General features: G+C 40.3%; 1 protein-coding gene across 2 annotated transcripts; it reads left to right on the top strand.

Moving 5' to 3' along the window:
• The first annotated feature begins 55812 nt into the window (after positions 1-55812).
• Positions 55813-118024, top strand: LOC122640354 (ubiquitin carboxyl-terminal hydrolase 15-like). Of its 2 annotated transcripts, none has more exons than XR_006329647.1 (14): positions 55813-55880; positions 57258-57642; positions 60330-60783; positions 60882-61320; positions 61415-61569; positions 61686-61774; positions 114405-114490; positions 114586-114748; positions 114924-115047; positions 115159-115316; positions 115427-115511; positions 115851-116145; positions 116211-116244; positions 116433-116521. XR_006329647.1 is itself a non-coding variant. In XM_043833517.1 (14 exons), the coding sequence occupies exons 2-14, from the start codon at positions 57356-57358 to the stop codon at positions 117732-117734; spliced, it is 2763 nt and encodes a 920-aa protein (XP_043689452.1). In that variant the 5' UTR covers positions 55815-55880; positions 57258-57355; the 3' UTR covers positions 117735-118024. The 2 variants fall into 2 exon arrangements, 1 of the variants encoding a protein (XP_043689452.1); XM_043833517.1 differs by lacking the exons at positions 116211-116244; positions 116433-116521 and adding exons at positions 117142-117203; positions 117287-118024 and having other exon boundaries at positions 55815-55880; positions 115851-116063.
• Positions 118025-144179: the final 26155 nt, after the last annotated feature.

Raw genomic sequence — 144179 nt, 5'->3', positions numbered from 1 at the left:
CTGATGTATGCTCAGGTATGTACTAGCTCGGTTATAGCCTTTACAGTCAATGTTTTAGGGTGGTTCTAGTCTTGTCACACCCCAAACCACCCCCCTGGGAGGATTAGGTAGGTGACCCGAATTGCATACCAGCAATCCGCCAAATCCCACGGATCTAAAAGCAGTTAATCCATTCACAGACATACACATCCACATAATACATCATATGATACTCAGAGTGCTACAGAAACTATGATTTCATTAAAACATTTAAAAAAATAAATAGTACAGGAAATGGTAATATATACATAATTGTCTCAGATCATTCCCTCACCCATACCCACAGATAAAACAGTAAAACTTCCATCTACCATATACAAAAGAAATATATACAGGGCAAGGTAACCCGAGCCCCAAAAAGAAGAAAGCTAAAAGGTGAAACGGAGAAAATCTCCTGTCAAAAACAAAAAGGAATCCCTAAGACAAAAAGCATCAACAACACCCTTCATGGGTCATCTTCAGTAGTCACCGAGAACACTCGCACCATCGGTATGACCTCCGTCTGGGTCCACACCAATATAGTCATAACCACCATGGCTCTCCTCCGGGTAATAAGCCTCCCCGCCACAGTGACATCCACCTGCAGGATCATCTAACAGAAAACATGTATAACAGAGTGTGAGCTCCACCGAGCCCGTGAATGAAACACATCATCATGCATGCATATGCAATCACAACCATATGAGTCCTACATGAGGTGCAGTTCATTTTATTTATTAGCCACCTAACATCACAACTAAGGCAGGTTAGTGCTACTACAATCCCCAATACAAGTATCCCTGGTGCGGGCTTTTAACCCCTTCCTACGATACACCCACTGAGTTGTCGGAGAGGACCAGTCAGCTCCTGCATTAATCACCAAGGTCAGCCCGACCAGCCCTCTGTGATTAACCTGTGAGGCATCCATCCTTTTTCATCACTTTTCTGTTCTCTGGCTTATAGCCCATAATTCACCTTTTCGGTGTCATAATATTTCTTTTCTTTTCTTTTTCCATTTCTTTTCATTTTCTCATATATATGGTCACTCCCATAGGCATCCAACACCTTAACCCCTGTTTGCAAGGGTGCGTAGCACGGGTAATGAAACTCTAGCCCCATGCCTATATGGCATCGTATGAGTCAGGTGGTGTCAACCGCATCCCATTCTACGGGCTACCACATGCCTCATTTCCAAGCCGGCTACGGCATCTAGTCTAACAATCACATACAGCATACAATATTTAACCATAAATTCCAGCAGTCAACATAATATTGGTTTCAGATTTCCAGATTCATAATTTAAATGTACAGTATAGTATCAATGTGTTAAGATACAATTCAGCACATTAATCATGTTACATTTACATACACGATGATATTTCACTCACCTTGGTCTGGTCCTATAGGTTCAGTTGCTGGTTCAGTTTTGGCCGGGGTTTGGCAGTACACCTCGAGCGTGGGATCAAATCCTAAAGTAATAAACCAGAAATGTATTATTTAATTAATCAAAACTATTTTGGATAACCTAGTGTTGGTCTAGGCTCACTGGTCAGACTCAGTGCTCAGTCTGGTATCACTTGGAATTCTCTGGGTCTTGCACTGGGCCTTCGAGTCCATGTCCCAGTGTATCATCCGGAGATGTGGATCAGGGTCAATTCTGGTATTTACCAATGTAATCAATTGTACATGTCCTGATAGTCATACCAATCAGTCCTCAGGTCAGCAGTTCGGCTGGACCATCTCTGGCCTTGGGTACCTAAGGTATGAATAAAAATGAACAAATGTGAAGAGGGGTATTTTGGTCATTTACCACCCCCTCACACTGTATATGGCCCACTGGTGAAGGCCCACAGAGGTAAGTCAGCAGTTCAGCTCTTTTTAATTCTTTGGGCGATTCACTAGGTGATAGGGCAATTGCCCAGAGCCTGTTTGAGGCGTAAACAGGCTCAAATTCTTGGATTTTTCTGCATGGGCAGTGCCTAGGTCGATTCTTCTTGCATGTGGGGTTGTTGTGGGCCCCATTTGGAGTGGAATCCAATGGTCTACATGGATCATGACCTGGATCCACCATTTGGAAGCCAGGAGCTATCCAGTCAGCTCAGAGAACAGCAACCCAGTTGTGTCCCAGCTCAAGGCCACGTTTTGGGCTACATGCAAGGACAGATCTACGTATGAAATCATGGCAGTAGGTTGTTCCTACATAAATCCAAGCAAATGCTAGCTTGTATGTACAGATCCAAGCCCAGACTGCCTGTTCTGGGTGCAACTAGGCAGTGCAGTCTGGCACAGAGATTGATCTCAGTCCCAGGTATAAAACAGCAACAATAATGTATAAAAAATACCCTGATCTTACATGCAATAGGTTTACATGTTAGATCAGAGGCAGCACAAGGCAGCCCCCAGGTGTTCTGGGATGTCCCTGGCCAGGTTCACCTCCATAGAGCAGAGATCCTAAGGAGAATACAGGGAACAATAGTAGCAACATATGGGGGTATAGAAATATACCTGAGATGGACTGGGTTGCAGGGATAGAGCTGGATGCAAGGTAGTGCTCCCCTCTTCCTTCCTCTTCTTCTCCTTCTCTTTTTCTTCCTTTCCTTCTTCTCTCCTTCTCTTTTTCCTCTCCTTTCTCTCTTCCACGGTTTGAACAGTGTAAGAGTTCTAATTCTGGGCTGGGACTGCCTATTTATAGGCCAGCCCAACTTAGGGTCTGTTTGGCAGCCAACCCCCTCCTCTAGAATGCATTTTTCAAATTGATTCTGGGCAATTCTGGCAACTCAGGTGGGGTCCACAGGGGTCTAAGGGTAGGTAATGGTTCCCAAAATTCCCATCTACCCCTAAAGGGTGTCCATGGTCTGTATGGGTGGTCCCCACTTATCTGGAGTTCAAAATAACCATTTCAGCCACTCTGGGCAATTCACTGGGTGATATGTCCAATCGCCCAGTGCATCACCCAGAGAATACAACAAAGCTGTAATTCCACTGTGCTTGCACAAGGGCTTGGCCGAGGGCTTAGGCCTTGCACCAACATCTCACCCAGGGTCCAATACACATCTTTCCAAGTGTGGGCCCCACATTTTGGATAGGAGAGAGAATACTTGGGATTGATGCTGTACATTAAGCTGTGGGTAGTGCAACTGCATGGGGCTGCAATCCACCTTCTGGCAGGTATGTAGGAGGTCATTCTCAGGGGTTCAGCTACTGGAGTGATTCTCCACAGGGTGTTTGGATGATTGGCTAGAGGTTCCTGTCCTTCACTCAAAATTTTCAGCTAGTTAGGGGCAGGCTTGACAAGTCTGGTCCTGGGTTAGCACATTGGACAGTAGCAAAGAAGGTCATGAGGTATTTGCAGAAGACCAAGGATCATATGCTTGTCTACAGTAGGGGTGATACTCTTGAGGTTATTGGGTTTTCTGATGCTGACTATGGAGGTTGCACTGATGACAGAAAATCCACTTCTGGATACATTTTCAAGATGGTAGGTGGTGCGATTTCTTGGAAGAGTGTCAAACAAGCTATCTTGGCATCCTCTACTATACAGGCAGAGTTTATAGCTCTTTTGAGGCTACAAAGCAAGTTATATGGCTCAGGGGTTTCATCTCAGAGTTAAGGGTTGTAGATTCCATAGCTAGACCCACAGTGTTGTACTGTGATAACATCTCAACTGTTTTCTTCTCCAAGAACAATAAAAAGTTTGGCGTTTCCAAGCACATTAAGATCAAGTATCTCATGATGAGAGAAAATGTCAATAATAGGCAGATCATTGTGGAGCACACTAAGACTGACGACATGTTGGCGGATCCTTTGATAAAGACACTGCCAGTGGGAGTGTTCAAGAAAGATATTTCTTGTATGAGTGTTGTCGAATCTTTTGATATGTTTGCCTAGTGGGAGTCCTGTATTTTGTTTTCTCTTCCATTTGTCATGTTGGACATCTTCTTGAGCATGGTTATTTATACATGTTGTCTTGCTCAGATTTTGCATATGTATTGTTGATTGAATTTGGATTCATTTATTTATCTGATATATCAGTTGGTGGTGATATTTAGCCACAGTTACAGGCGGTTTGCCCTAGTTTGATATTGACCCAAGGTTATGGCAGTTTGCCCAAGTATAGGTTAATATCAAAGTGTATGCCTATAAGGTTATTTAAGGCATTTTGATTTTATGATCAGGTATAGGACCTACAAGAAGTTCAATTTCATGGTTATATATCTCAAAGTGGTTTGTTTGACAAGTGTGCCCTGTTCGTGATGACAAAAAGTTGTATGCCGTATATTGAGGTGTATCTTCTGTTGTTGTTCAACATGGTATAACTGTTAAGTTAATTAAAGTTTAGTGACATATATATGTAGAGGGATTCCATGGCCACATCAAAAGATATGGACTCTGTAATTAATCTAGCCCAAGTGGGAGATTGTAAGATATTTTCAAAGTCATATTATGGGCTTAATTAATTATTGGGCCCAGTCTTCAGATAGGGATCCTTATACATGGGCTAGTTCAAGCATGTCACCCGGTTTATAGAGATGGGCCAACGCAATTCATTATGGAAGTGGGTTTGGGTTTTGGGATAATACTATAAGTACTAATAAGGAGGGTCGCTGCACTCATGATCATTCACTTTCTCTTTTCTCTCACAAGAATGAGTATTCTCTTGGTGAAAAACGGGAGATTGCAGAAGATCCCTTCAAGGCTTGATTTCTTAAGGACAGCAACACAAAGGATTGTTCTATACTATTCTTCACCAACATACCTGTTGGATGTAACGTTTATGTGTCCATCAAATCCAATTTAATTTGATTAAATTAATTAATTTAGTTTTATTTAATTATGTGCTTATCATAATTGTATATTGCATCTGCCCAATTCAAACCGTTTTGTTCACAACTACGGATAGATTTGGGCAATCTATTCTATGGTTGCTATATTTTACATTCGTAGAATAGTGATTGGACCAAAATGTAAATATAGGCACATTTCGTGTTGAACATGATCCACGGGGATTCCCGAATTATTCACCGTCAAGTTGTAGTTGCAACGGAAATCTCTGATAGTTATTTTCTCTGTACTTGAGAAACACTTGCCATTTTATTTATGTTCTGTACATTTGTGGTGTGCCAATGGTTGATGTCTACCGAAAGGACTGACTATATATCGGCCGCTCAGTGTGCACAATGTAAATAGTTATGGATGTGATGCTCAATAAAGTTTCCACTGCTCGTAAAGGGAGAACACCAAAAAGAGAGTGAATGGATTTGATTGTGCCAAATCCAAGGCCTTGGTATTTTGTAAAGTGTTTGCAAAGAGTATTTTATTTTATTAATATTAAATTAAATGTATTTTGAAAAAGAGTTTTCAAAGAGTTTTATGGCCAATCAAAGTCGTCCATACTCTCGTGATAAATTATAGGATTAATTTCATGGACACCCCCTGTAAGTATAAAATATATCATGGACATACCAAACTTTGGAAAAATATCATAGACTACCCTTACTTTATGTTTTTATTTCAACTAGTCCACTCTGTTAGGTGTGTGCAGTTAAGTGGCTGTTAATTATTGCATAATGGCAAAATTACCCATATAAAAGGGTGAACTTACCATAATACCCTTAAGGGTAAAACCCCAAACTTACCCAAAAACAAACACAACGGTTTTTCACTGGGCACACCATTCTCTGTTCGAACAGTTTTCGCTGGGCTGAAGGAGGAAGACTCAAGAACAGGGAGCTTCTCCAGGCGGTGGCGGTGGTGGTTGTCTCGCGGTTGGGGCCCAAATCACATCGGAAGGCAGATGGCAGCTGTAGATTGACACCCCACATGACTCCGCAGGAGCAAGCGGTAGACCTGGATGGCCATGGCTTCCCTCGCCACCACCACCACCAGAACCCGACGGAGATTGATCTGCTTTACCCGAAAGTGGACTCTGCAACTCATCTTCTGTAGACAATCGGTGATAAGAAGGAATACTCAATCCCGCAGCGATGATATAAATAGTTCTAGCGGCGAGCAGAGACCCAGCAACGGACCCCCAACGATCTGCCCAAACGGACTAGCGAGTTTTATTTTGGCCATTCCAAAAAGACTCTTTCCATTTTTCTCCAAAATAAAAACTGAACCTGGGAATCTAGAAAGAGAGAGATAGACGGTTGAAGGATTTCCACCATTCAGAACTCAGTTGAGAATTCCAATATTGCCAAATATCAAATGTTTTCATGAACAATGTCAAGTTAAAACTAACTTGAAGATGAATATCTCCTTATCTGACCAACACAATTTCATTTTTCCACCATGCAAATTTTATATCTTGATTTCATAAACTGGGGATCATTTCTTACAAGCAAAGAGGTGATCACTACTAGCAAAAATTCAAACCCTGATAATTTCTTATGAGTAGAGAGGTGATCACAACTCACACAGAGATTCAAACCCTCAGTTCCTACGCTTAAGTACTTTGGTTCGATTGTGGTTGCTTGCCAAAGGTTCTCCACATTTTAGGCTAATTAACAAATTATTAGTACAATAAGTACTTTAGCTCTTTGTGAAAACAATAATAAGGAGGTAAACAATTTCTAGGACACACAAAGTGTTTTTAATCTGAATTAAATCAAACTTTCAGAACTTCGATTGTTGTCAACATATGGACATTGAAGCAGAATGGAGAACTTGAGTTGGAAGTTAGAAAAGCCAAAATTTCTCAAACATAGGCAAACATGTACGAGGTAACAATCTCCATGATTACACAAGGCATTCTCATGGTGAATTCCCGTTCAAGCATTCAGAACTTAGGTTTTTCTCACAACTGGACATTAGTAATCAAGGTGGAACTTGAATTCAGAAGCTAGAATTTCTCCAACAAAAACTAAAGTGTAAGATAAGGAAGAGCATCGAATAACCTAACCCAATTCAGAATGGAAGAATGATTTAAAAAAAAAAAAAGAGTAATGTCAATTGAGATGAACAACAACGACCACCATACCTGGTTGGACTGTCGCATGAGCTTGTGAATGGATAGAATTCACTGATAGAGCAGTGGACGCGGCAATGGCATGAGTTGTGGAGGTAGAGTGACCTAATTAGAATCAACCCCAGCTTCCATCTCACTCATCATGACGTTCCTTCGCTTCGGTAGCATTGAGAGCCAAGCTTGAGCTCTGGTTTCCCATTCTAGAATCTGAGGATCAGAGGAGTTGGGGATTCGTTCTACGGTCTATTTTTCTAGGGTTTGGCGTTAATAGTCGGGGTCGCCTCACAACTTCGATGGTAGCTCCGTCGCCTTTGGTGGTGGTGATGACTTCAGAAGGGTGGTGGTTCACGATGGCTTTGGTGGTGGCACCACCACCGCTGCTTCGGCTCTCGTCATCTTCCAAAGTTTGAGATTGTGAAGAACAGGGAAGATGATGGAATAAGAATTTTAATTTTACTAAGGGGTAAAAGTGACATTTTACCTTTCTGTGCTAACTGTGCTTAACGTCAGGGGGAAGGTTGATATTTTGACGAAGTTTGGTATGTCCATGATATTTTGTATACTTACAGGGGTGTCTGTGAAATTAACCCTAAATTATAATGGACCGGAATTATGGCGGTGACATTTATTCCATGGTTGCAATGGCCCATTATAGGTGTTAGTAGTGTGGGGAGAAAATGTAATAAAATTACTTACCGTAAGGGGTTTTTCAGGTTATGCTCTAGTAGGATCGCCATTTACTGTGATTTTGAATAAATTTTGTCCTTATGTGTAATTTAGGATAATCTTATGGGCTACCCTTTAGGATCACACCACTTGGTTAGATCTGGACCGTAGGTTTGCCATATCTTCATTAGGTCTCTATATATATAAAGAGACCTAAGGCCAAAGATGATTGAAGATAATAGAGAAAAAATCATTAGAACAATTTGCACAAAATTGTGAGAGAGCTTAGAGAGAGAAAAAGAGAGTCTTCTTCCTCAAGCACTATTGGCCATTGGAGGTGAAGCAAACTTGAGAGATCTTCTTCAAGTGTTGCATTCCTTTGGAAAAACACACCATTTGAGTGTTCTAGGTTACCTTGCTCTCCCCTTGAGGTTAGTACATTAATGTGTTTATTGAGATCCTTGTATGCTCATAAATTTTGTGATTACATGAGAATCAGAATCGCTTCTGCCGCCACTAACAATTGGTATCAGAGCATAGGTTCTTCATTAAACATATGTCAAAATCAACTGGCAATCTTCTTCTTCTTCTTCCTCCATTATTGTGTTTTGAGTTTTTTTAATTTTGAGTACTGTACACAAAATTCGAAGCAGTACACAAAATTCGAAGTTGACAATATATGAAACAAAGGAGAAGAGGCTACACCAACCAGAACCGTCGGCCGACAGTCGTGGCAAGCAGACACGCTTAAGAAAACTCTTTTCCAAAATATATTCAATTTAATATTAATAAAATAAAATACTCTTTGCAAATACTTTACAAAATACCAAGGCCTTGGATTTGGCACAATCAAATCAGTTCACAAAATGTATTCACAAAATTCACCAAAATGTAATTTCACACATACTTGTTTAATTACACAACTTCAAGAACTTTTCTGAAATTTTTTTAATTAAACGATGTTAGAATGAAAATGCATTTTGGTTCTCATAAAACTCGATGTCCAATCAATTCTCAATTAATCACACCAAGTGGAACCTTAATTTAAAAAAAAAAAAGAAAATTTGCATTTATTTCATACAAAACATTTTTTTTTTATATTTATTTACAATTCGTGTAGGCCCATGGGTCGACCTAAGTGGTCCGATCCACATGGACTGGCCCATGGGTCAAACCCATGTGGGTCGGCCCTTGGTTCGGCCCAAGGCCGAACCGTGTGGGTCCCATGGGTCCAACCCATGCATTAATAAAGTGGGTCACATAGGTCAAACTGCAATTAAATAGAATCCTATTTTAATTTGGACTTTCCTAATCAAGTTAGGATTCCTATTTAAAATCAATTTCCATTCATGAGAGAAAATAGTTAGAGTTTGATTCCAAATAGGAAATCAGAATCCCAATCCTTTTAAATTCTCATTATATTGTGAGCAACTTAATTAGATTTAGATTCCAATCTAAAATAGAAAATTAATTCAAATACAAGTTTCCTAATCTAATTAGGCAATCTTGCTCACAAATCCAACTTTTCTAATCTAATTAGGAAACTTTGCTAAAAGTCCTATTGTGTACAAAACACAATTGGAGCATCTTTAAGCAATCTCCATTAAAATAGCTTAAACTAGAACTCCATTAATGAAGCTTACAAGAGGGAATTTGACATGAAGAAGATGAACTTTTTGAAATCTACATCACATGCACACATAAAAAATTTCAAAAATCATCATCTTCCCCAACCCCCATGGACCCCCCCCCTTTTTTTTTTTTTTAAGATACAAGGGTCGTTACACACTCAGCGAACGATAGTAGGCCATTTCCTGCAGTCACGCGGCACGCAGGGCTGCGCCTACGCATGACCGCCCGCCCCACACCTGCTGACAAGCTGCCTAGCAGGAGCGCTTGGCAGGCCGTGCTTGCTTGCCCCAGCTGTTGGCCGGCGGTTCCTGCTGGTGTGGCCTCTTCTCCTTCGTTTCATATATTGTCAACTTCGAATTTTGTGTACAATACTCAAAATTCAAAAAACTCAAAACACAAAAATGGAGGAAGAAGTAGAAGAAGAAGATTGCAAGTTGATTTTGACATGTGTTTAATGAAGAACATACGCTCTGATGCCAATTGTTAGTAGCGGTGGAAGCGATTCTGATTCTCATGTAATCACAAAATTTTATGAGCATGCAAGGATCTCAATAAACACATCAATGTACTAATCTCAAGGGGAGAGCAAGGTCTCCTAGAACACTAAAATGGTGTGTTCCTCCAAAGGAATGCAACACTTGAAGAAGATCTCCCAAACTTGCTTCACCTCTAATGACCAATAGTGCTTGAGGAAGAAGAAGACTCTTTTTTTCTCTCTCTAAGCTCTCTCACAATTTTGTGCAAATTGTTGTAATGATTTTTTCTCTATCATCATCAATCATTTTTTGCCTTAGGTCTCTTTATATATATAGAGACCTAATTGAGGAGGTGGCAAACCTACGGTCCAGATCTAACCAAGTGGTGTGATCCTAAAGGGTAGCCCATAAGATTATCCTAAATTATACATAAAGACAAAACTTATCCAAAATCATTGTAAAGGACGATCCTACCAGGGCGTAACTTGAAAACCCCTTGCGGTAGGTAATTTTATGTTCATGCAAGGATCCTAAATTGTATGTGTGAAATTACATTTAAAAGGGAACGTTTACTGACAAATTTTATGTTCATGCAAGGATCCTAAATTGTATGTGTGAAATTACATTTAAAAGGGAACGTTTCCTAACAAATGGCATCAGAGTGTAGGTTCTTCATTAAACACATGTCAAAATCAACTTACAACAGGTTCTTCATTAAAAACTTGTACATTAAACACAATGTCCAATAGGTTTTATCCCCAGGTTCTGAACATGTCTATTAAACACTACTGGAGTAAGTCCCTTGGTTAAGGGGTCGGACAAATTATCTGCAGAATCAACTTTGGCAATCGATACGTCCCCTCTTTGTATTATCTCTCGAATGAGATGATAATTGCGCTCCACGTGCTTATTTTTCTGATTTGCTCTTGGTTCCTTTGCTTGAGCAATGGCTCCATTGTCATCACATAACAAAGTCATGGGGTCTTTAACGAGGTTAGGTACTACCTCCATTTCGGCAAGAAATTTTCTCATCCATACCCCTTCCTTAGTTGCTTCACAAGCTGCTAAGTATTCAGCCTCAGTTGTGGAATCCGCCGTTAACTTCTGCTTTACACTCTTCCATATGATAGCCCCTCCTCCTAGCATAAATATCATGCTAGATGTCAATTTCTGGTCATCCTTATCTGATTGGAAATCTGAGTCTGTGTACCCTACAACTGATAAGTTATCTGCACCATAAACAAGGAAATAATCCTTTGTTCTTCTTAAGTACTTCATGATGCACTTAACAGCTGTCTAATGTTCCTGTCCAGGGTTTGATTGGAATCGACTAACCATACCAACTGCATGATAAATATCTGGTCTGGTACATAGCATTGCATACATGACGCTTCCAACGGCCGAAGCATATGGAACCCCTTTCATAGTTTTTATGTCCTCGGGGGTCTATGGACATTGTGACTTAGAAAGTGCTATCCCTTGTCTAAAGGAAACGTTTCCTCTTTCAAAATCTTTCATTCTAAACTTCTCCAAAACTTTGTCTATGAAATTAGCTTGGGACAGACCTAAAATTTTGTATTTCCTGTATTTGACTATCTTGACGCCTAGTATATACGTGGCATCACCCAGATCTTACATTGAGAAGTTGGTGGAAAGCCATTTCTTAACAAAAGTGAGCATTCCACCATCATTCCCAATGAGAAGTATGTCATCTACATACAGGACAAGGAAACAGACCAAACTCCCATTGAATTTCTTGTAGACACATGGCTCATTAATGTTCTAATAAAAACCAAACTCTTTGATCGTTTGATCTACCTGATGTTCCAGCTTCTAGATGCTTGTTGAAGTCTATAGATTGACTTCAACAATTTGCACACTTTGTTCTCTTCCCCATTGGAAATGAACCCCTCTGGCTAAGACATGTAAATGTCCTCATTAAGATGTCCATTTAGGAAGGCTGTCTGGACATCCATCTGCCAGATCTCATAATCGAAGTGTGCTGCTATGGCAAGTAAAATCCGAATGGATTTTAACATTGCGACTGGAGAGAAGGTCTCCGCATAGTCTATGCCTTCTTTTTGGGTATAGCCCTTGGCTACCTGCCTTGCCTTATATCTCTCCATGCTTCCATCAGTGCCTTTCTTCTTCTTGTAGATCCATTTGCATCCTATAGGCTTAATGCCTTCAGGTGGATCCACTAGAGTCCACATGCCATTGGAGTACATGGAGTCCATTTCGGCTTTCATAGCATCTAACCATCTAGTTGCATCCACATCTCCTATAGCCTCTTGGTAGGTGCAGGGATCCGTATTCGAAGTGCCGGCGACCATATAGAACTCTTCTACTTTGTTTGAATCCTCGCTAAAGAAAACCAAACGGTCAAGAGCCCTGATTGTTCTCCCACTGCACCTATGCTCTATAGGATTTATCACTGGTGGTGGTGTAGGGACCATCTGAGTATCCATGTTATCCAACTCTTGAATTACAACCGGCTCAGTTCTGGGTGCAATTTGGTCATCCTCAAGAAACATGGCGTGTTTACTTATAAACACCTTTTTATCTGTTGGGTTATAGAAATAGTAACCCATAGTGCCTTTGGGGTAGCCTAGGAAATGACATCTATTAGTCCTGGGTTCAAGCTTGTGTGCATGTTGTCATTTAACATGTGAAACACAACCTCATACCTTAAAGTGTTGTAGACTAGGCTTGCGCCCTGTCCATAACTCATATGGTGTCTTGGGCACAGACTTGCTTGGAACCCTGTTTAGAATGTATATAGCCATTTTCAATGCATATCCACAAAATGACAAGTGCAATTGAGAATAGGTGAGCATGGATCGAACCATGTCTAACAGAGTTCTATTTCTACGCTCTGACACACCATTTTGTTGTGGTGTGTCTGGTGCCGTCAGATATGATAAGATCCCTTTATCTCGTAAGTGGTCAAAGAATTCGTCGGATAAGTATTCACCTCCTCGATCGGATCTAAGGCATTTAATATGCCTATCTAATTGGTTCTCAACCTCGGCTTGGAACTCTTTGAACTTTTCAAAGATTTCCAATTTGCGATGCATTAGATAAACATAGCCATAACATGAATAGTCATCGGTGAAAGTGACGAAGTACTGATATCCCTGCCTAGCAGTGATATTCAATGGTCCACAGACGTCTGAGTGGATTAAATCTAACATTCCGTTGGCTCTTCCTCCTTTCTTAGGAACGGGTAACTTGGCCATTTTACCTTGTAGACATGATTCATAGGTTGGGAATGGCAGAACCTCTAGACTTTCAAGAGGTCCATCCTTAACTAACCTGTTTATCCTGTCTATCCCTATGTGGCCTAGTCTAAGATGCCATAAATACGTTTGATTATCTGGAGAGTACTATCTTTTCATTACATTAACATTCATGCTGGAATCACCGGATTCATTCAAGACAGAATTGAGAAAGTAAAGGCCATTCAATTTAAACAGAGGCAATAAACTTGCCCTAAAGAGTAATGATCATATCATTATCAAATGAAATCTTATAACCATCATCAATAAGTCTTGAAATCGAAATCAAATTCCTACTAAATCCAAGTACGTAATAACAATTATTAAGTTTCAAATAACCAGCATTGCTAAAATAAATGAAAAAAGTTCCTACAGCTACAACTTCAGCTTCATCTCCAGCTCCAACTTTGAGGGTGATCTCATTCCTTCTTGTCCTTATGTTCTCCTAAAACCCCTGCAACTTATTGCAAATGTGTACGGTGGACCCAGAGTCCACACACCACATGTTAGTTGGTCCAACCAACATAAGAGATTCAGAAACAACAAAAGATTGAAAAATATTTGTCTCTAGCTTGTCCTTCTTTAAGGAAGCTAGGTACTCTTGGCAGTTTCTCTTCCAGTGTCCAATCTTGCCACAATGGAAACACTTTCCTTTGTCTACTTTGGCCTCTTTCTTTTGCACTCCTCCCTCTTTCACACCAGTTGACTTGCCTTTCTTTCTTTTCTTAGTCCTCTTCTTTTTCTTGGTCTTTGAACCCTGAGAAATCTTCTCAGTAACAAGAGAAACAACCTTATTTTTCTTAAGCGTACTTTCTGCTTCTATAAGCATGTTAGTAAGCTTAGAGACGTTGTTAACCACTACTTTATTCATGTGGAAGTTCATAATAAAGGAGCTATAGGTGTCAGGAAGTGAGGCAATGATAATCTCTATCTTGAAGTGCAACTCAAATAGAGTACCCTTATTCTCCAATCCAGAGAAGAGCTTGGTAAGCTTCATCATATGATCCTAGATTGTGGTACTGTCTTGCATCTTTGTAGAGAACAATGCTGAGGAGATTTGTTGGTGTGCAAGACGATCTTGCTTGCCAAAAGTCTTCTCTAAGTGTTCCATCACATCCTTGGCCGATTCCAGGTCATCACATGAACTCTGGAGGTTCTTATCAATGGAGCTAAGAATATAGGCGGTGGCCAGAGCATCCTTCTCTTTGAAGGTCTCCCAAGCCACATAGTCATCACCTTCAGTGGTATGGGGTAAGGGAAGTTCATCAGTAGAAATGACATGGTGGATCTTCTCTGCCTTTAGAACGAGTACAAGCTTTCGTTTCCACTCGAGGTAATTAGTCCTGGTCAGTCTATTATCATTACATTGGGAATTGAGGGCGGCATTGTTGGTCATATTGATGGCAATTAGGGTTTACAAATAACGTACAAGTAATTAATTAGCAACCATACCATAGAAATAATTAAGGAAGCATGCATCACATTCCAATGGTAACTCACAAAATCAACATCCCTCTCAGTCGAAAATGTGAGTTGGAGTCTTCTAAGCCTTTAATATGCATAGCTTAACCTTTCGGAGTTCACTATGTATATACTTTACTGTCAATACCCTAATATAAGGGTTGACCTCCAATATACTTTGGCCACCTGAGTGACAGCTTAGCCTTTAGGAAGTCATTGCACACTCAACTCAAGTTGGTACCTATCTCCTCAAAAAAATTCGTGGCTCTTAGGTAATGCTGACACTCAGGCTATACCTATTTACTATGATTGTTTCTATCACACCGGAGCTTGGAGGATGCTACTTATCCACTGATCACTAAGGTTAGCCATTCGGAGTTCCCAAAGTGATCTATGGATAGTCCATTCTCTCATCAAGATTGGAGGCCACGGGATTCTAACCGTTAAAGATTCTCGCACTATTACTTGCTTTACTTAGTCGAGGGCAATAATGTAATTTTAACATTACTACGCATTAACTATGTTACTCCTAACCATCTTACATCACATGCATCTAGTAACGCGCACAAGCAAATATTACCCTATGTACTAACATGTAGCAAACCATATAAAGCAAATAAAGTAAGCAATAATATGGTATGGTCATGGGATTCTCGATGGTCTTCAACTCCTTGAAACTTGAGAAGCTTCCACTCGAAAATTTGTCTTCCTTGAATTCACCTTCCTCTTCTTTCATCTCAAAGATCATCTCATGTCTTCAAGCGGTTACATCCATTGGACTTTAAAATTAAATTACATCTCATGAATTTAAAAATAAAGATTAAAATTTTACAATCATTTAGAAAACCTTAGGAAACCAATCCTCCAATTATAGGGCTACCCAAGGGGGATACAACCATTTAGAATGGGGTAAGAAGAGGGGGAAATTAAGAAGTGAGATAAATATAAAACAACCATCACATACTTAATCCCATGACCATTTCATACTACAAAACAAATGGTTAGATCAATTGTTCAAAATCAAAGTGCTAGTACCACATGAATCTCATAATCCCACTTTTAACTCTTTAAAAATGATTCAAGTATCAACTTTAATACCCAACACTTGGATATGCAATCTATACATGATAGGTAAGCATGTACTCAAGAAAGCATTGCATTCTCTATATTAAATTAAATTGGGTTTGATGGACACATAAACGTTACATCCAACAATCTCCCACTTGTTCATTAAACACATGTCAAAATCAACTTGCAATCTTCTTCTTTCTCCATTATTGTGTTTTGAGTTTTTTGAATTTTGAGTATTGTACACAAAATTCGAAGTTGACAATATATGAAATGAAGGAGAAGAGGCCACACTAGTCGGAACTACCAGTCGGCAGCCGCGGCATGCAGGCACGGCCTGCCAGCCGCGGCATGCAGGCACGGCCTGCCAGCCGCGCCTACTGGCCAGCTTGTCAGTAGGTGTGGGGCAGGCAGTCATGTGCAGGCGCAGCCCTGCGTGCCACGCGACTACAGGCAGCGGCCTACTGCCGTGTGCTGCATGGACAGCGGCCCTTACATCTCAAGAAAAAATTAACAAAAATAAGAGGGTCAATGGGGGGTTGGGGAAGATGATGATTTTTGAAAATTTTTATGTGTGCATGTGACGTAGATTTAAAAAGTTTATCTTCTTCATGTCAAATTCCATCTTGTAAGCTCCACTAATGGAGTTCTAGTTTAAGCTATTTTAATGGAGATTGCTTGAAGATGCTCCAATTATGTTTTGAACACAATAGGACTTTTAGCAAAGTTTTCTAATTAGATTAGGAAAGTTGGATTTGTGAGCAAGATTGCCTAATTAGATTAGGAAACTTGTATTTAAATTAATTTCCTATTTTGGATAGGAATCTAAATCTAATTAAGTTGCTCACAATATAATGAGAATTTAAAAGGAGTGGGATTCTGATTTCCTATTTGGAATCAAACTCTAACTATTTTCTCTCATGAATGAAAATTGATTTTAAATAGGAATCTTAACTTGATTAAGAAAGTCCAAATTAAAATAGGATTCTATTTAATGGTAGTTTAACCCATGGGACCCACACGGTTAAGCCTTGGGCCTAACCAAGGGCCGACCCACATGGATTTGACCCATGGGCCGGTCCATATGGATCGGACCACTTGGGTCGACCCATGGGCCGACTCGAATTGTAAATCAAAAAAAGAATTTGTTTTGAATGAAATAGACGCAAATTTTATTTTTTTTAAATTAAGGTTCCACTTGGTGTGATTAATTGAGAATTGATTGGACATCGAGTTTTATGAGAACCAAAATGCATTTTCATTCTAACATTGTTTAATTAAAGAAATTTCAGAATAGTTCTTGAAATTGTGTAATTAAACAAGTATGTGTGAAATTATGATTTTGCCCCCATTGCATTTTATTATGAGATAATATAGAGAATGCAATGCTTTCTTGAGTACAATTTTATGAGACAATATAGAGAATGCAATGCTTTCTTGAGTACATGCCTACCTATCATGTATAGATTGCATATCCAAGTGTTGGGTATTAAAGTTGATACTTGAATCATTTTTAAAGAATTAAAAGTGGGATTATGAGATTCATGTGGTACTAGCACTTTGATTTTGAGCAATTGATCTAACCATTTGTTTTGTAGCATGGAATGGTCATGGATTAAGTATGTGATGGTTGTTTTCTATTTATGTCACTTCTTAATTTCCCCCCTCCATTCTTACCCCATTCAATATGGTTGTATCCCCCTTGGGCAACCCTATAATTGGAGGGTTAGTTTCCTAAGGTTTTCTAAATGGTTGTAAAATTTTAATATTTATTTTTAAATTCATGAGATGTAATTTAATTTTAAAGTCCAATGGATGTAACTGCTTGAAGACATGAGATGATCTTTGTGATGAAAGAAGAAGAACGTGACTTCAAGGAAGACAAAGTTTTGAGTGGGTGCTTCTCAAGTTTCAAGGAGTTGAAGACCTTTGTGAATCCCATGACCATACTATATTATTGCTTACTTTATTTGTTTTATATGGTTTGCTACATGTTAGTACATAGGGTAATATTTGCTTGTGCGCGTTACTAGATGCATATGATATGTGATGGTTAGGAGTAACATGGTTAATGCGTAGTAATGTTAAAATTACCTTATTGCCCTCGACTTAGTAAAGCAAGTAATAGTGCGGGAATCTTTAACTGTTAGAATCCTGTGGCCTCCTATCTCGATGAGAGAATGAACTATCCATAGACCACTTTGGGAACTCCAAAAGGCTAACCTTAGTAATTAGTGGATAAGTAGCATCCTCCCATCTCCAGCGTGATAGAAACAATCATAGTAAATAGGTATAGCCTGAGTGTCAGCATTACCTAAGAACCATGAATTGTTTTGAGGAGATAGGTACCTACTTGACTTGAGTGTGCAGTAAACTCCTAAAGGCTAAGCTGTCACTCAGATGGCCAAAGTGTATTGGAGGTTAACCATTATATTAGGGTATTGACAGCAAAGTATATACATAGTGAACTCTAAAAGGCTAAGCTATGCATATTAAAGGCTTAGAACACTCCAATTCACATTTTCGACTGAGAGGGATGTTTATTTTGTGAGTTACCATTGGAATGTGATGCATGTTTCCTTAATTATTTTGATGGTATGGTTGCTAATTAATTGCTTGTACGTTATTTGTAGACCTTAACTGCCATCAATTTGACCAACAATGCCGCCCTCAATTCCCTACTTAATGACAATAGACTGACCGGGACTAATTACCTCAAGTGGAAGCGAAAGCTTATACTCATTCTGAAGGCAGAGAAGATCCACCATGTCATTTCCACTGATGGATCTCCATTACCCCACACCACTGAAGGTGACGACTATGTGGCTTGGGAGACCTTCAAAGAGAAGGATGCTCTGGCCACCACCTATATTCTTAGGTCCATAAATAAGAACCTCCAGAGCTCATATGATGACCTGGAATTGGCCAAGGATGTGATGGAACACTTAGAGCATACTTTTGGCAAGCAAGATCATCTTGCACTCCAACAAATCTCCTTAGCGCTATTCTTTGAAAAGATGCATGACAATACCACAATCCAGGATCATATGATGAAGCTTACCAAGCTCTTTTCTGGATTGGAGAATAAGGGTACTCTATTTGCCTCACTTCCTAACGCCTATAGCTCCTTTATCATGAACTTCCACATGAATAAAGTAGTGGTTAACAACGTCTCTGAGCTTACTAATATGCTTATAGAAGCAGAAAGTATGTTTAAGAAAAATAAGGTTGTTTCTCTTGTTACTGAGAAGATTTCTCAGGGTTCAAAGACCAAGAAAAAGAAGAGGACTAAGAAAAACAAGAAAGGCAAGTCAACCGGTGTGAAAGAGGGAGGAGTGCAGAAGAAAGAGGCCACAGCTGACAAAGGAAAGTGTTTCCATTGTGGCAAGACTGGACATTGGAAGAAAAACTGCCAAGAGTACCTAGCTTCCTTAAAGAAGGACAAGCCAAAGACAAGTATTTTTCAATCTTTTGTTGTTTCTGAATCTCTTATGTTGGTTGGACCAACTAACATGTGGTGTGTGGACTCTAGGTCCACCACACACATTTGCAATAAGTTGCTGGGTTTTAGGAGAGCAGAAGGACAAGAAGGAATGAGATCACCCTCAAAGTTGGAACTGGAGATGAAGCTGAAGTAGTAGCTGTAGAAATTTTTTTCATTTATTTTAGCAATGCTGGTTATTTGAAACTTAATAATTGTTATTACATACCTGGATTTAGTAGGAATTTGATTTTGGTTTCAAGACTTATTGATGATGGTTATAATATTTCATTTGATAATGATATGATCATTACTCTTCAGGGCAAGTTTATTACCTCTAGTTTTAAATTGAATGGCCTTTACTTTCTTAATTCTATCTTGAATGAATCCGGTGATTCTAGCATGAATGTTAATGTAATGAAAAGAAAGTACTCTCCAGATAATCAAACGTGTTTATGGCATCTTAGACTAGGCCACATAGGGATAGACAGGATAAACAGGTTAGTTAAGGATGGACCTCTTGAAAGTCTAGAGGTTCTGTCATTCCCAACCTGTGAATCATGTCTAAAAGGTAAAATGGCCAAGTTACCCTTCCCTAAGAAAGGAGGAAGAGCCAACGAAACGTTAGATTTAATCCACTCAGACGTTTATGGACCACTGAATATCACTGCTAGGCAGAGATATCAGTACTTCGTCACTTTCACCGATGACTATTCACGTTATGGCTATGTTTATCTAATGCATCGCAAATCGAAGACTTTTGAAAAGTTCAAAGAGTTCCAAGCTGAGGTTGAGAACCAATTAGATAGGCATATTAAATGCCTCAGATCCAACCGAGGAGGTGAATACTTATCCGACGAATTCTTGGACCACTTACAAGATAAGGGGATCTTATCACAGCTGACGGCACCAAGCACACCACAACAAAACGGTGTGTCAGAGCATAGAAACCATAGTTCGAAAACTAGTTTCATTTCGGTGTTTTGGGTTGACCAAAATATCTGAAATATTTGAAATTTTGGATATTTCGATCGAAATTTTGCATTTTTTCAAGTATGTTTCGGTAGGTCATTTTGGTGGGATTTAGGCCCAATTAAGGCCTGAAACTTCATGAAAACCCTATTTTAGACTATATAAACACATTTAAATGTTCAAATTACAAAAATAGTCACCCAAAATGGTGTTTTGGATTTGCACCATTGATTGGCAATGTACGGTCGAACCCTCATGTATAACTTAGTTAATTACACATATACATTGCACATTAAATAAGTAAATTGACTTGGAAGTTGGAAACATAAAGTGAATGACTTATAACAGTCATAAGTTAATAAGTCATAACTCATAACTTAAGTCATACTATTAAGTACATAAGACATTAAGTCAATAACAAGTTCACAACTTCAGAAGTTGATATCAAAAATTCAAAATGACAATATCCCCAATAGTCCAATACAAGTCAAGTAGTAATCAAGTGACTCAAATGTTTACAAATTTGCTAATAATAACTACTCCGCCGTCCAGAATCAACCCCACTCATAGTCCGATGGAGCCGATGTGTATTGCTCTCCGACTATAGGACAAATGAATGTCACATCATAGTTTGGGAGAAGAAACGAGTGTAGTCATCCACAGTGGCCATGTAAACTGCATCATCAACATGCTGAAGGTAACCTATCCTAGGATATAGGTCACCAAACTGTGAAGAAGTATTACCCACTAATCCACTATGATATGAGTTATATGACGGCTCTAGGAGCATGTCTGGGTACGGGCTATATGACTGGTGGGTTGGGTAGAAAAAGATGTCATCCACAAATGACGATCCACTACGTCTCTGTGAGTGAGAGTCATACTCAAAACTAGGAATGGATGGAGAAGATATAGGCTCCCGCCCCCAAGTCAACTACCCAGCCTGCCCTACGCCATATGGATGTGAATGAGATGAACTATACTCTGATTGTGCTAGAGATGGACTGCTCTCTATATGAAAAGATGGGGCACGAAAATGCCCACTCGATCTTCTGTCTCTATCGCCAATATTCAGTCTACCAACAGAGCCAGATAGGGTATCAATATCCATAACATCAGCCTGCCTACTAGTACCACCACCACGGCCACCAGGATGGGACTGGCCACGATGCTTTCTCTAGTAGGTCAAGGACGGTGTGGGCCGTGTGGGGGCACAAATTGCCTCTTGCTGCTCTTCTACCACATACGGGACTCGAGTTCCCTCATATGCTTGACCACCATCACCATCATCATCACGTCCATCATTACCTCCATCATCACCATCTCCACCATCACCATCTCCACCACCACCGCCACCAGAGGACACGGACCAATCTTCTTCCTCCTCATCAACATTGCCACCAATAGGCTGGAACGGTATGGGTGACGTGTCCCGTGCGTGTACCTCACCCTCTGCAGCCATGAAGTCATCCACATTAGCTTCTATATGTTTGGCTATAATGGGGTCAAGCCTACCTCCAGGCTGATCTAACACTGGCTCACCACTATCCCTCACCCAATCCACAATAGGATCTTCATCATCTGACTCCACCTGAAAAATGTCGACGAGATCGATATTTTCCCTGATACCCTCTTGTCCCATGTATATGTGTTGCATCTTCAACCTCAAATCATAATGCACATACACCAAGTCAGATAGACGTTCAGAACCCAATCTATTTCTCCTCTTGGAGTAGATGAGAGAAAATGTACTCCAATTCTGTTCACAGCCATATGCTGAACATGTCTGGGAGAGAACCTTGATTGCTATTTTTCTTAAATTGTCTGCCAAACCCCCATACAATACCCACCATTCAACTGCATTACAACAAAAGAGACATGTCACCTTCATTTCAAAAGTTTCAATATATACATAATTTAAAGAATAAGATATTGAATTGAATAATGACTAATGAGTACCGGCATCACCGCGTGTCCGGCCTTGCTCTGCAGCATCGGTTCCAAAACTTTTCAATGCATCCCTAAAAGTCTTCAACTATAATCATTTGTAAAATATTTAAAATTAGTAATGACTCATTACTATTTAGTATTGAATTGAGTAATTTCAAATGAATTATAACTGATAAGACTCACCTCATTGTTGCATATAGCTTGTAATTTACTATTCGGCTCCAACTTGGCAACTACTTCTTCTACTGCGTCAATAAGACTAGTATTCAACCCAAGCTTATGATTGTATTGGCACTTGGGGTTCAAATAATATGTTGAAATTGACATTACATATTGTCAATGCCTTAATAGTTAGTAATATATCTTTCAAATTAACTTTGAAAGATGTAATTGCATAAAAAATAAACCACACTCACCAGCCTTATGCAATGGATGCATAAGTTGATTTTTCCAGCGCTCCTTGATAATTTTGAGAAAGTGTTTGCTACCTCGTGGATTTGCATTGTAAACACCTTCATTCATCAAGTCTATGGCAGCATATAGATGTGGCATGGTTGGTCCCTTGAGAGCAGAATCAACTATATGCAAAACCTTGACCACTGGGTCCAGAAGTTGTACCACTTTATGCAACTTTGACCAAAAGTCATCTGATGAAATGGTAGCTTGTGCTTCCCTACCACCATGGGTATTGGACCCATTCTAGTTGAACCAGTCTTCAGAAGGGAACATAGATCTAAGTCCGGATTTCTTAGTCTCTATACTCTTGAGTGCAATGTAGTTGGTGGCGAATCTAGTCATGCCTGGCCTCACTAAGTCACCCCCACACTTCTCCCTCAAGAGGTTTAATGCAAACCCATGGTTGTAGATAAAGTTGGTCATTTGCCTTGCCTTTTCCATAACATGTTGTACCAATTTAATATTTCCCATATCCTTCAACATGAGGTTTATACAATGGGCAGCACATGGAGTCCAAAACAACCGGTACTTACTATTTTGTCTCAACTTCTCACCGGCACTCTTGTAGTTGCTTCCGTTGTTCGTTATAATTTAGACAACGTTCCTCACTCCTACATCTTCTACCACTTCCTTCAACAGTTTGTAGATATACTTTGCATCCTTTTTCTCCTTGGATGCATCAACAGACTTCAGAAAGACTATCCTCCCATCACAATATACCATAAAGTTGATGATGGACTTTCTTGTAGGACCAGTCCAACCATCACACATTATGGTCACCCCATAGCTCTCCCACATCCCCCTCATTTCATTGATATAGTCTTGAAGCTCTCTCTTCTATTGGGGCAAATACACATTCATGATCTCATGTGGGGTGGGCCCCTTATACCCTGGGCCAGCCTCAGCAATGGAATCTATCATAGTCTGATAAAAGGGGCCTTGTGCTGTGTTTGCTGGGATGGTATTGTATAACATCCACTTAGCTATAGATTCCTTCACCATCCCCTTCAGATTTTTCCATGCTCCCTTGATTTTTAGTTGTTTGTTGCCTTTCTTTCTATAAACACTAGGTGCTTGGTGAAGTGCTGGGTCATCTCGTGGTAGTACTACTGGAGGTGGTGAAGGCCGAGCTGCCCTCGTACTCTGTGATCTCCTAAAGGGATTAGGCAACCCACCTGCTCTAGATGTACCTACTCCTCCACTACCACTAGCACCAGCTCTAGAGGTACAAGCTCCTCCACTACCACCTACTCTCTGTCTCTCCTGATCCCCATGATAACTGGCTCTGCTCATCATTTGTGCTCGTCTCCAATCCCTAGCCTCTCGCTCAGTCTCTATATCATCAGGAACATAGACAGGATCATCACTGTCATCATCATCATCACCATGATCAACATCATCATAATAGCCTCCTGCTGTACACCTCACTACTTCCTCAAGTTCTACTCTTGCCTTCTCCCTTTGAGCCTTCTTCTTACTCCTTCCCTTTATGTACTCAATGACAGCCCTAGATACCTCAACAGGGACCATATGACATGCGACCACTTTAGGAGAATTCCCAGCTAGATGTTGTTTGAGTCTAGTGGCACCACCTCCCAAAAACTGCATGTGACAATAGTTACATTGGGATTTTCTTTTATCCCCATCAATTGGAGTGCCGTGCAACCATGTAATATCACCCCTAGTGCGCCCGGGTGTTCTCTCCTCCCCCTAGGCCCGGGCCGGCTGCCTCTGGCTCTGTCGTTTACCACGGTCCGCCATAATCAGACTAGTTTATTGTTGCATGAATAAAAGATAATTCATTAATCACTGAAGCACATCAATTCTTTTAGTTTAACTGTTTAAGAGCACTAACACAAGTATATAACTATTTAGTATTTTTCCCCTAACCCTCATATTTAAAAACAATTTTTTAAAATATTTTTCAAATAAATATTGGCCTAGCACAACAAAACCGAAATTATATGCAAATGGGCAGCAATAAAACAACATGTAGAATTTACTTATAGCTATTTTGTATTTTTCCCCTAACCCTCATATTTTTCTCATATTTAAAAATATTTTTTTCAAATATTTTTCAAATAATTATTGGCCTAACACAACAAAATCGAAATGATATGCAAATGGGTAGCAATTAAAAAGTATGTACAATTTACTTTTATATTTTTCATTAATTTTAAAACAAAAACCTCATATTTTTTTATTTTTGTTGTAAGAAAATCAAAATTTTGAAGCAAAAAAATAATATATATACCAAAAAAAAATTTCGACACCGTGAAGTTGTAGATCGGCCTCCGGTGTCTAACATATATTAATTTAATCACAAACAAACATGTATTGATCATGCATTTCCCAAAAAAAAATCAAATTTTGAGAATATGGTTTTACCTGGAATAGTGGAAAGGCTTCACAGATGTGCTACGAAGTTTGAATCTTATGTTCTCCAAGTGGTTCCGGGGTAGATGCGGCAAAGATTCGAATGAGAAGTGAAAGAATGAAGAAGAAATGAGCAAAATGCCAAAAACCACAAAATTTTAGAGCTTGTGTAGTCTCGATCAAAATTTCGACCAAGACTAACGAGTTCTGGTCATTTATATGAAGTGGATTTGAAGCATATTTTGATATCTCGCGAGATATAGAATTCATCTCGAGATATTGCAATATACTCGAAATCTCGATCGAGATTTTGTATTTTTTTTATTCGAAGTCCTGTTTCGTCTCGACCACCTCAAGATTTTCAAAATTTCCAAAATCTCGATCGAGATATCGCGAGATTTAGTACTATGATAGAAACAGAACTCTGTTAGACATGGTTCGATCCATGCTCACCTATTCTCAGCTGCACTTGTCATTTTAGGGATATGCATTGGAAATGGCTATATACATTCTAAATAGGGTTCCAAGCAAGTCTGTGCCCAAGACACCATATGAGTTGTGGACAGGGCGCAAGCCTAGTCTACGACACTTTAAGGTATGGGGTTGTGTTTCACATGTGAAACGATAGCATGCAGACAAGCTTGAACCCAGGACTGATAGATGCCATTTCCTAGGCTATCCCAAAGGCACTGTGGGTTACTATTTCTATAACCCAACAGAGAAAAAGGTGTTTATAAGTAAACACGCCATGTTTCTCGAGGATGACCAAATTGCACCTAGAACTGAGCCGGTTGTAATTCAAGAGTTGGATAACATGGATACTTAGATGGTCCCTACACCACCACCGGTGATGAATCCTATAGAGCCTAAGCGCAGTGGGAGAACAATCAAGGCTCCTAACCGTTTGGTTTTCTTTACCGAGGAATCAAACAAAGTAGAAGAGTTCTACATGGTCGCCGACACTTCGGATATGGATCCTTGCACCAACTAAGAGGCTACAGGAGATGTGGATGCAACTAGATGGTTAGATGCTATGAAAACCGAAATGGATTCCATGTACTTCAATGGCGTTTGGACTCTAGTGGATCCACCTGAAGGCATTAAGCCTATAGGATGCAAATGGATCTACAAGAAGAAGAAAGGCGCCGATGGAAGCATGGAGAGATATAAGGCAAGGCTTGTAGCCAAGGGCTATACCCAAAGAGAAAGCATAGACTATGAGGAGACCTTTTTGCCAGTCGCAATGTTCAAATCCAATCGGATTTTACTTGCCATAGAAGCACACTTCGATTATGAGATCTGGCAGATGGATGTCTAGACAGCCTTCCTGAATGGACATCTTGATGAGGACATTTACATGTCTCAGCCAAAGGGGTTCATTTCCCATGGGGAAGAGAACAAAGTGTGCAAATTGTTGAAGTCAATCTATGGACTCAAACAAGCATCTAGAAGCTAGAACATCAGGTTTGATCAACCGATCAAAGAGTTTTGTTTTGATCAGAACGTTGATGCGCCATGTGTCTACAAGAAATTCATTGGGAGTTCGGTCTGTTTCCTTGTCCTGTATGTAGATGACATACTTCTCATTGGGAATGATGTTGGAATGCTCACTTCTGTTAAGAAATGGCTTTCCACCAACTTCTCGATGAAATACCTGGGTGATGCCATGTATATACTAGGCATCAAGATAGCCAAAGATAGGAAATGCAAAATTTTAGGTCTGTCCCAAGATAATTACATGGACAAAGTTCTGGAGAGGTTTAGAATGAAAGATTCTAAAAGAGGAAACGTTCCCTTTAGACATGGCATAACACTTTCTAAGTCACAATGTCCATAGACCCCTGAGGACATAGAAACTATGAAAGGGGTTCCATATGCTTCGGCCATTGGAAGCCTCATGTATGCAATGCTATGTACCAGACCAGATATTTGTCATGCAGTTGGTATGGTTAGTCGATTCCAATCAAACCCTGGACAGGAACATTGGACAACTGTTAATTGCATCATGAAGTACTTGAGAAGAACAAAGGTTAATTTCCTTGTTTATGGTGCAGATAACTTATCAGTAGTAGGGTACACAGACTCAGATTTCCAGTCAGATAAAGATGATCAGAAATCGACATCTGACATGATATTTATGCTAGGAGGAGGGGTTGTCATAAGGAAGAGTGCAAAGCAAAAGTCAACGGCGGGATTCCACAACTGAGGCTGAATACTTAGCAGCTTGTGAAGCAGCTAAGTAAGGGGTATGGCTGAGAAAATTTCTCAACAACATGGAGGTAGTACCTGACCTCAGACCCCATGACTTTGTTATGTGATAACAAAGGAGCCATTGCTCAAGCTAAGGAACCAAGAGCAAATCAGAAGAACAAGCACGTGGAGCGCAGGTATCATCTCATTCGAGAGATAATACAAAGAGGGGACCTATTGATTGCCAAAGTTGATTCTGCAAATAATTTGTTCGACCCCTTAACTAAGGGACTTACTCCAGTAGTATTTAATATACATGTTGAGAACATGGGGTTAAAACCTGTTGGACATTGGGTTTAATGTACAAGTGGAAGATTGTTGGATGTAACGTTTATGTGTCCATCAAACCCAATTTAATTTGATTAAATTAATTAATTTAGTTTTATTTAATTATGTGCTTGTCATAATTGTATATTGCATCTGCCCAATTCAAAACGTTCACAACTACGGATAGATTTGGGCAATCTGTTCTATGATTGCTATATTTTACATTCGTACAATAGTGATTGGACCAAAATGTAAATATAGGCACATTTCGTGTTGAACATGATCCACGGGGATTCCAGAATTATTCACCGTCAAGTTGTAGTTGCAATTGGAATCTCCGGTAGTTATTTTCTCTGTACTTCAGAGACACTTGCCATTTTATTTATGTTCTATAGATTTGTGGTGTGTCAATGGTTGATGTCTATCGAAAGGACTGACTATATATCGGCCGCTTGGTGTGCACAATGTAAATAGTTATGGATGTGATGCTCAATAAAGTTTCCATTGCCCGTAAAGGAAAAACACCAAAAAGAGACTGAACGGATTTGATTGTGCCAAATCCAAGGCCTTGGTATTTTGTAAAGTGTTGGCAAAGAGTATTTTATATTAATATTAAATTAAATGTATTTTGGAAAAGAGTTTTATAGCCAATCAAAGTCGTCCATACTCTCGTGATAAATTATAATGGACCAGAATTGTGGCGGTGACATTTGTTCCATGGTTGCAATGGCCTATTATAGGTGTTAGTAGTGTGGGGGAAAAATATAATAAAATTACCTACCGCAAGGTGTTTTTCAGGTTACGCCCTGGTAGGATCGTCCTTTACTATGATTTTGGATAAGTTTTGTCTTTATGTATAATTTAGGATAATCTTATGGGCTACCCTTTAGGATCACACCACTTGGTTAGATCTAGACCGTAGGTTTGCCACCTCCTCAATTAGGTCTCTATGTAAATAAAGAGACCTAAGGCCAAAGATGATTGATGATGATAGAGAAAAAAATCATTAGAACACTTTGCACAAAATTGTGAGAGAGCTTATAGAGACAAAAAGAGAGTCTTCTTCTTCCTCAAGCACTGTTGGCCATTGAAGGTGAAGCAAGCTTGGGAGATCTTCTTCAACTGTTGCATTCGTTTGGAGGAACACACCATTTGAGGGTTCTAGGTGACCTTGCTCTCCCTTTGAGGTTAGTACATTAATGTGTTTATTGAGATCCTTGCATGCTCATAAGATTTTGTGATTACATGAGAATCAGAATCACTTCTACCGCCACTAACAATACCAGGTGCAAGGTACACTACAACTCCTCTCCTTCTATTTCCATTGAATGTTTGTATTCTAGAGATCATATGGGCATTCTAGTTAGGGTTTTTCATTGTTTAAGTCCCAAGAGAACTGTTCAATCTAATTAAACCTTACACTGAGGACACAGTTCAATCATATTTCATAATTCATATCAAACCTTCGTGGTATTGAACACTTATCAACCAATTCACCTGTGTGGCAATGCCAAAACGTTCCCGGCTTACATTGATTTTACCTTTTTACTGTTTACCATCCCCTCCCTTGCTTCATTTTCTCTCTCTTCCATGTTCTCTTGTCTCACTTACTGGCTTACAGAACTCCAATAGATGGCAACACTTCTACCCACCTGCTCATATCGCAAGAGGAAACATAAAAAAGGTCTTATGTTTGATGTGCAAAGTACTGAAACAGAGTAGCAACCAAAACCAAAAGAGCCAAGGGGAATCCCAAATTCCACTACACTTTTTCCTCTTCCAATTCCATAATGCTTCTTTTGTTATGTGTTTTATTTTTAAAATTTCTTTGCTCCTATGTGTACCAAATCCAGTGGATGTGTTAGTGCTAGGCTTTGCAGATTTGGTGGCTGATGGGATATCAATGTTTTGGGGATTTTCTATCGAGTAGCATAGAGAGGGATATGGCCGCAAAGGAGAGGATGGTCACTGAGTGGGAGATCACTAACCAGCATGGACACCCACGACAACAAGAAGACGACTTAATCCAGAGATATCAAGCGCTTGGAATGGACTTTCATGATGTTGTCACCGTATGTTCCTAATTCTTCTTCTTATAATCTTTCTAAAATTTTGAATTCCAAATAGGGATTATATTACACTCTTAAATGATGTGGAAGAAAAGAAGTAGAGGAATCACAGGAGATCGTCACCTTCTTTCTATCCACAGGTTAGATGACTACAGATGAAGTAGACGTTAATTAGTTTGGTGTACAGACATGCTGATCGAGATTGAGCTCTTAGTTCTACGAAATCGCTTCTTCTAATTCCAGACTAGCTTTTGAGGAAGACAAGGTTTCCCCGTGTTCAAAGAGAAGGGGATGAGAAATCACCTGAAACAATCCTCGATCATGAGTAAGACTCTTATTCGCCAATCTATTAAGCCGGTCCTCTCACTCCTTTATTGTAAGAAATGATTTAGACACAGAGAAAAATAATAAGGTTGTCAAAGTAGGTCTCCTCTTCAAAAGACAATAGGTTGAGTGGATGTTCTCCATGGTTGTCGGCTGAGTGTGAGGAAGAAGAAGGGTTTGTGGGTGTTTTAATTGAAAGGGTAGATTAGGTACTTTGCCTACTAAGAAGGGCAGAATTGTCTTTTAAAAAATATTAAGCTGCTGACATCACCACGTAACAGCTCTTAACTAACGGTAGGGGGTCTTTATGTAATTAGTTTGGTAAAGCAGGGGAGGCTATTGATATTATGGTAGTTAGTGGGTTTGCTTTAAAATATAGGCAAACGTCAAGGGGTGGCGCTGATAATTTCCCTTTATTTTAACAAGCTTCGCAAGACATTTTTTTATTTTTGGGAAATTGAAATGATCAATTTATAATGTAAAAGTTATATTGCAATGAAGTTGTACATGAAGTCTTTTACAAATAAGAGAACGTAAAGGAAAGAATGTTTACCCAAAAAATAAAAAAAAAAGAACATAAAGGAAAGAATGATGTGTTCATTCCGAACATTGGATAAAGAGGAAATGGTATGGATTAAGCCATCATGTATCAAACTATATAATCTAATCCAATAAAAAATTTCTCGTGTATTATCATATGCATCTTTTATGTTCATGCATGTGTACCAGCACTTTAGCCATTACTATGGATTCTCCTATTTTTGAGTAGGAACAAACAATTTAGATAGCAAAAATTCATGAAAATGGACAGCTATCTAACTTGTGGATTCAGATCCGTTGTGACATCAATAACTACCCTAATTATATACATATGGAGTTGTCCATATATTATTATCATAATAGAATTAGACCTAAAAAGAAATAAACACAAGTCGTGCTCATGGACCTTATAGATTTTACAGTTTATGGTTGCTTTTTCCATGAATAAGCAAACACAACAAAACATTTTCCAATAATTTTCAGGTGTTGTCAATTATCACATCATGCGAATGCGACAGTGATTCAATGGTGTAAGCATTTAACAAAATTTGGAGAAACCGTACTATTCCCTATTTACAAACAAGCAAATCCTTTTCAAGCGCCATAGACCGTCCATATAACAAGTAACAATATTTACAAAAAAAAAAATAAGGGTTTTTTCAAATGCCCCCTTGAAAATGGCCAAGCTTATAGTTGCCCCCCCTGAACCTTCACTAATTCCACATGCACCCCTGCTTTCCAAACTAAGTACCATTATAGTCCCTCCCGTTAGACAGATCCATTATGTTATAATGGGTCCCGATTTTTGAACATTTATGGACCATTTTGCCCCTTGATAGGGTAGAATGACCCATTTGACCTCACTTAAGCATATGACCTTTAGAGCAAAGCAAAAGAGGGAATCGAGCTTTAGGTCTGCAACTCATCTTCCTCTCTTACATAGTTACACTTCATCTTCGCAGCCAGTGAGGGTACTGATCTCCTCTTGCTCATGCACTGCATCTTCGCGGCCAGGTGAGGGAACTGTTCTGCTCTTGCTCTTGCGCTTCATCTTCGTGGCTGTTCTTGGAGAAGAAAGGACCGACGATTGAAGCGAAAACCTGCAAGTCTTCATCTCATTACTACAACTTTCACTATCAGAGGACTTCATATACACTGTAAGTGAAAACCCCTAACAAACTAAGGTCTATCTCGTTGTGATTATTGTGTATACTAAAACAATGTTAAACTAGGGTTTTTTTTGTATGAATCTGAATAGTTAAGTTTAATTTCGGTGAAATAGGTTTAGGGTTTATGTTAAATAGGTTTAGGGTTTATGTAATTTGTTATTCAATTGGTTCAAATTGTTATGATTTTGGTTTAACTTGGATATTTGGATCATATTTCTTTATGTGATTATTGCTTAATTTGGAGGTTTAGGGATCATATTTGGAGTTTGGGATCATATTCTATTTCAATTATTTGCTTAGCTTGAATGCAACATCCCTTTAATTTCAATTGCATTTTTTGCTTATCATGTCACCAGGAATGCTGGCCCATTTGATTTCTGTGGTTCTTGTGCGCACCTGGCTTAGGGTTGGTTATGAGTTTATGTTTTTACTACTGGGTCCTTTCTTTGGTTTTTTTATGACTGGTGCTGCACTGTTTCCTATTCATTGGTCTCATTATTTTTGTGGCCTTTGCTTGAACCCTGAGGGGGTTCTGTAGTGATTTACCACTCCTTGCTCTTTGTGGTTCAAGCAATGCATGTTATGCATCTGTGGTGCATGCTAAATAAATATGTTATAGAAAAGTTCTCTGAACTTTAAGCACCTCATATGTTCTAAAATATTGTATCTGCATCTATTGGATGACTTGATACCCTGTCAAATTTTGCTATGTTTTATTGAATGAAGCTTCATCAGCACCTGAATGTTTAGGATCTAAACCAAACCTGCAGTCCTAGGAAGCCCTGAATTCCTTAACTTAGCTGATTCCATCTGCGATTGACCAAGCTTGGAACTTGCTTGAGCTTATGGTTGGGATATGTTTTACACTGGGCAGGTTTGGCTGGCTTGGTAGGTTGCCCAAACCCAACCCAATGACTTGAATTTGTCTGTTCCAACCCCCACCCTTCATGTCTGTGTTCACACTAAATTTTTAAACTATTTGTGTTCATGCTAGAAGACATTGATTTGTTAAATTGTTAAATCTGTTAAACTGTATGCTTGAATCTAATATTTTGTTAAGCACTTGAGTTTTGTTTATGATTACAGGCATAAATTTGTTGAATGGCTAATATGGTTTGCATGTTGGTGTATCATTATATGAGGGCTGAATCTTAATTGGTAGATATGGATAGGTTTGGTTATCTTGAGATGATTGGGGATATATACAACTCAGTTTTGAATCATATACCCAAGGGAATGTCTGTCAACTTTACAGTGAAATATGTAACATCCATGAAAGATGTAGATGTGCAGAGTGACACTGATATAGTAAAGATGTTTGATGAGTTCAATGAAATGGATAATATACATCTTTATATTTACAATGTACAAGTGACCGAGCAAACTGAATATACTACCATCAATGGACACACATTGGGAGTGATTGGAGGTGATACTATAATAGATCGGCCAGAAATGGGAGCAAAAGTGCTTACTCCTATTGAGTTGATTGAGAGTCAAAATCAAAGACAATCAAGTTTTAGTAGGCCACCAAAAGCTGCTATACGTAGGGGTGGTTCAATTGCAAGATCAGCCACACCCATAGTAGGTAAGAGGTACACCCATAGTAAGGAGAGAGGGACAGTCCACAGTAGGTATGGGGGGTACACCCACATTTGGGAGTATGAGTACATCCATTGTGGTGAATGCTACTGTGAGGACAGATTCTACCCACACTGCTGTTCTTGGAGGAGGACATAAAAGTAGTTCAGTTGGTATCTCATTTTTCAATCAAAGTAATGCAACATTGAGTGACACTGGTATAGCTTTTGAAGAGATTGGCATGTCAAGTAGATGTGTAGGCAAAGGTGGTGTCTTTGTTAGGACTTCTAGCACAACTTCTACTACCATTAAGCAAGATGTTCCTGCAGCTAGTAATGTACATGACAGTGAAAAAGGATGAGATGAAGTGGAAGATACGGACACATCAGGTGATGATTACTTGGCAGGAGAATTAGATGAAATGTCTGATAGTACAAGTGAAGATGATTCAGGATTTGAAGAAGAAGGAAATGAGAACATAAGAGAGCAGAAAAGTAATGAAACAACAAGTACAGAATGTGAGTCTGAAAAGGGAGAGGAAATATTTGACATAGATGGTGTTGTAGACCAACACATTGTACTGAGTGTTGGTCAAGAGTTTATAAATGTTAATCAGTTTAAAGAGGTGTTGATGGAATATGAAATTCAAGAAGGAATTCAGGTTTTGAAGAGGAAAAATGATAAGAACAGAGTCACTGGAATTTGCAGTGGGAGAGATTGTCCATGGAGGATTCATGCGTCACCTAACAATGATAGGATCACCTTTGTAATTAAGACACTTAATCCCAATCACACATGTCAGAGGTTTAGTATTAAAAAGGAGGGTGTAACTGCAACATGGATAGCAAAGAAATTGGCTTCCAATGTTAGGGTAGATCCACATATGAACATCAATGTAATGGAAGACTATTTAACAGAAAAGTATGGTGTGAAAGCTAATAAGACTAAATTGTACAAGGCTAAATGTAATGTCAATGAAGAAAATGATGGCAGTCATGCAAGGGCATACAAGAAATTAGAAAATTATGGGCTTTTGGTTAAGGAAAAAAACTCTGGGACAGAATTTGTGATTTAATACCAGAATGCGAATAGATATGGACAAGAGTAAGATGGAGTGATAATAGTAAATCCACAATTTAAGGGACTGTTTATATGCTTTGATGCATGTAAGCAAGGCTTCTTGAAGGGATGTAGGCTATTCATTGGCCTTGATGGCTATCATCTAAAGGGAGTATATGGTGGAGTATTGGTTTTAGCAATTGCAATTAATGGGAATAATGAAATGTTTTCCCTTGCATATAGTATGGTTGAAACAGAGTGTAAAGATAGTTGGTTACTTTTTCTTCATCACTTACTTGGATGCATTGGGACAATCACACCTACTAGGGAACCATTTACATTCATGACAGACAAACAAAAAGTAAGTTGTCAGTTTGGCTGTCATCTATATAATAATAGTTTGCAATCTATTGTATTTTGAGTTTCATTTTTATTCCAAAAAATAGTTTATAATTTGTTGTTTTTTATTTTGATTTGTATGGTCTGATTGAAGCAATTGGAATCAAGTTCCCAGTAGCACATCATAGGCACTGTAGCGGACATCTATATAATAATTTCAAGATACAGTTTGGAGGTGGGCCTGCATTGAGGAAATATTTCTGAAAAGCAAGTAAATCATATAATTACGGGTTTTCAAAGGACTATGAATGCCATGAAAGAGGAGAAGCTAGTAGCAAATGAGGGGTTGATGAAGACTCCTGTCTATATGTGGACAAGACATGCTTTTGATCACAGAGCCAAGAGTGATCACATTACCAATAATATGACAGAGTCATTCAATCAGTGGGTTAGGCCCTTCAGAGGCAAGCCAATACTTACCTTAGTTGATCAAATTAGATTGAAATTGATGGGTAGATTTCAGAAAATGTATGCAAAGGGTTACAGCTATGAAGATGTGTTAACTCCCAGAATGAAAAAGAAGCTTGATGTATTGCAGAAAGATGCCAGGTGTTGTCATCCAGTGTATGCTGGAGCAGATGAATTTGAGGTGTAAGATGGTCTAAATAGTTATGTGGTTAACCTAAGAAACAAGATATAATACCCTGATTTTGGACTAGGGATAATTTGGTTTTTTTACCTAATGCAGGATTAGAGCAAGCCGAAGTGTAGGAACTTGAACTAGCTGGAGGTGCACACATGCATGCATGATAAGTAGTGTGCCCTAGTGTAACATCCTCATTTTGAGTTTATTCCTTGCTTAAGTGTAGAATTAGGGTTTTATTTATAACATATATAATTTGATTTGGAAAATAATTTATAGTTAGTAACCTAGCCTAGTGCTTAGACATTTAATTCAATTTGTTAGAGGTCTAAGGTTCTATTCTTTATAGGTGCAATCAAATATTTTATTTTTTTATAATTTTATAGGGGTTAGAAGGACTTCCACAATTCTAACTTTGGAGGTCTTAGATTTTAGCTAGGAAAGTATTATGGATTGATAAGGAAAGGTGAGGTGACAATCTCAAATTAGCTAGAAACCCAAACTTGGAGAAAAAAGTCTTCATAAAATAAAATCCCAACAAAAAAAGAATTTAGCTAAAATTAAATTACCTAATCTAAAATTTTAATTTAAAAATCTTAAGTCAAGATTCCTTTTAAAATATTTTCATTGGAGGGCAAGTAAATAAATGTAGTTAGAGATAAAATTGGATTCTTCCCACCTTCTTTCTTGTTAGGATTAAATCCCTATAACTAAATCTCAATCCTCATTCCCTTTATCATAAATTTGAGAGAGAGAGGAAGAGAGGAAAATTCGTTGACTATTTAGATGAAGAGAAGAAGAAGAAGAAGAAGAAGGAAGGAGATTCGGACTGTGCAGAACCAACAACTTAACATTCAATTTCGACCCTTTTCAGAGCCGAATTGGAAAAATATTATTTCATGATAAAATGTAGTCTCATCTCTTATCTTTGCAACCTAACTTTAATCAGCTCAAACGGAGATTGGAGCAAAGAGATATCACTGATTTACTGAAGGTTGGTCATTCTGTCAAAAATCTATGTTTTCCAAATCCGAGTTTAAGCAATACATTGATGTTGATTTCATCATTAGCTTAATTATAGGACTCCATTAAAGTGATTCTGAATTAGGAAGACATATATCAATATTATTGAAGCATTGATTTGAGGTCACTTATAGAAACTCTAATTGCTTCACACAAGGTGAGTAGATCTTCAACCATTATACTTGATATTTTTCTTACATATAAAATTTATTTTGAAACATTGTTTTAAATCTGGAATTTAGTTTTAGATTGAGATTTATCATGCTAAAATATATTTCATTCATGCTTTTACTTAATTAAATTGTTCACACATGATTGCTTGTAAAGAATGGTGATTTCCTTATGATTTAATTCACATATGTGTGTGTAAAATTTTTAATAATGTCATGTTTATAGACTAATGAATCCAATTCTTATTTATTGATAGTATGATGAAGGTCCATGAATGATTCTTCATGATTATAACCTAATGCATGATGTTTTTGGATGATGCATAAAAATCTGATTTTGTTTATGGTTTACCTTTTACTTTCATTGATATTATTGTTGGATAAGTGATTGCGAAGATTTTGCCCAATCTTCCCTATTATTGTTCCTCACTTTATGCATTGATATGTTGATGAAAGTTACAGTTTTAAAACTTTATTTTCATTCTTTTCGATAGCATGTGTTAGGGTGAAATTGGGGAGTCATGACCCCTAAGTTCCGAACTTGGATGTATAGCTTTAAATTATAAGCAAACTCTTGATTGTTATTTTGTTGTTTACCTTACTGACATTGGTGAATATGTTGGGGTAAGGATAAGTTGGCGAATTTTTGAGCTACGGGCTTATCCTTATTGGAGCTATATGGACTACTAGAAAGAGGGAGATGATAAAAAAACTCTTCAGGAGGGCATTGCTGGTAAAATCTTCAGAGGCTTTGACTCAGTCTGGGGCAAGTTTGATCACTAGTTTCTCCATTAGTTTCTTGATGTTGAGAGGAGACAATGGTGTTGTAGTTGATCATAGCTAGAGTTCATACCGCTATCATGAGGGCCTTGACTAGTGTATGGTAACTAGTTCACACTAGTCCATTAGGGAGTGATGTGTTTGTTATTTTATGTTTTTTTGATATATCTTTCGCTGATTGTTGTCATATATACTTTTCATTACAATAGTGGTGATAAGTAAATATGGTTATGATCATTTTGTTTTTTTTTTTTTTTTTGGATTTATATATACATATTATTGTATGTCTTTACATTTTGTATTACTTGTGCATATTTTCATACCTGTATAGTTGTTGTGGATTTACTTGCTAAGTTTTTCCCGAAGCTTACCCTCACCACTTTTCAGATGAACAACTTTATGAATGCGAACCTCAATGTGAGGATGTACTAGAGGAGGAGGTCCAAGAGGACGAAACGTTTGGAGTAGAAGATGACAACTACTATTAGAAACTTTACACTTTCTTTCAATTTTAGAAGAACTTATAATTTGTTTGAGTTTAATTTAATTTTGGAGATTGTAACCTTCATTTTAGAATTTTAAGTTTAATTTGGAAATTGTAATAGCTTAGTTTAACTACCCTACTTTAGTTGAAGTCTTAATCTATATATTTTAGATATGTGTTTGTGTTTTGGTTCTAGTCCGGTTTATATCTCCTTGACATAAACGATCTTGTGGACCGTCAATGTCCCCAAACCGCTAGGGTGGTTTTGGGGGTGTTACACAAGAGCTATGAATGTGGAGTCTGGATAGCAACTAGATTGCCATGTAAGCATGTTGGCTCAACTAGTAATTGGACCAGGGTAGGAGTGTTGGATTATTATGATCCATATCTGACTATAGAGAGATATCTCATGGCCAATGGTGAGATGATTCATCCACTATCTGATGTGAAGAATTTAGCTGACACTGTCTTACTTCCTCCTGTTTTGAAGAGGTCAATTGGTAGACCTAGTAAAAATAGAAAGAGAGAAGCAGATGAGCCACCTAAAGAAAATAATAAGAGGAAGTCCTCCAGTGTTAAGTGTGACAAATGCAAAGAATATGGTCACAATAGGAGGACGTGCAAAGGAGGTCCAATTAAGGATAAAGGAAAAGGGCCATCCTCTTCTTAAAGTAGTGGTGTCAAGGTACTAATTTAAAACCTCAAATGTTTGATTTTCATTATATTGTGTAAGTATTAAATTAGGTTTTGTTTATTTTCTAGTCTCTTATCTGTTGGTGATGCAATTTTTAGAGGAATAGCATGGATGAAGAGCCAACTCTCTCTCTCAGAGGGTAACAAGGTCTTCTCAAAATTCAACTACAACCTCTAATGTAGCTGAACAAGATATGGCTTGGGCAGAAAGGTCAAGGAGGGCTGCCAAAGAAAAGGCAAGGAGAGCTAAGGTAGCAGCCCAACAGTAAGGTCCAAGTTGATTTGGTATGCATCAGTTTGCTTAATATGCTGCTCATTAGATGCATTGGTCAAAGTTGATGTATAAGTAAGGACTCAAGTGTTTGATTTGATGTGATTCATCCATGTCAAGGGTAAGAGTTGCTGTCAAAGGCTATTGGTTGCTATCTAGGATGGAGAGTAACTGTCAATGATGGAGAAGTTGCTGTCAAGGATGGAGAAGCTGTCAAGGAGGGTATTGCTGTCAAGGATGGAGAAGCTGCCAAGGATGAAGTTGTTGTAATATGAGTGGTTTTATGTGTTTAGGGTGTTGTGTATGGTATTTAAAAACAATGACTTGTTGTAATATGAGTGGTTTTATGTGTTTAGGATGAAGTTGCTGCAAGAACAATGAGTTGTTATGTATGGTGTTCGAAAACAATGAGATTCGGATTGATAATGATGCAAAGAATAATGAGTTGTTGTGTATGTTGTTTGAAATAACATTATATGTCACATTATTCTCCTTCATTTTTCATCTTGTATGCCTCAATTATCCATTTAAATGGTTAATTTGCAACTTTGGTCTCTGTGGTGTAATTTGTAGTCCTATTTTCAATGGCCCTGCAGCCTTGGTCTTTGTGGTGTAAATTTCTCTAGCAGCTTGGTAATATACATTTTTTGTTCATGAGTTATTTGCAGTCCTATTTTCAATGGCCCTTTTAATTGTTTAGCTAGCTGATCAATGATAAGGACATGGATTTAAGGCATAAACCATTTTGGAGATGGGACTTGCTTTATTGGGCCAGAAAAGGATTTGTTCTTTTCTTGAAGATGGTTATATAACTGATGTTTAGGAGGACTAAATGGAACTTCATGTCTATTCATTCATGCATTCAAACCATAAAGTTTTCAATGACATACTAGGATCTACATATTACATCTTTAGAATAATAACAACAAGGTTCACTAGAAATAACCCTAACATAAATCCACACATTAACTTCATTGTCTCATTTGACTTCTCTAGAGCCTTCACTCTGTACTTCAGACTATAGAGCTCTTCCTTACTCTGTGGCAGCATCCTCTGTTGCTCTTCTATAATGTTTTCACCCATAATGTTTGGTGCATCATTGGTGAGGGCAACTTGACTTGGTTAACCCATTTGACCTAGATTACACCATTGAAAAAAGTTGCAACCACCCCTGAATTTGTCATCCCAACTTAGTAGGGTCTGTTTGGATTCTCTACTGAGTTCGAGACCCTCACAACAGCTCTTTTGCTACAATGACATTGCTTGAAGGGTAACTTCAAGAACCTTAATCTGCTTTCATTCAGACTAACAACAGACATATTCCCTATAAAATTAACAACTACAATCATTTACCATTCAATCTTAACATGTTCTAAGGTAGTTAGACAAGACATTAGGGGAAAGCGAAGAAGCCTATGTGGACATTTGAAGCATGACAAACCTTAGGATATTCAGAAATGTAAGGGATGGGATGAATTATAGAGTGAAGGCTTTGAAGCATTACCTTTTTTGGTCTCAACAGCAGCAGAAGGAAGTTAGCAGCAGCAATAAAAGGTCTCCCCAGCAGCAGCCCCACACCACCAGCAGTAGCCGTGTTACACCTGCACCCGAAATACACCCTAATACCCCGGGTCAAATTGGACTTTTACTGACGGGTGATGCCATGATGCTAACGATCAATACCTGTGACCTTGAACCCTAACAGTTCAGGGTGAGGCTCGGACATAAGTAATTGTGTTTACACCTTGATGGGCGGTTGGACCCCACCATGGGTAAAACTAAACCCTAAATTCTATTAAACATATCCCATTCGGAGTCTTGGAATTGTGGGTCAAAGCCCCGCAACTTTCCTTGTGGTTTGGGCCCTTACAGTAGCAACGGAGTCATGAACGGACTCACTAGACTGGTTCCGTTCATGGACCTGTCCGTACTGTTTCTTGCCCTTTTGATGTATTTTCAAGTGGGACCCACGTCCCCGTGCTGCGGACACAGTAACTAGGTCCTCGGACAAGATGGACCCCCACCTTTACCTTCTTAGAGGTTGTTGGGCCATAAATATGGGCCTAAAGGACTTAATTAAAATGAATAATGGATTCTTTGATTAACTTGAGCCAAACTAGTCCTAGAACTAAAATGCTTTTATAGGACCCTAGGCTAGGCTAAACGTGCCCTAACTAGTTGGACCTAATAGGGTCTATGACTTTAGCCAAACAGGCCTTAGGCCCACTTAAACCAAAAGGACCATTTTTTGTATTGGGGGCACCTAGGCAAACAAGCCCTAAGGCCCCTTCTTTTTATCTTTAAAAGAGAGGGCTCAACCCAAGATTCTCCCATCTCTCCCCCTCCAAGCCAAATTGTGGAGGAGAAGAAAAAGTAAGGAAGAGGAATGGGAGGGGAAGGAAGAACATGGAAGGGGAAGCAAGAGGGGTCTTGCGGCCCTACCTTCTCTCCTCTTGCTTTCCGGACAAGGATTGAAGAAAAGAAGAAAAAGGGAAGAAGGAGAGAGGAGGAGGAAGATCTTCAAGGCTGGCTGGAGTTGGGGTTTGAGCTCCACTCACCAAGGTATGTTCCATCTCATGGTACCTCCCTCTTCTCCATCTATTCTTGAGTTTGAGTAGGTTTATTGAGGTAGGGCTGACCTAGGGTTCCATTTGGGACTCAAGGTGGGGCTGAGCTCAGCCCTTGAATGGGGCTCTATTAATAAAGACCAAGCTCTAATGTAGGCTCCTATCAGCCACCCTGCAGCCATGGTTGCTAATTTTATGCTTTTCAAGCCCCAAGCCCTATATTGGACCAAAATAGGAGTTAGATCCTTGTGTGATCTTGGATCCATGAGGTAGGACAAGGTTCTAATGACCCTAGGGAGACCTATGACACCCCTCTATGACCCTGAGGGCCATGTGAACTCTAAGTTCCAAGATGGAGGAGAAAACCTTCAGAAATCTCAGAAAGAACCTCAACGGATGCACGAACGGAGTCACCGTCATGGTTCTGTCCATAAGTCCGTCCAGTGTATTTCGATAGCTGGTTCGAGCGAAGATAGGAACGGATTTACTCTGTTGCCTTCGTCCGTGGTTCTGTTCCCTCTTGGGAATGTCTCAAGGACCGAACGGATGCAGGATGGATCTATAAAGAGGTTCCGTTCGTAATTCCGTTCGCTCTCGAGTTTGTCTCAGGGTTTGAATGGATGCAGGAACGGATTCAGGTGGAAGTTCCGTCCATGGATCCATCCCTCATATTTTAACCTGTTCGCTTGAACGAAGTCCAGGATGGACTCACCCTTTTGGTTTCGCTCGTGAGTCCGTCCGTGCTGTCTTGTTTGAAACCCAACTTTAACTTTGGGGGCATAACATAAGACCCCTCTATACATCTTTTAACACTTACTCTCACATTCTTAGGCTACCCAACTTGATGGAAAGAATATGCACCGGTGAGATTCATATCAACCACGTCGGGTGATACCCGAGATAGGTGAGTGGGTTTTTGGGTGATTTGTTTGGGCTTGAATATCTATTAAATACTCAGTATCATGCAATTATATGATTTATAAGCATCTTGCGCATTGTATTATCTATCTTGATTGTGAACTAGTACGAATGTGATGTGTTAAAGGTTCATTATTGTATTAGGTTACGGTGCCAGGTGTACCGGTACCAAAACCCTAGGAATAATTATAAAATATGTTGACTGTCATCCTACCCTGTATGCGCTGTGCCGTGCTGGTACCCGGGTACCAGATGGAATGGAATAGGATGTTGATGCACCCAAAATACCTCTCGGGATGATAGGACTTGCGTGTAGTATATCTGTGGTTAGGATTCGTGTTTCCTTATGCTACGACCCTTACCAACAGAGGTTTATGTGTTGGATAGTGTGAGCTCCTGTTGCTTGTGGGGGAGAGAGGCCAAGTCAGGGGTAGAGAGGGCTATCAGGGTCTGCCACTGGGTGGTCTGATGGCTTCGACCAGCGTAGGCTTCCTTATGATAACTGAGATTTTATTGTGGTGATAAGTTAAATGACCCACAGTATCTCCCGAGTTATCATAGTAGCATACACTTGGCTTAGAATTGTGTGCTAGGTGAAAAATAAATCTAACACGTGCATCCATCATGGGTTGATTTCAAATTGTATATATGTGCATTCCCCTTTGCTCTCTCACTAGCTTGTGGAGCTAATCCCGTTGCGCAACCTCTTTTAGTTGATATGCAGGTAATCTCTTGATGAACTCCTAAGGATGCGAATCGAGTAGAGCTGGTGACTTGGACTTGGATGTCGATGTACACCCAAGTGGGGTGCCCTTGTGGCGTGATTTAAATCTTTACTTTTGTATCCATCTTTAGTCATGTACAGACTCCATGTATAAACTTATAGAAACTACCGGATGAACACGGGATATAGTAACTGTAATATATGACACCATTAGTGAACCGACACCTTGTATTTATTCGATTTTAAAATGATTTACACTTCCGTTGAATTTAATCTCATTATTTTGGAATGATTTCTCCATTGGTTTACATACCCTGACATCATCCGGCCTCGATATTGGGTAGGCTACGGATCGGGACACTGTATCTGTGATCCTAGTAGTATTGGGATGACACTTGTCATCCCAGTCACCCCTTTTTCTTACAATTTATCATTTATTGGGATGGGGGTTGACAGCTTGGTATCAGAGCGTGATGCTCTGCACCGACCGCAGTCTGGCGTAACCTCTTGATTTACTCCCAACAATTAGATTCTACATTAAAAGCCTCAAGATCATAAATAAATGTATGCAGACATAGGAGAAGACTGGTTGTGGTGCATTTGAGAACCTTAGAAGATAATAGACAATTTATGGAATTTAGGAATCGAAGTGCATGTTGCTCTAGTGATAACTGTTAGATTCCATCGTTAGACCCCCTAAGGGAGTAAAATATGAACAATCTAAAAAATAATCCATAATAAGCCATAAAAAAACCCAGAACTCAAAGGAAAAAAGTATATAAACACACACACGCACACACACACACACACATATATATATATATATATATTGAGTCAATACCCAACTGTCCAAATGTTCCAACTCCTCCTTTGGAGATAATTATAATTTTCTCCCAACCCAACAAGAACATACACCATAACCACCACCAAAGCTTTTGAAACTACTGATCAAAAGAAAGGGAGAAAAGAAAATAAAGCCAAGTAAAAAGTAAAAAGAGTTCTAATAGATCCAAAGACAAGTGAGGAAAAGTTCAAATTAAAGACAACTTTTGATTTATGAAAAGAGAGGCGAGGCTAGCTCTCCATGCCATCACGATTATCGGTCCTCTCGCTGCCACCATAGAAGAGGAAAGTATTGATGTCGTTCAATTCCTTGTCAATCCTCTCGAGGCGCCGACCCTGAGAAGTGAACTGCCCCTTAATTTCTTCGAACCCCTCTATCATCCTTAAATTCATACGCCTGATGGCTAGAAGGACAGCATCTGCACCTGCATCTCCAGCACTGGAAGCTCCTGTGGCATGTTGTCTAGACCCCATAAACTCCACATCATCATCATCATCAATATCTCGAGCCCCTCTACCCTCCCCATAATTGACCGGCTCCCCAGAGTTGTAATAGTCACAATATAACCCATCCTCTGCAATGCATTAAACCCAAAAGGCCCTTCAGAGCTTGTTCCCTTAGGTTCATTGTCGAGGTCTACTCTAAAATGAAGGAAAATACGGGTGAGCAGTCTACCATAGGGAAGGTATTCTTGCGGCGAGGGTTGGCCACTGCATGAGCCATATGCTGGATGATAACATAGGGAAGGCAAGTTTGCTGACCTATGTAGAGGGAGTACGCCAATGCTGCTGCCATCAAAGGAGGTTGAGTGCTATGCCCTTTAGAGGGAGCCAAGTTGGTCTTGGCAAGGAAGGTAAGAACCCGCTGAGAAGAACCAAACCTTGAGAGGTCATCACTATCATCAGTCTTGTCATTGATGAGTGTCCGATACAACTTCTGATGATCTATAGGAGACAAGCATCTGTTTGGGTCGCTTCTGGGAATATAGTAAACTCTGTCCCCTTCTGCAGAAATGCTCAGGAGTATCCCCAATTCCACTTCATTGAAGGCAATGGTAACCCCCTTCACAAATGAGGTCAACCTAATGCCCTCTCCATCCTCATTGACTAGCACCAAGTTGGAGTAAAACTCCCTGACCAGTGTGGGATAGTAGAAGTCTGGGTTGGTCAACATGCTGCTCCACCTCAATTTGCTGAATCTAATCCCCACCTTGAATGCAATCAATTCCTCCACCATGGCATCTTTCTTCACTAAAATTTTCCTATCATGGAGATGCTCTCGGTAAATGCCCTCAGTTTCTACAGATGTAAATCGCCCAACATTGAAGGTGAGGGGAGGGGCTGGCACAATGGCTAGATCATTTCGCCTGCGTGGAGCCATGGGTAATCCCTACACATAAGAGGCCACCAAAAGACAATAATAATTGAGCCAAACTTAAATAAACAAGATAAGATTGGTGTGTACATTTATAGATGCAAGTACATGTGTTATGTGGGAATTTCTTAGATGAGAAAGGTTACACAATAATTAGACAAGATATAACCACCATTGGGAAGTATGATTAACTTGGAGAAAGAGATAAGATATATATAAATTCCTAGAACATGGATATGAGGGGATGTGAATTATAGAAACAACCTATGCTCTTAGTTACCCCATACCCCCAATTAAATATCAAACAAGTGACTTGATTAAATGAAAACCCCAACAAGTAACAAAGATTGGATGTGAAAGAGAAAAAGGGAAGGGGATGAACCTCAAGTTCTATTCTAGTAACCACACAAATAAATAAATATATTTGAGGATGTGCTAATGAATTATTTTTCCATGAAATTTTAGGGCATACAATGGAATTAGTCATGCCTTGGATGTTTTTCCCAAAACAGTGAGAATTCAAGAATCCATCCCAACCATTACTAAGAAACAATTGAAATAATTCAACTAAGCATTGTAAACTTGACAAATAATCTCTAGAGTTCCTTGGAAGGAATTTTAAACTCAATCAAAACACATTATGTATCCAAAAAAATTTTTTACTAAAATAGTGGCATTGATCGATTAGGGCTTGATTCAATTGAAAAACCCTAGCCCCAATAGAGTTTTGGCATGGTTTTGGTGTTTACATGGCTATGAAAATGCAAATTAAAGCAAAATATAATCACAAACTTAAAATGAATATCCCTAATCGGTGGAAAAGAGGAAGAAACTTGAAAGACAACCGAAACCCTAGAGAGGAGAAAAAAAGAAGGAAAGAAAGAGGGATGTAGGGAAAGATCCCTTATCTAGGGGCAACGGAGATCGACCTTGAGGCCTTGAGTCACTAAAATCACCAAAAGAGGGCAAGGAAGGCGCAAACGGAAGTCCCTTGGAGAGCCTTTGCGCTGCGGTTCCGTCCTCACCCTTTGGAGCCAAAATGAGTTTGAAAAACTCGTGGCTGTGTTTTTATAAAATTTAGCGAACGGACGCACGAATGGATTCACCATCGTGATTCCGTCCGTGAATCCGTCTAGCACAAAATTGTAATTTTTGGTTCCTAGGACTGTACGGAACATCGAACGGATCCACCATCGAGATTCCGTCCGTAGTTTCGTTCATTTCGGTATTTTTACCAAACCAAGCTCTCTGAGAACGGACGAACTAACAGATTCACGTTACAGAATCCGTCCTGCCTGTTTTGTGATGGAGCCACGAATGGACTCACAACAATGATTCCTTCCGTGAGTCTGTCCATATTCTTTTGGGAATTTAAGCCCAATCTTTTGAAACCTTGTGGTCATACCTATGTGTGATAACTATATGAATATGCCTTGAATCTACACCCATGTCCAGTGATCTACTTATGAAATTGTTTGATCCCTATTCCTTGGTGTAAGATCAAATGTTGGGGCCTACATCAGCTGGGCAAGCTAGTAGGGAATGACAGATATTAGTATGTGTTGTGGCTTCCATCTTATATCAGAGGGAATGATTGTCTTGAGGATGAAAATCCTTAAGCCTCGTGGTCAAGAAACCTATATTAATTAAGAAGCCCGAACCCTGTTCACTACTCTTGAACCAAATATTTTCAGTAGGAACTTAGAATGGGGTGGAGTTCATCCATTTCGAATTCGAGTCATAGGATAAGGAACCAAGTGTGAGATAAGTATTATTAACCCGCTTAGCTTAAGAGTAGAAGGAGACCAAACCTATACAGTGTAGAAACCTTAATGAACGTATAGAATCCAAATTTGTGGCCAGACAGAGTAAGAAAGGTAATGACCTAATATCAGGCTTGTTATTGTAAATAACTTAGTTTAAGCGATTAAAGGAGACCTTATACAAGTGAAAGCCACTCATGAAATCTCCCAAGTTAGTAGCACCCCTAAGTTGAATTTCTAACTTAGATCATCCAAACCTTCAACTAGAGCTATGGATAGAGTGCCAAATTGTATTTTGAATTGGTAAATGACCTTGAGCATGGAAATAGTGAGGTTTATAATGTGGACCCCAAAATGTGAATGGATTACTGATTTTGGGTTCCTCCATTTTTATAGAGTCTCTATCGGACCCATACCCGGGTGGTGACCTGTGTTTAGATCTGATCCATCTATGTTTAAATATCTTTTGGTCCAAAACCCCTAGTGTGTTGTACTCGAGATTTTCCTTCTATCATGCATTAGCCTTATTTGGCGGGTACATCCTTAGGGATGTGAATATATTCTTTTGGAGTTATTTTGTACTTATATATGCGTGAAATATGAAACCAAATGGGCACCTCCCTTAATCCTTAAATGTTTAACTAGGATGGTTTTCCTGCACTGCTAGTATGACCTTACCTCAATCTTACTATGTTAGCTAGTTCGAGTCCTGATCTTGATCAAGTTAATTGTGGGTTAGTAGTCAATAAATTTGATGTTGGCCTGGGTAGGTCACGGGTAGGTTAATTGGCAGGGCCTGCTTCGAAGAGATGACTTACACCGAGACTAGTAAGAGATTGTTTAGTTCTTGAAAGAGGGCTAATATGGATTTTCTTTCTGTTGGTTGGTCAAGTTGTAGATCTATGAGGTTGTGAAGACTGGAACTGAAGGATGTAACAGGACCTTCTCCAACAACAAATATGAATGGAGTAATGGGTCACCAAATGCATTCCCTTTGTATTGGGAGTGAACAATAGGAGATTCCATCAATATTCCAAATCATTCTAAAGTTGGGTTAGGTAATGAAATGATCCGAAGTGAAAGCATTCAGAATATGAACCCTATGTTAAGGACTAGATAAAGTTAAATGCTGTAACTCAAGGATGACCAGAGTGTAATACTGACCTGATCTGGAAGACCAAAGGTACCTATTGTTCTTTATGGCTTAACCTAGTGTTTGAGGCCCTATTTTTCCTGGGTTATTTTAAGCGTCGACTCTTAATCCAATTGAGCCCCTGATTTCCATGAACCACACCCCCTGTGGTGATGCGATTCTGTAAAGAAGAGAAATTGTAAGTCCTGACTTGCCGTGCTATGTAGGCACTGCCCCGCTTTGACCGGACCTCTGACTTAGTCCGTGTAGTGGTTGAGAAGGAGGTGTTGTTATTTAATGGTCCTCATCCATTGAAATCCTTAGACGCGTCAAATTTCAAAGACGAAATTTTTATAAGGTTGGGGGAATGTTACACCCGCATACGAAATACACCCTAATACCCCGGGTCAAATTGGACTTTTACTAATGGGTGATGCCACGATGCTAATGATCAACACCTATGACCTTGAACCCTAATAGTCCAGGGGGAGGCTCGGACACAAGTAATTGTGTTCACACCTTGATGGGCGGTTGGACCCCACCATGGGTAAAATTGAACCCCAAATTCTATTATACATATCCCATTTGGAGTTTTGGAAGTGTGGGTCAAAGCCCTGCAACTTTCCTTGTGGTTTGGGCCCTTATAGCAACAAAGTAGTCATGAATGGACTCACCAGACTGGTTCCATTCGTGGACCTGTCCATACTGTTTCTTGCCCTTTTGATGTATTTTCATGTGGGACCCATGTCCCCGTGCTCCAGACACAGTAACTAGGTCCTCGGACAAGATGGACCCCCACCCTTACCTTCTTAGAGGTTGTTGGGCCATAAATATGGGCCCACAGGACTTAATTAAAATGAATAATGGATTCTTTGATTAACTTGAGCCAAACCAGCCCTAGAACTAAAATGCTTTTATAGGACCCTAGGCTAGGCCAAACGTGCCCTAACTAGTTGGACCTAATAGGGTCTATGACTTTAGCAAACAGGCCTTAAGGCCCACTTAAACCTAAAGGACCATTCTTAGTCTTTGGGGCACATAAGAAAACAAGCCCTAAGGCCCCTTCTTTTTATCTTTAAAAGAGAGTGCTCAACCCAAGATTCTCCCATCTCTCCCCCTCCAAGCCAAACCGTGGAGGAGAAGAAGAAAGGAAGAAGAAGAAGAAGTAAGGAAGAGGAATGGGAGGCGAAGGAAGGAGCTGGAAGGGGAAGCAAGAGGGGTCTTGCTACCCTACCTTCTCTCCTCTTGCTTTCCGGACAAGGATTGAAGAAAAGAAGCAAAAGGAAAGCAGGAGAGAGGAGGCAGATCTTCAAGGCTGGCTGGAGTTGGGGTTTGAGCTCCACTCACCAAGGTATGTTCCATCTCATGGTACCTCCCTCTTCTCCATCTATTCTTGAGTTTGAGTAGGTTTATTAAGGTAGGGCTGACCTAGGGTTCCATTTGGGACTCAAGGTGGAGCTCAGCCCTTGAATGGGGCTCTATTAATGAAGACTAAGCTCTAATGTAGGCTCCTATCAACCACCCTGCAGCCATGGTTGCTGATTTTATGCTTTTCAAGCCCCAAGCCCTATATTGGACCAAAATAGGAGTTAGATCCTTATGCGATCTTGGATCCATGAGGTAGGACTAGGTTCTAGTGACCATAGGGAGACCTATGACACCACTCCATGACCCTGAGGGCCATGTCAACTCCAGGTTCCAAGATGGAGGAGAAAACCTTAAGAAATCTCAGAAAGAACCCCGACGGATGCACGAACGGAGCCATCGTCGTGGTTCCTTCAGTAAGTCCGTCCAGTGTATTTTGGTAACTGGTTCGAGTGGAGCCAGGAACGGATTTACTCTATTGCCTCTATCTGTGGGTCCGTTCCCTCTCGGGAATGTCTTAGGGATCGAACGGATGCAAGGACAGATTTATAAAGAGGTTCCATCCGTAGTTCCGTTCACTCTCGGGTGTGTCTCAGGGTTTGAACGGATGCAGGAATGGATTCAGGTGGAAGTTCCATCCGTGGATCCGACCCTCATATTTTGACCTGTTGGCTTGAACAGAGTCAGGGACGGACTCACCCTATTGGTTCCGTCCATGAGTCTGTCCGTGGTGTCTTGTTTAAAACCCAACTTTAACTTTGGGGGCATAACATAGGACCCCTCTATACATCTTTTAACACTTACTCTCACATTCTTAGGCTACCCAACTTGATGGAAAGAATGTGCCCCGGTGAGATTCATGTCAACCATGCCAGGTGATACCCGAGATAGGTGAGTGGGTTTTTGAGTGATTTGTTTGGGCTTGAATATCTATTAAATACTCAGTATCATACTATTATATGATTTACAAGCATCTTGCGCATTGCATTATCTATCTTGATTATGAACTAGTACGAATGTGATGTGTTAAAGGTTCATTATTGTATCGGGGTACGGTGCCGGGTGTACCGATACCAAAACCCCAGGAATAATTGTAAAATATGTTGACTGTCATCCTGCCCTATATGCGTCGTGTCGTGCTGGTACCCGAGTACTAGATGGAATGGGACGGTTATGCACCCGGAATACCTCTCAGGATGATAGGACTTGCATGTAGTATATCTGTGGTTAGGATTCTTGTTCCGTTATGCTACGACCCTTACCAACAGGGGTTTATGTGTTGGATAGTCTGAGCACCTGTTGCCTGCGGGGGAGAGAGGCCAAATCAGAGGTAGTGATGACTATCGGGGTTTGCCACTGGGTGGTCTGATGGCTTCGACCGGCGTAGGCTCCCTTGTGATAACTGAGGTTTCATTGTGACGATAAGTTAAGTAACCCACAGTGTCTCCCGAGTTGTCATAGTAGCATACACTTGACTTAGAATTGTGTTCTAGGTGGAAAATAAATCTAACATATGCATGCATCATGGGTTGATTTCAAATTATATGTTTGCGTGTATGTGCATTCCCCTTTGCTCTCTCACTAGCTTATGGAGCTAATCCCGTTGCACAACCTCTTTTAGTTGATATGCAGGTAATCTCTTGATAAACTCCTATGGATGCGAATTGAGTAGAGCCAGTGACTTGGACTTGGATATCGATGTACACCCAAGTGGGGTGCCCTTGTGGCGTGATTTAAATCTTTACTTTTATATCCATCTTTAGTCATGTACAGACTCCATGTATAAACTTATGGAAACTACCGGATGAACACGGGATATAGTAACTGTAATATATGATACCATTAGTGAACCGACACCTTGTATTTATTCGATTTTAAAATGATTTACGCTTTCGTTGAATTTAATCTCTTTATTTTGAAATGATTTCTCCATTGGTTTACGTACCCTGACATCATCAGGCCTCGATATTGGGTAGGCTACGGATCAGGACACTGTATCTGTGATCCTAGTAGTATTGGGATGACACTTGTCGTCCCAGTCACCCATTTTTCTTGTAATTTATCCTTTATTGGGATGGGGGGTTGACAAGCCGCACAATACTAGTTTGTCCTCTCAAGTAGCAGGTCCCAGCTGCAATGTGCACTCAGTCTCAGGTCCTCTTAGTCGCAGCGGTAAGCATAGTGGTCACGGCAAGCGGGGTGGTCACGGCAAGCATGATGGTCACGGGAAGCATTATTGTGGCCAATCGCCAAGAGAGAAGATAGCTAGGGTTTGGGGGTTAAATGAGTTGTAGGGTTGAGTTCCAGACCTAAAGCTCGATTCCCTCTTTTGCCTTGCTCTAAAGGTCATATGCTTAAGTGTGGTCAAATGGGTCATTCTACCCTATCAAGGGGTAGAATGGTCCATAAATGTTCAAAAACTAGGATTCGTTATAACATAACGGATCTGTCTAACGAGAGGGACTATAGTGGTACTTAGTTTGGAAGCAGGGGTGCACGTGGAATTAGTGAAGGTTCAGGTGGGCAATTGTAAGTTTGGCCTTTTTCAGGGGGGCATTTGAAGAAAACCCAAAAAATAATAATAACAAGTAACAATCTAGATTGGTCATGCCTAAGGTCCATGTACCCAGGATCCAGATCCTCTATGGCGCGCTGTCCATAGCGGTTTGTGCGGCACAGACTGAGCCGCGCGCGCAAAGACCGCCTTTCCCCTGCCCAAACGCCTTGCCCGAGCGGGGGTAAGGTGGTCATTGCACATGACGCAGTCTGTGTCATACATGCCGCTACGGGCAGCTGGGCCGTGGACGATCTGAATTGTTGTACCCAAGGTTCAAAAACTTGTCTCGACCAGGTCGAGATGACTGAGATCTTAGATGAGTTTGTGCATTTTTTTTTTTTGTTCCGGAATGATATTTCAGTGGGCAAATGGTCATAGTTTGCTCCGAAACTTTAGGGAAGCTTGTTATAGGTTTGATAAACATATTTAAATATTTAAATTGAAAAAAAAACCCCTCCAATTTGATGTTTTGAATGTGTACCCTTGGTAGGGAGTGAAGGCCGAACTCTTAATGTAATATTGTCTTTTCTACACATTGTTTGAATGATATGAAACATATTTGACAAGTAAAACAAGTAAATTATGCAATAATGGATGAAGACACATAATATTGAATAATTATTAAAGCAATATTTACAAACTTAAAGTTTCTACTTCAACCTACAGTGAACAATAATACATAAGTCATAGACACCATTCTCCCAAGTACAATAAACAATAATAAATAAGTCATAGGCACCCTAGTCTTCCACGTCTCAAGTCTCCCATGTTCCAACTCCCAACAAGTGGTGGATCGACACCATGAGATCTTGGTGAGATTTAGAACTATGATTGTACCAATCTAGACCATCCATAGTCATTATTGTAGTTGAAATCTGCCTTGACGGGAGACCTGTACACAATGAATCAGAATGTAAAATAGCCTAGATGACTAGAATGGGCTCTGGAATTGATTCTCCGATGCTTAAGTTAAAACCAGAGCAACAATAGGAATGCTAAAAGAGCAATAACTTGAGAGAATTCCTACATGAAATTGAATGTGTTTTATCTAATGCTTTACTCCTTATTTATAGGATAGTTGGTGGAGTAATCCAATTTCTAAGTGAAGATCATGGGAAGGAAGCTGAATCCTTGTGAGAGTCCTTGATAGTAGGAGATATACGCAGAGAGTCTTAATAGGGAAGGTTTCCATGTAGGTGGTTTCCTTTCCTTAAAACGAATCCGATCCCAATAGGAATGTTCCTGTTATGGGAAGTTTTGGATCTCAATGAATCACGGTGGCTTTTATTACTGTTCCTGGTCTGATTCGATCTCCTCTGCCATGTGTCACTCACCCATTGGTGAGCGCTTTTTATGTGTATTTAGTCATCATTGGAATTTAATTTAAGAAGGGCAAGAAATCGTTGTCTGGTTGTGTAACGCCTGCACCGACACAGGGCCAATAAGAGCGCATTTATGATGATTTGTTTGAATGAGATTTTTTTTTTAAATTTCACTGAGACTGAGAGATAAATCCACATGAACAGTTAGTCTTCTTTTTCCCTTTAAAAAAAGAGATAAACTTTCACCCGAATCGATCTCGATAAGCTCAAATCAGAAAGGAACACTTCATTTTGTCGGGAGATAGATCCTGCTTTAAATCATCAGCCACCCCAATATATACTTTCAAAAAGGTTGGGCCTAATGCTAGTATACCGTAAGCTAGCACCTATTGTGTCTATCTCTCTCTTCCTCTTTTGAAATGACTCTCATGCCCCTTTTGTATGATGTCCCATCTCATAGCCCCATTGATGCAGCCCGCTAGCTCACTCCACATGGGCTGTGTGCCTATCCCTCCCCCCCCCCCCCACAAAAAAGAAAGAAAGAAAGAAAGGATCTGAATTTTTTTTTGGTCGATGTACTCTATGGGTGTGGCTGTGTGCGTGTGCGGGGGCAATGAGAGTGTGTGTGTTGGCATCATGGGGTTAGGATTTCATTTTATATGAGTTACCTCATAAAGAACTTTCTTCCAATTTTTTTAATAAAAAATGAAAGGAGATGAGGTGCAAACTGCAAACTAGGAAAGGTAGTCTAGAAAAAAAACAAAGGGAAATTATCAGTGCCACCCCGTGACGTTTGCCTATATTTTAAAGTACACCCACTAACTATCATAATGTCAATCGTTACCCATTTTTGAACGGTGTTAATCTTTGAAATTATTTCGACCAAAATACCCTTTACACTCACTAAAACATAAAAAACCCTTACCTAAATCATTTCTTAAACGCACACTCTACTCCCCTAAGACGAAGAAGCACCTATCGTCCTTCACTTCCCAAGCACCCAAAACAATGTCGCCAGAACAAGCGGCACTGGAAACAATCACCACAACACCACTAACAACGGTAGCGACGACGGCCACCACGAAGAAACCCAAGAAGAAAAACGTTGTGAAAACCAGTACCCAACCATTTCTTCCACCCTGAAGCTGTGGCAAACTTCAAATTTGGCAATGGGGATTGGTCTTCTTTGATCCGGGTATGTGCTTGCAATGCAGTTTGGTGGCAGAAGATCGACGAAGGTCAGTCACGGGCAGAATGGTACGACGAACAAAATAAAAAACAAGGGTGGGGATTCATATTACAGACCAACACAAACAAATAAAATTAAACAGAAGTCATAGGAATTGCAATGGCAAAAACGTTGAGGTTCAATCGTGGTTAATCCGATGGAGGTGGAGCAGCAACAATGAAAAAGTCAGAGGGTTTCCCTAAGCTCCCCAGGTTGGTACCGTGATGAAGAATTAATGTTACCCCTCTCACAGTCGCCAAAATCGAATGGTTCGAATCACTTCTTCCCTAAGATGATCTAAGCTGCCATGAATCCTGAAATTATTTTCGTCGATTGTACCATGGCTGCTTCAGGGAGGACGACCATGGCTGTTTCTTCCTACAGTTGGGGTCAGATACATCGAAGGTGAGGAAATCGAATAGAAGAAAGACAGGGGAAGAATGGGTTATAGGTTTGTATGATCACGGAAACACCACGGTAATGGTGTAATAGCTGGTAAATATAGAAGAGAATAGAAGGTGAATAATGGAAAGGCGATTTTAGCAACAGTGGAATGGAAATGGTAGGTTAGTAATGGGTTCGGTCATAATGGGTAGGGGTTTTGATCAGTGGGTTTTGGAAGACCAGTGGAGGATGAGAGAAATGGGTTTTTGGTGGGGAGAAAAATAGAGAAAGAAGATGTTTGGTCAGTGGATTAGAAGGTGGAGATGGTGAGACGAATAGGTTAGGTTTTCTTTTGGAAAGGCAGAAGGTGGAGGTGGAATGGTTCAGCGATGATGGAGTAAGGGTTTCAGAATGAAAATCGGAAAAATGAAAGAGGGTAGAGAGGTTGTTCTCCAAGTTTGTCGTCTGAGTGTGAGGAAGAAGAAGGGTTTGTGAGTGTTTTAATTGGAAGGGTAGATTAGGTACTTCACCCACTAATAATGGCAAAAATGTCTTTTAAAAAATATTAAACTGTTGACATCATCGCTTAACAGCTCTTAACTAATGGTAGGGGGTCTGTATGTAATTAGTTTGATAAAGCAGGGGAGGCAATTGATATTATGGTTGTTAGTGGATGTGCTTTAAAATATAGACAGACATCAAGGAAAGGTAATACAGATAAGATCAGAGTTGAAATGATTTGGTTAAATAGGATTTACTGATTAGATAGTTCAAATCTTGTTGATTGATGAATTCTCAGTTAACCATCCATCATTATTTACTTGGTTTTCATCACATTTTCTGCTTATATTATCTCAGACGGTAATGATCATCTACAAAATCGGTAGACGGTTATGGTTATGATCCTTCAGTCTGTAGTATTTATGGACAAACTCAGGAGATGGGACATGGCCCACACAAGGGACATCAAGAATCTTGATGCTTTAAGGGACTGTACGGTTAAAGATTCTTAGAAACATCAACCTTTAATGGAGCGAGAAGCAACAGATAATGTTTATTTTTTTATTCTTTTCTTTATTATTTTCGAGTGGGCTGAGCTTAACTGAGAAGGGGGACTGAGCGAACGCTGCAGGAAATTGTTGGAACTCCGTATGCATTTTGAAAGAAATCAAAGAATCTCTCGGCAAAGAAGGAAGCTGGAGTCTTGAGCTTTTTGGTGGATTTCTTCTTTTATGCAAGGTAAGAAGGAAGACAGAACCAGCAAACCTTATCGTGATTTCGCTAGTTTTCCTTTTTACTCTCTGAATCTCACGCTGAAAAAGCTGGATTCCACGGGGTCTGTGGTTAAACCATTGAAATCTCTGTAAAAGATGAAGATTAATGATTTTAGCTATGGAGTAATTATTTTTGTAGTCTGGGTAATGTGGACATCTGACAACATTTTCCTGTTTCATCATTTGTCATGGAATCTTCATTCTCTGAAACCGCTTGATTTCCTGCCTGTGTTGTTGAATATGTTGTGCTTATACATGTGGAATTGGTAAATGAGATGCTTTTTTGGGTTGGTTTCTCTTGAAATCTCAGTAGAGAGAAGGGCTTATTGCAAAGTGAAAGATTCCATCATTTTCCCCTCTGTCAGTACGGGGTTTCGTATTTGTTCTATTGATATTTTGATTGATAGCTCTGTAAAATGCAAAAGCAGAAGCCTTTTTGAGGCAGGGATATATCCAAATCACATTTTGTAGGAACGTGGGTTCACTGTATACATTAGAGTGTCAGAGGTTCTTTCATCTAGGGGGTGAATGTGCTCTGGGAGATGGATTTTTGTTCCATAGTTTCTTCATTTCCATGTAGTGAAAGGGAATTTTTTTTTTCCTGGTTAAATATTTCACTTGAACTTCTGAAGTGAAGTTGATGAAGCCATTAGGGGTATTGCTTCTGCTTGAAATCTCCATTTTCTGAACGGTTTTGTCAAATATGAGACCTTTCAGCAGCTCTCGTCGTTTTCTGCTTTCAGTATATCTGTGTGACATTTCTTGCATTCCCTCAAGGGTTACTCAATATTAAGGAAACCGAAAAGCAAAGAGAAGAAGAAGAAGGAGACGAAGACTGATGCTATAACCCATTGACCCCCTCTTCTATTTATTTATTTATTTATTTTTTGGGTTTTTCTTCCTTCAAGAGAATTAAGAGTTTAGTACTTAAATGATTCTTTTGAATATGTATTAGAAATAAATTCTAGGTGGAGCTATGCTCTTTTGAATAGTAAGTTACAAATAATACAATTGCTAACAACTTCCATTTGTATGTTTATGTATTATTCCCTCTCTTCTGCTCTTTCTGTTCCTTTTCTATTTATTCGTATGGTTTTTCCCTTTAATGCTGTTGAATATTTTTCGGGAGGGGTGGGATGGTCTGAAGGAAGCTATGAATATCTTTTCTGTTCCTCCCATTTCTCATGGTTTTGAATCTTGGTGGAGCAGGACTTTTTTACAATTCAGTATGTCTATTTTCTTCTTTTTGTATGGAGATGCATTTCTCTTTTGGAGTAATAAACAACTATTCAGTATGTCTATTTTCTTTTTCTTTTCATTCATTTTTGATCTTATAATGTAGGAAGGAAAAAGAAAGAAAAATGAAGGAGAAACCTTGGCTTATGCAGCTTAGTGAGTTTCTCTTGTAAGGAAGCTGGACATGAATTTGTTGAAGGGGACATGCTTGAGCCAAGGGAAGCTGATATACCTGTCCTGTTTCTGGTCTTGGTTGTGCTTCCTTTGGTTACTTACATCTTACTTGGAAAATGGAATGAGGCTGCAAAGAAGAAGGAGAGGGTACGTCTGCTTGCTCAGTTAGCAGCTGAAGAAGCTCTCCTTGCTGAAGCAACGGCTACTGCCAGTGTTATGCCTGTTGTAGCTTCTACAAAGACTGGGTTTCATGAATGTGCCAGATGCTTTGGTCCAGCTAATACCCGCTGCTCCCAGTGCAAGTCTGTCAGATACTGGTATGTATTTCTTGCTTTTTGTTTTGCTTTGCAACTACAAAAGCACACTGTATCTATTTGTTGCTTTGTTTACAAAAACAACTTATTTGTTGATATTATCGGGAGATCTATGCAGATCTAGTATAGTCCCTTTTTGTTCTAAAGGATCAAGATCACATAAACATTCATTCTCGCCCCTTGAATTCATTTGCTTTTGGTTTAATTTGGTATTGATAGCATTAACTCTTTTTCCAGTTTTTGGGTCCCCGATTAGAAGTTCTCATTGACCACGACCTATAGGAACCAGGCTATCTACCGCTTTCAACCCTTTTTGCATAGGCTTGTGCACAGATTTACGTTCTATAATTCCAGGGGCTTTCACTTCGACACGTCTTTGTTCATGATCGCTGGGAGCCCCTCTTCCTGATGGCGGATCCTAAAGGATCTGTACTTCAGGATCAATTCTGGAGGACAACCAGATGGCAATCAGGTTGTGTAGGACCAAAGTAGGGTAGGCTAATAAGATTTAAGGCTGTTGATTGTGTTGGTAATGGTGGTGAGAGGTAAGGCTTTGAATGGAAGAGAAAGAAGAAGTATTTGAAGGTGAAGATAAGTAGTTGGAAAGATGCAGCCCAGAGTCCCACTGGTTGCTAACCGTCGGAGTCCCACCTTGATCCCGCTGTAGGAGTCTCACCTAAGCTCACTTGATGTTCTCACAAGCTCACTTGATGTTCTCACAACAGATTCTCACAAAAGAGTACTTTATTTTTTTAAAATTTCTGGATGCTTAAAACAGCCTCCACGATTTCAATTTATAGAGGAGGAAGAGACTAAGCAGCCTCTTAGATAGATGAATTAAATAAAGTGACTGCTGGAATTCCAAAGCTAAATGGAATTCCCAACACCTAGAAAATAAACCCAATACATAGGAAATAAGTCCTAGACCTAGAAATTTAACCCAAGAAATAGAAAATTGTTCCCAAGACTTAGGAACTACAAACAAGACTAAATAAAGGAAAACATTAAAGCTGCCTAGGAATATGAAAAGACACAAGAAAATGTTAGTTTTTGTGGGGCCAGACTTGACTAACCCAAGGAGTCCATGATTGGGCTGTAATGGCCAGAAGTGGAATCAGTCCAGGTCTGGACTGGTCTTGAACTTGGACTGAATCTTGGACTTGGGCTGGATCTTGAACATGGGCTGGGCCGTGGGCTTAGCCGGGGACTGATAAAGCCTGGGCCTGGGCCTAAGCTGGTACCTTGTGGGGTGCTTGACTGGTTCTGGCCTGGTCCTGGTTGGGGCTGCCAATGGCCCTTCATCACTCCCAACCAAGTGTCGTAATATTGGTCTTGGATTGGTGGATTCGTCTGGATCGGTATTGGCTGAGACCGTTCCCGATTCTTGACCGATCCACTGGTACGACCCAAGAGTAAAACATAAAAAAACCGTTTTTTATTAAAAAACAGGGGCAAATCCGTTAGATTCGGCCTGATTCAGGGCGATGCCGAAGCTGATCCCAATACCGATCCAAAGATTGATCCCGAGATCAATCTCGAGATTACGAACCATGGTCCCAACTCCTCGACTGCATGCCCTAGCATTACCTTTCCTGTAGGAATATCCACAATAGATCCAGTGTGCTTGACAAGATCTCCTTCTTTAATAGCGGTATCACTTCCAAAGACAACAAACTACATTCTTATCCTCAAGATTCAATGCTATTCCTTTCACACTGCTGGAAAATTCAACCATTTCCCCAGCTTGAATCGTGTTCAATCCATCAACATGTGCAATCCCATCTCCAACTGAGACCACTTGTGACTCGCCTGATCTCATCCACTTTCAAATTCGTGTAAAAGTTGGTAATTCTACTTTCTAATGGAGTCATGAGTTCCAGAGCTCTAGGAGAAAATTCCAGAATTCACAAATTGGATATTTCAAGGGCTTTTACCAATTGACTAAGAAAGCTAATTTATAAATCAATCTTTCAACATTTTATCGAGACAGAGTCAACTGAACACAAACTATACCGCGCAAGGCAACAATGCTCGACTAGGAGAATAGGAAAGACTTGATATATAATCTGTTCCTTCATGCCGGCTATAGTCCATTAGCAAGCAATAGGGGAACTGTTCCTTCCATTCAGCAAGGGAATACAAGCATTACGGGGACTTTTATAGAATATGAATTTGACTGTTCCCAGCTCAAGTTTCTATTAATTAATAGAAATATTGAGTTCTTGCTATATACATAATCGCTACTTACACCACTTATCTACCATTCCATTTGCATTTCTTAGCAGACAAGAGAAAGTTATGCTCAACCTACTTCCTTATGTGTCCACAATATTAGTAATATCTGTGGACCATCCATATTATCCTTCCCATCTTATGGCATCTGATGAAGCCCTTTGATGTTTTCAGTAAGATATTTTATCTATTTCTTTGAAGAATAATAGATCTTTGAAGAATAATAGACATCGTTACATATATATGCATATATAATATATTTATGGTAAGAAATTTTTTTTTGGGTAATTAGGGTGCAAATATACTTTAGACAGATAGCACATACTACACATGCAAAAACATTCTACTACATGTATCAATAAAACTAAAAGGCTAATGAAACATATGAGGCCTGATCTTGCAGCATAACACTACCTTCTTCGTCTTCCATAATGCTTTGAATTGATTGCAATTTTCAGTTCTGGAAAGTGTCAAATTATCCACTGGAGGATGGGTCACAAGGAAGAATGTCAGCAGTTGGAGGCCACCTGCCTAAGTTCATCTCCTAAGCCTGCCGTAATTGATGAATATGTTCATGAGAGTGCTCTACCATGTGAAAACCAGGATGGTCTCTTTGAAGCATATGAGATTAGGCATATTATACCAGACAGTGTCCCTCTGGATAAACCAAATCATCCATCTACCAACGCTTCTACTGCTTCTATCAACACTACCGTGCTCAATACATATCAGGTACCGAGGGTGGAGAAAAAACTTGCAGAGAAGCGTGTCTCCGGTAAATCTAACAGAGAAATATTGAGAACAGAAGATGCTGCTTTATCGGGATCTTTTGAAGAAGCCTGTGGAAGTTGCGATAGCAGTTCAACTTTGTCTAATATTATCCCATCCAAGAAGGCTTCTATAAGACATAAGGTACCAAAATTTAATTTTGTTCCTTTGGGTTGTGTTGTTGTTTTACTTTTTCATCCACTGATGTATCCCCTAATATTCTACTTCTGTGGTGGCTTCAGTTAGGAAATGATGATCCCATAGCATCTTCAGGACAAATTTCAAAACAGCATAACATCAATAGCCCTTCTGTGCTTGTAAATGGGAGAATCGCTCGGAGAAGTACTATTCATGATAATCATAACTTAAGAGGACAAACTGAATGTTTATCTGAATCAAGCAGTGAACCTTGTACCACAGGCTCATTACATTCAGAGAAAACCAGGACAAGATTGCAAGATAGGGACAGTTTACTTAGGGAAGAACTGGCTTCTAATAGTGAAACAATTGACTTGATATGTCCCCCTGAAATGATCTCAGTCAAGGGAAGCATGAAATCTAGTAGTATGTTACATCCTTCTGAATCCAAAATTTCAGGATCCCCAGGATCAACTTTGAAAGCTTCGAGAGAAAGCACATACTCAGGGATGCAGAGTAAAGGATGTGTAATAAATGAATCAAGTGGGTTTTCTAGGCTTTGTTCATAATATTTGTGGATGCATTTGCTTTCAACCTGTTGGCCCTTATTGCATTTAATACTGTATTCTCTATGCAGAAGTCTGTCAAGCGGGTGCTTTCACGACTGTCCCTGGAAAGGACAAAAATGGTCTGTCAGACAGTATTATGAGGAAGATGGGTCTAAGAAAGTCATCTAAACTTCAGAGACAGGATGCTAGAGAAGTTACTAGTAATGGCCGGAAGAGCAACAAGGTTTACCTTTCAATTCATGTGCAACCCCTGATATATGAATTCTTTATTCATTTTACTCGAATTATGGATATACAAATGAAAGCTTTCCTTCATTCTCTGTTCTTTTGATTTCATAGGTGCTCTTCCCTTACGAAGAATTTGTAAGGTTGTTTCAATGTGAAAGCTGGGATATATCTCCTAGAGGACTTCTAAATTGTGGGAACAGGTAATTTCATGTCCTGCTGATTTCTAAGGCCAGGTGTTTTGGGTATCTGGGATTAACTTTTTCTACTGATAGTTTGGCCATTGTTTGTATTCTGCAGCTTCATAGGATAGTTTTCCCCTTATGTTTGTCTTCTACCTATTGGAGTTCTTGTCCTCATATTGGATAACAGAAGATATCCTGTGAACTGGGGATGTAGATTCCAGTAATGCTATGTTTCTGCAAAGTAAACATAGAGACATGGATCAATGTCATAAAAAACTGTAGCGTGAATTTCATGGGACAATTGCTACCAAAGTTGGTCACTACTTTTGATGCTTCAGTTTCCCTGTTTTGTTTTGGGTATTAATTAGATGTGTATCATTGCTTGGAAAGTGTGTAAAAAATGAAAAGACTGTTTCACACTGCTCAGTCTTCCGCTCATTATATGTCATGATGGTCTACAAGAAGTAATAAAAAGTGACAAAAGTAGCTTTTGCAATTTGCTAAGTGAAAATCAACATTCAATGATGTTTACAGTCCCATGGAGACTACATGCCTGATTAGGAGAACTAGATCCTTCTGTGAATAAAGGGACATCTTGTTCATTCAGAAGCCAATGTCTAGAAACTCTTGGGGTACCCTGTCACATGATTTGAGGTGTTTGAGGGTGTTTACTTCTTCTGTCCTATTGTACTATTCCCCTTGTTGTTGTATGTAAATTGGTTGTATTTTTTGTGCTGGCTGGTTGCCCATAAAATCTATTTGTTACTCTGGGAGAGCAATTGTTCTTATTGTCAAGTGTGTGTTATCATTGTTGGCAACCCAGCTGATGTGTCAGTGATGAAGTGGCTGGTTCTGATGATGTGGCAGTGTCTGGTTTGGCAGTGAGAGTGTTAATGCCCCTTGATTGGTAGTGAGAGTGTCAATGCCCTTGGTAGAATCACCAGAAGAGGAGTTTCCAGCAGTGAAAGGGATGGCCGTGGAAGCAGTCTAGAGAGCTGATCTCTCAGTAGGTGGAGGATGGAGCATAGCAGCCTTACGGTTTTCTTCAGAGGAGACCAAGGCATAGGATTGTTTAAGCGTGGGAAAAGGAGAGTGACCCAACACTTGGACCCCAATCTGATCATATTCCACATTTAATCCAGCCAAGAAGTCATAGACTCGTATCTTGTCAACATGCTTCTTGTAAGCAGCAATATCACCAAGAGTGGAAGAATGGTGATCAGAAAAATGATCCAACTGTTGCCAAAGGCTGCGAAAAGTAGCATAGTACTTGGAGACAGATAATTCCCCCTGAGTGGTATGAAGGACTTTCTTCTGGAGTTCATAAACCTGGGCATCAATACCAAGCTGTCCATATGTTTCCTTGCAGGCAGACCATATCTAAGCAGCTGTATCAAGAAGAAGAAATCCACTTGCAAGGTCTGATTGCATCGAGCCAATCAAATAAGACATGAGGATACCATTATTGGATATCCGTCTGTTCAGAAGAGGACCAACTTCAGTTGGCATAACAATAGTACCATCAATATGGCCAGTAAGCCCACGGCCAGCAATGACAAAGTAGGCTGAGCGAGACTATATCAGGTAATTGCTCCCATCCAGTTTGATAGGGTTAGGGAGAAGGTCATGTGTATCATTCCTACCATACCCATCAGCAGCAGAAGTGCCAGTAGAGACTTCAGAGTCGGCCATTGTTCAGCAGAGAGACCTAAATCGCAGAGAAGGGCTGTGGTGATGAGAAACCCAATAAATACTCCAAGATAAGAGTTGGAAATTGGAGGAGAAACCTCTTCAAATGTAGGAAGAGTTGTCCCCAAAAACCAGCAGCAACAGATAGGGCAATCCCCTAGATCGACTTTTTCAGGGTTTTGAAAAAAACCCTGATTCTGGTGAGATTAGTATAGGGTAGAGTGCAATCAAAAAACCAGTCTAATGTGCTGAAACTTGGATCGAGTGTACTTGTAGTAGTGCTGAATCACCCTTCCAAAACCCAGCATCAACAGAGAAGTAAAACCCCAAGATCGATATTTACAGGGTTTTGAAAAAAAAACCAATATGAGAGCAAAATCGATCAGGGAGAGAAGCCACAATATGGCTGGAGATAGAACCTTGTCCAATAAGAATCTGCTGGGAGAGAAGCCACAGTATGGATGGAGATAGAACCTTGTCCAATAAGAATCTGCTGCAGTTCTTGAGCTTCCACAATGTGGAGAGATCCCTTTTAAGAGTAGATTAAATCAGTCCAAAAACCTTGAAGTCTTCAAAAGTCGCAGTCAGAGTACAAGCTCCTATCGATCTGAAAATTCTATAATCATTGAATGAGGTGATGGAGGGCAGCAACTGGATCTGTAGATCACCTTATCAGTGCTGCCCTAGTGGGAGAATGAAGAATAAAAGGAGAAAGAGGGGAAGAAGAGCTTGAGAATGAAAGTGAGGAGAAGGGGAAATCGAGAATGGAAAAAAGGAGACTGCCCTAATCCGAAACTTGCTCTGATGCCATGTTAGTAGATTTGAATTAGAGAGTAATTGCTTGAGTGATCAATATGATCAAACAAGCCTTGTATTTATAATAGAAAAGATTACATACTAATGACAAAAAATACCCTTAGCATAGCCGACTTAACTAGGAAGTACAAAGAATGTAAAAATATAACTGTGACATGACCAGAATACCCCCACGGTATTCTGGTGTACATAATTCAACACACAACAACAACTTAGCCTTATCCCAACTTAATGGGGTCGGCTAAAGATAGAAAATTAATATAGAAGTAAAGGGAAGGGGCACACAACATTGACACCAATTGTAGGGCATCGACCCCTCCTAGCTACGCACTACTTCTTAACTGCCCAACATCCCGGCCACAAAATTGGAGTTCATTACAACAACAACATCACAACATCAAAGTCCAATTAAATGGGGTTGACCACATGGATCTTTGTTCTCTACTCAGCTCTATTTGAAGTCATGCCAGGAACAAAGCCTAAGCTAAGCATGTCATTCTTCAGCACTTCTTCTATGGTTATCTTAGGCCTGCCTTTGGCTCTTTTGGTTCCCTCAATTTGAATCAGGTCACTCCTCTGGATTCCGGCATCCAAAGGCCTTTGTTGAATGGCCATGCCACCTCAAACAACTCTCTCTAAGTTTATCATGGATCGGAGCTACTCCCAACCCAACTCTAATATGGTCATTCCTTAAATAAAACTTTGGAACATTGGTAGTGAACATGATAGACCGGGCAACTTCAAGGAGGTGCCAATTCTTCCGTTCAGGGATACCATTTTGTTTTGGAGTTTGAACACAGGAAGTTTGTGAAAGAATGCCATGGTCGTCAAGATACTTGAGAAAAGGGCCATCAATATATTCTGTTCCCTTATTACTCTGCAAGGCTTAAACCTGGGTCCGAACCATATTATGGAAGGATTGAAAACAAAAAATGGCCTCGAATTTTGTCTGAAGGAGATATACCCAAGTTAAGCGAGTGCAATTATCAAGAAAAGTAATAAAACATCAGTATCCACCCTATGCAATAGTGCGAGAAGGTCCCCACAAATCAGAACGAATAATAGAAAAAGGAATACTACTTTTATTAGCACTAGGGTAATAAGAAGAACGAGTGTGTTTATCAAGTTCACACACATCACAAGTAAAATGTCCCTAAGGAAAGTGTTTTATTAAAGAAGGAAATAAACGATTCAAAATGCGGAAAGAAGGATGTCCCAGATGGCGGTACCATTGGTGTAATTGGTAAAGATGACTATCAACCCGAAGAGTATTCATAGAGACTGGAGAAGATGTTGCAGGAGGTTCAAGATCAAAGTAGTAGAGCCCATCTCGCACCTTACCATATCCAATCGTTTTCCCCGTCACAAGATCTTAAAAAACACAATGAGTGGAAAAGAAGTGAACACAGCAATTGAGGTCAACAATATAGCGATAAATTGAAAAAAAATTAGCACACATGTTAGGGACATGGAGCACATATTGAAGAGATGGTGGGAGAACAGGAACAATGCCCTTACTAGAAATAGCGGAAAGGGACCCATTAGAGACTCGGACCTTGTCCTTACTTGAACAGGGGGTATAGGTACTAAATATATCCGAGGAACTAGTCATGTGGTTAGAGGCTCCGGAACCCAAGAGCCAAGAATTGCTAGGCTGGGATGAAGAAGGAATATACCTGACTGGGCTAGATGAGAAGCAGAGGTGGAAGATGCTGATGCCGTGGGAGGAGCAGCAGGATCCATCTCAGCCGGAGCCTGAGAACGCGAGGCACCTTGTTTCCCACCACGTCCTCCCCCTTTAGGATGACCGTGAATCTTCCAACATGTTTCTTTGGAGTGGCGAGGATGGCTACAATAGTCACACTTAACCGGCTCTTTACTAGGAGCAGTCGGTTTAGTCAAATCAGGTTGAGGAGTAGAGGCAAGGGCTGAGTGAGCAGGAGTAATCATAGGCATCATAACTGACCGGCAACGCTTCTCATGTTGAACCAAATTATATGCTTCCAGTAAGGTGGGAAACTTATCACGACTGAGAACCTGGACCTAGATTTGATCATATTCTGGGTTCAATCATGCAAGGAAGTCATACACTCATTCCATCTCGTGCTCTGTCTGAAAGGTATTGATATCAGCAGTACAAGACATGGAGACAGGGTGGTAGAAGTCCAACTATTGCCATAAATTGTTAAGGGCAGCGTAGTAGGCAGGGAGTAATAACTCCTTCTGAGCAATCTCCCAAACTGGTTGACGCAATTCATAAATCTGAGCATAGTTGTTGGACTGTGCATAGGTGAATGACAACATCCCACAATTCTTTGGCCGAGTTCAAAAGAACAAAACTAGGGCTGTTGGTGGGTTCCATAGAGTTGAGTAAAAAGGACATCACAAGGGCGTCATTCGCCAGCTAGGTATTAGCATCCACAGTGTCAGATGGCTTGGGAGTATCACTACTCATATCCCAAGAGGTTATTACCACGGATCGTGAGCATGCAATCCTGGGACCAAGTCAGATAGTTGGTCCCATTCAACTTTGTAGGCCCAATTTGAAGAGTAGGGTTATGGCCATGGGTTCCAAGATGACCCACCACACTACCCTCAACTCCCCCTGTAGACGTAGTAAAGCTTTCTGTCATTTATAGGGATAAAATAACGATGAACAGGGCCAAGAAACACGGTTCAAGATTTCGCGAAATATCGCCTATATATCGGCATATTTCGGAAATCTCGACACTCCTGAGACAAAATGGCCATACGAAATGAAAAAAGTACAAATTTCGGCAAAATTTCGTGATATTTCGGGATTTACATGGCAATTGTGGATGACTACACTTGTTTCTTCTTTGAAACTATACTGTGGTCTACGAATGTCCTTCAGACAGAGAGCAATGGGCGTCGACTCCAACGGAGCATGAGGGGGGTCGATCCAGGAAGGCATAACAATTATTACTAGGATTTGTTTTATGACAGTTGTGAGTCTTGTGAGTTGTGACTTTTTGTATTGACTATTGAGTATTGAACTAATGACTTTTATGGAGTTCTGAGTTATGACTTATGAACTTATGCACTTATGATTTTATGAGTTTAAAGTTTAAACTAAAGGCTACATTTGACTTTATTTTTGTTTCATTACTTTGTTTAAATTTGTTATTATGTCTTTTAGTACTTATACAATGTGTATTTAACTATTTATACATCAGGGTCCGACCGTATACTGTCAATCAAGGGTGCAAACCCAAAACACCACTTTGAGTTCATTTTTTTGCAATATGAAGGTTTAAATGTGTTTATTTAGCTTAAATAAGGGTGTACATGAAGTATCAGGCCTTAATATGGCCAAAAACCCACTGAGATGGACTGCCGAAATATGGCAGAAAAAATACCATACTTCGGCGAAATTTTGGTATATTTCGGATATTTCGGAAATCTCGATCTGCCTGAAATGGCGAGACGAGATGAGGTCTTAAACCTTGCCAAGAAATCACTCACAGAATGTGTAGAAGATGATCAAATAAGAGGCAGCAGCATATAAGTCCAATAATCAATTAATCAACAGTGCATACGAGCAGCAATATGATAATATAAGGCATGAAGGAGTTAGGCAGCAACCGAAAAAGGACCTGCCATCCGTGATGATCAATGGAGATGTCTTATAGAGAGATCCAGAGGGGCAACAGGCCCTAACAGATTGACAAAAGGGGGTGAAGGCCCTTGCCAGCGTCATAGGAGGGGGGTGGTGCCCTTGCAGGTGAAGGCGTCGAAGTAAAGGGGGCTAGAGCCCCTGGAAGCAGCAACAAAGGGGCGGAGCCCTTGTAGTCGATGAAGAAAGAAGGTGGGGGAGCCCCTGTAGGCGGCGGCGAAAGAGGGGGTGATGACTCCTGGAGGCATCGAAAGAGGGGGCGAGAGCCCTTGGTGGTGTTAGGGAGAGAGGTGGAGCCTCCATAAGGGGGCTTGGGCCCCTGAAACATATGGGTGTGAAGCCTTGGTGGCGGCGGGCATGGGGTGATGGTGTTAGTGGTCAGCGGTGAAGGCTGCATGACTTTTAGGATACCATGCTCAGCCTTGGGAGGACATAGCCTCTATTATGAGGGGCTGACCTTCGCAAAAGGTCGAAAAGAAAAAAAATCCCAAAAGGAATTGGTCTTTGATACCAAGAAGAATTTAGAGAAGAGAAGAGATTTGAGAATGTGTTGGCTTATCAGAGTGACAGAGGCCACCTTTTACTTATAGAGATGAAGGGAAATTACAAATAAGGCATGCTAGCTAGGGCTGACTCGTAGGCCTTATCTAACATGCAGATACAACGAATATGGACATTACACAAAGACCAAACCAACTAAGAGAATCGGACCAAATCTTCAACAGATTCTGATTTGAGCGCCAACATATGTTTCCGCTTAAAACAGTCAATCTGACTGGCCGATCTTCACGAACATCTACTCCCTTGTTGCATCGCGTTTGGTATACGTCGCGAAGGTTCCAAACGACTGGTTCATGTTTCTTCCGAAATTTTTGAGTGCGTTAGGTCGATCTGTCGGTCGAAAATTGCTCCCCTCATCTAATCCAAATCAGATGGCTCCCAGGCCAGCCACAATCTAGTGTGATGCACTTGTGCATATTCAGCCCCAAAAGCAAGGTTCGAAAACTCGGATCTCGGTGCCAACTCGGACCCTTGAAAAACCAAGTCGAGTCGAGATCTCATCGAGTTGGTGCACTTTTTTTTTTCTTGACTCGAAGCCTCATCTCGGTGGGTTTTAGACCTAGTTTGGGTCTGAAACTTGGTATTCAACCTATATTAGGCCATTTAAACACAATGGCACTATCAGATTTTGTAAAAACAAAGTCCAAATCGGAGTTTCACTTAGTGGGAAAGCAAGACAGACACTTATGCTAGAAACCAGGACAGACACAGGACAAACATACTTATTTATGCCTTTACTTAAGATATTATTCATAAATAAGCAAATACCCCCCTATTTGAATCCAATAAAAATAGTTAAAAAATAAAATTCCAAAAGGAAAAAAAGTCAACCCCCAGTTCAAGAACAAAAACTGGATTTTCGGCGGTAGGTGCAATTTTCAACTTTCTAATGCTGGGGTTTTTCTCAAATCTAAAAAGTTCCATAAATCTTATTATGGTAATACATTGCTAAAAACCAAAAGTGCGGTAAAATATTCATTTGTTTTGATTCCAAAAAACTATTTTCATTCAGAGCGATTTTAACAGCATTTGCGCTCTTTCAATATAAATTAGATTTTAGCAATCTTGGACTTGTTTGAAAGCTTTCAAACAAGTCCAAGATTGCTAAAATCTGATTTATATTGAAAGAGTTATGTACCGGTCAAACTTAATTTGGTGTGCGCAAATGCTGTTAAAATCGCTCTGAATGAAAATAGTATTTTGGACATCAAAACAAATGAATATTTTACCGCACTTTTGGTTTTTAGCAATTTTTACCATAATAAGATCTATGGAATTTTTAGATTTGAGAAAAACCCCAGCATCAGAAAGTTGAAAATTGCACCTACCGTCGAAAATCCAGTTTTTGTTCTTGAACTGTTGGGTTGACTTTTTTTCCTTTTGGAATTTGATTTTTTAACTATTTTTATTGGATTCAAATAGGGGGGTATTTGCTTATTTATGAATAAAAACTTAAGTAAATGAAACATTTACTTAAATGATATTAGGCATAAATAAGTGTCTGTCTTGGTTCCTAGCATAGGTAGGTGTTTGTATACCAAGATTTTCCAGTAAGATCTCAAGATCTGGCACTCATATAAAGGACCTAGATGGGCATTTTCCTATGTCAAACCGAGATCTTGACTGAGATCCTCGGCGAGATATTGACATTTTGAGACTCGTAGGCAGTCTCATCTCGGGATTTCGAAAAACCGAGAAACTCGGCGAGATCTCACGAGTTCTCGAACTATGCCCAAAAGATTCCATTTCCTGCATTCTTTGTGGCCGAACTTTGAAGTGTGATATCTCCCTCATCATGTGGCCAAATCAAGTGAACCAAAAACTGATTTTCTCTTCTCTTTGAGCTTTACATTCCAAAAGACAGAGAGGAAGAAGGTTCCCATTGCATTCAATGCTTGTCATCTACTTCTAGTGAAGCTTGAAGGCTCCATTAAAGACAAGCAAGGAGAAAGAAGAGGTGAAGAAAAGTGAGCAAAGGTGGCCCCCCATGCCAATGTACACTTGAAGAGTCTAGTTCTCCTGTCAGAGGAGCAGATAATTGGTAATCCCACTACTGGTATTCAAACTAGAAGAATGAAGACTAACACCTACTTACTGCTGTCTCAAGTTGAGCCAAAATCTGTTGTTGGAAGCAAGCAGAGATGAGAGCTGGATGAAAGCTATGAATGAAGAGCTTGACCAGATTGAGAGAAGCCATACATGGGATTTCGTTCCTTGGCCAGTTGACAAAAACACAATTAGCACAAAATGGGTTTTCAGAAATAAACTCAATGAAGATGATCAAGTTGTGAGGAACAAGGCAAGGCTTGTGTGCAAGGGGTATGCTCAAGTAGAGTGCTTGCATTCAATGTTTGTCATCTACTTCTAGTGAAGCTTGAAGGCTCCATTAATTGAGTTTAAGCATGGTGGTTGTGTGTTGTTGGTGTTCCATTTAAGAGTTAAGACAAGCAAGGAGAAAGAAGAAAAGGTGAAGAAAAGTGAGCAAAGGTGGTCCCCCATGCCAATTTACACTTGAAGAGTCAAGTTCTCCAGTCATAGGAGTTGAATATTCCAGTGAGCTTGGAGTTTCTTAAAGTCATCTCAGAGTACCAGGACTTGCTACAGACTTGGGGTTGTAAGGCTTCTCACTTTGTATTCATTTCTGTACATTGTCTATATTCATGTTTTTATGCTAGACATAGGGTTGAATACTGTTGACTCTATGGTAGATGTGTATCACTGTGGGCATTGTATAACCCCAGTTTTATTTTCTGAAGAAGCGTTCAGTGTGTGCTATCATTTGTACTAGCATTGTAATGCCATCTCAGTTCTATGCTGGGAAATTGGGTGTAGTAGCTCCCAGCTGTAGGTGCAGCTAAAGTAGTGTATTGAGTAGATACGAAGCATCTACAATCACTACTCCAGGGATGTAGGTATCTTGCCCAACCTCGTATAAATATTTGTGTTGTGGGTGTGTGCCCCCTTTCTGTTTGCTTCTGTGGAGTTAGAAGTGATTGTGTGCAGGATGGGTGTATACACTTGGTTGAGCCTTTGACAGTCAGGCTGGGGTGTATACACGAATGTGTGATTGTTTATGAAAAGTACCAACACAGTGCCAGTGCCAGTGTGTGTGGAATAGGAAAGGAAAGAATATTAGGTCACTGATTCACCCCCTCTCAGTGACAGGACAGCCATAGATCAACACTTATTTGACCCTCTTCCCCCAAAATAAAGTAAAATATAACTTAATGAAGCTTTATAAACTTATAGCCTTATGAATTACTAGCATTTTCTTCATCAGTGAGAATACAATTTTTTTTTTCTTTCTAGGATCCGAAGTTCTCCTTGAGCTCGGGAGCTTTCGCTAGGATTGTGGTTCAAGCCACAATATTCTTGTCAATGAAGGACATTTTATGTTAGCACAAGGAAAAATTCTAATAGAACCGGCCAAAGCATTAAAAATTAATAGAGGTGCGGCAGAGTTATCAAAGGTCTCCGATGGCAGAGGATTTTCAGTTGAGAATTAGGGAAGGGAGGAAGTTTGAGGAAGTTTCTGAAGGTAATGTTCTTTTGGAGGAGGAGGGAAATATGAGAGAGGGTTGAAAGATTGGATCAATCTTCTTAGGGATTTCCGATGAAGCTTATTGTTCAAAATTGATTAGCACTCCCAGTAAGTTGTTTCGGAGGAGGGAAATATGAGAGAGAGTTGAAAGATTGGATCAATCTTCTTAGGGATTTTCAATGAGGGTTATTGTTCAAAGATTCTTCGATGACTTTCTTTCTTCCATCAGAATTAATTCAATATGGATTAAGATGAAACAAATTGAATATTGAACGGAGAGAGGAGTATATTAGTGGACTGGGCCTCTATTTTGAAGAAAAAGTTAACTGTCGCTAAAATTAAAACTGCAAAGCATGAATGAGATACTCAACAGTACAAGAAAACACTTGCAAGAGGACTACAGCTCCCAGAAAGATCAGAACATACATCTAGGAGGATTTTCAAGATGTTAAGAGGACAAGCCATAGATGAATGCATCTTCCATGGGATAGCAATCATGGTATAATTAATCATACTAAATCAATGATTGCTATCAAATATGCTGCTGCATGTAACTTTTGCATTGGTGTTAGGTATCGAGATTTGGCATCTTGGTATTAGCGCTAATACTGAGATGGGTTTAGTGGGGTTATTTTGGGGATTTTATCCCTTCTTATCTCTTGTACCCTATTCTTATATTAATTAGTGAAAGGGGGAGTTCAACTTTCTATCGGTTGTTCTCCCCAAAGGATTGCAGTCTCTTCTCTTCTTCTTCCTCTTCTTCCTCTCCATCTTCTTCATTAAATCTGGTTTTATTTACATGGTATCAAAGCTAGGATCTTAGGAGTCGACTCTACATCCTAGGACCTACTCGATTATTCTCAGATACTCAAGACATTGTTGCGGTTTTGAAGGCTTCAGGTTTGAAGGTTTTCGTGACCACAGTTTGAAGGAGTTGCAGCACCCTATGCTGCGTTTTGGTGGAGTTTGCTGAGACTGGTTCATGATTATATAAAGGAACCTAGTCTCGTTTTTGTGGTGAGTGCTTAATATTGATTCAGGGTTTTGGAAGAGAATATTTTTCAATTTCAGTTCTTTTTTTTTTTTTGTTTTGTTTTGGTGGTTTGAAGATTGTTTGTAAGGTGTTCCCTAAATCGATCTTTGCTGGATATTGAGTATGCATTGATTTTTGTTCTAAAATCGATCTCTGAATTTTTTGGTGGTTGTTTGCGATCGTGTTTGCTTGCTAGTTTATCACTTTTGCTCAGTTTTTATTAGTTGTTGGTGAATTTCTGCATTGGTTTGCTTGGTCTAGATGGGTGACCCAACTGAAGATTCCAAAGGTGTTATCTTTGAGGTTGTTTCGGGCTCTTCCAAATCTATTACAAAGAAGATATTGGAAGGGGTGAGTAATTTCCAGCAATGGAAGAAAATTGTGTGGGTTGTTTTGACTGGTCGTGGCCAACAAAAACATCTTTCAAAGGCCAAACCAGAGGATGAAGAAGCGTGGGAAATTGCAGATGCACACATTCTGGGACAGATGTTGAATAGTATGGACTCATAGATTGTTAACTTAGTGACTCACATAGATACTGTGAAGGAGTTATGGGATTACTTACATGTTTTGTATTCTGGACAGAATAATCTATCCCGTATATATGAGCTGTCATAGGAGTTCTATTGTGCTGATAGGAAGGGGTGTCCGTTGACCCAATATTTTGCCGATTATAAACGAATGTTTGAAGAGTTAAATGCATTGCTGCCCATTAGTTTGGATGTGAAACAGATGCAAGATCAACGTGAACAGCTTGTGGTTATGGGATTTTTGGGAGGACTGGGCCAGGAATATGACTCAGTGCGCTCCACTATTCTTGGAGGTGATAAAGTTGCCTCACTTGCAGAAACCTTTTCTCGCATTCTTCGTATTTCTCGTGATAATTCCCATGAACCAGCAGCTGCTCATGATGAGAGCTCTGCCCTTGTTGCTTCTAGTCAAGGGAGAGGTAATGGTGGACGTAATGGGGGCCATGGTGGTGGTGCAGCTGGCCGTGGAGGTGGAAGAGGCAGTGGTAGTAGTAATGGTGCTGAAAATTCTGGTTTTGTGAGGATTTGTAATCACTGTGGTCGACCAGGACACATCCAACGCTATTGTTGGAAACTTCATGGGAAGCCACCGCAATAGTAATATGCTAATTCAGCAGCTAGTACCGAGTCTCCTACCACACCTTCTGAGGGTAAGGTTGTAAGATTGTCTGATGAGGATTATGCTCGGTTCACACAGTTTTAGATTTCTCAGCACTCTACATCTTCCTCCACAACTACTTTTGCCCAGATAGGTAATGGCACTGCGTGTTTCTCCACTTCTCGTCCCTGGATCATTGATTTAGGTGCTTCTGATCATATGTCTAGTGTATTAGGTAATTTTTCTGCCTTTCGGTCTTCAGAGTCTAGTGTTACATTGGCTGATGGTTCCCTTGCCAAAGCCACTGGCACGGGTACTGTCAGCCCAACTAAGTCCTTATCCTTGTCTTCTGTTCTCCATTTACCTGACTTCCCTTGTAACCTGCTTTTTGTTGGTAAAATTACTAAAGCCTACAATTTTTCAGTGACCTTTTATCCTAATTCCTGTGTTTTTCAGGATCTTATGACGAAGAAGATGCTTGGTAGGGGACGTGAGCAAGGGAGGTTGTATCATCTTGAAGACTCTCCTTCTATTGCTTATTCCAGTGTTTTGTCTCCACACCAAGTTCATTGTCTGCCAGGCCATCCGTCTTTGTAGAGTCTGCAGAAGTTGGATCCTCGTTTTAGTTCCCTTTCTAGTTTAGAATATGAGTCATGTCAGTTTGGAAAGCTCCACCGTGTGAGTTATTCCCCTAGAGTCAATAAACAGTCTGCGTACCCTTTTTCTTTAGTGCATTCTGATGTATGGGGGCCTTACCCTGTTACTTCTAAGATGGGATTTAAATATTTTGTTACTTTTGTTGATGACTATTCTAGAGTCACCTGGATTTATTTAATGAAAAGTCGTTCTGAGTTGTTTGCCATTTTTCGTGCCTTTGTTACTGAAATTCAGACTCAGTTTAATAAGAATATTCGTGTTTTACGCAGTGATAATGCCCTTGAATATTTTTCTGCTCCATTTAATTCTTTTATGGCTGATCGTGGTATGTTGCACCAGTCTTCTTGTTCAGACACACCCCAATAAAATGGTGTGGCTGAACGGAAGAATAAACATTTAATGGAAGTGACTCGTTCCATTCTTTTTGAGATGAAAGTACCAAAAATCTTTTGGGCTGATGCTGTTTTGGCTGCTTGTTTTCTTATATATTGTACGCCGTCTTCTGTGTTAAAGGGTGAGATTCCTCATTCTCTTTTATTTCCTACTGAACCTCTCTTTGTTTTACCCCCCAGGATTTTTGGGTGTGTTTACTTTGTTCGAGATCATCGTCCAGGTCTGTCCAAATTAGATCCCCGGTCTATTAAATGTATTTTCTTGGGTTATTTACGCACTCAAAAAGGTTATCGGTGTTACTCACCAGTTCTTCGCAAATACTTTGTCTCTGCTGATGTTAACTTTTTTGAGTCCATTACTTATGATGATACATCTTTTGTTTCCTCGGAATTGGACGAGGATCTTCCTTTATATGTGGTGCAACGTACTGTTTCACAAAGTCAACCGGCTGTTGCTCCATCTCCGCTGCCTCCGCCTCCACCTCCTCCTGTTAAGTTCACATTTGTTCGGGGTCCTAGAGATGATCCAACACCCCCGGTCTCTACTGATCCTCCCATTTCAACTTCGTCTGTGGATCCTGTTCTTTACTTAAGTATTCCTTCTTCTGATCTTGAAATTCCCATTGCTCTTCGTAAGGGTGTTCTAGTTGTACTCAATATCTTTTGTCTCATTTTGTTTCTTATACGGGCTTATTGGCTAACTTTTCTGCTTGTCTATCTACTGTTGAATCCTACCCCTAAGTCTGTTTCGGAGGCATTATCCCACTCTGGCTGGAGGACAACTATGGAGGAGGAATTGGTTGCTTTGGCTGACAACCATACTTGGGACTTGGTACAGTTGCCTGTGGGCAAGAAGGCTGTTGGTTGTCGGTGGGTATATGTAGTTAAAGTGAACCCTGATGGCTCCTTGGCTCGTTTAAAGACCCGCTTGGTTGCCAAAGGTTATACACAGGTTTACGGTGTTGATTATCTTGATACTTTTTCCCCTGTTGCCAAGTTTGCATCCGTTCGTCTTTTCATATCTCTTGCCGCATCCCATCATTGGCCTCTTTTTTCAGTTGGACGTGAAGAATGCTTTTCTTCATGGTGATCTCCATGAGGAAGTTTATATGGAGTAACCTCCTGGGTTTGTTGCTCAGGGGAGTCTGTGCAAGCTTAAGAAGTCGTTGTATGGTTTGAAACAATCTCCCAGGCCCCGGTTTGGGAGATTTTCGGATGTTGTTCTGGAATTTGGGATGATTTGGTGTGGTAGTGATCATTCGGTGTTCTACTGGCATAGCAAGGCTGGCAGGATATTTTTGGTGGTATATCTAGATGATAGTCATCACTGGTGATGATGTTGAAGGCTTTGAGCAGCTGAAGGTACATTTGCAGTGTAAATTTCAGACCAAGGATCTTGGAAAGTTGAAGTACTTTCTTGGAGTTGAGATAGCTTAGTCTAGCAAAGGTATTTCTCTCTCCCAGAGGAAATATGTTCTTGACCTGCTTTCCGAAATAGGCATGCTTGGGTCTAAACCTTTGGATACTCCAATGGACCCAAATTTGAAGTTAATAGCTGATAGTGGTGATGCTCTTGATGATCCGGAAAAATATAGAAGACTTGTTGGAAAATTAAATTATGTCACTGTGACTCGACCGGATATTGCCTTTTTGGTTAGTGTAGTAAGTCAGTTTCTGTCCTCTCCTAGGACGTCACGTTGGGATGCTGTGATTCGAATTCTGACATACCTCAAGAAAGCTCCAGGTCGTGGTCTACTCTATATTGATCATGGTCATAGATGTGTTGAGGGATTTTTTGATGCTGATTGAGCTGGTTCTCCTGTGGATAGAAGGTCTACTACTGGGTATTGTGTCTTTGTGGGGGGAAATATGGTGTCCTGGAAGAGCAAGAAATAGTCAGTAGTAGCAAGATCTAGTGCAGAGGCAGAGTATCGGGCTATGGCACAGGTTACTTGTGAGCTGATGTGGATGAAGCAGTTGTTGACTGAGTTGAAATTTACGAAGGAGTTACTTATACAGCTGTGGTGTGATAATCAGGCTGCTATCCATATAGCTTCCAATCCTGTGTTTCATGAGAGGACAAAGCATATAGAGGTTGATTGTCATTTTGTTTGAGAGAAACTACAAGAAGATTTTATTGCTCCACAACATGTTCGTACAGGAGAGCAACTTGCTGATATTTTTACTTAGTCTTTGGGAAGTGTGAGAATTGATTATATTTGTAACAAGTTGGGCGTGATTAACATCTATGCTCCAGCTTGAGGGGGAGTGTTAGATATCGAGATTTGGCATCTCGGTATTAGCGTTAGGCACTAATACCGAGATGGGTTTTTTGGGGTTATTTTGGGGATTTTATCCCTTCTTATCTCTTGTACCCTATTCTTATATTAATTAGTGAAAGGGGGAGTTCAACTTTCAATCGGTTGTTCTCCTCAAAGGATTGCAGCCTCTTTCTTCTTCTTCCTCTCCATCTTCTTCATTAAATCTGGTTTTATTTATAGGTGTTATACATTGTATACCTACACAAGTACGATTGGGTTTGGGCGGCAAGCTATTTTAGCCTAAGACCTAAATCCTAGCTCATCATGGCCTTAGGTTGGTCATTGATGTCCCAACTACAATGGAACCCCAGGTGAAGATTGAGTTAGACTCAATCAGGCCTGAGCCGTGGCCTAGTAAAAAATTTTAGTGCTAGGAGTGTATTTTGTTGGTCAAGGGGATGGATTTCTTGCCACTTTGTTGGCAGGAGAGTGGAAAAGATTGTTGCCATTTTTCTGAACAAAGCTGTGTCAGAAAGGAGAACTTGCTGAAGGTTGGATAGGGAAATGCATGTAGATTCTGGCCAGAGGAAGAAGCAAAAGAACCATCGAACCAGGTCCTTTTTTGGGCCAGAACTGGACCAGCTCGAGCCAGCCCAGCAGGGCTTCTAGAAGCTGCCCAAAGATGCTTCACGATTTTGACAGATTTTCCTTTGACCAGTCAACTAGGATTGGTGTACTTTAGTTTCTATTTTATTACTGCAGCCTTTAGTAGTTACTATATCTATTAGTTTCTAATTTTGTTCTTTGCATGTGGCTGAACTGTAAAGCCTAGTAGTTTCTGATTTTAGTTACCATCTATTTTAGTTAGGATTTTGTAGTTTCTATTTTAGATTAGTTTCTATTTTTATTGTAAGCTTGCCTAAGTTATTAATAGGCCTCTTATTGTAATGAAGGAACACAATTTTGAGAATAGAATTTTCTGGCCAAGCTTGCCATTGATTATGGGAGAACCTCTTGTTTTAACAGCTGGGATAGCTGTGTGTGAGAGACCCAGGCTGAGAGAGCCATTCCCCTAACCCCCCTTTCTCTTTTATCTTCTTCTCCCACTCGAACTCCATATTCTTTGTTGCTTGAGGCTACAATCTAGTGCTGCTGCTGCATCAGTGAAGGATCAGAATCATAGTTCGAGAACTCGCGAGATCTCGGTGAGTTTCTCGGTTTTTTGAGAAACCGAGACGAGTTGGCATATGAGTTGCAAAAGTTCAATAACTCGACCGAGATCTCGAGATCTCGTCGAGTTCTTGAGATCTCGAGAATCTCGACCCAAACTCCTTTATATGAGTGCCAGATCTTGAGATCTTGGTGGAAAATCTTGGTATACAGACACCTATCTATGCAAACCTTGGTATACAGACACTTATTTAGGCCAGGAACTAAGACAGACATTTATTTATGCCTAATATCATTTAACTTGAGATATTGTTCATAAATAAGCAAATACCCCCCTATTTGAATCCAATAAAAATAATTAAAAAAATCAAATTCCAAAAGGAAAAAAAGTCAACCCCCCAGTTCAAGAACAAAAACTGGATTTTCGACGGTAGGTGCAATTTTCAATTTTCTAATGCTGGGGTTTTTCTCAAATCTAAAAATTCCATAAATCTTAATATGGTAAAACATTGCTAAAAACCAAAAGTGCAGTAAAATATTCATTTGTTTTGATGTTCAAGAAAATATTTTCATTCAGAGCGATTTTGACAGCATTCGTGCACACCAAATTAAGTTTAACCGGTACATAACTCCTATTTGGACTTTGTTTTTGTAACTACCCAGCCCCTCTATTGGCATGATATTGTCCTCCCTGGCCTAATGGGCCTCAAGGCTTTAAAATGCGTCATGCCATGTAGAGGAGGCTACTCTTTATCAATAGCTCAGGATCTCCCTCCCTAGCCGATGTGGGACTAAGTTTGTAGCCCCTCACCGATCTCCCAAATCCCCTGGTACTTAGCCGTGTCTTGGTGGGGACACCTCAACGATCTCCCAGGCAGGCCGGTACTAGGCCGTATTCTTGGGGTGTTACATTCTCCCCCCCTTACGGGCACAGCGTCCCCACTGTGGCCCCACCACCGACACAGCTAGTACCGGCCTGCCTGGGAGATCGTTGAGGTGTCCCCACCAAGACACGGCTGAGTACCAGGGGGCTTGGGAGATCGATGAGGGGGTGCAAACTTAGTCCCACATCAGCTAGGGAGGGAGATCTTGAGCTATTGATAAAGAGTAGCCTCCTCTACATGGCATGACGCGTTTTAAAGCCTTGAGGCCCATTGGGCCAGAGAGGACAATATCATGCCAATAGAGGGGCTGGGTCGTTACAGTGGTATCAGAGTAAACTCCCGACATCGGTGGTGGGGCCACAGCGGGGACGCTGTGCCTGTAAGGGGGGGAGAATGTAACGCCCCAAGAATACGGCCTAGTACTGGCCTACCTGGGAGATCGTTAAGGTGTCCCCACCAAGACACGGCTGAGTACCAGGGGGTTTGGGAGATCGGTGAGGGGGTGCAAACTTAGTCCCACATCGACTAGGGAGGGAGATCCTGAGCTATTGATAAAGAGTAGCCTCCTCTACATGGCATGACGCGTTTTAAAGCCTTGAGGCCCATTGGGCCAGAGAGGACAATATCATGCCAATAGAGGGGCTGAGTCGTTATCGAATGTAACGCCCCAAGAATACGGCCTAGTACCGGCCTGCCTGGGAGATTGTTGAGGTGTCCCCACCAAGACACGGCTGAGTACCAGGAGGTTTGGGAGATCGGTGAGGGGGTGCAAACTTAGTCCAACATCGGCTAGGGAGGGAGTTCCTGAGTTATTGATAAAGAGTAGCCTCCTCTAAATGGCATGACGCGTTTTAAAGCCTTGAGGCCCATTGGGCCAGAGAGGACAATATCATGCCAATAGGGGGGCTGGGTCGTTACAGTGGTATCAGAGCAAACTCCCGACGTCGATGGTGGGGCCACAGCGGGGACGCTGTGCCTGTAAGGGGGGGGGGAGAATGTAATGCCCCAAGAATACGGCCTAGTACCGGCCTGCCTGGGAGATCGTTGAGGTGTCCCCACCAAGACACGGCTGGGGGTTTGGGAGATCGGTGAGGGGGTGCAAACTTAGTCCCACATCGGCTAGGGAGAGAGATCCTGAGCTATTGATAAAGAGTAGCCTCCTCTACATGGTTACATGACATGACGCGTTTTAAAGCCTTGAGGCCCATTGGGCCAGAGAGGACAATATCATGCCAATAGAGGGGCTGGGTCGTTACAGTTTTTGCAAAATCTGATAGTGCCATTGTGTTTAAATGGCCTAAAATAGGCTGAATACCAAGTTTCAAGCCCAAACTAGGTCTAAAACCCACCGAGTTGAGGCTTCGAGTCGAAAAAAAAAAAAATGCACCAACTCGGCGAGATCTCACCGAGATCTCGACTCGACTCAGTTTTTCAAGGGACCGAGTTGGTACCGAGTTCCGAGTTTTAGTACCTTGACCAGAATACATCCCCATATTCAACTAGAAACTGCTGTTGCTGATCACAACCACAAAAGGATCGAGTCACCACTCTGGATCAGTTTTCTGCCTAAAAATTCTCCAGCAACTTCGAACCTACACTTCTCTTCAACTTGAGCCTTATTTCAGGCTTTCAGCAGAGCTTTGGAGGGCTGAACCCTGTCAAGGAGAACTATACTTGATCCCTGTTTGGAGTCCAAGTTGCTGCTGGTTTACTAGATCTCAACAAACATTCTAGTTTTGATTCCAGTTCATATCTCAGCAACCAGCTATCATAATAGGCTGAAATTTGGAGCACAAGACCCTCTCCTCATACTCTCCATTCGATCCAAGTGTGGATCTAAACTGCTGGCTGGTTTGGTTTTTACACCCAGTTCTATACTTTGTAATTTTGGTGTTCTGTTGGTAGTCCTGTTTCTGGCCATTCAAATCAGCCCCTACTTGGAGGGTTTGCTGAGCATACCTAGGTCTGCACTTGACATTGATTTCAGTCCCATTACTTGACTGAAACCCGAGTTTCTGTGCACCCTAAATCTGAATTTTAGGCCTGGTTTGTACCCTGCTGTTGGGGTTAATATAGTTGACTGCTGTGAATTATTGTGGGTTTAATTGGGTCTGGGTTAACCCTAACCTAGCTTTACATTAAAGAGCCAAGGGCTGAATGCATATCATTAGTGAAATATGCTTAATATCTCTGGAGTTTTAAGAGTTAGGCTCCATGAGGAGTGAGATAATAAGGACTAGTTTGATGAAAAGGACAGAAATGATGGGATCCTGACCAAACTGACTAAAAGAGGCTTGTTGCTGCAGGATATTGGGACACTAGAGAATGTGGTTGGTTAACTCTTTCAGCTATCTGTTGCATGTGGGACTTGTAGTTGTATGATTTGGGGAAAGGGTCTACATTGAGTTATTGTCCACTTTTTGATAAGAAAAATAACTGCAAGCGCACAGTCTCAGCTGTAGCTATGGGTCAAACTCAGGGAGGTCGGGTTGCTTAAATCTTTACTCTCACTATAGGCAAAGTGTACTCAACAAACAATTTATATCTCTAAACTTAAACTAAGAAAATACCAAGATCATCTATCAAATTAAGAAACTAGGCTAAACTAGGGTAAACAAAATTAACACAAAAAGTAAGAGAATGAGATGGGCTCTTAGGGATGGAATCCACCACAAGGTTAGGGTAAGTCAATGATCCACACATCAAAGCATTGCATATATCATGGTCTAGGTATATAGGAGAGGCAGCGAAAAGGGCTAACATATCCTATGAGTAGTACACATTCAATACACAATTAGATCTTAAAAATCATGAACATGAATGGTGTCACAATGGCTACGGCTGCAATATTGCATATAGTCCATTAGGATGACATGCACAATGCGGCGGTCAACAATTGTAAGCCCAAACAATGAACATGTCCATTATTACACAAGCATGCAAATCATCAACTCATCCTTCCCTCATGGTTTCATCCTACCCCAAGAGTTGAGGGTTTAGTTGGCCATGGGAAAATCGATGGAAGGAGAGGGGGTTGATGAAGAGAACATTAAAACTAAACCATAAAAATAAAATCAAAAGATTAAAGAGCTTAGCTTGTGTAGAACTTGAACCATTGAAGAAGAATTTCCAGCCTTAAACTTGAATCAACACTTTGAATTACACCAATGTAAGAAGGGGATGGGGATTAAAAGTCCTAAATTACATTAAATCTCTGAATGAAAAGACAAAATTGCATCAAATTCTAAGCTTAGACAAAGAAACTAGAAAGGGAAAAACAAGAGAAAGAATGCTAAAACAAAAGATTAAGGAGAGAAAGAATGCCTCCCAAGGGGGAGAAGACCCCCCCTATTTATAACCACAACCCCCAATCCTTCTTGTCAAATTTGGCCAGCCAAGGGAGAGATTCCCTTGGTCAATATTTGATTTTTTTATTTTTATTTTTTAAAGAAGAAAGGGAGAGAAAGATTGAGGTTTTGTTCCAAAACTAGAGAGGGAGGTGGAGATTGGATCCACAATTCTCCAAACATAGAAGATCTCAATAAAATCACCAAGATAATCTTTCCAATCTTCCAAGATTTGAGTAGCTTGCTTTGACTTGGGCTTTACTCCACAACTGAAAATGCTAGATGTCACCAACAATGCACTTGGATAAAAATACCCCTTGGAATTTTTGAATTTGCTTGCTTGGGTCTTCATGGCCCATTGGTCCAGCCCATATATGAAATTGATTATTGGGCCTATGGACATGAGCTTCTTTAAAACTTGATTCCTTGCATTTCAACTCCACAAAGGCTTCTTAGCATAATTTGGGCTTCTCTTTCAAGCATGGACCTAAAACCTGAAAACACATAAAACACCTCGATTAGCTCTGTTCAAGCATGAAAATACAAGAATATAAAGGCTTAAATTCACATATAAATATGTTCATCAACCACTTTTGATTCTCAATTCAAACATAGGGTCTTTCATGGTATCATCGTATTCAGGAATAGAGGTGGTCCAGTTGTATGTAAAATATATGTGCATATAGGCTGATAGAGATTGGCTTACATATTGCTTTTCTTTGGGGGGTGGGGGGGGTCTTAACTTGGGGAGACTCTTTGATGCATTGGAAGAGACCTAGCTTTAATGGATTTCCAGATTCTGGATTAAAAAACTCCTTGTGGAATGCCTCTTGGCGGTGGTTTCCTGTAGGTGGACTGGCAAGTAAAAGAATCTGATGCTGAGCATATCGTAATATTGGGGAGATTCCTTAGATCCAGGTATTAAGGGAAGCTGTACCTGGATGCTTTAGAAGCTCTTTTGAGATTGGCAGCAAATGAAATGCATCTTCTTTGACTAGTGGGTTTCAACAGAAATTCAGCAACTGTCATGTGGTTCAAGGTCTTGTGGTTTCTTTTGGTTTATAGAAAGCTCGTAAGAGTGAACTAGTGGAGATGGAACAAACGTCCTTGGGGGACTACAACCTGATGTAGATTCTGGCCAGAGAAAGAAGCTAAAGACCCATCGAATTTTTGGGCCAGAGATGGACCAGCTCGAGCCAGCCCAGCAGGACCAACTCGAGCCAGCCAAGCAGGGATCTAAGATGCCCCACGATTGTGATAGGATCCCCCTTTGACCAGTCAAAGATGTCCCACGATTTTGATAGGATTCTCCTTTGATCAGTCAACTAGGATTGGTGCACTTAAGTTGTTTCTATATTTATTAGTGTTGAATAATGTAAACCAGAATACCGTGGGGGTATTCTGGTCTTTTTGGGTTTATTATATGTTCTATGTATTGCTTAGCTAAGTCGGCTAAGTTAGGGGTGTTTTGGTCATTAAGTTGTAATTCTTAATGCTATTAATACAAGGTTTGATTGATCAATTTGATCATTCAAGCATTCTCCCTATTTCCTGTTTTGTTAATATGGCATCAGAGCCAACTTCTTTGATCTAGGTTTTCAAAACCCCATCCCCTCCATCGTTTTTCTCTTCCATCCTCTTCCACTCGATCTTCTTCTTTTTTCTTCCTCCTCCTTTGGTTCTCTTCACTCACTAGGGCAGCACTAATGAGGTGATCATATGATCTAGATGCTGCCCTCACTTCAACCTCTTCAACAGATGGTTTAATCACAACTCAAGTTCGACAGCTGCTGCTCCTTGTCTCTGCGATTTTTGGAATTCTCCCCTTCTATAAGATCGAGCCCTTTTTTATCATTGGAAGCTGATTTTCCCTATTGGAGATCCACCATAGCAGTATTGGACAGCATCTATCACAGATATCTGAAGTTTTTTGAAGCCCATACTCAATATCAATCTCCTTTCAGGGTTTTGCAAAACCCTGACTTTTATCGATTTTGAGTTTTCTCTTTTCTGATTTGGCTGAGCTTTGGAGATCTGATTCACATTACATCAAGGCTCACTCGACACTGTTGGTGCCCTCTTCTACTGAAGGTTTTTCCAGATTTCAAGTATTGCACAACCTTGGATCGAATTCAGGTTTTGCTGTTTTGTTTTTTTTGACTCTCGGCTGCTGCATTGTGTTTGATAAAAGGCTGCGATGGATGGGTCTGATATTACATCTGCTACTTCTGGTGTTGAAGGGCAACCTAAACCTGACTATCTTCCTTATGCTTCAGCCATTAAACTTGATGGGACAAATTATCTGATGTGGTCCCGTTCTACTTAACTATTGCTGGCCGTGGCCATACTGGGCATCTCCTTGGCACTTCTGCTGCATCTTCTGAACCTGGTCATCTTCGTGATCGATGGATGTCTAATGATGCTATGATTATGGCATATTTGATACACTATGCAAACTGACATCTCCAGCAATTATCTTTTATTGGAGACTGCCCACCACATATGGAGTGCTGCCAAGGAGACCTATGGACATGTAGGGAATGATGCTCAAGTGTATGAAATTCGAAAGAAAATTCATGACACCACACAGAAGGAGTTACCTGTCTCAAAATACTATACTATGCTGCCCTTAAAGGTCTGTGGCAGCAACTGGATCACTACTCTGCTTTTCAGCCTTCCACTCCTACAGATATTGCAGCCTATAAGAAACATGTGGACAAAATTCGGGTCTATGACTTTCTGGCAGGTCTGAACATTGAGTATGATCTTATTCGGCAGTAGGTTCTTAGTAGGGTTCCCTTCCCTACCCTGGAGCAATCCTTTGCCTTGGTTCATATTGAAGAATCTCGTAGAGCTGCTGCTATGCTTCATCAGTCTCCTGTTGATAGGTCTGTCCTCCAGGCTGGTTCCAGCCCTGCTACTCCTACAGATACTTCTCCCACTGCTGATACTTCCACCAAGGAGCCTGTTAGGTGTGAGCACTGCAACAAACCTTATCACACTAAGGCTACTTGCTGGAAATTACATGGGTAGCCTGCAGATTTTGAAGCCAAATGTGGTCGTACTAAAACTAAAAACAAAGCCAAGCACATTGAAAGTGTAGCTCCAGCCCCCACTATTGAAAATGGTCTCTCTTAGGAAGAATTACAGGCTTTCAGGCGTATGTTACAGACTTCCGCTGCCCCTACTACATCTCTTCCTGCCAGTTACTCTTCTCCATCAGGTTCCCAATTTGCCCGTTCAGGTATTTTCTTTGCTGGTCATTGTGCATCGGTTGTCTCCACTCCATGGATCATAGACTCCGGTGCCATGGACCACATGACAGGTTCCTCTAGTCTTTTCCATACTTATTCCCCTACTTCTGGCAAGGATAAGGTGAAAGTGGCTGATGGCTCCCTCTCATCTGTTTCCGGGAAGGATCCATTAGTTGCTCCCCTTCTCTTACCTTGTCTTTTGTTTTTCATATACCAAATTTCACTACTAATCTTCTCTCTATTAGTAGTCTTACAAACGATTTGAATTGCAAAGTGACTTTTTTTCCAACTCATTGTGTTTTTCAAGAACTGGACTCAGGGAAGACGATTGGATCGGGTAAAGTGCATGGTGGATTGTACCTGCTTGATGATGGCCACATTCCTTCATGGGCATTGCCTTCCATGTTATGTCAGCCTTCATCTTTTTTCCTCTGAACTTCGCCAATGGCATTCTAGATTAGGACACCCCCCTTTAGGAACTTTATCCCATTTATTTCCAGCTTTAGTTAACAGTTGTAACAAGGAAGATTTTTATTGTGAGGCTTGTGTCTTGGCCAAACCGACATTTTTTTTTTTTTATCCCGAATATTACCTGGGACCCGGGCTGGCCCCTAAGCTGTTATTAGAATCCTAAAAAATAATAAAGAATACAGGGGGGGACATTCCACCTTACCCCAACCCACGAGAGGACACTCCCACTCATGACTGCCTTACCAACCCCTTACATAAAAAAGAACCACAACCACTAGCTTCTAAGAACAGGTAAACCTGCCTTGTCCTCACGAAGAATGCCCTGAAGGGTTCCCAAAGGAATGCTACCAGGCTGAAACCTGGCTGATGTCTCAGTATCACAAGAGAGGTTGGCCAGCCAGTCAGCTGCCCTGTTGCTCTCCCGGAAAGCAAGCGACATGTGAACCCGCGTGGAAGAAACTAAAGCCAAAACCTCCTTGAAACAGTACCAACCTCCCCACCAGCTACACCTTTTCAGATTAACAACCCTGATAGTTGACTCTGAGTCTGAATTTACCACCACATCCATAAAGCCCATCTCCTAGCATAACATCAACCCATCCCTCAAGGCCCTCAACTCCGCCAACGAGTTAGTGCAAGGACCATAAAAATTAGAGAAAGCAACCAGAACTTCCCCATTCCGATCCCTGATAATTCCTCCCTCGCCGCCCAGGCCAGGGTTGCCACGACACGCACCATCCACATACAGCTTAACCGAGACAAATGGAGGGCACCCGTAAACTAGGGTAGGGCGTTTCCTCCTGGGGGAAGGAGTCAACAGATCAAAGCATTGCAGAATTAAGCCATCCCTAGAGGATCCATGAAGACCAACCTTGGAAGGAAAGGGCAGCTCCTTCACCCAAGTCTTGATGCACTCTATTATGGAGCTAGCTGTCCGCCTTTTTTCCCCGTGCCTTCTGTTGTTTCTTTCCTTCCAGAGTTCCCAAATGATCAGAGATGGCAGAATTCCTATGATATATGCACTAAGACAGTGGCAGCCCGCCATCCCCTGCCAAAGAGAAACCTGGCTTCTGGCATCCTGGGTAGAGAGAGGGGCAATGTCAAATACACGGGAAAAGTAGCCCCAGACTTTGGTGGCCGTGCCACCATCAACCAGGCAATGATCCATCGTCTCCCTCCTCGGCCTTCCACAACAGTTACACCTTGAAGCCAGGGGAATGCCCAGCGACATCAAGGAGTCATCACTAGGAATCTTCCCATTCAAGAGCTGCCACGAAAAGAAGGCCACCTTCACCGGAAGGGTTTTATTCCAGATCCACTTCGCATAGGAAACCGCCGGGGCCACACCCCGCACTTCATTCCAAATAGACTTTGTAGAGAACAAGCCATTACTAGAGGGGGTCCAAACCAACAAATCCTCGTAGTCAGACAGGAAAAAAGAACCTGCCGAAATACAATCTCTAACAGCAGCTGAATCAATGCTATCCAATAAGCCCTGCTTCCAGGAGCCATCCTCACAAATAGCATCCTTTACTCGGAGCCCCAAGTCAACCAGGAGACCATTGTCCACAGTATCAATCAGCGGACCAGCCCCAGTTCAGTTATCCAGCCAAAAAAATATGTTACCAGCGCGCAACAACCATCTGGAGTTGTTCAACAGGAATTCCTTGTAAGCCAGCGTATTCCGCCATGATTTCGAACCAGCCCCAAATGACCCAGATAATGCCACATGCTGATTCCTAAAGAACTTGACCTTGAAAAAATCACTCCACATGGACCGTTCCACAAAAGCCCTCCAAAGACCCTTAAGCCTGAGGGAGAGACCTACATCCTCCAACAGTCTAATCCCTAAACCACCTTCCTCGAGCGGCCTGCAGACCTTCTGCCAACCAACCAAGTGCTTCCGCTTTCCCCATTCCGAGCTGCCCCAAAGGAAATCAGCAAAGACCCCATAAATTCTCCGAATGACCGCTTTAGGCGGAACCAACGTAGCAAGAACATGGATGGGGATCGAAGAGAGCACATGTTTTAAGAGGGTGACCCTACCGCCTGCGGACAACAACCATCCCTGCCAGCCTGCTACTTTGTTTCTTATCTTTTCAACCAGGCCATTAAAAAAACAGATCTTCAGTCTTCCCAATCTACTTAAGAGGTGATAGTTAAAGACTTCCGTGAGAACCCAATGATCTCCCCTACCATGTAGGCTCTAGATAGCTACGCCCTGCCGCTCAAAACAAAACAGCTCTTCTGCCTATTGACAAGCTGGCCCGAGAAGCTTTCATATCTGCTGAGAAACCCCATAATCTACTTAAGAGAACCCTTCATCGCCCTAGAGAAAATAATAGTATCATCTGCGAAGAGGCAGTGAGAAACTACAGGGCACCCTCTCGGCAACTTGAAGTAGGAGGCATGCCCTTCTGCAAACAGATTTTTAATACCCCTGCTGAGCACCTCCTTCGCTAGGATAAATAGAGCAGGAGATAGGGGATCCCCTTGCCTCACCCCTTCAGTTGACTTGAAGAAGCCCGCTTGTCTGCCCCCCAAAACTATGGAGAACCAACAGTTTACCACCATCTTCTTGATTAAGTTGATCCAGTCATTGCTAAACCCAAAGCTAGAGAGGACCTGCTAAAGGAAGTTCCATTCCAGCCGGTCATAGGCCTTAGCCATATCTAGCTTAAGTATCACATTGCCCCCCTAGTCTTTCTGTTAAGGTCTTGGGCCACCTCTTGGATTATGGAAATATTGTCATGTATGCTTCTGCCCTGCACAAAGGCCCCTTGCTCCTCCGCCACAACAGAAGGAAGGATCCTTGCTAGCCTGGATGCAAAAATCTTGGTAATAATCTTATAAGCAAAATTGCACAGGCTAATGGGCCGAAGATCAGACATTACCTCAGGGTTCTCCTTTTTGGGAATGAGCACCAAGTTGGCAAAAATGAAGCTCCTGGGCAACACACCTCTAGCAAAGAAATCCTTGACAGCTGCCCAAACATCCTCACCCACCACATTCCAGCAAGACGTGAAGAAATATCCTAAGAAGCCATCAGGGCCCGACGCACTATCACAAGACAAGGAGAAGACAGCCCCCTTAACCTCGTCCAACAAGGGTGTCACAAGAAGAGCAGCATTATCAGCATCAGAAACGATCTTGGGAATCAAAGAGAGTAGTCCCTCGTCCACCAAACAGCCCTGAGAGGTAAAAATGTCCGAGAAATGCCACACTGCTTCTACCTAAACCCCCTCCGGGTCCGTAATCCAAGCTCTATCCCCCCCTTTAATTCTCTGGATATTGGCCTGTCTCCTTCTAACATTAACCATAGAATGGAAAGACTTCGTGTTTCGATCCCCCTCCCTTAGCCAAGTCACTCTAGACTTTTGCTTCCAGAAAATTTGCTCTTGCAACAACACCTCCTACAAGGCTTCCCTGGTTGTCACTAGAGCATCCCTGGAACTATCGGTGGCCTGCTGATCAAAATCAGTTTCCGCCCTACTCGCCGAGTCCTTTGCATCCCTAACCTTCTGATGAATATTGCCTAAGACCTCCTTGTTCTACTTTCGCAGCGGACTGTGAAGCAATTTGGGCTTCATGAATAAAACAAAAAAAGGCGGGCCAGAAACCGGCAAAACCCATTGGTCCTTAACAAAATCCTGAAAGCCTGGATGCTGTAGCCACATCTGCTGAAATTTGAAGCTTGAATAGGAATGATGGCCAGCAACCGAAAAAGAAAGGTCAATGGGCGCATGGTCTGAACAAGTTCTGTTAAAGTGGGAGACTGTACACTTGGGAAAAGCATCAATCCAAGCTGTATTTACTAGGAACTGGTCCAGCTGGCCTGCACCCTACTAGCACAACCTGGTTATTAGACCAGGTAAACATGTTACCAACATAAACCGCATTAACTAGGCCAGCCCCACTCACAAAATTCCCAAACTCCTCCAGAGAAAGAGAACAAGCCGGTCTACCACTCGTCTTTTCCAATGGGGACACCACCGCATTAAAATCTCCACCCACCGCCCAAGGCAGAGTGACGGTCCGAGAGAAGAGCTTAAGCCTCTCCCACAACTCCCTTCGCTCAATGACTGAACACCGGCCATGGACAAAAGTAATAAGAAAGAAGCCCCTGCTGGCATCTTCACATTCTAGAGTGATAAACTGATCATGTTCAAACACCACCTTGATCTTCATGGATATCCTCCAAAAGACCCAAAATCTGTCCAAGATATGCAATGAATCCAGCCCAATCCTTCGTAGCACCATGCGTGCTTTCGACACCTAAGCTTTAGGTTCAGCTACAGCTACAGCTACAGCTACAATGTCAACTTTATGCAAGCTCACTAAAGTTTTCAACCACCTGATCGTCGGCTTATTTCCAATTCCCCGGGCATTCCAGAAAACACAACTCATTTGGAATTATTATGGGAGGTGACTATTGACCGCATCGATCTCGTGACACGCCGTTGGGCTCCCTCCTTTGCCTATCTCCCATGCTTTGCCTTCTTAATTTTCTTCCTTTTATACACCTGTGTAGCATCGAGGAAAGCAGGTTTTGGGAGCACTCGGCTCCTTACACGACGTCCAACAGGCACTGAGGCACTGTGCCCTAGCTCCAGCCTCTCTAAGGTATTATGAATCCTCCCATCTAAGGTGACATTGAAAGCCCTAAAGCTTTCCTGCAGAGCTTGACGATCCAACAGAGGGCCAGCCATACTCGAGACGTAACCATCATCCTTCGACCCAAGGAGCATAGCTTTGTTATAAAAAAAAGGCTGTGGTCGATCACAAACAGACTGCGATCGCACTCCAGTTAGGCCGCTGCCGGGGCCTAAAGCGTTGCCCACAGCCCTCGAATTCACCATCATCATGACCAACTCCTCCAGCCTACTCTCGCCCTCCATGGCCTTCTCGGCTTCAACACAGGGAATCTCCCCTGCCTCCACTAGAGGGAGTGCGACACCCTCATCTGCAGCAAAAACCTCTTCCTCGCGGGCCATAACCCCTGCACGGCCATTCGAGCCTAACCCCTCAGCAACAGGGTTAGCGAGATGGCCTCCACTTACGGTCAAGACCAAATTAGTGTCCACCGTCTGCTGTGCAACAAGCCTCCACCGTCCTCTCCTCCGACGAGATGGTACCACTTGCTCTTGAGTAGGCTCCTCGTTAAACCCTACACCACCACGAGAAGAGCCTTCACCCCTAGGGATAAAAACGCCATCCCTATTCCTGTCTCCAGTCCCACCCACCTCCACTGCAGGGGTCTTGCCAGTGCCATCGATTGCACCACCCTCGTCTGAACCAACAAAGGGGCCACCAGCAGGGTTCCTCTGTAGAGCTCTTCTGCAGGCCTCTTGCGGATGCCCAATTTTCGAGCAAGCCTCACAATAAGATGGCAGCCTCTCGTAAACCACATTCTGATAAAACCCAGAAGCCCCACAACCAATCCAGACCTTCGTAGGAAGTGAGGCTGGCAAGTCGACCTCTACACAAACCTGGGCCGCCACTGTCCGAGTGCAATTTGCTGTTGCTCCATCGACTCTAAGGACCCTGCCAATTGCTCCAGCAATCAAAAGTAAGAAGTTCCCTTGATAAAGGTTAACCGGAAGCCCCGGCAAGGAAACCCATACTGGCGCCAGTGGAGATTCCCAGCCTGAGACGAAGTCTGAAGACCATTTCATAAATCGAAACAAGAACCCCTGGATGTACATCTGCTCCTTCAACCAGACCTTGATAAAATTAGCCTGAACAGAAAACCGAAGAACATGTCTGGGGTCCAAGGTCGAGACGACCACGTCGCCTTGCAAGAACAACGATTTCTGAATATGATCCTTGATTTGGAAGAGAGATGGTTTCCCATAGCAGCACTTGGCCACAAGCGTAGATGCGAAAGCCCTTTCCGAAACTTCTAGCTTCTCCTTGGAGAAAAAAATCGTAGGTTCTCCAAAAAACGTTGTTAGTTTTTTAACTTCCACATTGACAGTTGGCAACGCCATTGACCTGGACACTACCGAGGCGAAAGACACTACCCCATGTGAGAGAAAACCCTAAACAGCGCCACCAGAGCTAATCCTACGCACCCCACGGACGACCAAACCGACATGTTCCAACTATCCTATTTCTAATAAAAGATGTTCTTCCTTATTTCAATTGGTTCATTCTGATATGTGGGGTCATAGTCGTAAAGTGTCTCTGTCTGGTCATCGGTGGTTTGTTACATTTATTGATTGTTATTCTCGTTCCACTTGGGTTTCCTGATGCATACAAAAAATGAGGTTTTTTCCTATTTTCAGCATTTCCACAAAATGATTCAGACTCAGTTTAATGCCACTCTCGAAATTCTAAGAAGTGACAATGAGACAGAATATATGGAAGGTCAATTCCAAAACTACCTTTCTGCCCATAGAATTTTACATCAGACCAGCTGTGTTGATACTCCAACCCAGAATGGTGTGGCTGAGAGAAAGAATCGCCATCTCTTGGAGGTGGCTAGAGCAATTATGTTTGCTCGAAATGTCCCCACTTTTTATTAGAGTGATGCTGTCCTCACTGCAGCCTATTTGATTAATAGGCTGCCTTCTCGGGTTCTTGACTCCGAGTCCCCTATTGAGCTTGTTCACAGCTCTCATCCTTTCATTGTTCCCCTTAGGGTTTTTGGCTGTGTTTGTTATGCTAGGGATACTAGATCCCCTAGTAAACTTGAGCCCCGTGGTCTCCGCTGCATTTTTTTTGGCTACTCTGCCACCCAAAAGGGGTAAAAGTGCTATTATCCTCCTGCACGTCGAACCATGGTTAGTATGGATGTTGTCTTCCATGAGAATCTCTCATATTATTCGTCCCCACCTCTTCAAGGGGACAGTGTTAGTGAAGATGTGCTGACTATAGAACCTCCCCTTCCGTATGTTCCCAATGAGTCTGTTTCTGTTCCCCCTACTCCTAGTCCTCCCTTTGCCTCGGGGGGAGAGGTTCTTATACACGGGGAGACCATCACAGATAATGTTGACATTCCTATTCCAAGGGAGATAGCTCCAGTCCGGCAATCTGCTGTCCAGAAAACCATTAGTGAATTTCAGAGGAGGCTCAATGATTCTAATGTGCAGACTTATACAAGGAAACATAAGCAGCTTCAATCCATTGCAGCACCAATACCCATCCATTTGCCAAACCTGGATCCAGAACCTGCTTCTCCACCTGGTAATACTTCTTCTCTTGATCTACCTATTGCTGTTCACAAAGGTGTTAGGGCTTGCATTAAGCATCCTATATCCCATGTTGTCTCCTATGATTACCTTTCTCCATCTTTTCGTGCTATAGTTTCTTCCCTTTCTTCTATTCGTATTCCTAACAATTGGCAGGAAGTTCTATCAGATGGAAAGTCGAAGGTAGCAATGATGGAAGAAATGGAAGCCTTGAAAAAAAATAACACTCGGGATCTTGTGATTCTTCCACCAGGGAAAAGGACTGTTGGATGCAAGTGGGTGTTTGTGGTTAAACAGAAGGTGGATGGCACTATGGATAGATATAAGGCACGACTCGTGGCAAAAGGGTTTACTCAGACATACGAGATTGATTACTAGGAGACCTTTGCCCCTGTTGCAAAGCTGAATACTGTCCCAGTATTGCTATCTTCTGCAGTCAATCTTGGATGGGATCTACAACAACTGGATGTGAAAAATACTTTCCTCAATGGAGAGCTTGATGAGGAGGTGTAAATGGACATTCCACCAGGGTTCTCGCGTGACAAAAACAAAGGTAAAGTGTGTAAATTGAAGCGTGTACTTTATGGGCTGAAGCAACCACTTAGAGCATGGTTTGGCCGGTTCCACAAGGCCATGATTTCTGTGGGCTACAAGCAAAGTAATGCTGATCACACTCTTTTTATAAAGAGGGTTGGTGAAACTTACTTTTCTTATAGTCTACGTGGATGTCATTGTTGTCACAGGAATTGATGGTGATGTGGTCAGCCAGTTGAAGACTTTCCTTGGACAGGAGTTTGAGATTAAGGATCTAGGAAAGCTAAGGTACTTTCTTGGGATTGAAGTTGCCAAATCTTCTAAGGGCATTTTTCTCTCCCAAATGAAGTATGTCTTAGATTTGTTGGCTGAAACTGGTTTGTTAGGGTGTCACCCTGTAGATATTCCTATGGATGTTGGTGTTCATCTTAAGGAAAAAGAGGGTGACCCTGTTGATAAAGACCGGTACCAAAGAATAATAGGGAAGTTGATTTATCTCTCTCACACACGTCCAGACATTGCTGTTGCTGTGAGTATTGTGAGTTAGTTTATGCATGACCCCTACTCTTCCCATATGGATGCAGTTCTTCGTATCCTTCACTACTTGAAATCTTCTCTAGGGAAAGGCATTCTCCTGTCTCCGCATGATTACCTACAGATAGAAGCATACACTGATGCGGATTGGGCTGGCTCTCCTAATCGCAACTCTATTTCTGGGTATTTTTCTTTTGTAGGTGGCAATCTTGTCACTTGGCGTAGCAAGAAGCAGAATGTGGTGGCTCGTTCAAGTGCCGAAGCAGAATTTCGTACTATGGCACAAGGTATTTGTGAGTTGCTCTGGTTGAAGGGTTTGCTACAAGACCTTGGTGTTCCTATTCGTCTTCCTATGATGTTGTACTGTGACAACAAGGCTGCAATCAGCATTGCACATAATCTAGTACAGCATGACCAAGCATGTCGAAGTGGATTGACATTTCATTAAGGAAAAATTAGAATAAGGGCTAATCTGCGTTCCTTTTGTGTAGTCTGATCAACTTGCTGATATATTCACCAAGGGACTGCCTGGAAAGATGTTCCATCCAAACTTAGTCAAGTTGAGCATGTTTGATATTTTTGCTCCAACTTGAGGGGGAGTGTTGAATAATGTAAACCAGAATACCGTGGGGGTATTCTGGTCTTTTTGGGTTTTATTATATGTTCTATGTATTGCTTAGCTAAGTCGGCTAAGTTGAGGATGTTTTGGTCATGAAGTTGTAATTCTTAATGCTATTAATACAAGGCTTGATTGATCGATTCGATCATTCAAGCATTCTCCCAATTCCCTGTTTTGTTAACAATTAGTTTCTAATTTGTTCCTTGCATGTGGGTGAATTATAGCGCCTAGTAGTTTTAATTTAGTTACCTTCTATTTTAGTTAGGATTTAGTAGTTTCTATTTTGCCAAGTTTCTATTTTAGATTAGCCTTTATTTTGGAAAATTTCTATTCTGTTGTAAGCTTGCCTAAGCTATTAATAGGCATCACATTATAATGAAGGAACAGAATTTGAGAAAGAATTTTCTGGCCAAATTAGCCATCGAATTATGGGAGTTCCTCCTTGTTTCAACAGCTGAGATAGCTGTGCATGAGAGACCCAGACTGAGAGAGCCATTCCCCCTACCCCCTTCTTCTATCTTTTCTTCTCTATCTTCTCCCCTGTTGTTACCCTGCTCGATCTCTGTTGGTGACTGTTGCTGCTTCTGGAGACATCACTCAAAGGCTGCTGAGATCTCCCTTTCACTTCTGAGGTGCTGCTGCTGCTGTTGCTGATTAAACAAAGAGATTTCACCCCCTGCAGATTCCAGTTCTGCTCCAGTTTGGTTGCAAGCTTCAAGACCCTACAACTCCATAATCCTTCATCAGTTTCTGCAGCTTTGGAGCATCGAGTCCCCTCACCAGGTCCTACATCGATCCTGGTTTGCAAGTTCCATCCAAAGTTCTATTTTGGTGTCACCCCTTCAACTCTTAACTCTGCCATTAGAATTGCACCAGATTTACAGCATAGGTGCATCTCCATAGGACCTCCACTCGATCCAAGTGTGGGTCCAAGTTGCTGCTTGGTTTGGTTTCTACACCTATCTCCCCTACTTTCTATTTTGGTGACTTTTCTCTTTGGCTGTTTCTAGCCATCAGAATTGACTCAAATTTTGAGAGTCACTTGTGTAGGCCTAGACTTGAATTCGACACTAATATTAGCCCCTTCCACTGGCTGAAAGCTGTGTTCCAGCACTTACCTCTATTCTGTATCTGTGTTGGTCCATACCTTCTACTAGGGTTTGTTAACTGATTATTGTGGGTTTACTTGGACTAAATCTGCCCTAGTTTTAGTCTTACATTACAACCCCTGTAGCAAGATCAGGAGGTGGCAATTGGAATACAAGTGTCTTGTTTATATAGAGCAAATATCTTGGTGCTGAAATCAATAGTCAGATACCACAATGATGGCCATGGAAACAATTTCTTCCAGTGACCAGCTTTTGTCAGAAAAAAAAATGATGCATCTTCCTCATCAAGGTTGGAGATTCTATAAGTGAGGTAATTTGGAGGTGTGTAAAGCAGTGTTTTTCTGTTCTTCTTTATACTTGATGGAGTACTGTTTTTTGTCCTTGGGTTCATGATGTGGAGTGGAGAGATTATTTGATGTGGCTGAAGCATTGTACATTCTTAGAGAGCGAAATGGGGACTAAGCTCTGAATCTGGATGGATGGCATTTGCCTTTTTATTAGAAATGTTAGCATTGTAAAGACTTCACAAGCATTGTAGCAGAATTCCATGAGAATGCATTGTGGCAGAATTCCATGAGAATGTGTCCCTTGTTCAATTATGGGAAGAATTACGAAAGCATAGACCAATCAACACTGTGGGAAGTTTGTATAAATTGCAAAAGTATTGGCTTCTTAATTAAGATAAGTTTCTTGGCTTGTTATTTCTCTTCTATAGAGGGAAGGCAGATATGTAATGGGTTAATCAAGCTGTTAATTGCCATGAGTGTACAACTTAAGATTAAGGAGTGGAATGCCCAGAATAATTTGGGAGATTTTTTCTTCCCCTGATCAGAATCGAAGGAAGATTTTCATTTCTAAAAACAAAAAGATATATACAGATGGTTACCTCTTTTCTGTGTACTCTACAATCGATATTCAACCCAACTCAACTAAGCCTTATCCCAACTAGATGGGATTGGCAATGTGTATCCTGTTTTGGCTTCCAACTCTATTCAATTTTCCACATTACACCACCAATTCTTTCCCAAGTCTCTGTTGCCTTCAAATTTCTTGGTTATACGTGCCTTCAGATTCCTTGAGAGTTTGCTATGGTGATGACTTATGACAATTTTCAATGGAATTTAGTTGACTAGTCACATAGAATAGTTTTTTAGCATTAAGTCAGGATGAAAGATTCACTTGTGCATGGCATCACCTCTCTTTCCATATTAGTTAGACAAGCTGCCAAAGGCTTCTTCACGAGCTTGAGGAGTATTCAACATGCATTAAACAAGGCAATTGTTCCTGGTGTTTCTGTCTGTGATATTTAGGGAAGCTTTGAGCAGGATTATCCAAAGGTTGAATCTGTAACTGTAGTTTTAACATTCACAAGCTTGAGGAGTATTCAACATGCATTCAACAAGGCAATTGTTTCTGGTGTTTCTGTCTGATATTTAGGGAAGCTTTGAGCAGGATTATCCAAAGGTTGAATCTGTAAGTGTGGTTTAAAATTCAAAACCGAAAAGTTCAAAATAGTTGGTGGTTGTTATTTTTCTCTTTCCAAATGTTGTTTTCAAAAGGTGTGACTTTTGAGGCTTTATTGGAAGGATGTCTTGAGGTCACTCCTCTATTTATAGGAGTGGTCCCCTCATGTGCAAAGAGATTTTGCCTTTTGTCCATAGTTGTCATGGCGTCTAGGCGACCCAAGGCGTTGGAGAGGGGAAAAATCCAAGTCGACACCAACTAGGAGACCCAGTCGTCCAAGGCGCCTGGACGCCTAGGCGTCGCCTTGACAACTATGCTTTTTTCTCAAACCATCCTTATGTTTTGTTGCTCTAAATTCTTTCAAAGTTCTCTTTTATATCTTTTCACATAGAAAAAGTTGATTAGTGTTCAAACCTTTTGTGAGTTTTCCTTGAGTGTTGAGCAAGGTTCAAGAACTCGGTTTCGGTACTTGTTTCACCCAGCCAAAAAACCGAGTTGGGCCGAGATCTCGGCGAGTTAGTGTAATTATTTTTTTGAACTCGAAGGCTGGTTTCAATGAGTTTTAGACCTAGTTTGGGGCTGAAACTTTGTCCTCAGCCTATTTTAGGCCATTTAAACACAATGTCACTATCAGATTTTGCAAAAAACAAAGTCCAAATAGAAGTTTCACTTTGAACCCTAGGTTGGTAGGCGACGACGTACTGATAGGCCCTATTCTACACATAATTTAGTAATTAAAGACAACCAAATCATACAATTAATATAAAACAACTTTAAATAAACATTACAAATGTAGAAGTGTATAATACATCAATCTTAAGTCTTAACATATTACATATTGAACTATGATTCCAAGCCATGTTGCCGAAACAATGTAAAACATTGGATTCCCATGTCATAATACTGCTATGGAATTGCTTGTAGTCTTCAACACAAGAAATATATGTGTTGTCATCAGCTAACCAAAGGTACCTTATCCTAGGGTATGGAAGAGGCGGTTGCAATAAGATCGATCCACTACTACCGCCACCAGGCTGTTGAACTACCATTGGCATGTATGAGTATGGCTAGGTTGGTACTGTGACTATGTCGTCCACAAAACCTGACCTAGTGCTCCGACTGTCGAACTCATGTCCAGAGTGTACTGACTGTAGCTGCCCAAATTGACCATAGCCACTATATTGGAACCGGTGTTCTCATGGCCATAATCATAGTCATATTGAGGCTGAGATGCATGCCATGACTGACGGTCACTAGTAGTATCTATACTCATGCTTCCAAAACTTTCAAGTATGGTCTTTATACTCATGTCATCATCTTGAGCTTGTGACTGTGATGCAGGCATCTCTTGTGCGTACCGGAGGTACCATGGTCCTGATCCTGTGTGGCATGAGTAAACTAACTCTCACCTGTGTAACACATAGGCTCCACCTCCATCCCCAGCCCGTACTGGTACTGCTCGCGCATCCCCTTATGGTGATCATCATAATAACCACCACTCTCCATGCCACCACCACCACCACCACCATCACAATCACCATCACCATCACCATCACCATCACCATCATCATCATCAGACTAGTGTTCCTCCTTATCAACACTTCCAACTGGAAACTCAAAAGGTCTTGGTGACTCTGAATGCACACACCCCTCTTCCGACATATAGTCGTCAACATCTGTACCGGTTGCGCTTGCAATGGTGGGGTCGGGCCTACCCCCAGCCTAATCCATTTATGGTGCACCACGATCCCTCACCCATTAGAATAGGGGATCCTCTTCATCATCAGAGTCCTCTTGGAAAATGTTTGCTAGCTTGATTGGTTCTCTATCATTGTTGTCCATTGCTTCACGTATGTGCTTCATCCTTAGTCTAATATTATAATGCACATACACCAGCTGCTCTGTCGTTGGTAAACCAATCTGTTCCGCCTCTTCGTGTGGATCAATGAGAATATATTTCAGTTGCGCTCACATCCGGAGGATGAACAAGTTTGTGCAAGCACTCTGACTGCTATCTTCCTCAGGTTAGGTGAACTTATACCATAAAGCACTCACCAGTCGGCTGCATTACAAATATAGAATATTAGGAATATGATGTAATGCTAGTAGGTAGTAGTGGAGCTAAGGGTCTAACTTTTGTCTACCCTCCACTGCAGCTTTTCGACTGAAACTTACGCTAGCCTCTCTGAAGTATTGGATCTGTTTTCATTTCAAAATTCAAACATGCCTTGCATTAGTATTTCTATTTAGTAAATAGTACACGGTATAATAAATTAACTAATTGCATTCCTGTTCTTACTATCAAGTCCCATACTCTTCATCATTTGCCTCAGCTTGTATCGATGCATTTGGCTCCAACTTCTCAATAACATTTTGAACTGCTACTAGCAATTCTGTGTCCAGCCCAAGATTATGCTGGTAGTGATATTTGGGATTGAGATAGTATGCTGGTAATGACATATATAACATGTTAGTGACTTAACGTTGGGATTTAGGTTAGGGAAGCAAGAGAAAAAGGAAGGAGATGTTGGAGAAGGAAGAAGGAGACAAGGTGAAGAAGAAGAGTGTATTTTGGTGGAATAAGTTGTGTGTGAGAGAGAGCTGTCCACACCTATATTGCTTCATTAATAGACTTTGAGAATATTACATACACCTCCCTAGGGAGGTAAAAGATAAGAAAGATAAAAAAATAGAAAATACGCAATAGGGCAACTAGATATAAGACTAGTTCCCAAACTACCCTTATTACATGAGATCTAACAACTCTAACACTCCCCCTCAAGCTAGAGAATAAATGTTATGCATTCCCAGCTTGCACAGGAGAGTACCAAACTGAACAGAGGTCAGAGCCTTGGTGAAGATATTTGCTAGTTGGTCACCAGTCTTCACAAAAGGAGTTCAAATGCAGCCAGAGTCTATCTTTTCCTTGATAAAGTGTCGATCCACTTCAATGTGCTTGGTCCTGTCATGTTGCACTGGATTGTGGGTAATACTGATGACTGCCTTGTTATCACAGTAGAGTCTCATAGGGCCTTCAGTGTCAAATCCCAGTTCCTGAACAAGCCTTTTCAACCATATGAGTTCACATACTCCATGAGCCATAGCTCTAAATTTTGACTCTGCACTGGATCTGGCTACAACATGCTGTTTTTGCTTCTCCATGTAACCAAATTACCTCCCACAAAGGTACAATAACCTGAGGTAGATCTCCTATCTGTAATGGATCCAGCCCAATCGACATCAGTGAAGCCTTCCACTCTCAAGTGATTATGCCTTGCAACAATAGTCCTTTCCCTGGAGAAGACTTCAAATATCTGAGAATGCGATACACAACGTCCAAGTGGCCACTCTTGGGGGCATGCATGAATTGGCTCACCACTCCCACAGCATAAGAGATATCAGAGCGTGTTATAAAGAGGTAAATAAGCTTCCCACTAGCCTTTGGTACTTTCCCGCATCAATAAGAGAATGACCACAATCTTCTCCTAGTTTGTGATTCTGCTCAATAGGGGAACTTGCTGGTTTGTAGCCTAACATCCCTGTCTCTGTCAGCAAATCAAGAATAAACTTCCGTTGACATATGTTGATTCCTCTCTTGGTCCTTGATACTTCCATGCCTAAGAAATACTTCAAGGGACCCAGATCTTTGATTTCAAACTGTTGAGCCAAGTAGATTTTCAGTTTATCTATCTCAGCCATATCATCTCCAGTGACTACAATATCATCAACATAGACAATGAGGGCTATGATGGTACCATTGCCCCGCTTGGTAAAGGGAGAGTTGTCATCTTGACTCTGGGAATATCCATTCTTCAGAATAGCCGGTCGGAAGAGCTCAAACCATGCCTTTGGTGACTGTTTGAGTCCATATAGTGCCTTCTTGAGGAGACACACCTTCCCTTCAGCTGAAGGTATTTCGAAGCCTTGTGGGGTTTGCATGTATACTTCCTCTTCCAAGTCACCATGAAGAAAGGCATTCTTCACATCTAAATGATATAACGGCCAATCTTTATTGGCAGCCAATGATAAAAGAACTCTTATAGAGTTGTGCTTAGTCATAAGAGCAAATGTCTCTTGATAGTCAATCCCATAGACTTGATTGTACCCCTTGGCCACCAACCTTACTTTGTACCTCTCAACAGTACCATCAGATTTATACTTGATTGTATAGACCCATCTGCATCCAACTGGGACACGTCCCTTGGGGACATCCACCAATTGCCAAGTACCATTCTTTTCAAGAGCCATCATCTCCTTAGACATAGCTTGTCTCCACTTTGGGTCAAACATAGCATCAGTAACATTCATGGGAATAGAAGCAGTAGATAGACCAACAATAAAGGTAAGACCTGTAGGAGAAAGAGCATCATAGGAAACAAACTGGGCTATAGGATTAGTACATGCTCTTTTCCCCCTTCTAACAGTAATAGGAAGGTCTAAAGCAGATGGGGGAGAAGGGATGTCACCTGATTGAGGAGAATGAATCTCAGGATGTGGATCTGGATCCAAAGAGGACTCTTGGTAGGTCTTCTTTCCTTTATTATGCAAGTCTTCACCTCTCTTGTATTTAATGTGGTAATCCTTCTCCTTGCCGGAAACACTGTCAACAACCAATTCTCTATTCACATCCACATCCACAGCCCTGTGCTTTCCAATGTTAAGCATAAAGGGAGAGATATGTAGAGGATAATGAAGGACATCAGTAGCCTGTTCACTTCCACAATACTCCCCCCGAAGAGGATACTGAGAAGGTGTAAAGAAAGGGACAGACTCAAGGAAGGTGACATCTTTGGAGATTAGGCACCTGCGAGAAGATGGGTGATAGCACTTGTAACCTTTGGTAGTAGAAGAGTACCCAAGAAAGTGACACTTGAGAGCTTTGGGATCAAGTTTAGTACGATGTGACTTGTTAACACGCGCATAACAAACACAACCAAAGACTTTAGGAGGAAGAGAGAAAGCAGAAACCTGTGGAGATAAGATTTCTAAGGGAGATTTGAAATTAAGTAGTTTGGTAGGCATGCAATTAATGAGAAAGGAAGCAGTAAGAAGGGCTGCAGACCAGAAGGTCTTGGGAACATGCATGCTAAACAAGAGACTACGGGTGACCTCCAATAAATGGCGACTTTACATCCCAGCAACCCCATTTTGTTGGGGTGTGTCAACACATGCGAGCAAATGGATAATGCCATTATTAGTAAAGAAGGCTTGGAGGCCACCAAACATGTATTCCCCTCCTTTATCAAACCAAACAATTTTGATACGAGTATCAAACTGAGTAAGAATCATTTGATAAAAATTCTGAAATGTATCACAAACATCACTTTTATGTTTTATAAGAACAGTCCAAGTAGCATGAGAAAAATCATCAACAAATGACACAAAGTAATGATAGCCAAATAAAGAGGTAGTAGGGGAAGGTCCCCAAACATCAATATGCACAATATGGAAAGGAGCAGCTGTTCTATTACCATGATATGGATAAGAGGAATGACAATGTTTGGCAAACATACATGGTTCACATTGAAAAACATGCGAAGAAGCAATAGAAGAAAATAAGTGAGGCAAATGTTTCCTCATTACAACAAAAGATGGATGAGATGGATGACCAAGACGATGATGCCATAACATAACAGACTCCACAGAACTACTATCATTACGTCCACACACATTGGACTGAGCTGTGGGCAAAAAAGGGTAAAAAAGGTAAGGCCTTGCTCCTCACGTCCACTACCAATAATCCTCTTCGTCACCAAATCCTGAAAAAGATAGTGAGAAGGATAAAAGGTGACACAACAGTTTAGAGATTTAGTCAAATGACTCACAGATAAAAGATTAAGAGTAAGATTAGGGACATGAAGAACAGAAGTAAGAGAAATAGATGATGTAACAGGGATACTGCCCTGACCAGAGATGGAGGAAAGGGAACCATCGGCTACCCTAACCTTATCCTTACCAGAACAAATGGTAGAGGAATCATAATAATGGGACGTACCAGTCATGTGGTCAGTGGCTCCAGAGTCAATGACCCAAGACTGGGCTGCAGTAGAAGCTGAGGTGGAGACCTGTATAGCTGAGGATGAAGATGAGCTGGCCACGGTAGGTGTAGAAGATGTGCTCAGCTGTGACATGACCCGACGAACCACTGCATCCACCAAAGTGGAGTCATCATGTGTAGCATCTGCCTCAGTCATCACGGAGTGAGCTCGAGTCCCCCTCTACGGCCACCACTAGTACCAAGAGGGCGGCCATGAAGAGTCCAACATCTATCCTTAGTATGTTCAGATCTCCCACAATGGTCACATTTAAACCTGTCTCTACCAACTCCACTGGCACCAATTGTCTCCACTGCTATGTCTTCCTCACAGTTAGGCCCTTGGCCTCTACCACCTCTACGGGTGTCTCGGAAAAAACTTGAATTGAGAGCTGACCTTTCAAGAGATGATGCTGGTGTTGGTTCCATAGTAACACGCGGAGTCTCCTCACTCTATAAGTAACTACTGACCTCACTAAGAGATGGAAGGGGGGACTGGCCTAAACTCTGGAGCTTGATTGGCTCATAGTCAGGGTTCAGACCACCAAGTAAAGTGAAGACACGCTCCTTTTCAAGAGTCTGAAACACCTTTGCTTCATCCTCTGGGTTGGTCAAATAAAGATCCCTATAGTGGTCATACTTCTCCAAAAGACTAAGAAAAGCATTGTCGTATTCAGAAATAGTCTTATCACCCTACCTCATTAAGTTAATCTTTTGGTGAAGCTGATAGACCTTGGCAGAGTTACCCACTCTATCAAAGGTTTGGGAGACACTGTCCCAGATTGCCTTGGTAGTTTCTTTCCTTATAAACCTTCTCCCAATCTCGGGCTTCATAGAGAACATTAACCATATCATTACTGTAGAATTTTCGGTCTCCCATGTCTCATAGGTAGGTGAACTAGGTTCTGGGGCTTGAATAGCACCTGTAATGTACCCAAGTTTCCCTTTGCTCTTAAGGGAAATCCTTACAGAGTGTGACCAGTCCAAGTAATTTGTGCCATCAAGCTTCACAAAGGAAATCTGTAGATGTGTGCTCTCATAAACCAACTGAGGGGCTATTAGAGTGGGCTGTGAATCAGCCGAACCAAGCCTAGATGTTGATGAATCAACCATATTGTAAGGGAAACAACACTTGACCATAAACAAGTACACCAAAGACAAGGGGGGAGTACACACTCAACCCAAAAAACAGATGTCAGCAGAGAAGAAACAAACACAACTTTGATAACACTTCACTCTAATGCTCTCCAATGAGCAACATTCACTTCAAACAAGTTCAAAGACTTCACAAGAGCTGTCCACAAGCATATCTCAACCAAGGAAGCACCATATGGCAGTCCAAAAACAAGAAAGACAGAAACAGAGCATTCTCGGCTTTACCTGAGCAGCAAATGGAACCCCCACGAAAAAGAGTTATGCTCATAGAGCTCCTTCAATCAGTAAGGAGGGACATTGGGGTTATTATAAGGACCCTTGGGCGATTCTAGTAGTCCAGGCCAATACCCAAACACATGCCAAGAGGGGGAGGTAGAGAACCTGCAACTTGAAGCTGGCGGAAATCCTGGCAGCAGCTGGGTGAGCTCCAAATCTTCAAAAGAGCTTCAGCATAGCTCAAGTAGTACTTCCAATCTTTTAAATAGGTTATAGGAGACCTATTTCATACTCTTTTAACAAATCTTTACATAGGAATCTCCTCCTTGAAACCCTTGAACCCTTGATGCCCTAGGATTTCAAAGAGAAGGAAAAAATAGGAACCAGGAACTGAACACGACTCTCAAACCTGGTTATGCTCTGATTCGAAGTTGGGATTTAGGTTAGGGAAGCAAGAGAGAAAGGAAGGAGATGTTGGAGAAGGAAGAAGAAGAAGAAGGAGATAAGGAGAAGAAGAAGAGCGTATTTTTGTGGAATAAGTTGTGTGTAAGAGAGAACTCTCCACCAAGGTACTAAAACTCGGGTCTCAGTACCAACTCGACTCTTGGAAAAACCGAGACGAGTCGAGATCTCGCCGAGTTGGTGTATTTTATTTTTTTTCAACTTGAAGCCTCAACTTTGGGTCAACCCGAGATCTGGACCCAAGATCTCGCCAAGATATGTCGAGTTTTGTCCAATCAGGTAAGGTATTTAAGTGGTAGGTGGGTTAAAATAATGGGTCAAAACTGAGATCCAACTGAGATCTGGATCTCGTCGAGATATTGCACTTTTGAGACTCGTAGGCAGTCTTGTCTCGGCTTTTCCAAAAACCGAGAAACTCGGCGAGATCTCGCCTCGAGTTCTCGAACTATGCTCTCCACACCTATATTACTTCATTAATAGACTTTGAGAATATTACATACACCTCCCTAGGGAGGTAAAAGATAAGAAAGGTAAAAACTAGAAAATACACAATAGGGCAACTAGATACAAGACTAGTTCCCAAACTACCCTTATTACATGAGATCTAACAACTCTAACACTTAATGCTTTTGAATATTTAAATGTAAAAACTCAGGTAAAGTGTAAAGTATGTTGAACCCACCAGCTCTATGCAATGGATGACTCAGGTGCTTCCCCCATTGATCCTCAATGATATTAGTGTATGTTTTCGCACTGTGGGGTATCGTAGCTCTGACCATTTCCTTCATCTTCTGAAGGGCAACATAGATGTGGGCCAAGGTAGGCTTCTTCTCTGTATCCACCATCCTAAGTACTGCCACCACTGGCTTTAATATAACAACAACTTTATTCAAGTCACGCCAGAATATGCCACTTGCAATGGTCTCTTGTGCTGCCCTCCCTTCTTCCAAACTCGACCCTTGTCAACCAAACCACTGTTCATTGGCAAACGTAGACCTCAGAATGACTACCTTTGTCTAAAATCTCTTCAATGTACTGTAATTGGTGGCAAATCGAGTGATACCAGGCTTCATTAAATCACTATTGCATCTATCCCTCAACATGGCTAATGCATGACCATGGTTATATACAAATGTGGTTACTTGTCTTGCCCTCCTGACCACACTTGCCACCAAAGTTTTCTTCCCCATGTCCTTCAGCATGAGGTCAATAGAATGCACTACACATGGTGTCCAAAAGAGGTGGTTCCTCTTGCTTTTCTTGTTCATCAATTTCTCCCTAGCCTTTTTGAAATTAGAACCATTATTTGTCAAAATTTAGATAGCGTTCTTTGGTCCTACCTCCACTATTTTCTTCAGTTCCCTATACAAATATGAAGCATCCTTTATTTCCTTTAATGCATCCAAAGACTTCAAGAATATTGTCTTACCATTAAAACCGACCTTGAAGTTGATGATGGACTGTCTAGTAGATCCAGTCCAACTATCAACCATAATGGTAACTCCATATTTCTCCCACCTTGGCTTTAAAGTTTCAATGTAGTCTTCCAACGCCTTTTCCTTAGGCAAGTAGACATTCATCAATTCATATGGTGTAGGCCCTTTCAATCCTGGGCTAGCCCTCCCTGCAGCGTCGAGGAATGCATGATAGTATGTTCCTTGTGTTACATTAGGTGAGATGCTATTATAGAACATAAACTTGCTAAAGGCATCTCGTGCTTCATCTTGTTTACTACCAAACATTTGCGGGATGGTTGGGTGGTAGGCATCTTGTTGCCTGAATATGGTGGGATCCTGCTGAAGAACGGGATCTGGGGAAGGTACTCGTGGTCGGGGTGGGGGCTGTGGGGTTCCCTCACATTTTGTCTATGCTTTTTCCTTTTCTCATCACCATGCATTGGCTCTATTGCAGTTGAGCCAGACCCACCAGCTCCTCTTGCCTGCTCATATGCCCTCATATGTTCAAAATGAAATGATTGTCGACTAGCTGCCAAAGTTTGCTGGTAGATTCTCCACTCAGCCTCTGATTGAAAATCATCAGGAGGAGACCTATATTCAGTATCATCTGCAATGACCTCTACACCAGGCCTCTCTAACACGTCCTCATCAAACTCTCTTCGTTGCACTTCCCTTTCAGCTTTCTTTTCTATTCCTCCTTGTGAGTGCTTTGCTATGGCTTGCTAGACCTTATAAGGAACGTTGGTGCATTTGGCAACATCCTTATAGCCACCAGCCAAATGCTGCTTCAATCTAGTGGCCCCTCCAGAATTAAGCAACTTCCCACAATATCGATACTTGGATTTCTTTTTGTCTTCTGACATCAGGACTCCATGTAGCCATGCTATCTCTCCACGGTCCCCCATTGTGTACCAAATGTCTTACTTTTTACACTGTTACATCAAAAAACATGTATCGGTAACTATTAAAGACTTAAAATAATGTATTAAAGACTTAAAGTAATGTATTAGTAACTATTAAACATAATATCAAGCTACTAAAACAAAAATAGCTATCTCATATTTATCCCCTAACCCTAGTATTTATTTCTTAATTAAAAATAAAATTTAGAATTTCTATTAAAAATATTTATACCTTAAAGTATAAATCATTGTAATGGAATGATATATTTGAGACCATTTTAATTTGGACATATAGTACATATGTTATACATAATTTTCCAACAAAAACAGGTATTTTTCCTTAATATTTGATATTTTTTGCATATTTTAATAATTCTGAAAAGTAAAATAATATTTTTTATGGGTGAAAAAAAATTTGATTCTGTGAGGCTGTAGAGCATCCAACGATATCCAATATACATAAAAATCACTTCCAAACAATCACTATTGATCCTATTTTTTCAAAAAAATTTCCAAAAAATTCATAAAATAGAATTCAGACTCCATCAAGTCATAGATCGGACAAAGTTATGTAACATATATTAAATTAACATGATTTCACCAAGATTTGAACAATTTTTTTTGAAAAATATAGATTTGGGGGAAAATGGTTTACCTTCAAAATTTCTTCAAACTTGAGATGATTTCTTACAAATCTTGCAAGTTTGTAACTGAATGATGTCTCCGACAAGTTCTCTGTCGAAACCAAGGTGGAAAATCCTCAAAAATCAGCTCACAAGCACCTATTTCCTCACTTCTCTGTCAAGTTCACCGAGACAGTCGAGTTCTGGAGAGATCTCGACTGTCTTGATTGAGATATGTTACATATAAAGTTGAGTTTTGGTCCAAATATCAGTCAAACCGAAATCTCGAACTGAGATCTCCACTCAACTGAGATTTCGACATAGTTGGGGTAATTTTCTACTTCGCGTAAGGTCTCGTCTCGCCTTTTGCAAAAAACGAGATCTCGGCGAGATCTAGTAGTATGTTGTTGAGCACTATCTTGTCTACCAATGTGGCCTCCAAGTCGAGTGCAAGGACTCTTGGGTGGGCTTGGAAAGGCTGTTGTATCTTGGGAGATTGATTTGCAAGTAAACTCGATTTGCACCTATAGGGGGCAAATACAATCTTAAGGAGAGTGACCGATTGTCATGCCTCAGTCTTGTTTGTTTCTATCATTGATGTTCGTGATCGTGATTCAAAGGCCGACTCTCCTAATTGTGTTGTTTGAAGAATTGCTTCCCATAAGATAAGTATTACTTTATCCCTATACTGGCGTTTATTTCCAAGTAAGATTGCATTTCTGCTTAAATTTTTGCAATTCTGAAGTCTGCAGAGTTGCTTGAGTGATTACAACTCTGATCATCAATTTGACAAATCCATTAAAGGTTAATCAGTAAAACTGTTTCTTTTAAATCTCTGCATCTATATTCTTATACATGCCTTACACGTTGAATACAAAATTACTCATTGCAAATAAATGAAAGTGGGTGGCAAGTGGCAACTGCCCAATAGACAATGTATTAAAGCATTGTTGGAAGGGATGCCTTATCACTTATAGCCAGAGATGGTTCAATTAGAAAATTACAAATAAAAGGGACGTTGCTCCATGTGTTCAAAAGTCGATTTATATTCTATGAAGAAAAAGGGTACTTATTGGATTTGAATGTATGCGACGGTTGAGATTTGAGAGACCTCTCTCTCTTAATTTTTTATTGATTATTCAGTAGCAAGTGTGGATGATTTGCAGAGACAAAACTATGAAACCTACATTACAGTGCTGGAATGGTAAAACAAAAGCCACAAAAGCTGTCCCCTAGAACTCCAAAGTACTTTTCTGATATATTTCCCAAAAGTTCCTAATGACCAATGAACATAATCTTACATAGTCTTCTGAGTCTTCTGTGTGTAGGTTAACTGTCTAGTGTTGCATGCGTCGGAGTTACAATTTATTTTCTTATTGTGTACATGTGAGTTGTGAGAACATAGAAGGAACAGTAAGTTGCGTCAATTGACGTGGTAAGTGAAAGAGGAAATGTCAACAGTCACATATGACAAATTATTGTGGTGACCCCGTGGAGTGGCTGATATCTCTCTCTTCTCTCATAACGTCACCACATGTAGATAAGAAAAGAAAGTGAGGGAGAGAGCATATTGATAATAAAAACTTCATGGTCTTTCACGTCAAACAATTCTTTGAGGGATGGTTAAAGCTACCCAATCAGACGAGATGTCTTCAGTGAATTTTGGAATGATGTTTTTCCTTGTGACAAGTGCCGAGTTGCTACTCTTATATGGATTATGGATGCATTGGTTTGATGAAACTGGTTAACTAACCTGTGTTTCATGTCTTGCTTTCAAAATAATTATTTAAAAAATAATGGTAATGTCTAAGTGAAAGATGCTTTGATGGGCCTCATTTTCAATGTACTTTGTTAAAGTAATGGTACAAATTCGAAGAATCAGGAATTCATGATTTGTTAACCATTGAAATGGTTGAATTTTTATCATTATGTGAATCGGTTCTTAATATCTATTTGTAAATACAAGTCTTTAGCCACACATTGGAAAATGAAGGTTTAGAATGGACCGAATGCAATCAGAGGGTTTTAGGTCACATTTTTCCAATTGGTGGTCTTGATAGTGGTGTCTTTAAAGAAATTGTTTTAGTATCTTAAACATCTTCTGATGTTCAAATGTCTGAATATTACGTTATCCAAGTGGTGTACTCTTTTGTGATGAATGTCAGTGGATAAAGAGATACTGTGGTTGGACCGTTCATTACACTGTATTCCTTCATTTTGATGTTGGTGCTGATTATCCTCATGTTGTTAATAAGTGTAGTTTGGTTAAACAATTATGATGGTTTTGACTGGATGGTTTGAACTGAATTAATGTCTCTTGGTCAACCAATGATTTATTGGTTCAAGGGTAGCTTGGGTTCAATTTCAAACCGGTAGCTCTATTAATTGTTATGCTTGATCATACTGACAAGGTCACACATTGAATTCCCAACATGCATGCGACAGTATGAAAATTTTGAATTCCATGTCTAGGGAAATGAATATTCACCTAGATTTTGTAATCCAATTCTAACTTATACTAGACAGGATTTGATTGTAGTTCAAATCATGTGAAATTACTATTTGAAAGCCTCTTCAAGTCGACCAAGTGACAAGATTACTATATGATGACCTTGTTTATAGGTTGTTAATATCCGATTGGATTACATTAAATCCAAGGTTGGCTAGGCCAGGTGTCCATTAGAGACAAGTGGTATTTTATAATGTACATTGGTCGGATAAAGAATCCATATGTATGCATAGAAAGTTACATGGGAGCCTGCATATTTATTGAGTGACATGCCATGTTTGATATGCGAGTACAGGGATTACAATTATTCCTAAAAAAGGGTATACTCATATTATATTGACATATATGTATGAATATGGTAACCCTAAAATGTGGGGGTTATTGTGAAAATGCATATACTTGTATGATGGGTCTCTTCTTAAAGAGATAAATAAAGTCAAGTAGAAAGGCTAATTATGACTTGGAAATAGAATCTATAAGATGTGCCTAGATTCGGTCATGTAAGTTCTTGAAACATTACCTTGGTTCAACGGTGATGTGTGTAAACATGTGGTGGTGGAGCGATCCATAGATTGGTAATATAAACCTGGGTTATAAGTTCCAACATGATTTTATTGGTTTATGACATTATAAGAAGGTCGGATCAAAAGCCACAAAGCTAAGGATCTAAATGCCATATAAATGGTGATAGCCAAAGCTGAATCAATATGTTCAGTAAAGGAATAAAGACATACATGTCTTGGTTACATATATCTGGTGAAGCTAAGCGGGATAGAGATGTCGATTCAGCATAGTTAGATAAAGTTGACTGATATACTTATATAGCCGTTGACCACTATTGTGGTATACATCTAAAGGAATGATCCTTAAAGGCTCGTGACATAAGTCATGTGACGGAAACCCAACCTATGTGAGAGGAGATCAGTGGAATTAGGTTCAAAGGGTAAAAATGAAGTCACTGGATGGTTTGCTAGTATTGCTATAATCTTGGCTCATTCTGGTTAGATGAGAAAGTAGTACTCATCTAAAATGACAAGAGGATGAGTATATGGCTCTTAGTCAACTATATCTCACAAATGTGGGGGTGTGTTATCTAGTGGTACACACTATAAGTTGACCTAAGTGGTTATAAGAAGCGGGGCCGCTTCTAATGAGAATTTAAAGGCGAAATTCTCTAAACAATCATTAACTTGAGATGGGACAAGGCCGGTCCTTTAAAAGACGAAATGTCCATTTTTTTCGAATGGGACGACATAAGGTCAGACAATAGGATATGGCTGGCAGGTCAATCAACTACACCGATGAGGAAAGGTTAAAAAAACATTGTTTTCACCCATACTCAGTAGCGTGGCTTGTCAGTCCTAGTGTAGATTCAAGTCCAAAAGAGATCTACAATAATGTGTCCTATATGTTCTAAAGTGCTCAATAGTTAAATCTTTGTTTTACCACAATTTTGAATTTGTGGGGGAATTGTGGTTTTAACATTCATAACCGAAAAGTAAAATTCAAAATAGTTGGTGGTTGTGACTTTTCTCTTTTTAAATGTTGTTTCAAAGGCCGACTCTCCCAAGTATGACGTTGTTGAATTATTTATCCACCTGAGTCCCCCTTTGGATAGTCCGCCGTGTTAGAGCTCCTGTATGATATACATATTGTTTCCTCCCTTTCCTACAAGGTCGTCGGCCTTTTAGAGGAAGCGGTTCCAACATGGTATCAAAGCAGGCAGGGGTCACGGTATCGAGTCCCTCTGGGCGTGGGCAGGTGTTGAAATTATTTATCCACCAGTGTCCCCCTTTAGATAGTCCGCCGTGTTAGAGCTCCTGTATGATATACATATTGTTTCCTCCCTTTCCTAAAAGGTCGGCCTTTTAGAGGAAGCGGTTCCAACATGGTATCAAAGCAGGCAGGGGTCACGGTATCGAGTCCCCCTGGGAGTGGGTAGGTGTTATATTATTTATCCACCTGTGTCTCCCTTTAGATAGTCCGCCGTGTTAGAGCTCCTGTATGATATACATATTGTTTCCTTCCTTTCCTACAAGGTCGGCCTTTTAGAGGAAGCGGTTCCAACAGATGTTGTTTGAAGAATTGTTTCCCATAAGATAAGTGCTACTTTATCCCTATAGTGGTGTTTATTTCCAACAGTAAGTATTCTTGATGGCTTTGCCACTAGCTGGGAGGTTTCTATGGAATCTTTATCTGCAATTTTTAGTACATTTTCGGTTTTTTGCAAGGAAAGCCATGTAAACCTACATACTTACAAAGTCTGGAACCTTGTGTATATCTTCAGTGATGACCATGATCACCTCCACCTCACCTCCACCCATTTCTCTCTCTCTCTCTCTCCATAGAAAATAACCAAAGAGGCATTCATTAAAAATTCTTAGAGCTTGCATTCATCATTGGTCCCAAACTTACCTCAATTAAGAAGCCCAAAGTTGCTGCATGAGGAGAGGCTTCAAATGCTTCAGGTTTAGAGGTGAAGAAGCAATAGATCTCTCCAACCATGTAAGGTTCCTAATGGGAGTTACTCAACACACACACTCTCTCTCTCTCTCTCTCGCTCTGTTTGACTCTGTGTGTGTCTCTCTGTCTCTCTCTATCGCCCCCTCTGCCACGTGCCAACCAGTATGAGAGCTCTGGGTTTATAACCCTCAACTTTTGGTCTTGTTAATGGAGAACTGAGAATTTTAATTTGATAGGCTGGACAAGGTTGGCTCCAAAATGTCAAAAACTGTATGTTTCACTACTTTGATCATTTTATGAAGGTGAATAATCCATCACATGTAACAACAAATGATTGATGCTTCTCTCACTTAGGTGTCGAGTTAAATTTGGTTTTGATTCTATATGGCATTTTCTGTTGGGATTTGGAACTTAAGTGCCTCAGCGTAAACATAAAAGCATAACCTTTTTGGTTGCTTTCTCATTTCTTAGCATCTTCTTTGCTGCTATAGTTTACTTACCTTTTTCCTTTTTCTTATGTTTTAATGTTGCAGCTGCTATGCCAATGCTGTATTGCAATGTATGACCAGCACAAAGCCTCTGCTCGTCTACCTAGTTCAGAGATCACATTCCAGAACCTGTAAACACTTGCATTTCTCATATAAATTTGACTAGATTTGATGCAACATTGTTTAAAGATATGTAACTTCCTCTGATCTATTCTATATATGTTAGGCTGCACAAAAGATTGGTGCCTCATGTGTGAACTTGAGCAGCATGTAATGATGTTAAGAGAAGCTGTAGGCCCTCTATCTCCTGTCAAAATCCTTAGGCATATGCAGAAAATTGGTTGTCGAATGGGTTCTGGAAGTCAAGAAGATGCTCATGAATTTCTAAGGTATGTCAAAATGTACTTGAATTTTCTTCCTTTTCCTTGGCCTCCCTTACAATCTTTTTAAGAATTGACTAACAAATGCTGATTTCTCTTGGCGGTTTGTCCAGTTGTTTGCCATGATCCTTCTTTTCCCTCCCTTTTCCATTTTGAAGAATTCTAAAGTGTTCTTTATATACAGGCTTCTGGTTTCTTCCATGCAATCTATATGTCTTGAGGGACTAGGTGGCGAGAAGCAAGTTGATTCAAGCTTGCAAGAAACTACGCTCATACAACATACTTTTGGTGGTCATCTTAGATCAAAGGTAATTAGTTGTACTCGCAACTTCTTTCAAGTGTCTGAATAATGAAATATTTTTTATTGCCAGTGTTTTCTTCATAAATAGCACATTTAGTGAGTTGTTTCACTCAACCAGGTCAAGTGTCTGAGATGTCATCATGAATCTGAACGGTATGAAAACATTATGGATCTTACATTGGAGATAAATGGTTGGGTTGAGTCACTGGAGGATGCACTTACTCAATTTACAGCCCCTGAGGATTTGGATGGAGAAAACATGTACAGATGTGGAAGGTCAGATGCTTTATTTGGTGTCTTGGAAAAACTTGTACGATGTGCTCCAGATTGTATTTATTACACATAATCATCTGAAGTTGGCTAACCTTCTTATGTTCTAATTAAAGGTGTGCCAAATATGTTAAAGCGCGAAAGCAATTGAGCATACATGAAGCACCAAACATCCTTACCATAGTTTTGAAGAGGTTCCAGGTATGACTTCTGAAAATAGTGTGCACCTCCTTTCTATGCTGATACATAGATGTTGACACATTGATCCTTGGTTAGTGGCTTTCTATGGGTACAACTATATTTAAGTGACAGCGAATTCATTGCAATGGATTGGTGAAGTTATAGAGTGATTGTCAAGGTGTTGGCCATGTTTCACAATAAACCATTGGTTTCTTAATAAACCATTGGTTGTTGTCGCTGATATCTATTATCTGTAGAAAATGATTTCTTACTTATTTTGAACTTTTCGGAAGAAAATTTGTGAAAAGTTTCTGTAGTTACATTACTGACTTTTGAAATGTGGGCTTTGTATTTTGTCAGAAGGGGAGATATGGCAAAATAAATAAGTGCATCACTTTTCCAGAGATGCTGGACATGATCCCATTCATGACTGGGACAGGCGACAGTCCACCCCTTTATGTGCTGTATGCTGTTGTTGTGCATTTGGATATGTTGAATGCATCATTTTCTGGGCATTATGTGTCATATGTGAAAGATGCGGAGGGGACGTGGTTCAGGATAGATGACACTGAGGTAGCCTTCTCTGTTCTGAATCGTTCATCTCTTTGTCTGAAGATGTTTATAAAACTGGTGTAATTTTGATGTTCAAGATATCGGGAAGATCGTTGGAGGCTAAAGTGACTTACTCCCATCATCTAGGGTTGCTTACTTAAGGAGTTTTGGCCATTATCTTCTTATAAATGCTTCTCACTGATTCAAATATCCAATAGGTTCTTAATATCCTGTCTTTAGCTACCCCCTTCGTCTCTTTTCCGGTAAGCTACAAGTTATGGTGCTAACATTATTCATTAGAAAAAAAACAAAGGAAAGATACTTCATTGGTATATCCTGTCTTTAGCTACCCCCTTCCTCCCTTTTCCGCTAAGCTATAAGTTATGGTGCTAACATTATTCATTAGAAAAAAAAAAGAGAAAGATACTTCATTGGTATAGCAAGCTGTACTGCATGGCTTTTGGGAACTTCGAGAAATAGAATCCGACAGAAGAAATGGTTGGTTGAGTACTTTATTATAAAGAGGGCGTACCCAGTGCACGAGGCTCCCGCCACTGCGGGGTCTGGTGAGGGTCATAATGTATGCAGCCTTACCCCTGCTTTTGCAGAGAGGCTGTTTCCAGACTCGAACCCGTGACCTCTTGGTCACAATGGAGCAACATTACCATTGCATCAAGGCCCACCCTCTTATTGAAGTTAATAATTTTATTTGTTCATGTCACCTCGGTGTTAGCTATAAAAATTAAGGAAGAACTAATTTAACAACCATCACTTTTGCTTTTGTTTTTATTTATTTATTTATTTTTTTTGGGGGGGGGGGGTTGGGTGGTAGAAAATGATAGATGTGGTTAATGTGGATGATAATGATGAAAGAAACTTAAATAATTAAGTAAATAATTGAGATCTACTTTGGGCCATTCTACCACCCTCCTTTGTTGATCTCTGGGGTTCATATTGTATTGATTTTTACTTTCAGATCCTGGATTCAGTCAGGATGTATGATGGTCCGTACCTGGGATCTTAAAATTTTGCATAATTTACATTGTTGTTGTTTCGATGCGTCTGAGTTTTTCCTTTTGAATTCGTTTTTCATCTGCAGGTCCAACCAGTTACAACGAGCCAGGTGATGTCAGAAGGTGCATACATCCTATTCTACTCGAGGTAAACCTGATTTAACATATACCCCTTGCAATCCGCTTGTGTTCATTCATTCACTAGGGTTTCAAAGTTTAAACATTTGTCAGGTTTTCTCCACGCCTTTCAAGGGCTTCTCCACTGCAACGTCCATATACTGCAATGCATTGCTTATCGAAAACACGGAATTCCTCAAGATCAGGACAAACTAGACACAATGATCACTTTTTCGTTGACGAACTTGAATCAGATCCTATGTTGGATGTTCGGTTGGGTACTGGCAACCAGACCTCCAAAGACATTCTAAGAAGTGCTAACAGAAATATCCTCCCTATGAGAGAAACTTATGCAGAATCGATGAGCATGGAATTCTCAGATGCCCCACCAAGTGATTGGTCCCTCTTCACAAGCTCAGACGATGCATCGTATACCACCGAGAGTACCAGAGATTCATTTAGTACTGCTGATTATGCTGACACATTCAATCTCGATTCCATTTCCTCAATATTCAGTTCCTACCCTTCGGAATACTCCTCGCACAGTACTATTTCCTGTTGAAGGTTCTTGTGTAGTAAGCCGCAGACAAGATTTCTTTCGGAATCCAAGGGCTTTGTTTGGGATTCATCCCTGTCAAATGAACTACTTGACAGTGTACAGAGTGGAGAGAATCCAAAACAGGTCAGTGATTTTTTGACCAAGCCTTTACCTACTGTTACCAACTCCAGTATGTTTGTAAAGTATGGAGCAATCCCCAATAGTTTTTTTTATACATCTGATCCTTGTGAACTCTAATTGTTAGAATCTTGTAGTCTGGGAATTTCCCATTAATGAAATAGATCACTTATCCAGAGAATAACATACCTCCAAAAAAAAAAAGAAGTTTAATAATTTTCTGTCTGTTATATGGGGTATTTCAAGACTTTAACTGACAAATGAGTGTGGTGCACAGCTTTCATTTTGAGATTTAAAGGAGTTAAGCTACCATCTTACTCCTAGGAATTTTGTAATATTTATCATAGTGTATTATTGGAGTAATGTCAATGAGATGTATTAAATTTCAAATTTAGACTCTATTATCTATCCAAAATAAATAAATAAATAAATTCCAGACTATTATCAAGTGTCTGAAATCTCTGGCGATCACTAAGTAACTCATCTGCAGTATCATAATTTCTTAATTCAAGAAATTATGACATGGTTTTAAGTATCGTTAGGTATTGTATTGTATTGTATCGGCTGATACATATTGGTTTTAGTGGATATCGATACAATACAATACTGATATGATACTTGCTTTTCAAATAAAGTTTGTATCCACCGATACAGGACCGATGTGGTCCGTCTGATACATCTCATTTAACGTGCAAAATAGAAGCTGGAGTAACATACAAGCAACCGAAGGTCTTGGAAACTTGTTTTTCTTTTTGATATGAGTTGGGAATAAATCATCTAATATTAAAAAACAAAAAAAAAACACTAATCTTTTACCATTTCAACAAGTTTTGCGGACTTACGGTTCATTTCTTTTGATTTTATTTGTTATTTCTTTTTATTTTTTATGCATCACTAGATTGGGTCAAATCGATTCAAATCTTTGCATCAAATTTGGAGAAAAGATTCACACACTGTCCGTGTGTAGATTCTTTCTCAGGCCTTTCACAAAAAAGTGAGGGTCCCACATGTATTGTTTTCTTATTTATTTTGAAAATATGGAATCCACATGGATTGATACCTTTTTTAGACTACTAATTAGTAGTAGTGTGTAGATTCTTTTCCACGCTAGTAACATAAGAAAGCCTCCTTGATAAATAGGAGGAACTGTGGAATACATTAGATGGTTTTGTTTTTGGTATCCAATCAACGGGAAAAGAAAATTTTAGTAGGGCAATGCCATTTTCTACAACTGGAAAGGACGGGGAAAGAAAATTTGGTAGGGAAACTTCATTTTCAACAACTGAAAAAGCCCGAGAGTTGGAGCCAAATATTTTTTACCCCCAAAGCTAGAATAGAGATTCTAAATCAGGATATATTTTTTACTGTTTTACTATCCAATTGGTTGAACCTCAAATTACAATACTAACCCAAAGAGAAGGCAATCCAATTGAGATTACAACATTTGAGAAATCAATCAAGATATACAACAACAAGCAACAATAAAATCATCCTTATCCCAACTTAATGAGGTCAGTTACATGGATGCAAACAAAACAGAGTAAGGAAAACTGAGTTATAAGCCAAAAAAGGAAAGACAAGACAAGAAAAGAGGGATGGGGAAAAAGAAGAGAAATGAAAGATGCAATATAAAAGATGAAAGATATTGAGAGGAAAGAAGCACAACCAAACTCGTCATGAGAATCTTACTAAATGGGGTCTTCTACATGGATCCTTGCCCTTCAATAGGCCCTATCTAGGTCATACTTGGCATAAGACCTAGACTATGCATGTCTTTCCTCACCACTTCTCCTATGGTCATTTTAGAGTTGCCCCTAGCTCTTTTAGCTCCTTCAATCGGAATCATATAATTCCGGCCTCCTTACTGGGACGTTCCTAGACCTCCGTTGAATATGACAATACCACCTTAAACGACTATTTCAGAGCTTATCGTTGATCAAGGTGACTCCCAGGTCCTTTCTAATACGTTCATTCTGTATTTTATCGTTCTTTGTTTTTCTACACATCCATCTTAACATCCTCATCTTTGCTACACATAGCTTATCAATATGACACTTCTTAACTACCCAATATTCTGCCCCATACATCATAGTCGGTCAAACAATAGTCGTATAAAACTTTCCTTTTAAGTTTTAAAGGAATACGTCGGTCACACAAGACTCCAGACATATATCTCCACTTCATCCATCCCACTTTAATTATTTGTGAAACATCATCCTCTATGTCACCTTCTTTACTTATGATTGATCCCAGACATCTAAAATAGTCACTTGTGGGTACTGCGACCTTATATTATATTATTATGGGTACCACGACTTCCGGAGTGGAGTGGTTTCAATCCACCTTACGGGCGGCTTTCTTAGAGCTTTTGGGGTCCCTTGGCTATTAGGATTGGTTGAATGGACTCATGCCATATATACATTTATTAAAATGAGGGTTTGGGATCATATATATATCAAAATAAAATGAGTCGTCACCTAGGATTCGGGCCTAGGACGCAATGGCTTTACCCCATCCAATGTGAGTGGAAAAGGTTATATGATTCCATATGGTTTGGTTAGAGAGTCTAGGTAAGTGGTCAAGTTATGAGAGTGGAAGATATTAGCATTCCGTCTAGTCCGGTTAAACCAGTCTTTTTACTAAATGCTTGATTTTGAATGTTCTCTCATAACGATATGTACTTTACCAATATGCAAGGCTAAACTTATAATTGATCATCATGCATCAAATACATAAAAAAAAACTAAACATATTATTTTTACAACTAAAGATTTCTATTTACACTAAAACATGTTACTTTTTAATGATCTACATTGTGCTAAAATGAAGAACAAAAAAGAAATATATACTTGAAATCAAATCCAACAAGACAAAAAAGTGGGAAAAAGCATACCAATGCAATGCAAATTATCAAATATCTCCTGGTTCAGGTGGAGGCAGGCAAACAGCTTGCCTCTCTATCGTCAGATAGAGTAACGACTATGTAATTAAGATGGGTTTCTGTTACTCGGACTTTGGGCAGAGTAACGACTATAAAGCAGTCTTTTGCTATTTAGACTTCGGGCAGAGTAAAAAGGTTGTACCTAGTGCACAAGGCTCCCGCGTTTAGCAGGGTTTGGGAACGATCTAATGTACGTAGAGTAATGGCTGCAAATCGGATTTATGCTATTTGGACATCACACAGAGTAATGGCGTCATGAGAGGTTTAGAAAACCTGGCACTCACTTTTCGGTAGGGATGTAAGCGGATCGGATTCGGCTCAGATAGTGCTATATCCGCATCCGCATCCGATTAGCTTTCGGACGAATTCGGATAGTGCTAAAAGGATACAGACACGGATACGGATCGAACATTTTGTCCGTTTACATGTAAATATAGTTTTTCGGATAGCTATAGCCTATCTGTATTCATATCCGTATCCGTTTAGCTTTCAGACGGATTCAAATAGTGCAAAACAGATATGGACATGGATACGGAAACGGATTTCTGCTATTCATTTACATCCCTACTTTTCGGGCAGCGTAATGGCCTCATAAGGGATTAATGGGGGCTACCTAAAAAGGCTTGATAAAAAAGTGGGAAAAATGATGTTAAAATGGGTAAAAGGTGGCTTTCGGTCACTTAAGATGCGGACGGAATAATTAAGCTCGAAGGTGGAAGCGGAATCTGATAGAGCTTCTAGGTGGATCAAAAGAAGGCTAAAATGCACTTTAAGAGCGAAAAAGGGGGGGGGGGGTAGGGGGCATGTTTCTTGAGGCTCTAGGGGCTCTTCCTCAAATGGGGATGGAACTCTGTTTATAGAGGGCCTTGGGAATATGACATCATTGCGGTGATTTTTTTTGATACATCGATACAAATCGATATTAATCATGGTCATAGCATTGTAGCTTCATAGCGCCATGGTGTTATTTGGTAACAATATCGATTTTTACTAATATTTTTATAATTTTTAATTTTAATTGATATCAAATTGTATTGATTGAGAGTGGTACCTAAAACAATTGTGTATGGAAATAAAATAAAAAAACTGAGTGTTGAATTAAAAAAAATTAAAAAGAAGAATAAAATAAATCGTAAATTAGAGAGAGCAAGAAGGAGAGAGAGAGAGAGGATAGGTAGCCGATTAAAGTTATGAGAAAGAGAAGGAGTGGAAATAGTAGGGGTGCAAGTTTCGCCCTGACAGCCTAAGCTCTCTCTGAGCCCGAACAAGGCGTGGGTTGAGATACCCTAGGCTTGAGGCCCATTGAGGGTGGGTCAGGGTTGGAAATTTCTGGCCCTAATTCAGGGCTGAGCTGGGCTAGGGTTGAGGCCTTAAGTTGAGCCTGGCCCAGCCCAACCCTACCTTGTCTTCTTCCTCCCCTAACCAACCCATGCATTTCCCTTCCCCCCATGGTTAGGGCCAATCAGGGTTAGCTCGGCCCGACCTTGAGGGTGGGTCAAGGTTGGATGTTTTTGGCCCTGAGTCAGGGCCGGGCAGGGCCAAGGCCTAGCTAATGGGACTCAGGGTTAGGCTAGGGTTTTAAAAGGCCCGACCTAACCCGACTTTGTTGCAGCCCTAGGAAACAGGTAGCCGGTTACAGTTATTTGAATATTCATCGAACTCGATTTTTCGTGTCCAATCCAAGAAGAGTATGGCACTAACTGGTTCTCATGGATAACCATATTTAGATATAGGGGACAAAGAGAGAATCCCATATGTGGAGCCCTGGGTCAAGCTTGCTTCAAAGCCTTGCTTCAAAGCCAATGAAAGGACACCAGTTATTGTGTCAATTCGGAAATAGATCCTCTCCAGTGAGTGCCTCCAGCCGTTGGATCCGCGTTAGAGGCGTTGGCACACTAGATAGGATCTAGGTCCATGCCAATTTCATGTTAACCCACACCCAAAACCACACAACTTGAACAGGATCGGGCTCCTCTCCTGCGACCCCAATACCCAGGGAGTGCCCAGGGAGGCATCCAACGACACTGGGCTGTTCGGCGCACGAGAATGTGTGCCTATGTGGGGCCCGGTGCACCCAGCAGTCTAGCACCGTTGGATGCCTCCCTGGGCACTCCTTGTGTGCTGGGCTTGCTTGCAGGAGAGGAGCCGAATCCACTTGAACATGGGTTGACCGGGTCTTTTTGCCACCTCTATACCTGCTGCAAACCCACCTATGCGGTGCAAAACAACTAAAGAATCATCATCCTCAAGTTTGTCCCTAGTTTCAGCTTTGGAATAAATCGAAGTGCCATAGTTTTTTTCTCTCAAAGAGATGAAATTGGTAAATTATGACCTTAAGCATAAGAAATGCAGATGCATCTAATACAAAGAACTAGCCAACCAAGATTACTCCTTCAAACTCATCCTATAGAAATTGACTAAAGGCGGGATTCCCACCCTCTCCAAGGTTATGGAATTGACGATCGATGTAAATTTTGCAATTTTACTGTGGAATCTGATTGACATTTATTCATATCTAGTAGTTTCGGTAAAAGAATCTGGGCAGCTGGTTCTCTTGGACTTGGGACAAAATCCATCTAAAGCCCAAATTTCTTATCTTTAATTGACACGCTCATCATCAACCCAAATATTCCAAAGAATAGAAAATCCCACATCTTTAGTATTGCATTTATTACCACCTATTTTCTGTGACAAACTATGAACCAACTCATATTTCAAAACAAAGCTCCAAGGCCCCACCAACTCTTAAGCCTCATTAGCCACTGGGAGAAAGATCTAACCCTATTCCTACAATAACCCAACCAATCACCAGTCTCAGATTCACAGCCACTTCCATGTTAGGACAGTGATATTTTGGATTGAAATGCCTTGCCATATCTTGTATTACATGTAGTTTAAATAATATATGGGTGAGCCCCAATCGGTTGGGTGTTTACAAAATCTCTATACAATCTCTACACCTATTATCACATGTGATAATAGAATATTACACTTGGCTTGCCTAAAATACATTCAATCATGTCTCCAATTATCCTCAACTGATTGTCAATCAAATCTCCAATCATCCTTGATCAAATCTTCAATTATCTTTCAATCAAATCCACAGGGTTTCTATAATTATCTTCAATCAGATCCACAGGGAGTTGAACACTCCATATACGTCCATGTTCCATCTTTGAATTTCTACCTTAAACCCCCTTCTCAGTTCTGGCCATTGTCATTACTGATAGCAGTTTTGACCATAACACCAATAACGGTGGATGCACAGCTGTTATTATATCTAACCAACAATTTATATATACCCACACAGATGTTGGATGCGCAGATTCAACCCAAGAAGCAGAAGCGCAAGGAATCAAACGAGGAGTCTATGGAGCGCAATCAATGGGACAACAAAGAATAGAAATTTGGACCCAGTCAATTAACATGGTTGATAGGTTGATGAAGCCAGAGTTACAGCCATGGCCCTAGGTGCTTTTTCTATTCCTTTATGATAATCAGTCATGTTTGAACAATTTTACTTCGGTTTGTATTGAGAAAGTGGATAGACAGCAAGTATACCATGATAGCTCATAAGTTAGCTAACTTAGCTAGGGACTAGTCATTTGCAAGGGGATGTTTTTTTTTGGTAAACAATTCTTTAATAAGAAAAAGACATGCAAAGCTCACGGCAGCGAAGAATGATACATCTCACGCAACCATGGAGTGAAAATGGGCCAATCAGCCGTGCATGTTAACGACAAAGTCCTCCTAGCCAAGGAGTCAGCCATGCTGTTAATCTCCCGTGGAATATAAGTGAAGTTACAAGATACAAAGGAGGAAGAAAGCTGGATAATGTCTTCAATGATCACTCGAATCAGCAAAGGTGAAGTCCCACCACCATCCTTGATATGTGTAATCCGATTTATATTATCTGATTCAACCATAACTTGCACAAATCCAGTCTTGATCATCTCCAATAGTGCCATACGAATAGCATGAGCCTCACCAACCATAACATCCGAAAAAGAAATTGGATCGGATACAGCTATCAAAGGCATTCCCCTGTGATCTCTACAAATGAAACCAATCCCTGATCTACATAAGTCCGTTTGCAAGGGGATATTAAAAACAATATTGTTAACCTCTATCATTCCTAGGTTTTTAGTAAATTTCGTTTCACATTAAAAAAAACACAAAAAAGCCAACCAAGTAAAATCCCTACCAGTTTTTCCTTAATTAGATAATAAAATGTAAGAGATTGGGTGAAAAAGTACTTTTTCAATCACATGTACAAACTCGCTGATTATTCACATAGAGGATGATACCCATCTGCCATTTTTCTTTCTTAAAAGTAAGTAAAGAATAAACCAACAACCAATTGAAGTAAATCATAAGGAAATCACACTTTTAAAAAATTTAAAGATTCTTATACATGCCTTCTCATAAACAATTGGGTCTCAGACTCTCCTTTTTTCCATTAAAAAATCACCTTATTTGATGTTTCAAAATCCTCCTATCATATTCGCTTCAAATTGCACATTAGCATAGGAGGAAACTCTCACACAATTTTTTATGGGGCGATGTTCTCTGCCCGGGAGTGCAGGTTGTGCCCAGAGACATGGGGGCAGGATGGGCACATCATTTCGATCATTCAAGGGGGTGGGGCGGTAATTTCACCCACTTCCATATGTAGGATGCGCCCCTAGTGCAGAGAACATTTTCCCATTTTTTATTTAGCATTTTGGGAAGTTTTTGGAGCAGCTCTTTATCACATCAATCGTGGGCTGATCAACATTGTTTAAAGTGCAAAGAGTTCGCCCTTTAAACTGACTAGCTCAACTTGGAATTATTAGCTTGAGTTTTCTTCATCCAAACGTAGTGCTCCCTTGTGTCCCTGTCCCTGTCCCTCTGGAGTTGAAGGCTAATATCTAATTTCCAAAGTAAAATTGACATATGAATAAAGGATCTTGGGATTTACCTATCCACAAAATTTTGAAATTTTAACGTACGTTGCAAAGTGGCTAAATGCATAAACCAAAAATTTTCACACTTGACTAAATAAGTTACCTTTTACTGTGTGCCAACATTTGCATAGATGAAATAAATTATTTTTAAATGTGTAAGGTACTTGACCGTTATACCAAAAGCTCTAGAGCTGATGGAATGCGTTAAATCAAGCCCTTTAATTAATTTCAAACTAGGCTGCCCCAATCTAGCGTCCACACACTAGAGTGGGCCTCACTAGGCACATAACAGACCACCTCGCTTCCGCAGCCCGTCGTCCTCAGTGACTCTCACTCTAGGTAGCTTTCACTCTAGCGGTAGGTAGCCCTTTCTAAGCGGCTTCACTCTACTCCAGGTAGCTCTTTCCGTGACTCGAACCCGTTATGTGGTGCTTGGCTTTGATACCAAATCTTAGGTACTTGACCGATACACCAAAAGCTCCAGAAATGATGGAACGTGTTAAATCAAGCCTTTTAACCTATCCCATACTAGGCTGATCCAATCTAGCGCCCATACACTAGAATGGACCCACTAGGCGCATAACAAAATGTTATGGCTTATTGCGTAGTGATGGCACCGATTTCTAGTTGTCAACAAATCTTGACCCTACTAGTACCATCCCTCGCTTGAAACCCCCTCCCCCCTTTGACGCTAAAGAAGAGAAAGTAGAAAAAGGAAAAAAGGCTGCCAAGTCACGTTGCCCCTACATAGTACAAGGCCAATGGGAGCGTGTGCACAACTGCACATGCATCCAATAAGAGTGGGCTCAAAGAGTAGGTTGGTCATTTCAACCTCCCTATGTCTGCGTGCAGGGGCCACGCAACCTGGCATTGATCCCCACACTTAGACATGTACATGATGTTACTTCCGACTTCAGAAGCGGGCTTCGTTAGTGGCTTGTTCCTAACAGATGTAGTTCTGGTTTTCTGTATGATTAATGACACTCCCTTTGGAAGGTGCTCTTAGCCAGAATGAGATTCCTCGCTTTCTTTTCTCCTTAGTGGGTAACCCTACTTCATGTGATCCTTAGAGAGTGTGTGAGAGAGTCATCTAGAAACCATGGGGTAGAGTTCTTTTGGATAAAACACAGGGTGGGAAAGTGAGGTCATTTTTTGTTATAACCGGACTATGGGCAGAACAATATAAAAGTATAAGCAACAGTGTGAAATATAAATGTAAATAACCAAACATAGATACTTGTACTTGCAGAATATCGTCAAAGAAGACAGAAATTGGATCGAGTCGTATCTAGATGACACTCTCCTTAAGGTCTTTCATCGCCCATTAGTGCAGACCGGGTACTGTGCGATTATACCTCCAATATTAAACGATCCACTAATCATTGAAGGCAGCACTCCTAAAGTGATTACAAAAAAGGGGTCCAAAAGCTACACTCAATGCTCTTAGAAGAGGAATACATGAAGAAGGAACAAAACACAGAGGAAGGAAAAGCTCTCTGGTTGAAACAGTTTCTGTTAAGAACAGAACACAAATAACACACTTACGGTTATTGTTTGAGTTAAAATAAAATCACAAGCGTACGGGTCAATCGTAGCTACGGGTCGAATACGAGGAGATATACGCCACTTTATTTAACTAACTTAAAAGTAATGCAAAGTGAACCAAATTAAAGTGTTAAATTAAACTAATTAAACTAACGAAAATCAATGCATCCTAACTCTTAAGCATCTAACAAAATTAAGGGATTAAATCGACGTCCTAACACATGAGCATCTAACCTATCAAACTAAAGCGAATTGAAAGGAATAAAAATGCAGCCACACATACTAACCACATAAAAAGAAATAAGGGAATAAAAATGCATCCACAAACCACAACCATATAAAATTAAAATAAAAAAAATAGAGGGAGAAGAAGAAGAAGATAGAGAGAGATAGAGGAGATGGAGAATGAGATTGAGAGTTTAGATAGTAAAACCTGGATGTGCTTGCATGAATGTAATTGAAAAACTTGAATACTTGCATAAACTTTCCATGGCCTCCTCTTCTAAATCTTCAAGTCTTGTCATCAACTTAAGAACTTAGACTAGAAGGCTTAAAACCTAAACTAGAATTAAGAAATTACAACCCAATTGAAGACTTAAATTGAAATTAAAGCATAAACTAAACCTATTATAACCATTAACTAAAAATCATAAAAGCAAACTAGAATTTAGAAAAGCCAAAAATCACAAATTAGAAGGAGAAGAAAAGAAGAAATTTCATTAAGTGAATGAGCAAAATTTACAAGAGAGGTAGGGGATATTTATAGGGGAAAGGGGAGAAGAGACAAGAGGGAAGTGTAGGAGAAATATTCCCTAAGAAAAGAGAATATTCTCTTCTCCTTCCTCCTTTACATTGCCTTGAATCCCAAGAAAAAGAAAAAAAGAAAATAGAAAGAAGAAAAGAAGAGAATATTGTTTACATAAACCTTCTATTTCTAGAAAAGTAAATTTCTAATTCTAACTTGTGCTTCCTTTTCTTTGTAGATATCTTCTCCAAGCAAGAAAATCAAAGCATCTTTGATTTTTCAACATTCCATAGATGAAAAAATATCTTTCAAAATAAATCTATCCCAAGTGAAATTCCAGGAATGCCCTTGAAAAGTTGGAGGAGAGAGAGAGAGAGCGATGACTAGAATAGTGATGACTAGGATTCCACTCAACCAAATAACAAAATCCCTAATGTGTCCCCTAAAAATCATGGGGCATTAAATGCAGCCCATAAAAATCATGGACACCTTGTGGGCCTTCAAGATTAATGGAATCTAATAGTAGTGTGGGTCCCTCCATGTGGGTAGCAGTCCTTCTCTCTCTTCAAGAATGCAAAATTACTGAAACGGCTCTGTACTTGCAATATATCTCCACCATTGCTTAGAAATATCTTCTATAATGTCAAAAATGTCCTTGGGCAGTGGTAGATTGACTATGGGCTTGCACTACAGCTCCTTTCTGATCCATTATCCTTTCTTGGGCTGAAAAGAATAATCAACTGTACGGTGGGCTAGACGAATGCGTATTTGCATTCCGTCATGTCCAACTTGCTCCAAATTTAGTCCTCTTTACAGCCATGGAAGGAAAAATGATAACTTTACGTGAAACTTGGGACCTGCAACTCCCGATAGTCCAGAATAGCCCAAAACCTGAAAAACACAATAAAGCACCAAAGTACCTCTGTCTAATGTGGTAAAATATATGTTTTATGCCCTAAGATTTCACACAATAATGTGCTCATCAGATTCCCGCACACTTGAACGTTACTTGTCCTCAAGTAAACAAAAGAAAAACCAACCTAGAATGCAGAAAATCCTAACTCACTTTCGTAGGAATCACGGTTGCACTTAGCATGTGCAACAAGCCTTTAAACCCCTAGGTTACCCCTAGTGGACGAGTTGTGTCTCGTGGGTGTTTGCAGTGAATATACATCCAAAATTCAATAAATAAAAAAGAATGATGTAAATTTTTCTCATGGCATAAGTAAGATAGTGCACATAATCTCAAAGAAATACTCAACTAAAGATTAAGGAGCCAAAGGTTCCCCCACACTTGAGTTTTACCACCCCACATCAATTCAAGTAACAAACATGCATCAAGGTCAAGGGATCTCCTCATATTTTCTGAACACTACTCACCTTCAAGTAAACCACTCATAGCACCGATGGAACCAAAGACTTAGGCATTGAGTATTTTTTACCATACTTTCTTTTCCAGGCATTAAGGCAAAAGTTTTTTTTTTTTTTTTTTTCTCAACAACACACTCTTTTTCTACTCCACTACTGTTCTCTGAATGACATGGTGGAGCATACACCAGACACCCAAATACTTGGTAGCTTTGCTTTTTGCATGTATCCATAAGACATTGAGACATTGATGCAAGAGTTTTTTTTTTTTTTTTTGAGTGTCCTTCCAAGGAATTTCGATCAAGTCACCCTGCATCATGAGGCACAGTGCCCTGTCTAGTCCCAAGGAATTCCACTTTTCTTTCTGTTTCTCTCTTTTTTTTTTTTTTTCATTCACTTTCACTTTTATGCCTTGCCACAAACAAATTGGTCTCAACTACTAGCCAAAAGATCAAAGGGGTCCATAAACACATAGAGGAATCTAACCATCACATGAAGTAGCACTCATATTTTCAAACTCAATCCCCATCACCGGATACAAACCAACTACCATCCTTGAAAATGGATTTTTTTATTATTTCACATGCTAGGGCACCTAATTTCCTCTCACTCTCGCTTTGAAAATCGAAGAGACTTATGCACATAATCAAAAACTATCGCCACAATCAAAATTCACAAAATTCATAATTAAAGTCCAATACACCCCCCCACACTTAATTCATGCAGTGTCCTCAATGCATGCAGAAAAGAAAGAATAAGGACAAGGGAGGGGATACATACCAGGATATCAGGGGTCAAAGTAAAGAGGCTCATGGAGATCCATGACCTCTTCTTCAACTGGAGTAGGCATCTCTATGTACGGCTTCAATCTTTGGCCATTGACCTTGAAAGTAGCTCCTGTACTTAGATTGAGGACTTCAACAACCCTATGAGGATAAACTTTTTCAACAATATAGGGGCCATCCCATCTAGAATGCAGCTTACCTGGAAAGATATGCAAACGAGAATTGTACAACAAAACTTTCTGGCCTACCTAAAAAGATTTTCTCAAAATGTGCCTATCATGGAAAGCCTTGATTTTTTCCTTGTAAATCCGGGCATTCTCATATGCCTCATTCCTAAGCTCTTCCAACTCAGATAGTTGGAGTTTTCTATAGGCACCTGCAGTGGGTAGGTCAAAGTTAAGCTTCTTGATAGCCCAAAAGGCCTTGTGCTCAATCTCTACAGGTAAGTGACATGCCTTTCCATACACTAGATGGTACGGAGATTGACCAAGATCAGTCTTGAAGGCTGTCCTATGGGCCCACAACGCATCTACCAACCGGTTAGACCAATCCTTGTGATTCGGGTTGATGGTTTTCTCAAGAATTTGCTTGATCTGCCTATTTGAAGCCTCAACCTGGCCACTGGTCTGGGGATGGTAGGGTGTGGCCAACTTATGGATGACACCATACTTTCTCATGAGGGCCTTAAAAGGCCGATTACAAAAATGCTTGTCTTGATCACTAATGATAGCCTGAGGAGTACCAAAATGGGAGAAGATGTTCTCCTTCAGAAATTTCACAACCATCTTGTGGTCATTGGTCTTACAAGCAACTGCCTCAATCCATTTGGATATATAGTCCACAACAAGTAATATGTACAAGTTACCAAAAGAGTTAGGGAAAGGCCCCATGAAATCAATACCCCATACATCAAATACCTCAACCACCAGAATTGGGTTGAGGGGCATCATATTTCTCTTAGTAAGACACCCTAAGGATTGGCATGAAGAACATGCCTTGCAATAAGTAAAAGCGTCTTTAAACAGACTAGGCCAATAAAATCCACATTGTAAAACCTTGGCCACAGTCTTATTAGGCCCAAAATGGCCTCCATAAGCCTGATCATGGCAAAAAGATAAGACAGATTGCTGCTCATGATCAGGGACACATCTCCGGATTACTTGATCGGGGCAGGTCTTAAAAGCTAAGGATCATCCCAAAAGAAATACTTAACTTGTGAAAAGAAACGATTCTTATCTTGGGTGGACCAAAGTGCAGGTGTCACACCCGTAACCAGATAATTAACAATGTCAGCAAACCAAGGTTCACTAGACACTGCCATCAGATACTTATCAGGAAAATTCTCGTTAACTGGAGAATCAATAGTCAAGGAATTAGGCAGCCGGGATAGATGGTTTGCAACCAAATTTTCACACCCTTTCTTATCCCTAATTTCAAGATCAAATTCTTGTAATAAAAGGACCCACCTAATGAGGCGAGTCTTGGCATCTTTCTTCTGCACAAGATATTTGATAGCTGCATGGTCAGTATAAACAATCACATGTGATTCAATCAAGTAGGGCCCAAACTTCTCTAAAGCAAACACAACAGCTAAAAATTCTTTCTCAGTGATGGTATAATTAAGCTGTGCATCATTAAGAGTCCTACTTGCATAATAAATCACATGGGGTAATTTGTTGATTCTTTGCCCAAGAACAGCTCCTATAGCAAAATCAGAGGCATCACACATAAGCTCAAATGAACCTGTCCAATTTGGAGCTTAATGGGGGCTGAGGTCAAAGCTCTTTTCAATTGCTTAAAACTATCATGGCACTCAGAAGAGAAATCAAATGGGCAGTCCTTTGCCAAAAGAGAAGTGAGAGGTCTAGCTATCTGGCTAAAGTCCTTGATGAATCTCTTGTAAAAACCTGCATGACCAAGAAAAGATCTAATGTCCTTCACACTCTTGGGTGATTGTAAATTGACAATAAGGTTCACCTTAGATCTATCAACTTTGATCCCTTCTTTGGACACAATGTGACTAAGAACTATGCCTTGCTTCACCATGAAATGACACTTCTCCCAATTCAGGACCAAGTTCTTTTCTATGCATCTTTTAAGAACCAAAGAGAGATGATGCAAGCAATTAGAAAAAGTAGAGCCGTGAATAGAAAAATCATCCATAAACACCTCTAGGAAGTGCTCTACCATATCAGAAAAGATACTCATCATACACCTTTGGAATGTAGCAGGGGCATTGCAAAGCCTAAAAGGCATACGCCTGTAAGCAAAGGTTCCATAAAGGCATGTGAAAGAAGTCTTGTGTTGGTCCTCTAGAGCAATAGGAATTTGGTTATAGCCTGCATAACCATCAAGAAAATAATAATATTCATGGCCAGCTAGTCTCTCTAACATCTGATCAATAAAAGGCAAGGGGAAGTGGTCCTTCTAAGTTACCGCATTCAATTTTCTATAGTCAATGCACACTCTCCATCCCGTTTGGATACGGGATGGAATCAACTCATTATTGGCATTCTCAACTACAGTGACTCCTCCTTACTTAGGCACAACCTGCACAAGACTCACCCATTGGCTATCAGAAATAGGATAAATGATGCCATGATCCAAGCATTTTAGGATCTCTTTCTTGATTGCCTCTTTCATCACAGGATTAGCCCTCCTTTGGGGTTCCCTAGAAGGTTTGAAACTCTTCATCAGATGTATATGATGTTGAACAATGGAGGGGCTAATACCTTTGATGTTAGACATGGTCCAACCTATGGCTTCCTTATGGTCCTTTAGAAGCTTAATCAACTCTTCTTTCTGAATAGAAGTCAAATCAGAAGCAATAATAACAGGAAGAGTAAAATCATGTCCTAAGAAGGCATACTTGAGGTTGGAGGGCAATGCCTTCAACTCTAATGTGGGGGGCTCAATAATAGAGGGTTTGGGAATGGAAGTGGATAGGGGTCCAAGGGACTCCAAAGGTGGTTGGATGCTCTAGACCTCAGATAAGGGGGTATCATCAACACCCTCCAATGCCTGCATACATTCTTGAAATCCTAAATCAAAATCAATCTCAAAGAACATATCAATATCATCGGGAAATCCTTGAAGCATATGCACCTCGTCATCCATATCAGGCTGCTTGCCCAACCTAAACACATTGAAATCAACAGAAGTATTGCTAAAAGATAATTTCATGAGACCATTCCTACAATTGATTAAAGCATTACTGGTAGCTAGGAATGACTTACCCAAGATAATAGGGATTTGGTCCTTGAAGTTGGTAGTAGATTGGGTATCTAAAACAATAAAGTCCACAAGAAAAATAAATTCTCCAACCTTCAACAGGACATCCTCAATCATTCCCTTAGGAACTTTAACCGATCGATCTACAAGCTGAAGAGTGATTTTGGTGGGTTTCAGTTCTCCCAATCCCAATTATTGGTAGACACGAAAGGGTAAGAGGTTTACACTTACACCAAGGTCCAATAAGGCATGATCAATAGTAGTATTGCCTATAGTGCAAGAGATGGTGGGGCTGCCAGGATCCTTATGCTTGGTTGCTACTAGCTGCGAGATGAGAGAACTAATGTTAGCGTCAAGAATGCCTTTTTGGGCACATTGGTAGTCTGCTTTTGGGTGCATAAGTCTTTGAGGAGTTTAGTATAAGTGGGGATCTGGGAAATGGCATTCAATAAGGGGATATTCACCTGAACCTGTTTAAATACATCCAATATCTTCTCCACAGAAGGAGATTTCTTGCTAACCAACCTATTTGGGAAAGGGGCAGGTGGGGTATAAATTCTTTCAGGGTTGGGCTTTTTAACTTCCTCAACAGAATCCTCTTTGGTTTCCTCAACCAAATCATCTGGAATATCTTCAGGTTCATCAGACGAACCTTGAACAGTAGGCACTTCAATGGCCTCTTCAGAGGGGGGAGAGTCAACAAGAGTATGAGATGGTAAAGACTGAGGTGCACTAGCCTGTTGATACTCACGGCCACTCCTTAAAGCATAAACAGCATTTACCTGTCTGGAGGGCCCTTGGTGCTGTTGGCCTTGTGTAACATTGGTTGCAGGAGCTTGGGTACCTTGCTGAATATGAACCTGATGCCTAGGATTTGGCTCAGGTTGGCTAGGTAACTTCCCTGTTTCCCTCTCATGCAGGATTGTGACAAGCTGGGTGAGTTGTTTCTCCATGTTATTATGGCTTCTCATGAGAAGAGCTATCTTGTTGTCCATCTCATTCAGTCTTGTTGCCTCTCCTGTATTGGTAAATCTTGGGGGTTACTAATAAGGTGCAAGGAGAGGAGGCCTAGCAGAATTAATAGAAGGCCCTGGATGAAGACGAGGGGGGAAAGGGTTAGGAGACAGCCCTTGGTTTTGTGATGCAAAGTTGGGCCTTTGGACACCAGGCTGGCCTTGATGGTTAAAGTTGGATGGGCCTGCTTGGTTCCCTTGATTCCAGGAGAAATTGGGGTGATTTCTCCATCCTGGATTGTAAGTATTGCTATATGGGTTATTTTGGTAGAGAGCACTTACATTCTCAATACTGGAATTGCCCACCAAGGTGTTGGGGCATTCCTCAGAAAGGTGTCCAGGGGTTTGGCACCAACTGCATACCGACACATGGTTGACCTGATTAACTGGTATAGACTCTTTAAGAACTATGGACTCCAACCATTTTATGAGGCTATCAGGTTTGGCCTCCTTGGCTGCCATACCCTCAATGAGATACCCCTTAGTGGTCCTTTCAACCCCTTGGGAAGATTCCCATTCTCTAGTCTTATCAGCCAAGTTGGTTAAAAATGTCCATGCATCATTCTCCTCAGAAAAAGAAGTAAAGCCTGCTGGACACATGGACTCTACAAGTTGCTTGGTCTGATAATCAATACCCTCATAAATAATTTGGCATAGTTGCCACAAGTCAAAACCATGGTGAGGGCATTCTAAGAGGAAGTCCTTGAATCTTTTCATGAATTTAGAAAAGGACTCATGTGGTTTTTGCCTGAACTGGAGGATGTCACTCTTAAGCTTATTGGTCTTGTGAATAGGGAAGAATTTTCTCAAAAAGACAATGGTGAATTCATTCCATATATTAATGGAGTTTGTAGGCAGTCCATAAAGCCATTTCTTGGCCTGGTCTTTCAGGGCAAAGGGTATAAACCTAAGCCTAACTGCATCATCAGTCAAATTCTAGACCTTAATTAGAACACAAACCTCCTCAAATTCCCTAAGGAAAAGATATGCATCCTCATTAGCCATCCCATGGAAATGGGGTAGCATACTGATGAAGTTGGTCTTGAGTTCATAGTTATTCCCTGTAACAACAAACAGACTAATGCATGAGGGCTGTGCAGCCCTGGAGGGGTAGAACCTATCCTTAAGAGTCTTGGGTTGTTGGTCACCCATGGTCAAAGGTGGGGTTAAGGGTAGTGGAGGAGGTGGTATTCTAATAAGACGATTAGATGAATCACGAGTCCACACTATAGCCACCTAAACAGATATGAGGTCTCCTTTGAAAAATTAAAGAAAAAAAAAATAAAATAAAAGACTTAAGGGAAAAAAAAATACTAAAAATAAGAGGGAGCCCAAGGTAGATAGTGCATCTATCCCTCAAAAATTGAAACAATGGTTCCAAAGCTATAAGGATGCCATATAGGTTGGCTGTAAGGGAACCCGTATAGTCTTCTATAGCCACCTACGGGCGACTCAAAATGGATTCTGATATAGAGTCGAGGACTACTATACGTTTATGTTTCCAACGCTCTCACTATGTCGCTTTCCTGTTATCAAGAGTGGTCACCTCCAAAGATAAGTCACATGCCAATCCACCCAACCAAGTCAAGATGTAGCGTCATAGGTAACTTAATCCTATGAGGGACACCAAAAGATGGAGGGTTGAAGCATTTGAAGGACTTTAGATTAGGCGCACACTATTTGAAACAGAAGAGAAATAAGAAGAGGTTTTCAAAAACTAATTTTTTTTTTTCAAAAAAGGAAGAGAAAATAATAAACTAAAACACTTCGAACTACTTAAAAATCAAATAAATAAAATGGACAATAATCTCCCCGGTAACGGCACCAAAAACTTGTTTGAGTTAAAATAAAATTGCAAGCGTACGGGTCAATCGTAGCTACGGGTCGAACACGAGGAGATATACGCCACTCTATTTAACTAACTTAAAAGTAATGCAAAGTGAATCAAATTAAAGTGTTAAATTAAAATAATTAAACTAATGAAAATCAATGCATCCTAACTCATAAGCATCTAACAAAATTAAGGGATTAAATCGGCGTCCTAACACATGAGCATCTAACCTATCAAACTAAAGCGAATTGAAAGGAATAAAAATGCAACCACACATACTAACCACATAAAAAGAAATAAGGGAATAAAAATGCATCCACAAACCACAACCATATAAAATTAAAATAAACCAAATAGAGGGAGAAGAAGAAGAAGATAGAGAGAGATAGAGGAGATGGAGAATGAGATTGAGAGTTTAGATAGTAAAACCTGGATGTGCTTGCATGAATGTAATTGAAAAGCTTGAATACTTGCATAAACTTACCATGGCCTCCTCTTCTAAATCTTCAAGTCTTGTCATCAACTTAAGAACTTAGACTTGAAGGCTTAAAACCTAAACTAGAATTAAGAAATTACAACCCAATTGAAGATTTAAATTGAAATTAAAGCATAAACTAAACCTATTATAACTATTAACTAAAATTCATAAAAGCAAACTAGAACTTAGAAAAGCCAAAAATCACAAATTAGAAGGAGAAGAGAAGAAATTTCACTAAGTGAATGAGCAAAATTTACAAGAGAGGTAGGGGGTATTTACAGGGGAAAGGGGAGAACAGAGAAGAGGGAAGTGTAAGAGAAACATTCCCTAAGAAAAGAAAATATTCTCTTCTCCTTCCTCCTTTACATTGCCTTGAATCCCAAGAAAAAGAAAAAAAAAAAAAATAGAAAGAAGAAAAGAAGAGAATATTATTTACATAAACCTTCTATTTCTAGAAAAGTAAATTTCTAATTCTAACTTGTGCTTCTTTTTCTTTGTAGATATCTTCTCCAAGCAATAAAATCAAAGCATCTTTGATTTTTCAACCTTCCATAGATGAGAAAATATTTTTCAAAATAAATCTATCTCAAGTGAAATTTCAGGAATGCCCTTGAAAAGTTGGAGGAGAGAGAGAGAGCGATGACTAGGATAGTGATGACTAGGATTCCACTCAACCAAATAACAAAATCCCCAATGTGTCCTCTAAAAATCATGGGGCATTAAATGCAGCCCATAAAAATCGTGGACACCTTGTGGGCCTTCAAGATTAATGGAATCTAATGGCAGTGTGGGTCCCTCCATGTGGGTAGCAGTCCTTCTCTCTCTTTAAGAATGCAAAATTGCTGAAACGGCCCTGTACTTGCAATAGATCTCCACCATTGCTTAGAAATATCTTCTATAATGTCAAAAATGTCCTTGGGCAGTGGTAGACTGACTATGGGCTTGCACTACAACTCCTTTCTGACCCATTATCCTTTCTTGGGCTGAAAAGAATAATCAACTGTACGGTGGGTTAGTCCGTCACGTCCAACTTGCTCCAAATTTAGTCCTCTTTACAACCATGGAAGGAAAAATGACAACTTTACATGAAACTTGGGACATGCAGCTCCCGATAATCCAGAATAGCCCAAAACCTGAAAAACACAAGAAAGCACCAAAGTACCTCTGTCCAATGTGGTAAAATGTATGCTTTATGCCCTAAGATTTCACACATAAATGTGCTCCTCAGTTATGTCTCTAGAAGCACAGAAGCCAAATACCCTCCTTTTGTCCGCTCTATGGTATTTATAGAGATGTCGGGGTGAGTCTGTACGTATACAGGCATCCCTGAATATGTACAGATGTGACTGTATCCACATGTATCTATACATGTATCCAACTGGTGCCTGTATGTTAAGGTGTGTGTCTATTTGGAGGATGAAATTCGAATTTTAAAAACTTAAATAAAAAATAAAAAATAAAATAAAAAATAAAAAATATATATATAAGACCTCATCCTCATCCTCATCCACACCCACACCCACACCCACACTCACACTCGACCCCGACTCCAACCCCGACCTTGACCTCGGCCACAACCACAGCCACGACCTGGCTCGACGCACACACGCACGTGTGTGAAAAACACCCCGGACCCCAACTTCACACATGAGAGAAGGGAGACTTCCCTTGGAACCCTATGTCCCTTAAGGACTCATGAATACTTCTATACAAGTTCACCTCTTTGAAGCTAAGCAATGTGGGACTAAAAAGAAGTAGATTCTCATATCCATTGTTTGCTTTTAGCTCCAACATAACAAGTGTAAATTCAAAACAATGAATAGGAGGGAAACAAAAGTGAGGAAAACAAAAGTACAAAAGTAGTACAAAAGTAAGTGATTTTGAATCTTTTAAATTAAAAAATCCAACAATCCCCTACAAGATTCAAAATAACAATGAAGTAAAAGAAGCATTGAGTGTATTAAACATAATAGGACACATCGTTGCAGGTGTCTTTCGGACTTGAACCTACATTAGGTCTAGTGAACTTCGCTACGGAGTACGGGTGAAGTTAGACTTCTTGAACCTTTCCTCATTGGTGTAGTCGGCAAACTCACCACCTATGTCTTATCAGTCGACATTACGTGACGTACCCTTATACATGACAATGGATACTTTTTTTTTAATAAAAACTGGCCTTATCCCATATCTTGGTCTCATGAATGTTTAGAGAGTTCACCTTTAAAACTCTCATTGGTAGGCAACCTCACCTACATTCATTTAGGTCAGCCCATAGTGTGCACCACAGTTAACTCACCCCCACATTTTGTGAGATCCGGCTTGATTAAGAGTTAGTAACTCATCTTTTTTTTGTTATGGTTGTACTACCTTTCCATCTAATAGAATGAGAAACTTTTGGTAGTACTCATCAGGTCATCCGGTGATTTTGTTTGTACCCTTTGAACCTAATTTAGGAGTTAAACCTGTTCACATAAGTTGGGTTTTCATCACATGACCTATGTTACAGGCTTCAAGTCCATTCCCTTGACTCTATATAAATCTGTGTAGGCATTGGTTTTGTGAACATATCTGTTAAATTGCATTCCGACTTCACAAAATCGTTAGCTATTGTTCCCTCATTTATATACTGCCTTACAAGATTATGTCGTAGTCGAATATGCCTCCTTTTCCCATTATAGACTCTACTTTTAGATTTAGCTATAGCCGCCATACTATCATAATGAAGTGATATCGATGGCATAGGTTTTGTCCATAATGGAATATCTGCCACTAAATTTCTGAGCCATTCGGCTTCAGTTCCTGATTTTCCATGACAATAAATTCTGCTTCCATTGTGGATCCTGTCCCACAGGATTGTTTAGCCAATTTCCATGAAATCGCTCCACCTCCTAGTGTAAATATATATCCACTAGTCGCTAACGATTCATTTGTATCTGATATCCAATTAGCATTATAAAAACCTTCTAATACAGCTGGGTTTTTGCTTTAGTGAAGACCATAATTAATGGTACCCTTTAGATACCTTAATAGTCTTTCAATAGCATACCAATGTTCGTTGCTTGGGTTATGAGTATATTGACTCAGTTTTCCAACAGCTAAAGCTATATCGGGTCTAGTGAAATTCATTAGATAAGAAACAGAACCTATAATTTGTGAATATCTTTTTTGATTCACAGGGTTACCCTTATGTCATTGTAAATGACATCCCATTTCAAAAGGTGTTTTGATGGATGATAAGTCAAAGTATCCATACTTTTTAAGCATGTTTTCTACATAGTGAGCTTGTGATAAAATAATCTCTTTATCCTTTCTTATGATTTTGATTCCAAGAATCATATCAGCCTCTCCCATGTCCTTGGTTTCAAACTTGGATATTAAAAGATTTTTAATATGTATCACTATGTCTAGGCTTGTGCCCATAATCAACATATCATCTACATAGAGTAAGATAAACACTCCTTTTCCATGATGAAATTTACTATATAGACACTGCTCGACATCATTTACAAGAAATCGATTCGATATAAGTACCATATTAAGCTTTTCATGCTATTAGTTTGGTGCTTGTTTTAGTCCATACAAAGACTTAACAAGTTTACATACCTTATTTGTTTGTCTAGGTACAGAATAACCTTCCGGTTGCTTAATGTATATTTCTTCCTCTATGTCTCCATTCAAAAATGCTATTTTTACATCCATTTGGTGTATTACCAAGTTGTATATTGATGCAACAACTATCATTACTCTTATACTGGTGATTTTAGCTACAGGAGCAAATGTATCAAAGTAATCATAATTCTTCTTTTGTCTAAAACCTTTGACTACTAGTCTGGCTTTAAACTTATCAAGTGATCCATTTGGTTTCAATTTTTTTTGAAATATCCACTTGGTATCTAGCACTTTAGAACCTTATGGCAAGTCAACCAATTCCCAAGTATGATTGAATAACATTGAATCAATTTCACTTTGTATGGCCTCTTTCCAAAAGACCGCATCTCGGGATGTAACTGCCTCATTATATGTAAGAGGGTCATTGTCTACAAGATAGACAACCTAATTATACGATTTAGGATCCTCGTTTATAAAATAAACAATCCAACATTTCCAAAGTGCTTAGTTTTCCTTTGTCTTTTACTCTTTCTCAAATGACTTATATCATCATCAGTAGATATAGGATCATCTTGATAAACAAAATCATTTACTACACTTTTTGATACATCATCTTTGAAGTTTAAATCACCACTTACATTATTAATATCAATTTTATTTGACTTATAAGGAAATACATCTTCAAAAAATTATGCATCCCTAGATTCTATTATGTTGTTTTGTTCACAAACACCATCTATGGTTTTAAGAACCATAAAATAATATGCATTACTATGCACAACATATCCTATAAAAATGCAGTCAAAGGTCTTAGGACCAAGTTTCTTTTTCTTTGACTCAGGTATTAATACTTTTACCAAACAGCCCCATACCCTTAAATGCTTTAAGTTAGGTTTCCTATTAAACCATAACTCAACAGGTACCATACTAGTTTTCTTGCGGGGTATTTTATTTAAAATATAGCAAGTCGGAAGAATGGCTTCCCCCCACATATCAAGGGTTAACCCAGAATAAATAAAGAATGAATTTATCATTTCTTTCAATGTACGACTCTTCCTTTCTACTATTCCATTGGATAGTGGTTGGTATGGAGCTGTAGTATCATGAATAATACTATGCTCTTCACAAAACTTAGAAAGATTAAAATATTCAGAACCTCTATCGGTTCGAAGCCTTTTAACTCTTCTCCCTAGTTGATTTTCAACTTCTTTTGTATAGGATAGGAAGGCATCACTTGCGTTATCTTTGGATTTAAGTAGATACACCATAGTAAATCTTGAGTTATCATCAATAAAAGTAATGACATAATTTTTTTCCATATCTTGATTCATATGATTTAAAATCACACAAATCACTGTGAATCAAATCAAGATAGTCACTTTGTCTAGTTACTGACTTATGTGGCGGCTTAGTTAATTTGGCTTCTACACAAGCAGTACATTTAGGCATTGGTTGCTTTATTGTACCATCTATAAAACCCAACTTGCATAATTTAGAGATATAAGGAGCACTAATATGTCCTAATCTATTATGCCACAAATTAAAAGAGTCAACAATACAAACAGAAGAAGCAGTCAGCTTATCTTTTATTAAATCCAATACACTTAGTACAAAAAGGCCATCAGCCATATAGCCCTTTCCTATGAAAACATCATTCCTCAATAGTACAACTTTGTCAGAGCCAAAGGGCAGTTTTAGTCCTGCCTTATTGAGAAGTGAACTTGAAATCAAATTTTACCTGATAACTGGAATGTGAAGCACATCCTTCAAGACAAGTGTCTTACTCGAAGTGAGCTTTAGGGTGATGGTTCCTTTACCGATAACATTAGAAGACTGTGAGTTTCCCATAAAGACTTGATCACCAAAATTAATAACAGAGTAGGTACTAAACGCATTGCAATCTCCACAATGTGTCGAGTAGCACCCGTATCAAGTATCCAATCTTTTGGTTTGTCAACCAAATTCACTTCTGTTATCATTGCGGTAAAAATATCATCCTCCAGTAAATTAACCTTCATCTTCTCAGATTTCAGGAATTTCTTATTCTGACAGTCTTTCTTGAAATGACCATGTTTTCCACATGCGAAGCACTTTCCCTTTGATTTCTTGAAGTTTATGCCTTCTTTGCTTGAAGGCCTTTTTTGAAATGACCATGTTTGTTCGATTCGACAAGATTAGCTTTGATCTTAGTATACCCAAGAGGCTTTCCACCATTGTCATTATTCCTGTTCCTTTCTTCAATCTTGATTCTGACCACAACCTGTTCAAAGGTCCAATCCTTTCTCTTGTGTTTTATATCTTTCTTAAAATCATTCCAAGAAGAAGGGAGTTTCTCAAGAAGGGAACTTGTAACAAAAGCTTCTGGAAGAATAATATTTTCCTTAGACAACTTTCCCACCAAGATTTAAAATTTATTTATTTGGGAAGATATGCTTTCATCATCTTTCATTTAAAAATGCAAAAAATTTGCAACCACATATTTGTTGCTTCCTGCATCATCAAGATTGTATTTGTTGCCTAGAGCATTCCTAATCATATGTGCATACTCGAAAGAGTGATACACATTATATAGATCAAGGGAGAGAGCATTCAATATCCGATTTTTGCATTGAAAATCGGCTGGAATCCATGCAACACATTTCAGATCAAGAACTGGATCCTCATTTTGTGGTGGTTGAGGATCCGTCAGCGCAAAGGCAACCCCTATTTGGGTTAATGCAAAAAGAAGCATTTGGCTCCACCTCTTGAAATTCTGACCGTTGACCTGTTCGATCTTGTCGAACTCTCCAACAATACTCATCTTCTCCATTGTTAGTTGAAGAGTGGTAATAGCAGGAACCACGTTAATTGGAATTGGATCAACATTAGATGTGTCCTTTTCACCAAGTGTATCTTTTCCAGCCATAGTCTTATATCTATTTTAATAGTATTGATAACCACTATTAGAAATAGTCAATACGATTGAAGACCTTAAGATTGTTATAACCGGACTATGGAGAGAACAATATAAAAGTATAAGTAACAGTGTAAAATATAAATGTAAATAACCAAACACAGATACTTACTTGTAACTTGCAGAATATTGTCAAAGAAGACAGAAATTGGATCGAGTCGTATCTAGATGACACTCTCCTTAAGGTCTTTAATCGCCCCTTATTAGTGCAGACTGGGTACTGTGTAATTATACCTCCAAGATGAAATGATCCACTAATCACGGAAGGCAACACTCCTAAAGTGATTGCAAAAAAGGGGTTCAAAAGCTACACTCAATGCTCTTAGAAGAGGAATATAGGAAGAAGGAACAAAACGTAGAGGAAGGAAAAGCTCTCTGGTTGAAACAGTTTCTATTAAGAACAGAACACAAATAACATACTCACGGTTATGTCTCCAGAAGCGCAGAAGCCAGATACCTATATAGGCATCCTTGTATTTATACGGAAGTGACTGTACGTATACAGACGTCTATGAATATGTACAGATGTGATTGTATCCACATGTATCCAATTGGTGCCTCTACGTTAAGGTGTGTCTATTTGGAGGATGAAATTTGAATTTTAACCCTCATCCTCATCCACACTCGACCCCGACCTCGGGCTCGACTCGGCTTGGCTCAGCATTTGTGAAAAACTCCCCAGACCCCGACCTCACACATGAGAGAAGGGAGACTTCCCTTGGAACCCTATGTCTCTTAAGAACTCATGAATACTTATATACAAGTTCATCTCTCTGAACCTAAACAATGTGAGACTAAAAAGAAGTAGGTTCCCATATCCATTGCTTGCTTTTAGCTCTAACATAACAAGTGTAAATTCAAAACAATGAATAGGAGGGAAACAAAA

Source organism: Telopea speciosissima, chromosome 9, assembly GCF_018873765.1.
Source record: "Telopea speciosissima isolate NSW1024214 ecotype Mountain lineage chromosome 9, Tspe_v1, whole genome shotgun sequence".
In the NCBI taxonomy this organism is placed as follows: Eukaryota; Viridiplantae; Streptophyta; class Magnoliopsida; order Proteales; family Proteaceae; genus Telopea; species Telopea speciosissima.
This window is presented reverse-complemented; position numbering and strand designations above follow the sequence as displayed.

Bases quoted from the DNA above. Each gene is read 5' to 3' on its own strand.
- LOC122640354 (XM_043833517.1), top strand. From the start codon at position 57,356: ATGCTTGAGCCAAGGGAAGCTGATATACCTGTCCTGTTTCTGGTCTTG. The intron at 61,775-114,404 runs GTAATTTCATGT...TTAATGTTGCAG, and splicing joins CTTCTAAATTGTGGGAACAG to CTGCTATGCCAATGCTGTAT. The intron at 116,064-117,141 runs GTAGCCTTCTCT...TTTCATCTGCAG, and splicing joins TCAGGATAGATGACACTGAG to GTCCAACCAGTTACAACGAG.